This window comes from Staurois parvus, unplaced genomic scaffold (assembly GCF_062004578.1).
Source record: "Staurois parvus isolate SC_StPar_1 unplaced genomic scaffold, SC_StPar_1.0 ptg000562l, whole genome shotgun sequence".
Lineage (NCBI taxonomy): Eukaryota > Metazoa > Chordata > Amphibia > Anura > Ranidae > Staurois > Staurois parvus.
This window is the reverse complement of record NW_028318358.1, coordinates 13,361,095-13,467,035: the sequence shown is the minus strand read 5'-3', so window position 1 is coordinate 13,467,035 and position 105,941 is coordinate 13,361,095. Positions and strand designations below refer to the sequence as shown.

The 105,941-nt window shown below is 43.2% G+C and overlaps 1 protein-coding gene across 1 annotated transcript; it reads left to right on the top strand.

Moving 5' to 3' along the window:
• The first annotated feature begins 22,616 nt into the window (after positions 1-22,616).
• Positions 22,617-77,683, top strand: LOC149450862 (hydroperoxide isomerase ALOXE3-like). The gene is made up of 14 exons (XM_089691361.1): positions 22,617-22,778; positions 28,124-28,322; positions 33,429-33,510; positions 34,989-35,117; positions 42,635-42,738; positions 46,453-46,625; positions 48,225-48,368; positions 52,877-53,080; positions 57,218-57,304; positions 67,861-68,030; positions 69,330-69,451; positions 73,749-73,849; positions 76,960-77,130; positions 77,316-77,683. Exons 1-14 carry the CDS (start codon positions 22,638-22,640, stop codon positions 77,493-77,495), a joined length of 2,007 nt encoding a protein of 668 aa, XP_089547487.1. The 5' UTR covers positions 22,617-22,637; the 3' UTR covers positions 77,496-77,683.
• The last annotated feature ends 28,258 nt before the right edge of the window (positions 77,684-105,941 follow it).

The following is a 105,941-nucleotide window of genomic DNA, read 5'->3' as shown; positions in this document are numbered from 1 at the left end:
CCACACAGTATTTTCCGCACACTTTCAATTGGCTCGGTAATCGGTCTAGGGGTTTTGGTATTTTATTGGGGAACGATGAACTTAGATGGGGAGGGGTACATGGGATACCCCAAACTGTAAAACCATGTAGAGGAAAACAGTGGACTTGTTAAGTCTCTGGCTCTCTGTGATAAGATGCAAGTTGTATAGCACAGCTATGGGAGTAGTAGTACAAAAAAAGCAGTCTTTGCTAAAAAGGAGTGGTGACACATCACCTGGCTGTCTTGCACCACACCTGGCTGCTCTGGTTCCCTGATTGAGAAATGGTGTGCCCCTGTCTGTCTTGCACTACTCTGGGCTATACTTGGTCCAGACTCGTGAGGTATTGTACTTCACTGTCTCTTCTCCTTTCAGTGATGGCTGGTTTAGTACTCTCTCCCAATTTGGAGCTCTTGGACTCCAGATCTATTACTGCCTCCTCCACTTTTGGCTCATTCTGACTCTCTGGCTTAGACCTTAGAGCTAGCTGAGACCTTTAAGCTGGTCTGGTCTCCCGAGGCTCTCCTCTTCCTCTCTGCTGCAGTGGCAGTCCCAGCACAGGGGTTCCTTCCAGATGCCTGTAACCTGGCAGCTTGGAGAGTCCAGAGTTCAAAGTAATTAAGAGCTTATGGCTTGTCTCCCCAGTTTAGTGGAAATCCCATAGATTTTCAAGCTGCTAGCCCTGTTCTCCCTCCCACTGTGTTCTGGAACACTCCAGAAGACAGGGTGAAGTAATAGGCCAGCAATCTGTGAAGCACTGCACAGACCCCTGCTCCTCTGCCTAAAGAGGAGTCATACTGAATTTGCCTAACACTCAGCAACCTAGGAGGGTGCTTCAAATACTGTACAAGCAGAGGTTTTTCAGCTCCTAGTGTGCATGGAGCCTTAATACAAAAACCTGCAAAACTTTTGTTTCTCAAGGCAATTGTTTCTCCTTTCAATCTATTGTGTCACTTAAGCTTGGCACTCATGAAGAGAATATTGGACGAATGATCACCTGTTATTTTTTGCATGCTAGTCTGGTATCAAAAACGAATAGGTTAACAGCGTTACAAAAATTCTTGTAAGAATACAACTTCCCACAAAGATGTTACAGTACATAGTTAATCTGATTGAAAAAGACAAAAGTCCATCCAGTTCAACCATTATAAAAAAAAGTGATAATCCTACACCCACATTTGATCCAGAGGAGGGCAAAAAAACCCAGCAAAGCATGATCCAATTTTGCTTTTTCAGGGGAAAAAAATGCCTTCCTGATCCCCTGAGAGGCAATCTAACATTTATAGGTACAGTTGATCCAGGGAATATCAGATACACAGAATATAACTGGATACTAAGAATCCAGGCCTTTTTTTTAAAGCAATTCACTGAGCTGGCCAGAACCAACTCTTGAGGGAGTCTATTCCACATTTTCACACTTCTCACAGTGAAGAAACCTTTTTGCGTTTTGGAGATTAAATTTCTTTTCCTCCAGATGTAAAGAGTGCCCCTTTGTCCTCTGTGATGACCTCAGGGTGGAGAGCTATTCACCATATGAACCACTGATGTATTTATACATGTTGATCATATCCCCCTTAATCTCTTCTCAATACTGAATAAATTCAGTTCCTCTAATCTTTCTGAATAGCTGAGCTTCTCCATGCCTCATCAGTTTGGTTGCCCTTCTCTGTAATTTCTCTAGTTCCCCAATATTCTTTTTGTGAATTAGTGCCCAAAACTGAACTGCATATTCCAGATGGTCTCACTAATTTGTACAGAGGTAATATATCTCTCTGGAGTCTATACTTTTAATACATGAGAAATTTTGCTCGCTTTAGAAACCGCAGCTTGGCATGACATTAGTAAATGTGTGATCTACCAGAACTCCCAAATCCTTCTCCACCATTCATTCCCCAGTTGTACCCCCCCCCCCCCCCCCCGTATGTATACATGACCTTACATTTATCAACATTAAACCTCATTTGCCACATAGTTAAACAGTGCATTGAGGTTGGCTTGTAAATTGGAGACATCCTGTAAGGACGTTATTCCACTGCACAGCTTGCGTGGGTTTCCTCCCACACTCCGAAGACATGCTGGTAGGTTAATTGGATCCTGTCTAAATTGGCTCTTGTATATGAATGTGAGTTAGGGACCTTAGATTGTATTCCCCTTGAGGGCTAGGGCTGCTGTGAACGTATAATATATATGTAAAACGCTGCGTAAATTGACGGCGCTATACAAGTACCTGAAATAAATAAGAGAAGACTTCACAAGAACAAATACAGAGGGTTCACCACAAGGTGCAAACCATTCATAAACCTAAAGAATAGAAAAGCCAGATTAGACTTTGTCAAAAAACATCTAAAAAGCCAGACCAGTTCCGGAAAAGCATTCTTTGGACAGATGAAACGAAGGTTAATCTGTACCAGATTGACGGGAAAAAAAAAAGTGTGGAGAAGGCTTGAAACAGCTCATGGTCCAAAGCACACAACGTCATCTGTAAAACATGGTGGAGGCAGTGTGATTGCATAGGCATGCATGGCTTCCAGTGGCACTGGGTCATTGATGTTCATTGATGATGTGACAGAAGCAGTTATTAGAGATATGCTGTCAGCTCAGATTCAGCCAAATGCAGCAAAGTTGATTGGACAGCGCTTCACAGTACAGATGGATAGTGATCCAAAACACACTGGAAAATCAACCTAGGGGTTTTTGAAGAAAAAGTGGAATATTCTGCAATGCCTGCGTCAGTCACCTGATCTCAACCCAATTGTGTATGTAATTCACTTGCTGAAGGCCAAACTAAAGGCAGAAAGTCCCACAAAGAACAACTGAAGACAGCTGCAGTTAGAGCCTGGCTAACCATCAGAAAAGAGGAAACCCAGTCTTTGGTAATGTCCATGGGTTCCAGACGTCAGGCAGTCATTGCCAGTAAGGATTCTCAACAAAATATTAAAAATGAATATTTTATTTATGATTATATTAATTAGTCCAATTAACTTACATTTGAGCCCCTGAAAATGGAGGAACTGTGTATGAACATAAATATCAAGTACAAATTTTAAGAACTACAACCATTTTTAAACCCTTGAATTAAAGCTGAAAGTATGCACTTCAAATTAATTTGGATTGTTTAATTTTAATTCTGGTGGCAGACAGAGCCAAAAGTATGAAAATTGTGCCTGTGTCCAAATATATATATGGACTGTATAATAAAGTCATATATGGGTCTATTTTTTTCAATTATTCTTCGCTACTAGACTTAGCTAACTTGTGATGTTGTCCTGGTGGGCTGACCCTCCATTTTTCCCAAGATTCTGAGTTTTTTTGTTTTTTTTTTGGTATGAATGGTGACATGGGTGCACCTTAGTCATTATATTGTCCCCCTTAGTCTGAGACCTACACTTACTTGCCACTTTATTAGGTACAACTTGCTAGTGACAAGAAAATATCCCTCACACCATTACACCACCACCACCCTGAACCATTGATACAATGCAGGATGGATCAATGCTTTCATGTTGTTTACGTCACATTCTTAGCCCACCATCTGAATCTCGCAGCAACCAGTCTGCTCATTCTCCTCTGATATCAACAAGGCATTTTTGTCCACACAACTGCTGCTCACTGGATATTTTTTCTTTTTTGGACCATTCTCTGTAAACCCTAGAGATGGTTGTGTGTGAAAATCCCAGTATATCAGCAGTTTTATAAATATTTAGACCAGCCTGTCTGGCACCAACAACCATGCTACGTTCAAAGTCACTTAAATCCCCTTTTTCCCCCTTCTGATGCTCGGTTTGAACTTCAGCAAATTGTCTTCACCACATCTAGATGCCTAAATTAATTGAGTTGCTGCTATGTGATTGGCTGATTAACATTTTGTCACCAAGCAATTGAACAGGGGCACCTAATAAAGTGGCCCTTGAGTGTATATCTCTGTTGGATGTTGGGAGGTGTTGGTGTGTGCATGTTCCTCTCCTTCCCCCAGTTCTCCCCTGCCCCATTCTTCTCTTTTCCCAGTTTGAACCTTTCTTCCATGGGTTGATCATGATTATGCAATTTGTTTTAGGATTGTTACTTTGGCATTATGTAATATGTTATTGCTAGCTATAGAATTATTGCTTTCACCTTGGTGCGCGCAACAATACCAAGTGTGTAACAATACTACATGTGTAATTTTTGTGCTTTTTCAGGGCAACAGTGACACCATGAAACTACATGATCAATGCACATGTTATGCAGGTGTAAAAACAAGGTGCAGGTAGGTCTATCAGAGTATTAATGCAACTGCTGGACCTATTAACCTAAGGGCTAATCAGGCATGGGTAATGCTTGGCCAGGAAACCGCACTGAACCCAGAAGTGACAAAATGCTTGTTTTGGGGTTTCTTTAACAAGAGGGGAGATCTGTGAAGAATGTGTTTGCCTGATCTCCCTCCACTGTACCTGCCATGCTCATTCCAGACCCACATGAAAGGCAGTGGAGCCTGGAATACAAAGTGAGGGTAGTGGGACCTGTACCCTCAAAAATGTGGGGAAGTGGTCAGGTGGGCTTTACAGTCATCTAAATCACTTTCAGCAGAAAGCCAACTGTTTAAAAACCTGTGCTGCTGCTGACATAAGCCTTACGTTGGTGGCAGCTAGAGTGTTAGATGATTATGTATCTTATAAGAATGTTAGAATACAGGTTTTTGTATTGCTATGCAAAACTGGTTTAATAAATAAATAAAGACAAATAAATTCTTTAAAAATCATACAATGTGATTTCCTGAATTTTCTTTTAAATTCTGTCTCTCAGAGTGGGAATGCACCTACAATGTGAATTTCAGACCCCTCCATGATTTCTAAGTGGGAGAACTTGCAAAATCGCAGGGTGTTCAAATACTTCTGTTCCTCACTGTATAGAGAATGCTGATCTAGAAGCATATAGAGTGATAAAAACCTTTCATGCAAAGAAATGTTATTTACACAGATTTTGTAATGAAACCACATAAATGTCAATATAGCTTGTAATGTCGATGCAATAATTCTTTCCTTTTTTTCTATAAGAAATACACTCAGAATGTGGTTTATTGTATCAAAGTAAACTGTAGATCAGCATGTTGTGCAAATCAGAACCACTAGTGTAGCAATCCAGTAAAACTGATGTAATTGAATTTGAAATATGTTATGTAAAGTAAAAGAACCACTAAAATAACCTATTAAAGGTCAACTCCACTCATAACTGATGTATTGAGTTCAATCACATGGTAGATTAAGGTTTTTTTTATTGGTATAGCGAGCAAGGAATGTCAGGGAAAGTCCCAAGTTGTGACTTGTGGGATTGGTACCTGGGGAAACAATGAAGCCAGCTGTAGGCTACTCTTTGCCAATATCAGAACAGTTGGTACATATGACACAAGGGTGGGATGGAAGCTGGCCTCTGAACCACTCCCTAGGAAGGCTGAGTACTCCAAATCCTAAGAAATGCACCCCAGCACTGTAAAGAGGGCAATCTTGTGGGACACAGAGGCTGCTCCTAATTTGAAATATGTGAGGGTGCAGGTGCATGGCTGTGTCTGTGCAGCCATTGTCCCAACTGACATGAATGGAACTGTCTGCATGGGGTTGCATGGAACACGTGTGCATCCCCGTGTGGGTAAACACAGCCCTAACATGGGCAAACCCTTAAGCATGCCCATTGTCAAAGTGGCCTTAATGTCTTATATAACAGCCTCAATGAGTTTGTTTTTGGCAGCTTCCCAAAATAGATTCAAAAAGTATGCTAAAGCTAAGCTCCAAACAGATATTAATTGAATATAAATGAAATGGCTGTTGTGGGAGTTGTCCAGCATAGTCCATCACAAGACAAGGCAAAATGCCTTGTCTCCTATCAAACCAGTTTTCACCATCCCATTGCAATGGTGTACACTGAACAAAGTATGCCATGCAGCACTTTTTCAGCACAGTGTGGTGCAATGCAATTCATTGCCCTGCATCATGCTACAGCCAATAAAAATTAATAAAATATCACTTTTAACCATTTCCATACCGGCCACTTTTGCCCCCTTCCCTCCCAGGCCATTTTTCAGGTTTCAGCGCTCTCACACTTTGAATGACAATTGCGCAGTCATACAACATTGTACCCAAACTAAAATTTTATCATTTTCTTCACACAGCTAGAGCATTCTTTTGGTGGTATTTAATCACCGCCGGGGTTTTTATTTTTTGCTAAATTAACAAAAAAAGACAAAATTTTGAAAAAAAACCCACATTTTTCTTTGTTTCTGTTATAAACGTTTACAAATAAATAATTGTTCTTTATAAATTTAGGCCAAGATGTATTCTACTACATTTCTTTGGTGAAAATAACCCAAATTAGGATGTATTTTTTAGTTTGTAGGAAAGTTATAGAGTTCACAAACTATGGTATAGATCTGAATATTGATCAATCCTGAAGTACTGACAGCCAATCTAATTTCTTGAGGTCCAAGAATGTCAGAACAGTACAGATATCCCCCAAATGACCCCTTTTTGCAAAGTAGACAGTCCGACATACTTCATAAGAGGCATGACGAGTTTTTTGAAGTTGTATTTTTTTTTCAAAATTTTTCGGAAAATGAAAAAATTAAAAAAATTATTTTCACTATTTTTTTTTTTTACATACTGTCACCAGTGCAGTACAGCATCATCATATAACTGGCATGGCGGTGATCAGGGACACTAACTGGTGGCAGTATGAAAAAAAAAATATATATTTTTTTAATTTTTTCAAAACATTTTATTTTTAATTTTTTCAAAACATTTTATTTCTTTTTTTTTAAGATTTTTCTTTCATATTTCACTATGTCCAAAGTAGTACAATGTTACCATAGTAACATTGTACTACTTTGGGGAAGTGATCAGTATTTTTTTTTTCTTTTACACAATTTGCTTTTAGCAAAGAATTACTTTGCTATAAGCAAGCATTTACCTGAATAATATCGATTCATTCAGGGTTTTTTTTTTTTTTTGTGCTTAGCTGTGATTTGGCATGTGCATGTAATCACTGTGACCATTCACAGCTAGGCACTAGTATACAATGGATGGCATGAATGAAGCCATCCATTGTATACAACTGTTATGTGACCTGCTGTGATTGGTCACAGCAGGTCACATGGTACCGGCAACTCAGATCTGTCATCAGCCGTGTCCGAGGTACACAGCCGGTGACAGATCGCGCCGCTGCGCAAGCGCAAAAACTGCGCATGCCCGGGAGGACGCCATATGGCATCCACCCGGAAATCTACAGCATTTTGCCGGCCGCCAAACGGCTATTGGCCGGGCGGCTATTGGTTAAACAGTGTGATGCGCCAGGATTGGCACATCAGCACCACTATCATCCTACTGCACACCAGCGGCTGTGTTCTAGAGCAGTTGCTGGCGTGATCAGCCTTAAGTGCTTGAATGAACTTGACCTGGTATCATCTCTTTCAATTCCTCTGTATAGCAGAACTCAGACTGATAGGAGGGGATAACAGCACAAGGAGCCAGTCAGTAGCATTGCAGTGCTCACTTGTGCTAACAAGGAGCATGCTGATAGGCTGCATATTCTTTCACTGTTCAGCCATTGGCTAAGGGAGAGACAATACCTGTAACTGTTTCTTAACTGGAGTACCGACAAATCAGGACTCATCTGCCAGACGGAGCTGTGCTGTGTGGCAGAGCTATGTAATCTCAGTACTGAATGAACAGATATACAACTCCATTGGCAAGTAAAACAGTGTGTGTGTATGTATATATAAATATATTTTTTTTACACACTATATTGGCAAAAGTATTGGGACACCACTCCAAATCATTGGATTCAGGTGTTCTAATCACCTCCATGGCCACAGCTGTATAAAATCAAGCTCCTAGGCATGCAGACTGCTTCTACAAACATTTGTGAAACAATGGGTCGCTCTCAGGAGCTCAGTGAATTCAAGCGTGGTGAGTCCATAAGTCCATCCGTGAAATTTCCTTGCTACTAAATATTACAAGGTCAACTGTTATTGGTAAAATAACAAAGTGGAAGCAACTGAGAACAACAGCAACTCCACCACAAAGTGGTAGGCTTTGTAAAATGACAGAGCGGGGTCAGCACATGCTGAAGCACACAATGTGCAGAAGTCGCCAACTGTCTGCAGAGTCAATAGCTAAAGACATCCAAACTTCACGTTACCTTCAAATTAGTACAACAGTGCATACAGAGCTTCATGGAATGGGTTTTCATGGCTGGGCAGCTGCATTCAAGCCTTACATCACCAAGTGCAATGCAAAACATTGGATGCAGTGGTGTAAAGCACACCACCACTGGACTCTAGAGCAGTGTAGATGTGTTCTCTGCAGTGACAAATCAAACTTCTCTGTTTGGCAATCTGATGGTCATGTCCTGGTTTGGTGGATGCCAGAACAGTACATGCCTGACTGCATTGTGCCATATGTAAAAACTTGTGGAGGGGGCAGTGTGGAATTGCTTTTCAGGGGTTGGGCTTAGCCCCTTAACTCCAGTAAAGGGGACCCTTAAGGCATCAGCACACAGACATTTTGCAAAATAACTATGTTAAGGCTGAAAAATATCCCAAAAAAAAAAAAACTACATGTTGGAGCAGATGGAAATGCCAAACCTTTCTTTTTTGAAGAGTTTAGAAGCATAGAATCTTGTCTAAGTCTTCTATATCTAGTTATGGATGTCAGCACCTATGGTAGTGAGCGCTATAAACCACAGCTTGGGTATCCCCAGGGCACAGAGTCTAAGCACCAGCCTGCTTGTTCACCAGGGCCCCTGATGGTGGGGATGGACGTGGAGCAGGCTGGAACAAGGTTGCAGCCCCCAGGTACGCCCAGCTGAGATAGAAGAGACCACTAGCAGGAGCAGGGTACAATGGGAGTAGGAACAGAATATCCAGAAGACAAGCAAGGTCAGGAACAAAGCCAAGGTCAATACACAGATAGACACCGTAGGAGCGCCATTAGGGTAGCGGCGCAGCCCACAGGGGAGCACAGACAACCACCTTTTTCAGGCAATGTGGGCCAGACTGAGCAGGTCTTAAATAGACAGGCAGACAAGGAGGCGGGCCAGGAAGTGATGAAAGGGAAGAACATAAAACCCAGGGAATAGCAGACAACACCCATAGTTGAGCAGAGACACACCTGTGAAGGAAACACAAACAGCAAGGAGGTAAGATTAAACACACAAGAGGCTGCAAGCTAACTTGTGACAATGGACAGTAGATAAGACATCTGATGATCAGATTACAGCTGCAGAACTGTAGCCTACAAAGGCCATTTTATGCTCTGGACTATTGCTATTTACAAGTCATAGATGTGAGGCATTTAACCACCATGGCTGATGGAACTTGGGTTTATTTGTACAGAGAGTACTTGACCATCATAGGAGATAGAACAGTTCAGGTACTTGACCGACATAACAGGTAAAACTTGCACAAACAGTTCAGTTGCTGATAAATGGCAAAGTCTTTGTAGATGGTTGCTGCTGTCTGAAGCATTTGTCTCCTCCAGCATACTTCTGGTTGATATCAAAGCATGTATTAAGACTAATGATCCAACATTCCATACTTCACAACAATGCCCATGTAGCCCATTATTGATTTCTGAACAGGTAAATCAATCATCACTAGTGGCCTGGCCTACCAATAAAGGAAAACGTGGCCTGTTACATTATTAGGTAAAGCATTATTGCAGGGACACTTACCCACCTACCACCTGAACTCTACACTACTCTGTATCTAATCTAAACTGTCTTAAACTACAGGCCCAACTTCAAACTTGTGTTTCCTCTCACACTGTAAAGCCATTATGGCAGGCTAACAGGCTCTTGTCTACACTGAGCCCAGTATGTATGTACAAATTGCCCATGCATGTGTGTCACCATACTCTACATGACAGTCCCACACCCAAGCAATCATGGAAGGTTTGGGAAAATCCTGGGAACCTATTTCATGATTTACTATGATTGAAACTTTTCATATCACTCTCCTCTCTCCCTGTACTGTGTACATCCTGTGGATTCTGTTTTTCACTCTGCCAGTGGTTCTGCATTTCAGTTCCACTACAATGACTATGGCAGAATGTACCAAAGTACATTGGCTGCCATAATCTAACTTAAAGCAGAGGTCCACCCAAAAGGGGAAGTTCCGCTTTAAGCTTTTATCCCCTGCTCCCCATTAAGGATTGGCACCTTTTGGGGAGTGGGTACCTGAATTTGACAGGTACCCGCTCTCACTTCTGTGATTGCCTAGGCAATTGGAAGTGGAAATTGTCCTCTCCCCCTAGTCTTCTGGGACACATGACAGGTCCTAGAAGACTATGGGGCTGTTCACAAAGCGCAGCGCTTCTCACACATGTGCAGTGGGCACCCTACTGTGAAGCTGCAAGCTGTCACAGCCAGGTGGCCACATTGAAGATGGCGGCGCCAGGGAGAGAAGACGTCCAGTGAAACCAGCTATGGTGAGGACACCACTGGACCGAGGGACAGGTAAGTGTCTGTATTAATAGTCAGCAGCTACTGTTTTTGTAGCTGCTGACTTTTACTTTTTTTTTTTTTTTTTTTTTTTTTTTTTTTTTTTTTTTTTTAGCTGGAACTTCACTTTAAATATACACAGGGAAAGACAATATATAAGATGTACAACAACATTTTTAATGTAAATGTTTATTAAAAATAATAAAACCCCTCCCAGATGTGAAAACAGTCTGTTAATCAAACACCTAGTTTTTCTCTATTTTTGTTTCAAATTTCACTTAATCAGAGAACTCTCAACCATCATGCTGTATCAAGATTAGTTGCTGTTTTACAATCAGTTCTGCAAAGGAAATTTGTGAATTCTGTATAAAACTGTATTCTATTTTGTATGCTTTGCCTATGTGGGTGGCACAGTGGCATAATGGTTAGCACATCTGCCTTGCAGTAAATGGGTCATGGGTTCAATTCCTAACCATGGCACCTCCTGCATGGAGTTTGCATGTTCTCACTTTGCTTGCGTGGGTTTCCACTGGGTACTCCGGTTTCCTCCCACACTCCAGACATGCTGGTAGGTGAATTGATTCCTGTCCAAATTGGCCCTATTATGTATATATATGAATGTGAGTTGGGGACCTTAGATTGTACACCCCTTGAGGGTTGGGGACTGATGTGAATGTACAATATATGTAAAGCGCTGCTTAAATTGACAGCGCTATATAAGTACTTGAAATAAATAAAATAATGTATTGTACCAAGCACTCCTTGTGCACATGGCACTAATAATGTTTTAAGTTTGCATTCCTTCAAGTTCTGATTAGAAATTAGCCTGCCTAAGTAACGCGCCTTGTTACCATAAAAGTACAATTGTAATATTAATGTGATACCTACGTATATATGTGTATAAAAGACTTTCAACTGTGCTGAATGAACAGAACAGTGATTTGGAAAGATGCTGATTGTATCTTTTTATGTGTTCCCTACTGCAGTAGGTATTCATTTGGAACCCCTAATCAATACGAGGATAGGAGTTGCCTATCTATAAAATTTTCAGTATTAACTGCTTATCGACCACTCTATAGCAGAAGTACTGCTACAGGGCGGCAGAGCTGCGCAAAATCAGGTGTGTATATATACACGATTTTGCATTTCCGCATAGCAGAGCAATACAAAGCGGCATGTTTCCCTAGTAAAATGCACACAGTAAAACCGCTAACAAATAACCATTTGATCGCCCCAGATGTTAACCCATTACTGCCCACTGACAATACAATGTCATTGCTTTTTGTTAGCACTGATCACCATATTGGTGTCACTGGGGATGTCCGTGGCAGTTAGCCAGCCCCCCCAGTGTCAGAATGCCAGCTGCAGTCCCGATATAAGTTGCTGATCGCCGCCATTACAAGTATTAAATAAATAAAATTCCAGTATATATAGTGCCATTTGTAGATGCTATAATTTTAATGTAAACCAACTAATTTACATGTATTGGGTTTTTTTTTAGCAAAGATATGTAGCGGAATACATTTTACATCACACCACGATCCTCACAGGTATTAATAGTCACAGGTCAATCCCCTCACTCGATATCATCAATAGTGACACTCACTCCTCTCCTTAAGGTCTCCTCCGGCCAGTAGTACTGCTCACTCTCCAAATAGGCTCATAATAAAGCATAAAGATCCTCCATAGTGTAAACCTGTTTATTTTAAGCCAAAATAAAAAAATGCCCACTCACATGTACAATGTTAAATATTCACTTTTCACCACATACTATGGGTGTACTTGTATGGGTTGAAAAGGTGCACAAAGATGGCGCCCACGCCAGAAACTACATCACCACGTACCAGAAGTTCCTCCCCGCGTACCAACATGTTATGTCACGCTAGTCACGTGACTTCAGGGTGTCCTGATGCACACCGTTGTTGTGACTACATTTACACGTTATCACCTGCATGATTTTGAAGTTGGAGCACGAGCTTATGTTTGAAGTATTTGGACTTTTGCAATACTGCATCATTTGTGTGTTCATGATTTATTTAATTTTTTAATGACTTTTATTTATGTGGTTAGGTGTGTGGCACTGATCACCTATACATAGTATCTTATCCCTATCAAGGGATTCACATATTTATTTTCACCATTGGATTTATGAGTCTGCGATCCCTCAAGTGTTAGAGCGACTGTGGAGCTTTATATTTTCACATGTATACAGTGTTTTTTTTTTTTGTTTTTTTTGTTTGTTTCCAAGAACTGTGAAAAAATTCTAATGTCTAGGAACAGATCTGGTTCCTTCTGTATTAACAAGAACTTAAAAATCATTTTATATTCTAGAAGTTGATATACATGTTCATCTTTAGTGTGATCATTCACTATTGTCCCATCATATGCTATTAAGCAAAATACTTAGTTTGGTCTTTACTAGCTGACTTAAAGTGATACTAAATATACATTGTTTGCATTAGCTTCCCTGTGCGCCCTCTTCCCTATGTAAAAGGGAGGAGAGGGGAGAAGAGATCAGCGCTGTGCTGGTTTGCATCTTTTCTCCCCTCGCTTCCTCTTCACAAGGGACCCAAACAGCAGCAGGAGCCATTGGCTATTGCTGCTGTCAATCAAATGTGGTAAAGAGGATGTGGGGGGGTGGGGCTAAGTCCCACTGTGTGTCTACAAAGCTGTGCTCTATAGACACACAGGTCAGGAGCGAGTATGTAGTGCGTGTGTGCAAAGCAAATGGCTTGCTATGAGGACACAAAAAGGAGGAGCCAGGCTTTTCATTGGGGGGACCCAAGAAGAGGAGGATCAGGGCCGCTCTGTGCAACACCACTGCACAGATCAGGTGAGCATAATAGTTTTGTTTAATTAAGAAAAAATCTACCTTTTAGTAGCACTTTGTGAAAATGACATGGGTGTGACATTAATTTTATCAGTGGGAGGTGCCTTCTTCCCTTTCTATGCCCAGTAGGCTGAAATAGAGAGCTAAACATTTGAATAATTATAATGGCTGCTTTCCAGCATATAACAGGTGTCAACCTCAATCAGCCATTTTCTTTTATTTGTTTCAAATTTTCTGATGAGTTGCATAATAAAAATTAACAATTTCAACCAGGCTTTTATTTTGCAAAAAATATTTCAACATTTCCTCGTCTTATAAAAACCCACACTTAAACATATACATTATACACATTTCATGGATGGTGAAAAATGTCCTGTTTCTCACACAGGAAAAAGGAGGGGGGAATCTGCAAAGTCTGTCTCGTCTTCTTTTCCCCTTATGTAAGCGAGGGATCTACTGCTGCAGGCTCTCACATAGGGAATGTCCATTGTCCACTGGGGCCACAAGCATTCTCTAAACTACAAGCCCAGTTTTGCCACAATTATCTTTTTCTTTTGCAACACTTCCCCCTTGCTGAGTTTTGGGTCCCCCTATAGTCCTGCACAGACAGGCAATACACACTTTCCATTCAGACTTGTACCAGGAGACAGCAACCAGTCCTTTAACTTTGTTTTGAAGTTTTATTAGGGGTTTAAAACTTGGATAGGAGAAGGGGTGTATGGGATGCCCAAGTGAATGGCAACTGAGGACAAACTTCTTGAACTATATTACAAGTCTTTACACAGAAATCCTCTTCTGAAGAGCTAGCAAAGATCTCCCAATGTACCTCTTCAACCCCAGATGCTCCTCAATCCGGCTGGAGGAATCTTTCTCCATCACTGATGTGCGCTAATGAGGCTGCAATAATGGGCACTGATAGGCGGCATTAATGAGGAGGCACTGATGAGCATTGACAGGCATCACTGATGAGCACTGAAAAGCAGCACACATCGGCGGCACTTGTGGTCAGCGATCGGCAGCTCTGAGCACTATGTGACATTGGTGTGCACTGGTATGTGGCATTGATGGGGCTACACTGATCAGGGCACTAATGATCAGTATAGATGGCTCCTCTGAGGAATGCTGATTACCGTCTCTTCTCCTCACGAGCCAACGCCATCAGCTCTTTACAGTGATCGGTGATCCGCTGTGTCCCAGGGACACAGTGCACCATCCTTTGTTGCGCAGTAAGAGTGGGGGGACGTCATATGACGTCCTCCCAGAATGAGAGAAACACCGCCCGCCTATCATTACCTTATATGGCGGGCAGGAGGTGGTTAAAGGGCAAACGTATCCTTTAACCACTTGCCTACCAGGCACTTATACCCACTTATTTACCAGGCCAATTTTCAGCTTTCAGCGCTGCCGCACTTTGACAATTGCACGGTCATGCAACATTGTACCCATATGAAATTTTGATCATTTTTTTTCTCACAAATAGAGCTTTCTTTTGGTGGTATTTAATCGCCACTGGGCACTTTACTTTTTGCGCTATAAATACAAAGAGTGCAAAAAATTTGAAAAAAAAGTTTCTTTGTTTCTATTATAAAATTTTTCAAACAGGTAATTTTTCTCCTTCACTGATGTGCGTTGATGAGGCGGCACTGCTGGGCACTGACTGGCACAACCCCTGGGCACAGGTGGGCGGAGCTAGTGGGTGCACTGCTGGGCACAGGTGGGCGGAGCTTGCAGGTGGCACTGCTGTGCACCGATCATCAGGGCACTGATCATCAGTGCCCTGATCGGTGCCGATCCCCGCTCTGACAACTGCCGGTTCTCTGCAGTACTTTCCTCACGATCTGACAGCGTGAGGAAAGTGCAGCCGAGAACCGGCACTTGCATTTTCCTCTGATCAGCGTGTCATTGGACACTGCTGATCACGTGGTAAAAGGATGCTGTGATTGGCCTCTTACCACATCACGTGATCAGCTGTGTCCGTAGGACACAGCGATCACGGAGATCGCCGGGTGCGCGCCCCCTGGGGTGCGCAGGAGAGCGCGTTCTGGGAGGACGTCATATGACCACCCAGAACTGGCCGGCCGCAGTGCAGCCGTCATTCGGCTATCTGCGGTCGGCAGCTGGTTAATGGAGCGGACACCGGAGCTTGATTTGGCTGTTCGGCATTTACTTGTACTGTATACCCACATGCTTCACTGTGTGAGGGTAATGTGAAGGAATACAGGTTTTTCCCCTCATTGTGGCTGGCGTCTCATATACTCGCTCAGCAGATGCCCTTCTGCTGAGCGTTGAAAGCCCAACACTCCCTTTTCCTGACAAGCACCCAATCAGTGCTCATTACACTGCAAGGTCTCTCCCCTCCTTGCTACTCCCCGGGTGCAGTGCTGAAGACAGGAAGGGAGGTAAGTAGGAGATAAACAGCACAATGTGAAAAACATTAGGTTTAAGTCACCGTAAAGCCTTTCATTTTTAAATGCCCCAGGCATTCCTAAAAGCACCTCAGTTTTGGTTAAAATTATTTTTTTGTATCAGGACAAGTAGATTGGGACCCCAATTTAGTCTCTTGGACAAGTTTTTTAGTTCATTCATGAAAAATGTTTGTCACGATGGTTTAAACCAATCGTCAATGTGACCTCACTAACCATTAGAAAATTGGAACTTTCCGCATTTGAAAATGTTTTAATCTTGCCTTCACCTGAAACTCACTTTAGATATTTGTAACTAATATTGTGCTGAAAAGGGTGTCAGCAAGGAGGGTTTGTGTCATTCATCTGCCCCCCGCAAATGCAAAGGGTAAATAAACGCACCGTGCAGTGTTAAGCCGCCACAGAGCCGGTGTATGCACAGTTTAGGTGTGTTTTGCATGTGTATTTAGCTGCAAGCCCATTGGCTTCTATCAGGTTGTGTGCCACATTTTCGGAAAGTGCATCAAGTCTTGCATACCACATTTGGTGTGCTTTCAGAAAATGCAGCAAAAATTAGCAACCTAACGAAGTCAATGGGATCGCAACTAAAAACCTGTAAAACCTCCCCCTCCTATCAGGAAGAAGAGATGCATGGTCATGTGACAGAACTTTGACCTTGTAAAAATAATTTCTGAAACTAAGCAAAGCATTTATGGTGTCTGCACAGCAATAATTGTATTAGAAAGTGTCCAACACTGTACTTCCACAAACACTTTAGTACCACGCTATAGCAGAAAGACAGCTACAGTGCAGTTCTCTCATTCTGGGAGGGCATTTGTAGAAGTCCTAGAACGTGCCTCCTTTAGACGCAGCTGATCACAGGTCATGGTAAAGGGCCAATCACAGCAGACCTTTACCATGTGATCAGCTGTGGCCAATCACCGGTTATCGGCAGTCTTTCCTCACACACTCTTTGAGGAATAGACAGCCGATACCTGTCAAGACTATCAGCGCTTGATTTACGCAGATAATCAGGGCACTGATCATCAGTGCAGCCCCATCAGTGCCCAGTGCATCTTATCAGTGCAGCATATCAGTGCCGCCTCATCAGTGCGGCCCCATTAGTGAAATAGAAATACGTCTAGTGGTGGTGATTTTGTGGTGAGTAATACTCCAGTGGCAGGATCCAGATGAGGGATCACATTAATTGCATACTTACTGTTTAAACTCTAGTTGTAAACATGAGGGGGTTCCCACCAATGACATGGTTTTAAGCTCAGGGCACTCTGAGGAAAGAGTTTGATATGACATCATATTTTGTGTTGGCTCTCCTAGTCCTGTTTTAGCCCTTTGGAGAGCCCCTGCAGTATGAACATACAATATTATAGACATCCAGTTATAGCTATGCCAGCACCATAACTGCTTTTGCTTAGTTTAAGAACTTTCAGAAAACTCTTACCTGTTTTACAAGGTTAAAAAGTTTTGTCATGTGATCATGTTTGTGTGAAAGTTATAGCATCTACAAACCGTATATACGGCAGGGGCGGACTGACCATTTGGAAACTCGGGCACTGCCCGAGGGCCCGGGGTCAGTATGGGGCCCCATGAGATGCCCCTGGTACCCTTTTTTTATAGGCTTTTTTGAGTTTGGGCGAGGACACAGTGGCCCCATGATCCCCTATTGCCCGGAGGCCCCATGAGTTGTCAGTCTGCCCCGATATACAGTATATTTGAAAACTGATCAATCCTGACAGGCTATCTTATTTCTTGAAGCCCTTAAAATTTTAGAACAGTACAATTACCCCACTAATGGCCCCTATTGGGCATGTCGACAGTCTGAGTTATTTAGTTATTATACTGTATAATAGTAAAAAGCATGGTGAGTTTTTTACTTTTTTTTTTTTACCAGTTTTTTTTTTTTTTTTTTTTTTTTTTTTTTAGTGTAAGACATTACATTTTTTTTCACAATTGTTTTTTTACATACTGTCACTTGTGCAGTACAGTGTCATCATATGGCTGGTGTGGTGCTAATCAGGAACACTGACAATATGTTTAAAAAAAAAAAAAAATTTCTTCAATTTTTTTTAACTTTTTTTACTATCTTTTAACATGCCTTCATCAGAGTAGTTCAGTGTCACCATTGTAACACTGCACTACTTTGGGGGGGGGGGGGGGGGGGCGGTGTTGATCGATTATTTTTTTCTTTTACACTTTTCTTTTACACTTTGCTGTTACAGTGATAATTGTAACAGCAATGTTTTGAACTGTCGTGAATGAATTACATTCATAACAGCTGTGATTATTTTTTTGTGCGCTGTGATTGGCCCATAGCTATCACATGGTACAGGATGCTGTAATTTGCCCAGGAGCCATGTAATAGCTGTGGGCCAATCGCAGCATCACTCTGTAGGATTCATTTGTTGACATTGTGATGCTATGGATACAGTGGTTGATGTACATGTATGTAGTCCAGCCTGCTTGTACCGCCTGCCCGTAGTAAATGTACTGTGGTCGGACAGCAACTGGTTAAGCAGCGGGTGTGTTCAAGAAGCAGGCTGTGATTGGGAGGGGGCATGTGCCAAAGGCAGGCTGTGATTGGGAGGGGGTGTGGGGACTGAACAAAACATCCCAAGAGAAGTGTGTTGTCTGCAGTGTCCTGTACATCTGAATGGCCAGCCAAAGGATGAAAACTAACCATACAAAAATAGATCAACTTCTGTGCTTTGTGTGTGGTCAGTTTAGGACAAGGAAAGGTGACTGGCAGGATAAAGCAGGTACTTCAGGTGGAAGAAATACACAAAAATGATAGAGGCTATGATTTATAAAATACACATGTGAACACACATAGAAATAAATATTTAGGGTAACACACTTTTAAAGATTTTTTTTTTTACAGCTACTGTACAAGTCACTATTGAATGCTTCTTGTATTCACTTGGTCACACATGCATCCTACTGTAAATAGGGTGGATGCAACTGTGGCATGCCAGGTGAATATGGTCAAATGTCACTTGGGCAAAGAGCAGTAAAGGATTTACTGGGTGAATTTTGCAGTAAATTTTAATAAACAGACTCTTGCATTTTCGATCTACAAGAACCTTTTAAATTATTTCAGGGCTTTTCTTCAGTGGGAATGTGGGGGCATCTCCAGCATTGAATGTATGTAAAGGAAAGGGGTGGTGGGGTGTACTGAAGGGTCCATTGATGCTGGCTGCTGGGAGATCTACTGTCGGTGGGGTCTTGTGTTGCTGTGGGGTCAATTGTTGCTGGGAGGGATCAACTTTTGGAGGGGTTTATTGCTGCTAGCTAATGGAGGGTCTATTGATACTGGCTGTGGGGAGATCTGTTGATGTTGCCGGGAATTTATTGGATTATTATGTTTTTGTTGCAGGTGGTCCATTGTTGCTGGGGGGCTCTGTTGTTGCTGGCTGCAGGGGATCTATTTTACTGTTTTTTTTGTTATTCCAAATTTCATACATTACAAATGCCATACAAATTGATACTTGGTTCTGTATTTTCTAAAAGGGTGGTACTGGGAGGTACTGTGCCATGAACTAGGGTACAATGATCCAGGCACAGGCTAAATTGGAAAAATGCAAAAGGGAAAAAAAGTGTGCAAAATGCAGTGTATACCTTAAATGATTTTCCTAAGCACAAGCATACTTTATCTTCTCTCTAGTTCCCTGGTCTCCTCCTCCCATGCCTGCCTCCAGGAGATCACCTATCCTCTGGAACTCCCTACCTCAATCCATCAGACTATCACCTACTCTCCTCTCATTAGGCGCACCCTGAAAACCCACCTCTTCAGGGAAGCCTACCCCACTGCCTGCTAATTGCTGACCTCCTCCATTCTTCCTACCACTCCATCCTCCACAGCCATCTCCTCCTGTACCACTATCCCCTCCCTCCTAGATTGTAAGCTGGAAAGTGCAGGGCCCTGGAACCCCTCGTGTATCGCATTGTATTGTTGTACTGTCGCATATTCTGTCTCCCTTTGTAATGTACAGCGCTGAGCGAACTGTTGGGGCTTTATAAATGCTGTATAATAATAATCTTGCCAGTTACCAAAGCTGACATAAACAGTTCTCAAGTGCCCAAGAATGTTAACTAACTCGTCTTCCAAGTTCTTACTGTCATTGCTGTATTTTTCCACATAAGAGCAAGGAATGCCTCCTAGTTCATTTGGAATTTCTTTTATTGTGACATCATGATTCTATTACACAGCAACAGGGCAGAACTATGAAACAATGTGTATTTCTGCACTGCAATTTCCTTTACTACAATGGTAATCTAGGACAGTGTTTCTCAACTGTTTTTCAGTCAACGCACCCTTTAAAATTATGAACAGCCCCGAGGCACTCTTTAAAATTATGGACAGTCTTGAGGCACCCCATTCTAAAATGTGAAAAACTATTCTAATAGTTATATAATGCAGCAACATCCACAGATGTAGTACACCCAATATTAGAGGTGATTTATTCTTCCAAAAGCAAATACACTTTTGCACAATGGTACTGAGTAGTATTCCAGTGTTTCTCTTCTCCCTCAGTTTTGATCTATCACTGAGCTAATGTGACTCCAGCACTGATGGAGAGGGGCAGGGGAGGGTCCAACTAGGATCCGTGTAGGCAGCTGAAATCCTCATCGGATTATTTCAATGGTTATCAGGATGCTGGTGGCTAGAAGGTTGTAAAAGTGCACAATGAGAACCTGTGGCTTTGTATAGCTAAAAGGCAGGCTTGTTCCACCTGCTGGCTTGTATACAACTTTTGGCCAGTTTTTGACATTTTGCCAAGGCACCCCTGCAGAAACCTCAAGGCACCCAAGGTTGCCTCGGCACCCTGATTGAGAGGCTGATCTAGGGGACTTGGCTACAGTGATCCTGAAGAGCTGGGAGAACCTAATTTAGGGACAACAGACTGGTGTATGATCTGATGCTGAGTGACTGACTGCAAGTCTGTCCTTGCTGCCATAATGTTCCTCTGCAGCATCAACACTGGGGACCTGGTGCTTCCTAGTGTTCTCCCTGGGTCTTGTTGCTCATTGGCTTCCTTTCCTGTCCAAGAGCAATACATCCCTTTGTTCCCTTTGTAATGCCTTCCAGGTTAGTTGGGTAGCTTTTTGTTAGAGGCTGAGTAGCAGCCTGGGAAGAGGTAGTGAGATTACCTCAGGACAGGTTGGGAGGTTCTGTCAGGGCTTCTGGAGCCCTCCCACCTCTCCTCTCCAGAAACCTATATCTGCATGTTTGAGGGAACCTTGCTAATTCCCTGGCAGGTGGCTAGGCATGGTGACCAGGGCAACCCTCAAATGGGGGGAGGTGTGCTTTGTTGGGTGGAAGATGGACTATGGAAGACTGGAGTGTGGAGCCTGGGAGGGGGGCCCAGGAAGGAGGAGGTGGCTACCTATGGGCTGGTGCTGGATGAGAAGATCTCCACTGCCTCAGCGCCTCCATCGGAGGAAAGCCAATACAGCGTGGAAGAAACCACCCAGCAAAAGGCCTGAAAGCTGCCGCTAACCCTTTAAGCTTACAGGAAAGGACAGTGTGGGTATTCTCAAACCCTGTAGACCGGATAAGGGGAGAGGGTGGTCAGGTGGAAAGCCCAACTAGCTTCTCATCTGTGATTGCTAGTTTTAAATTGGCAGTTTCTGGGCCCCTTGACATGCTCAGGCAGCTGGGTGAAGAGGATTCATCTGGGGTCTAAGGAGGTACACCAGAGAGCTTTTTATGCATTTAGAGAAGATACTATTTTTATCCACATTTTTGTACATGGTTGCTCTGAGTTGTTCTCATGTTTACAGTTCCCTTGGGCACCACACCCCTCAACCCCATCCAAGCTATTAACCCCTTAAAAAAAAAAATCACAAAACCAAGTTCAAGGACTATTTACGGACTCTGAATTCAAAGTGTGGAAGAAAATGCGTGTTACCTGGCTGTGCAGAGCTTTAGGGGAACCTAAAACTCAGACTCCTAAGGGGGGAGTGCTACACCTTTTTATGCCCTTAGGTGCCTGGTTCACCACAATGGGAATGGGCAAGCATTTCTTGAGTGTCGTGATTGTGCTGGAAGGATAGCTTTCACCCACTTGACCATAACTGAGGTTGTTAGCCTGCATTGACTCTGCTATGATCCCTTTTCTTAGTACTAGCACCTTAGCCCTGAGTATGTTCCATCCCTAGAAAAAACATGAAAATAGGGGCTACCTCACAGTAGGAGCTGTGAAAATGTAAAAAAAGGCCTGGATTATTTCCTAAATGTACATATCATAACTGGATACTAATATTTATAGGTAAAATATATAATTTTATATATATATAATATTCCATCCAGATCCTCCAATTGCCTTTTGGAGGATCTGGATGGAATATTTTCCCTTGCTGGAGCAAATTGGAGTATACTGGGGTTATATTGCCTTCCTCTGCATAAACAGTTGGTATAGGATTGTATAATCTTTATTTTCCTTTTATTGGTTGAACTAGATGGACTTGTCTTTTTTTTTCAACCAGACTATGTATCCTGTTCAGAATCCCTAGTCAGAGCACCACAAAGCATACTAAATGGGATTATTGGTCAACCTAAATCTGGAAGGGTGCATTTATTTATTCCTGACCCCTGTCATGTTTCAGGGCAGAAAAAGAAAACCCTCTAAGTATCATACTGATGTTTCCTTATCTGGGTGTAATAAATGCTAGTTTTATATCCTACTATACTACTTTATCACATGCATGTTAGGCTGTATTTTTGGATTGAATTATCTATGCCCTATGTCAAAATCGGAGTGGTTCATTCTGCTGATGTTGAAACTAAATATAGGTGTGAACTAGTTGTAAATTGCATAAGAGGATGATATAGCTAACTGTTCAAACTTTACTTGTGTCTAGCAGAACTGCTTCCTTAAGGGTCATCTCCTGAAGTCCTGAAGATGTATAAGTTGAAGGTAGCCACAGGGACAGACTTGGCTGCTAGCACTTGTAGTAATGTCTCTATTGTCCTTGTGGGAGTACATGGAGAAAGTGAAGTACACCAACTGCCCCATCATTGGTCTAACTTCATATCCGGAGCTGTGAGTATCACTAAGCAGTGCTGGCATTATTTGTAATAGATTACAATGGCAATACAACAGCCAACACAGCTGCTATGGGACCTGGAGGTGGGAGGGGGGCCCATTAGGAAGGCTGTTACTGGAAAATAAACATTGAAAATCTGAATGTGTAGATACAAATCCAGTGCTGTATCATTAGGACTTGGAGAGACTGCTGTTGACACTGATTCTGTAAACCCTGTGACATTTCCATCAAGAGGAGCAGACTGGAAGAATTTTCAGGACATAGTCAAAGATTCTGCTTTGTAGTTGTTGCAGTAAGGAGAATTTGTTTTGCATTTCTTTAGAGAAAAGCTAATGAGGCAGCTGAGGTTTGTAGTTCTACAATCTTCAAACTGTGGGGGTCTTTGTTGCAGAAGGGTTATAAAGTAATTGTGTGCAGGAGTATTAACAATTATGTAATATAAAATATTGCAATGATTATTGAAACTACTACAACTTGGGTTTTTAACTACTAGACTACCTCTTCCAAAGCTTTCTTGCAATGGCACTAGTACTGGTGGGAGGATTTAGAATTTACACTAAGGTTCTGAGATGCTTAAAAAGGCTGGTGAGCTATTGTGGACAGATTGGTCACCTGGAAAATTAAAGCTGAAATACAGAAAAAACTTTATTGGGGCATTAGCTAGGTACCCATAAGGTACCTCTACAGATGTGTACCCTGCTGGTGGCTGCTGCTTCTTTCTTGGAACATGTTAACTACATGTAGCCTCCAAAGCTAACAGTTGGGGGTGGAGCACAATGACTAGTTACTCCTGTGCAGCTCCTCCATGCGGAAAACTTCTTGTATTCTTTTTAAAGAATAGAAGTTGTTCTGTGAATGGATAAGGGCAGAATGTCATTTTCATACGCTTCTTATCCAATCAAAGAACACTGTTTTATTTGAAAAGAACCCATGCTGATCAGTCCTTCAGCCCTGACTGTCAGTTTCATCTCCAGAACTTCAGCAGTAACATTGTCAGAAACTGTATATTTGTAACATGTTTCATGTAAGAAGCAGCAGCTATTAGCAGGGCACATATTAGAGGGACCTTATTGGTACCTAGCTAAAGTTTGTTGCCCACACTTCAAAGTTAAAAATTTCAAAAGTAATTCCCTGCAGTGCTGTCCCCTATTCAAGGACAACTTTTAACCACCTGCTATCTGTCTTTGATTTAGGCATATTATAAATATCAGTGACAATACTGTCATGGTTGACACTGCTAAGTGCCATAGAGAAGCCACCATGGGGCCCCATCAAATTTTTTTTCACCCACCCAGGCCATTCTAAATACCTTTTGGGTTGCTGGTTGTGTCAAGTTACTGACTGTCACTGTACACGTTTCAGGGGGTGTCAATATGTGACTGACTGTACGGTGCCACTGCAGACATATTTTTGCTTGTGTTAGCAGGGTACTGTCAGGGCACACCACAATTTCTGCATTGTGGATGCATTTTTGATGTGCTTCATTGCATTTTTCACTGCTTATTTTCTTCATCGCAGTTCAGGACATGTACATTCATAAACACTTTTTTTTTATTTTTTTCACACAAATCTAGCTTGCTTTTGGTGGTATTTAATCAGCACTGAGTTTTTCATATTTTGCTAAATAAACAAATCCCAGAAACTTTGAAAAAAACACCCACTTTTTTTTTTAGTTTCTGGTATAACATCTTGCAAATAAATAACATTAGGTCAAAATGTATTCTGCTATATTTATTTGGTGAAAATACCCTAAACTAGTATACATTTAGTCTGTAGGAAAGTTGGATATATAGATATATATACCATGGTTTGTGGACTCTATCAATGTACTGACAGTCAATCTCCTCATTTCTTGAGGCCCAAAAATGCCAGGATAGTACAAATACCCCTGAAATTACCCATTTTTGGAGAATACAGTCCAAGGTCTTTAGTAAGAGGCATGGTGAGTTTTTTTGACGTTGTAACTGTTACAATTATTTTGAAAATGAAGAAACAAAATTCCAATTTTTTTTTTAACATATTGTCACTAATCTACTACAGCATTATTATAGAACTGATATCACTGTGGCAGTGATGAGTGATACTGACTGGTGACAGTATGTAAAAAAAAAATCACTTTTTTTCACTTTTTCAACACACTGGGACCAGAGCAATGCAATGTTTCCATAGTAGCATTGAACTACTCTAGGCCAGTGTTTCTCAACCTTTTTTCAGTCTAGGCACTCTCTAAAATTTATGGACAGTCCTGAGCAGAGCTGTGAATAAGGGGGTACCACCTGTCCTGTACGGGGCCCAGGTAGCTGGGTGAATCGGCTGGGGGGGGGGGGGCAACTACTGGAACCAATCCCCTGTATGGCTCTCTGCAGCAGCTGGAAGATTGTTTCTTCTCTCCATGCCAGGTTTCAGCTTCTGCAGAGAGCCATATTGGGGATCGGTTCCAGTAATTGCCTCCTGCCACACCCATCACCCTCCCTGTGTGCCCCACTCTACTTTTCCCCCTACTGTCCAGGCCCCCCCTGTGTGCCCCCACAGTGCTGCTGGCTTCCCCTCTATTTGCTGTTGGCAGCTGCAAGTACACAATAGCATCCTTCAGGATAGAGTGGGGGGAAGGTCCGGTAAATGTCACATTTACCAGCCCATTTCCTGAATGAACATAATGAGTGATCAGTACCAATTACTCAGTGTTCATTTTATAGCTGAAGCATTGTAAACTGTTGAATATTTTTTTTGGGGGGGAGGGGGACTGTCAGGTTGGCTGTATGGGGGGCCCCATGGTTTCTAAGAGCAGCCTTGTTCCCAAAGTACCCTTTAAAATTATGGACAGTCTTGAGGCACCCCATTCTAAATGTGAAACTATTCTAATCGTTTTTTATAACGCAACAAAATCCACACATGTAGGTCACCCAACATTAGAGTATATTTATTCCAAATCAAATACATCTTTGCACACTGGTACTGACTAGTATTCTGATGTTTCTAATCTCCCTGTTTTTCTCCATCACTGAGCTAATGTGATCCCAGCACTGATGGAGAGGGGCGGGGGGGGGGGGGGGGGGCATAGTAGGATGCTGTGCAGGCAGCTGACATTCTCCTTGTCAATTGATGTCATTGGAGCAGCTAGAAGGTTGCACAATGAGAGAGAACCTGTGGCTTTGTGTAGCTAAAAGGCTGGCTTGTTCCACTCACTGGCCTATATACATGTTTTGGGCAATTTTTAGACATTTTTGCAAAGGTATTCCTGAAGAAACCTCAAGGCACCCTGGTTGAGAGTGTGCTCTAAGCAATCATAATGTGAAAACAAAACTAAAATTCCTGATCACTTGCAAATACCAATGTATTTCATAGATATTTGCAACCATTGTTAATGAATGAAACTGATTCATTGTCTTTTGTTGTGATTAGCTGTGATTGAGCATGATACAGATGGGCTATGATTGGCCCTGTCTGTACAATGTGACTGTGTTGACCAATCACTGCTAACACAATTGTATACAATGGATGGCATGAAAGGAAGCCATCCATTGTATACAATTGTCATGTGATCGGATTGGCAGTGTCATGTGACCAATGGGCCGGTGTAGTAATCTGTTATCAGCTGTGTCCTGTGGATGCAGCTGGTGACTGATCACACTGCTGCGCGGCCCCGCAGCCGTGTGAGCGGGACCTACTGATAGGACGTCGTATGACACCAACTCAGGAGGAGGCTGTATGGGAAGGTATTAACCACTTCCTGTCTGGCCCATGTACATAAACAGCCGGACGGGAGCAGTGCTGAAGCGGGTTGTCTTTTATAAACGGCGCCCCCATTAACTGCCTGTGCACGCTCCCTGGGAATGTACAGCACTGCGATCAGGTCTCCACTGTGTCCTCAGGAAACAGCGGAACACCGATCGCTGTATGGGACCTCTGAGGTCCCGATTCATGTGATCCCTGACTTGCCAATCGGTGATCACATGAATAGTAAGCAAGATGTCACGTGCTACAAGGCTATTCACAACAGCCTTGTACCATGTAACAAGCTGTGACCAATCACAGCATTTCTCAAAGATTGGTTTTACAGCCTTTATGGGTGTGGAAGAAAAATAATCACCCCCCACGTAGTAGTGTCACTATGGTGACACTGGACTGCTAGGGTGATGGTATGTTAAAAAAAACCATAATATAAAAAAATTAAAAGCATTATTTTTGGTTGTAAACTGATTTGGATATATAATTTTTTTTTTTTTTTTTTACTAAAGATAGCTGAATACATTTTGGCCAAGATTTATGAAGAGATTTATTTGCATAATTTTATAAAACAAATTTTTTCAAAATGTTTGGACTTTTTCCTTTATATAGCAAAAAATAAAACTATTTTGGTGGCATTTATTCACCACTGGGATTTTTATCTGTCTAAAAAATGCAAAATAAATTCATATGGGTACAGTGTTGAATGACCACGCAATTGTCATTCAAAGTGTGATAGCGCTGAAAATTTGCCTGGACAGGGAGGGGGTGAAGGTGTCCGGACTTGAAGTAGTTAAAGTACAACTAATGACTCCTGTATGACAGTCTGAACAAGTTCCAAACCCATTTACTATGTGATGCACAAGCCCCATAAAGTAAACACAACTTCCTTTACCTTTCCTGACTGAGCCAAATCCTTCATTTGAGTCTCGCGTGCTCCACCTCCCAGATACTGCAGCTTACTGTGGGAAGATCTCAGGAACAGAGGCAGTGCTGCCAATCGAGAGAAGTGGGCAGGAGTAAGTGTGATCCAGTGCTGACTGACAAATAAGTTTTTAAATCAGGAGTGACAATGCTAAAAGCTATGCCCCTGCAACATTTTTTTTTTAATCCCACTATAGTGTAATCCGGGACAGCCCGTATGAGATTGGCAGCATTGTTGCAGCATCATTGCCACCCCATCAGAGGAAGCTGCATTAAGTAGACTACACTGAAGGATCAACAGACATTTGCAGGACTGTCAATGGGGCAACATGGCTCTATTTAAATATTTGGCTCTGATGGGCAGTTTGTTGTCTAATCTGAAACCTCATCCGATTAAAAGTGGAAGTTGGGGTTGCTGATCAAATGTGTATAGTAAGTTATTGGTGACAGCGTTCTGGGTATAAGAGCAAACCAGTAAGAATTTTCCTCAGCCATATTGCATCTTTATTCTTATATCTTCATGATACTGACACTTTGTCAAATGTTCAGTACAAAACATATCTTAATTGATCTTTAATCTGCTTTACTGAGTCATTTTATCTCTACCGGCATGCTCTTTGAATTATCCATGACTCGTGTTTGGATTTGTAGTGTGTTCAGACCACTTAGATTGCACTTCTGGCTTTTCCAGGTGACAAAGTTTAATATCGCTGAAAATAAAGACCTTGGAGAACTCCTGCTGATTAGGATCTACATGGAGCGCTACCTGAACTTCATTCTGGATCCCTGGTACTGCAGTTATGTTACTGTGACCTGCCCCAAAGGCCAGCTCTACCAATTCCCATTGCATCAGTGGATATTAAAATCTGTGGAGATCCCAGAGGGGAAGGGTGAGATGACTTTATCATTCCTGTTCTATTGAATTCCTACTATATATACCTATTCTATATACTTTAATGTTTGGTAATAGTTCACATCTGCCTCATATAGAAATTTGTTATGAATTTAATTGTGGAAATCCTTAAATCACCAACCCCCCCCCATATGCTCCCTGTATATTAATTTATTAATCTCTCTAGCAGCCCATAGCAGAATACAAGTACTTTCAAGTATTCATACTGTAGCACTTACCTCCCCCCCCGCCGCCTCAGAAGCCTCTGGGGATAATAGGGTCTCTGCTCTGCCATGACTCTAAGCTGCTTGGTCTCCACAGACACCTATTTATAGGCTGAAGGCCTTTCACACCTTTGTAATTAACATCTTGCCTACTGGGCACTTTTTACCCCCTTCCTGCCCAGGCCAATCTTCAGCTTTCAGCGCTGTTGCACTTTGGGTAGTGTGGCATGATCAAGCAATTGTCACTCAAACACAATTTGTATAATTTTTTTGAGACAAATAGAGCTTTCTTTTGGCGGCATTTAATCACCACTGCATCTCTTATTTTTTTGCTAAACAAACCTGCAATTTTGAAAAGTTTTTCCTTAGTGTCTGTTATAAAATTTAAGCTACCACTCTATAATAGTACACAAAAAATGGGACACAGCAACTGGATAGTACAGGTGTTTTAAGGCAAAGTGGTGCATGAATCAATAAGACAGAACCGGTTTAAAGATACAAACTAAACAAATAACCCGTGCTATTCTATAACAAACCATTTGTGCCAACTGCACAAATATTGTATTAAAGAATGCTGCTCAAAAGTGAAATACAGTTCTACATAATTGCTAATAAACACAACACAACACATTACAAAATAAAGTCCCTATGCCTAGTGCTATGTGCTCTGAAAAAATATCCAAAATGAATATTCTGTACCTTGAAAGAAATATCAATCACGTTAGTGCTCCCTCCCCTGTGCATTCCTCACTCACCAGACAGTGGACTACTAGCTTTATGGGCTTAAAAGTCAAAAGCTTTTTTTTTTTTTTTTGGTGTGATGTGATCATGTTTCCAGGAGTACCAGACCCATGGTTATAATATGAAAGGTTCACTCCGTCAATGTATTCCATTTACCAAGAGATAGATACCAAAGGGAAGCAAAAGGAACACTAATAGTATAATGTCATGCCATTTATTAGCTATGAATAACTATATTACACTCACATTCCAAAAATAACAAATCGCCTTGTAATATGTTATCCTTGGATAGCCTCAACAAAGGTAATGCAGTGGGCTAAAGATGGTTCCGGAGAGCCGCTGGTTCATGTGCGCTCCACTCACAGGACGTGGCGCCACTCCAAACAGCCGGAATTTGCATCAACGCATTTTGCCCCTCATAGACCATAATCTCCGGTTCTTGTCTTTATCTCATTCCGAAGAACCTCCCATTCTGGTGTCCCACTTCCTACTATATACTTCCTGAAGGGTGTACTGGCTTCAAAACCTATAATGTAATATTGCATTTCCTACACCTAACCATTGCTGAGTACATCACACTACATAAACATTTAGGTTTTTTATGATAAAATGATAAAAATATAATTTAATTATTATTTTTTAAGATTAAATTCATATGTGTAATAAAAATACCCCCAAAATTATGCATTCTGACTGTCAAGGGTCACCCCAAACACATGCTCCAGGTGAACTTTGGTATCTTTTACCATTTGGACAGGAAACCATTCAAATTTATTTCTACATTTAACCTTTTGGGAATCGAAGTATCTAATTTTTGAATCCATCTATTTTCATTCTGTGATGTTGAATTTTTTTTAAATCACCCCCTCTCCAAAAGGGCTCTACCTTGTCAATCCCACAGAATTTTAAAAGTTTAGGGTCCTTATTATGAAACTTTCTAAAATGATTAGATAAGCTATGATGCCTGAATCCTTTTTGATGTTTTCAATATGTGATGTGTTCACTCAAATGCACTCCAAGTTTCCTTGTTTTTGTTCTCCCCACACATTGCAATTTACAAGGACATTCTAAAAGGCAGGTCACATGGGTGCTCGCACATCAACTAAATATGTGTTGATTAGCAATTAGGTTTAAAGATTCAGCACTAGATATGAATATTGGCTCATAAAATAACTGAACTGTGGTAATGCTAATCTGAATAACTGGTGCAAACGGTTAATAGTAAGGGCATCAACTATAGGTCCTCATGTGCACACTACACATACAATCCCAATAGTGGGTGGGGTGTATGCATTCCTGACAAAAGGAAACCCTTGGAGGTGGCCATAAAGTGCTGCCACCTAATTGTCAGTGTTAGTCAGCTATTGCTGGGGCCTGTCTGTAAGGTGGTGAATGTGTAACACCCTTACTATGTCAGCTGCAAGATGTTAAAACCAACACTATGGCGGTGTCCTGTAAATTCAGTGGCACTCACATTCTGCAGAGCAGCCCCATGGACCTTATATACTGAATCACAAGACTTTGCTGGGGAGCAGTGTATCAAAGGACTACTTTTCCCAGAAGTGCTGGCATGTGAGCGGGGGCAGATATATACCAAAGCCTGGGAGACTGGACAGGAAGTGAGATGGGAGAGAGCTGGAAAGCATAAGCCGAATGAGAGTTGTACTGACTGCTGGAGAACCAGACCAGGCCGCAGAGAGGGGAGAAGCAAGGACTTTTCCGCCTTGTTCAGCAAGACCGTCTACTAGCAGGTGACCCGGAGAACAGTGGCTGGACGGAATGCTGCACGTGAAGCTGGAGAACCTGTGGGGGGGCCCCCATCCGCCGTGAGACACAATCAGGACCTGTTGAAAGCTGATTGGGGGTGAGTCCAATACACCGGTTAAGCAAGAGAATACTGACAGCCTCCTCATACCTGCTACTTTACCTGCACACAGTTCTGCACATTGCATTCAGTTAACATGTGTTGCGTCCTAGTTCCCATAGCCACTGTTGAACACATTTGCAGTACAGTCAGATCATCAGAGCTGACCTTCTGCAGGCCATACCACATCAGTGCTCCCTGAACCATTGGCCTATCCTCTTAAAGGAATTTCTATCACAAATGGCATTGGCCACCGCATCCCAGAATGGAGTTGCCCTTTTGCTAACAAGCCCATTTGCCAGTTTAACACTTTGCTTAAAAGCTGCTATTTTCCCAGCAAATTAAAGGAGACAACACGTGTCGCTAAAGGGAAAGGTCTTGTCCTTTCTTCTCTCCCTTTGTATCAATCCAATCAGGAACTATCACCTAAATCCCTGCCTACTTGTGCACTAACTGGGCCCCAGCGAGCGTGCAAACAAGTCCTCACTGCACTTAAAGGGACATTGACTACCCTGGTCAAAGAGCTCTTGCCTCAGATTTAAACTGTCGTCAGACTGAGGGCCCAAAGTGAGCTAGTCCCATTATTGCTAGATCGTATTGCTCACTGGGGTTGCCACCACCTCTGGTCGAAGGCATTGTGTTAATTTCTGAAAAGCAGTCCTGCTAACATTGATTAAACTGCTTTGTGTTACTTCTTTGATTAGAGTTGCCAAGAGTAATTATTGCCATTCCAAGTATCAATACCAATTTGTATTGTTCAACCAAGTTCACATTGAAGCTTAATATAAACCTCATATCAGTTTACTCCAATCTGTGTTTACTTTCTGCTGTTTACTCTGGTTAAAGGAAACTTGTGGTGTCGGCAGGGGTTGAGCTTTCAGAGAGGGATCCGGAATGACAGGGAGCCCAAAAATAACTTGGTGACTCCTAAGGGGGTAGTGCTACATGTTCTGCTGTCCCTCTAAGGCTGTACTCAATGGATGGCTGTTCAGCTGTAAGGGGAGTCTCTATTAGCATTAACTGTAGGCAGTGGGGGGGGGGGGGGGTAAGCTCAGTAGTTCCACTCACCACTCCCGGTATGCAACAGATCTGGTCCCATTATACTCGGCAATCAGTTGTCCTAGAAGGCTCAGTTGTCAGGATCAGGTCCTCACAAGTGTGTCCTCGCAACTAGTCTTTCAGCTCTAGTCCTCACTGATTTAGGCACACAGCAACTGGTCCCCCCCCAGGTATGCATTTCCTGACTCAACACTGTACTTCCGATCGCTCTCAGAATGCCTGCAAAAAAGTTCTTTGTTCGCAAAGAGTCCAACCCCAATAGCTTCCATTGTACAGCACCTCTTTAGGACTACATCTCCAAGTGTCCTGTGCCTGGCTGCATCACCTCCGGAAGGGGGGAATAAAAGCGCAGTATGCATGCACACAGCGGGCGACACCCAGCTACAAAACTTTATTTCTTACTACTTTTTTTTTTTTTAATAGTTTTGCACATGCATTTTGTGTTATCCATTCCAGACCCCTGCAAACTATGCCTGGGCTTTATTTTGCTATAACTGTTTAAGCACCTCCCAATGTTAGTGCAATCCAGCCTCATCCACCCCTCAGTATGGTGCACTATGTATGCTTCTATTATCTCTGACCCATAGTTCAGCCTTTGCTCCCTCCCATAATGGGTACAATTTATTGAAATGGACTGCCAAAAAGGTACACAGATAAAAAACAATTAGTAACCACCACTAATAGCGAAAGGCCATCTGCTATTTGTCTCAGCAATGGACAGCTTTTCTATCGAGGGTTTTTCACACATGTGCAGAAAAAGCAGAGCCTGGTTTTGGGACTCTTGGAAAATAGGCTATGTGGCTCTCAGTATACCGTACCCAAACATCTTGGAGAATGGTGGAGACGGGTAAGTGTAAGAATTGGAGGTTTGCTGGAGGGAAGGGGGGCATTTGTAAGATAACTTTACTATAACTACTGTTTTTATTATTCTAGTATATTTGTAGTTCAGCCCATGACACTGTATTAGTTTATTAACACAACCAGTTACACAATCTTTATTGTAATAACTGCACCAGACTTAGAACATCTAATGCCAAGCTGCTAAGGGTTACAGTGAAATTTTGATAATTGTGTATCTGATTCTGTAGAGCACAAACATTAATAGCATTATAGAGTTCAGTGTTCACTGGGATTGGCTGTTTGGTACCCATATTGGATTGATGTGTTACATAGTGGTGTAGTAGTAAATGTGAATGCATAACTTGTTCTGTTTTAGGTGTTGTGATAACTAAGAATACACACCCTGTTATCAAGCAACAAAGAAAATTAGAACTGGAGATGAATAGAGATACATACAAGTGAGTGGTTAGCACATGCATCCTATCTCTGTATGGTGGGAGGGGGTTGTCCACTATAGGATATGGTATTTGCGTTGTTCATCAATAGCCCTGCCCATCCTTCAGCACACAGAAGGTGGTTGACAGCCTTTGCTATATATGTTTCCCTATGAGATTCTGTAGAGGGAGTGTACCCATTGAAGTAACTAGCCTCGGCTGATGCACATGAAACCAATCATTCTGTCTTCTCTGAAGTCTTCTAAAACATAGATCAAAGACCATTTCTCAGCTCCATCATGATGGGACAGGGATCTGATGTCACACATTGCAACACACAGGCAAGAGCTGAGTGTAATCTGAGACCTGAGTGGAGGGAAAGGACACCCCCTCTACACAGCCTCATAGGGAAACATGCACAGCTGAGGCTGTCAATTATCTATGTCTGGAGGGCAGGACTATCTCCAGAAATGTTGTGGTGTGGGGATAACCTGTCAGAATTGACTAATGCAGATAGCAGATGAAAGAGGGGACAGAAATCACATTTGGTGCTATGGATTGAGGCTAGTACACGCTAAAGAGGAGTATACTGTTCCTTTTTTTTCATTTATAGAGATTTACAACCATTTTTTAAAATGCCTATTTTCACTTTTTTCAACCTCTTGCTAAATTCTTGTGTACTGTATATGCACTCAAATCAGTCATGGCTGTAGAGCATTTCTCTTGCTCCACAATCCCATTTCTATGACTAAGCCCCAGAGGCGGGGCAAAATGTGTCAATGGACGTAGCTTAGGAAGCTGAGGCAACTTCTCGTTATTACACACTGAGCTGTTGGTGTGTGGCACCTTCACAATGTAAAGTTTTTTTAACTGGAACACGTTCCCATTAAAACATTTCAAATAGAAAAGTGATCTCATCTCTGTTCTCTCAATTTTCTTTAACAGATAATTACATATCTGCCAGTGCATTGTGAAAAGTGACTTTCAGTTAGCGCAAAGCTGCTATAAAGCTAATGAATTCTGTAGCAGCAATATTTTCATTAGACTAATGCCTGACTTTTTGTTTTAGGATACATTATGGAAATGTTGAAATAGGATACATTATGGAAATGTTGAAATTCCTATCAGGTTTATTTCTGCCTGTGACCCCACTGGACAGATTTCCCCTTTACTGTTTTTGTCTCTGACATCCATGAAACCGTAAAATGGGACAGTGGTAGCTATAAAACATTTGTCTGAAGATCCGACCTAACTCAACCCAATCTACTAAACTGTGTTTTTGTTTCTGTCCTCTTTGGAGAGATATTTTGTCTTGCCAGTCCCAATGGGGAGACAGGCAATAATAAAAACCTGACAGAAGCTCCAACACTTCCACGTTCTATCCAAAACAAAATGGAAATTCTGTCTGGAGGTGGACTTTAAACCTGTCATTTTATAACCGCTGTGACTAAACACTGACTTGGTTCTAGTAGCTGGACCTTTAATAATATTCTATTCTGTAGGTGGAAAGTTTATGCAGAAGGTACCCCTCACTGCATTGATCTAGCCAATGATGATCCTCAGAATCTGCCTCCTAATGAACAGTTCTCCTTCCTGAAGCGCGCCAGTTTTACGTTTACATCATATTCCACGTATGTATCAAACATCTACTGATCTGCTAGAAACCCTAGACATTAAATATTAACATTGATGGGTAGTTGACTTTCCCAAAGCGCAGATAAAGCAAATACCATGGGTATGAAAAGGCAATATAAGCTACAGTTTTTAGAAACCATGAAAATATTGTTACCTAGTACCTTATTTTGTACAGTACATACTGCGGTCATGTGATCTTATTTAACTTGCTACACATTGCACTTTGAGATCAGTGGGTAAAGCAATTGGGAAACCTTTTGACGCATCCAGCAGATTTCACTGAAGGAAATTCCCTGTTTTCCCATGCCTGCACAGAGCCAACACTTTGCAGTCATATGGGGGCCTGTCTTTGCTAAATTCGCTCCTGAATCGTGATTAACCACTTCCCAACCGCCCTATAGATGATATACTGCTACAGGGCGGCACAGCTGCGTAAAATCACATATGTACGTGATTTTGAATCTCCGGGTAGGGGGCGCAAGCGAAGCAGAGATGCAAAGCAGTGTGATTACAATGAAGCACAGACAAGTAAAACAGCACACAGTTAACCCTCTGATCGCCCCTCATGCTAACCCCTTCCTGCCCAGTGTTCTTAGTACAGTGTCAGTGTTTTTTTTTAGCGCTGATCACTTTATTGGTTTCACTGGGGATGTCAGTGACAGTTAGTTCCTCCCAGTGTCAGAGCCTGCTGCAGTCCCGCTATAAGTCACTGATCACTGCCATTACTAGTAAAAATAGAAGAGAAAAATTCAATATCTATACCACAATTTGTAAACGCTAACATCACGTAAACCATTATAATTTTATATGTATTGGGATTTTTTTTTTCCCCAAAGACATGTAGCAGAATACATTTTGCCCTAAATTTGATTTTTTTACTGGACATGTTTAATAGCAAAAAGTCAAATTTTTTTTTTCTCAATTGTCTATTATAGCACAAAAAACAAAAATGCAGAGGTGATCAAATACCACCAAAAAGCTCAATTTGTGGGGATGATGTAAATTTCATTTGGGTGCAGTGTTGCATGACTGCGCAATTGTCAGTTAAAGTAACACAGCGCCGTAACGCAAAAAATGGTCTGGCCAGGAAGGGGGGTAAATCCTCAGGAGGGCAAGATAATCATTCTTGTAGAGTTTTGTTTTCATGCTCTGCATTCATTCATGCATCAGACATATTTCTGCGGATACTCCAACAAAAAATACCGTATATATCAATGCTTTTATTCTAACCCAGAAAACGTAGTTATTTAATATCCATGAATTTCATATGTAGCAGTGACCCCGAAGGAGCTGTTGGAAATAACGGATTCCCCTTTACTGTTCAGAGGCTGCCTGCCCCATTTCCAGTCCCAAAAGGACAATGACAAAATTGGGTTCCAGTTTAAAGGTGTTTTTATGGTTTACTGCAGGTCTTGAACAAAGTGCAGGGAGGAGGGTTGAGGGTGCAGGATAACTAAGGCACTCACAAAACTTGGACCGCTATCTTGTTCCAGAAGTATTAGATCCTGTAGTAGCAGCCTTAAAAATAATGCTGATAGGGTTACAGATTTACTGGCTGTCCTCTCTTCTGTCACAATCCTTCAGCAATAACTTCTGGTGTGTCACCCTCAAGACGTACTTGCATACCTGGAGCTACAGTTAAAAGGGCCTCCATCTCTCCAGCCAAGCTTCCACATGCAAGTTTCCTTCAGGCCCTCAGCCCAAACTACCTGCTGAGGCCTAGTAGCATTAGTTTCAATAGAACACCCCCCCCCCCCCTCCCAGGGGGGAAGTCGCAGGGAGAAGAGACTGATCACATCCTCCCCAGCCACGCCTTCTGGGTCAATAACCCCAATGATTGATCTTCCCACTCTATTGCTTGAATATTCCAACAGCAGACAGAAGCAATCAGCCACCAGGTTTTGGGAAAACCTGAGCAGACCTGAAAAATTAATTGCAGCTCAGCTGGCTTGAGCTGAGCCATAAATATAGCCAGCTCAGGACAGGGGTGCTACACATATACTACAAATCAAATATAGTAACTCACCAGCATATTTATAAATTTATATTTTTAATACGTAGCAGACTTCAAATCTCAAACTGAAAGTTGGCCATGATCCTGATGGTTACTGTACAGTTCTGTCAAATAATTGTGACAAGGTTTAGCACAAAGCTGACTTCAGTCAGAATCAACCTTCAAGTTGATTGCATGACTACAGCTAAACAATGTTCAATATAAATGCATGGAGGGATTTAGAGTGGGTTTACACCAATTTTCTGGGGTTGCCTGCATATGTTATGCATGGTAGCAATTCATAGTGTTATGGCTCATTTTCCTGGCACCAATATGGTATCGTACATGTGGTAGTATCCCTGCCTGCTTCCTCACACAGGACCAGTGTAAAGCTATAAAGAATTAATACCTACACGACAGCCCATTCCCTTTTTTTTCCTCATGGAACTCACAGCCAGTGTGAAGAGAAGAAACCCTTATCTGCCACCCTGGTGGTTTTCCATGCAGGTTCAGCCTCTTGTAGCACAGTCCCTGACCTCAGAATGCTAAAAGCTCTGATAAATGCAGGGAACCCCTTCTGTTCTTTTGGGGTGAAATGTTGGGTGTAGCCAGAGCTATGTTTGTCAAACGTGCTCTCATTGTTTGGAGCCTGCCTTTCAGAAGTGAGTGGATCCATAGAACTGTGATACATTTCCAAGGCAAGTATGTTTTCTAGTTTTTTGGAATTTATATGTGAATGTCCTCATGTCCAGTGTGCATTCTAGTGGCCATTGTGGAAGAAAAGTTGGGTGTTTACATTCAAGGGAATGATGCATAAAGATTCACATGGAACATGGTTGCTATCTTTGGTCTGGGCAACTACTCCACCGTTGGCCATCTTGGAGTTGGGCAAGACTACCTCTTTGCCCATTTCCAAGATGGCTTCAATGCAGACAGAAGCTCTGCTACCCACTATTCATCGTTGCAAAGGACTGCTGTGAGCCTGTGTGAAGTTTCCATAGCCAGGTTATTGTGAATAACTTAAGCTACAATCCAGTACTGTTACTACCAACAACATACATCCTCTCACAGCAGAGAGCAGGCCAACTTCAGTTGGCAAGGAGGAACAGAGGGTAAGCTGGTACTTTATGTTCAATCTTTGCCCCTGCTGACTATTTTCCTTTAAGGCAGCTAAGTTTACCAGTGGAGAAGAACAAAATGAGCCATGGATACTGTCTGGCTTTTGTGCGCATCAAAGATAACTAATGTTCCCATCCTTTCAGCAATTTCTTTGCCTTGCTATTGGACCCATGCACTACCAATCTGGGGTCCTCTCCCTCATCCTCTCATCAGCACCTCATGTATAAGAATGCTGGACCCAGTACTAACCGTATTGCCTTCCTGAAACATTCTCATGGTAGGATCCTTACATGATCCCCTGTTGGGGAACAATTGCCGCAGGCTCTATCGAGCAACCTGGCATGGTTCTCCAGATATTCCATTAATTTGGATGGGTGAAGAACCTTCATAGATCACTGGAACTGACCCACCTTGGGAATATTTGAATGGTTCTACTCACAGCTCAAGCAAGAGTGCTGTGCCTCATTGATAACTTTGCATTCAAGCTGTCTGGACCAGGAGGAATCTGGATCTCCACTTTTGTATGAAGCTAAGAACTGAGGGTAACCTCATGTAAGGCAATTTACCCTGGGCCTTTACAGGCCTTTATTCTTCAGGGGACAAGCTGACTCCTCAAACAGGACATCCTTATTCAATTCTTTGGTCTGCCTCCAGTTCAGCATACCATCATCCAACCCCATGGTCTAGCATTCAGGTTCTATCCCATCCAGAAAAGATGCACTCTACTAAATCTATGAATGCTTCCTGAGCCTTTGGGTCAGACAACTGTTTTTCAGATTGGTAAGGCTGCCACCTAGGCGTCTATCCTCACTTTCCCTGTGCTCCACCTGGGGCTTGAGGTGATTGCAGCCAGATTAGTGCACTTGCTACAGGTGCATTTGGGTGCTGTCCATGGTGCTTTTTTCATGTGCGCTGGCATTTTTGGAGCAGCCTTTCAGAGAATGCCCCTTGTGGAGGTGGTACATTCCAGGGGCCTGTCCTAGGGATTTGGATGTTGGAGCAGATGGGAAGGGTATCGCAGATGGTGCTCAATTGTTCTACCAGGTGGACATTTTGCCTCATCTGAGGCTAGCTTCTAGTATAAGAACCCTTGGGCATGCTCTTTGAGCTCCAAGCAGTTGACAGCTTCGCTGTGCCATTACATCAAGATCCTGTGGGCATTTGTTTGCCTATCCCATATTGGGTTTGCTTTTACCAACTTTAGGTGAAGTACTCCAATACATCCAGATAAAAGAAAACTTGCAAACAGTCATTTAGCTAGCCATAACAGCTATACCTAGTTCTTTAGAAACCATCAATGGTATAAGGCTCCAGCACACAAGAGCCTTGTGGTTCCTAAGTTAATTCTAAGGGCCTGCTATATGGCTGGGCTGCAGCCACCTGAAGTAAGTGCTGCACAAAGAACATTGGACCTGGAGAAAGTACAGAGAAGTGCAATCAAACTGATAAGAGGCATGGAGGAGCTCAGCTATGTGGAAAGATTAGAGGAGCTGAATTCTCGAAGAGATTATGGGGGGACATGAACATGTATAAATGAATCAGTGGTTCATATAGTGAACTAGGTGGAGTTATTCACCTTGAGGTCATCAGAGGACAAGGGGGCACTCTTTACGTCTAGAGGAAAATAAATGTAATTTCCAAATATGGAAAGGTTTCTTCACAGTAAGAGCTGTGAAAATGTGGAATAGACTCCAAGAGCTGGTTCTGGCCAGCTCAGTGGATTGCTTTAAAGGTCTGGATTCTTTCTTTGATACATGGATATTCCCTGGATCAACTTTGCCTATAAATGTTAGTAACCAGTTATATTCTAACTGCCTCTCGGGGAATCAGGAAGGAATTGTTTCCCCTGCAGGAGCAAATTTGATACTTTTTCTAACTTTTTTGCCTTCCTCTGAAAAAAAAAGACAAAAATCCAGATAGATACACCCACAGTTGATCCAGCCAGACTAACTATGTACCACCAGCAGCATCTGGACATCATGGACATGTTAAGCAGAGATGACAGCCAATGGGCATGACCGTCAATCAGGTCCTTTTGGCATGTTCTTTCAGCATACTGATAGACTTAGTAGTACTCACTAAAGCTGTCTTTGGCGGAAAGGTGGTAGCTTAATCACTTTCTCATAAGACAGGATTTGCTTAAGCTTCCCACCCTAGTAGCTAGTTATTGGTCTTTCACATGTATTCTGCCATGTTGGCGCCAGGAAAATAGAAATCTGTATCAAATACTTACCATAATTTTCCTTTGCTAAAGGAATGCTAAACCCACCCAGTTTGTTCTTGGTGATGGGCAGAGAATGGACTGTTGTGTGGGCATTAACTCTTTTTAGCTTTGCACTTGTCCTGTGGGCAGAAGTAGGTGGGGCTAATACCACATGTATGCGTCCATAGATTGAAAGTTGTATCCAATGTTACCATAATTTTCCTTTCCTAGCCAGTTTTCTTGTGTGGGTAGTATGAACTAGCCAATTTGTGCTTCAAAGACTGAAGTGAACACTGCTTTCTTATTTGCTAAACTAAGTCAACATTCACTTTGAAAAGTGAATCATAGTCACTTTCACTTACAAAACAAGTATATGGACCAGAGGAAACTAAAATAAAGACAACCTTGTAGTAGAGGAAAAGCGGTATCTTCTGGAAAGACGGTGAGGCTGATTTACAAAAAACAAAATAAAAAATTGCAAGAATATTTTGCATGTGAATGTTGGGTAGGTGCAGCGTGCTGCAACTGCAGTAAACACGCAAAGGCCTGGAGTGCAGTAACTGATTTATTGAAGAACTTGCAACAGTACAACAACTGGCTGGTAAGTTTAACCAGCCTGGAACTTAGTCAATGCAGCAGAGAGTCAGCTGTAGTGGGTCCAAACTGAAGACATCCCAAGGGGGGTGGAAGGCGACCTGGCAGGTCCAACCCAAAAGGGAGTTTGCTGAAGTGCAGACATAGGCCCTGAGCTTTCCCTACTCCCTGCAATCAGTGTTGACAGATCGGTATGCTCTCCCTACACTGATTCACAAATGCATACCAAAACCCAGGGGCAGGGACTTAAAGACTCTGCATGACCCAAGATGGCCACCAGTGTCACTTGAAGGCAGTGTAGCCAATCAAAATGCTGCTCAATGGAAGCATAGAGAAACCAAATTTCCCTTAACTTCCCCTCCAGGTGCAGTACCGCTCCAAAACTAGCAACACCTCCAGTGGAGAAAACTACATGCATATGTGAGCAAACTTGTTCAAACATTAACTCGCATGCGCAATTTTAATCCTTGAACTTGTCAAATTTATCATACACTGATTTTTAATGTTAGCGGTGTGGTCCTAGTTTGCTGAATGTGTTAAATATCCAATTGTTAGGTTAAGCCACTGCTCTGCTAGGGAAATCCAGCCAATGTCCACTCTTCTTATGGCATGTACACCACAGATCCATGACGTTGGCGGGTCCAGCATAAAGATCAAATCATGAAAAAAATTCCACGCAGTTTAATGGCAAACATGGAGGTTTATCATCGATCGCATGCCTCTCATAAGCGGTTATCACATGGTGCCTAAAAGTGTTTCACAGAACAAGTGCTTAAAGAAGAATTCCAGGTATGGACCAATGTCATTTTGTTAAAATATCCATACCTAGAATTCTTTAATCGTAAGGCTGATTTCAAATTCCCAGCTTGCTAAATAACAAATATCCAATAAGGGAACTTCATTTGTCATTCCATCATGCATCTTTAAAATTACAGTAATTTCTAGGAATAGAACTATAAGAATATATGAGAAAAATAAACTACATTTTAAAATGTCATGAGACCGCAACACAACATCACATCTGAATAAGTGATCAATTTTATCCACTCCAGTGCCAACGTATGATTTCATGCATCACTAACACCACCCATACCAGTTGTAACCTACACATCACCAGCTGCATGATGACTGTAGGCTTTGGTGTTCCACCGCATCTGTGACTTGGTTTAAAGTGGCCATAACTTTAAGAACCACTGTCCTAGAACTTTTTTTGCTGCAAGACAGGGTTAGATAAGACCGATACAACACAGTTTACAAAATAAGTATTTTGGAGTGTAGTTGTGTCTATAAATGTGGTTAAAATACAGTTTGGTGCTCCTCACTGAGGAATTTTAAGGTCATAACCAGCCAAACAATCTTTTTGCCCAAGGCAAGGGTTCCTCTTAATTTCCCTGGTGTACAAGCCTCAGAATGGCTGTTACATGCCATGGTTGGTTGATTGGCTGTAGTTTTGTGGTCTAGTAGTTCTGACCCTTCAGATAAAAGATTTGTAGGGAAAGGCTGGACATCATGTGGGATTGCCTAGGTACAGACTTCTGTGCACCAGCATTATCAATCCATAATGAAGGTATTAATAATCATTGTCCTATTTCTTCTTCTCTTAGTGGCTTAGAAGCAAAGCTGAATGGATATGCCATCAACACTGATTCGTGGCATATTCTGGAAGACATCAAACTAGTGTCTTCCCTGAGAAGATCACAATATTCAGGTGTGTATAATCTGCATCTCAAATTCCGTTATGCTATGTGAAAATTAATTCAATAACTCAGTCTGTAAATACTATCTATTTAACACCCTCCTAGTTTGCTACGGGGAGCTCTAGTTCCAATTGCTAGTTAGAGGCTGAGTAGCAGCCTGGGTGTGATGGCTGTCGAGGTCAAATTTGGGTCAGAGCGGAGAGGCTCTGCAGACCAGTTTTCTGGAATGTCCCCCTTGCTCTAAGACTTTGGAGAAAGATCTAGAAGCAGTGACTGGTCTGTACTCTTGGAGGGTCCTGGCCAATTCCCAACAGGAGGCTTGGCAAGGGGCCAAGACAGCCTTTAAGAGTAATTGAGCCTGCTCAGCAGCAGGAAAGTTTGGGTGGAAGATGGAGAGGAAGTGAGACTGGAGAGCAGGAGCCTGGGAAGGGGGCCCAGATGGGAGAAGCTCACTTTCAGACAGGGAGCATGGAAGGAGAAAAGCTTGGAACATAACAGGACCCTGAGAGAACCATGTGTAGCAGGGAAGGCGCAGCCCAGCTAGAAGACCTAGTAGCAGTCAGACCCACCAGAAACACAGGAGATGGACTGAGCGAGTAGTCCTGCACCCCCTGGGCCGGAAAAGGGAGGGAGCACTCTGGTGGGAAACCAGAATAACTACCCGGGACTGTCTTACTTTAACGTGGCAGGCACTGGATCTCCTGCTCAGGCATTTCCCTCAGATAGCTGGTTGAGAGGAGGATTCATCTGGGCTCTGGGATGGTACAACTGGAGATGCTGGCTAGCTCCAAAGAGGATTTAGCTGTAAAAACTTGTACATAGTTCCAGGAAGTTGTCCTTGGCCCCACAGTTTTTTGGGTTTGGCATTTGCCAAGAGAGGTACTTGCCTGACTGCATTGTGCCAAGTTTGGTAGAGGGGGTTATGGTGTGGGGTTGTTTTTCAGGGGTTGGGCTTGGTTCCAGTGAAGGGAACTCTTAAGGCATCAGCATACCAAGACATAGCTGCAAAGGGTAGGCCGACTCAATACTGAACCCTATGGACTAAGACTGGGATACCATTAAAGTTCGTGTGTGTGTGTGTAAAGGCAGGTGTCCCAATACTGTTGGCAATATAGTGTATTCATCTTCACCTTTTGAGCCCCCTAAAAACCCTGTTTAGCTGACAGGAGCAAAGCAAATCTAAGCCCTCTCCACTCTATCCAAAATTAACCTGAGAAAAAATTTGCCTTTAGTTACACTTTAAGCCACTTGTACACTTGACTACTCTCTGTAGCTGCTCCTTTTAAAAAAGGAAATCTTAGTGGTTGTACAGGCTGAAGGTTTTTTACATGAATACATTCTCTGCATTAAAGTAAGACCTGTGTGCAGAACTGCCCTTCCTCCCAGCCGCCTTTGCACTTACCTTAACTCAGTCTTGATCTTGAGCTGTGCCCAAGAGCAGTGTCTCTCTCCTCTTTCCTCACAGGACATTAGGGCAGTAGCTAGAGCCATTGGCTCCCACTGCTATAAGTCACAGCCGGTAAGTAGAGAGTGTGGGGCGGGGAAGTGCTATGCTGTGTTTAAATGGGGCCAAAAAACGCACATCAGGAGTGAGCGAGGAACAAGTTGTGTGTTATAGAAGACGCTGGTAGTGATAGCAGAATTCAGGCTTTACTTGTGTGGCTTAAGTTACAAACATACAGAGCACATTGCAGCAGATATATATCAGACAGATTACTTCCTGAAGAGATGATAGAGAAGAGGAACAAACAAGTTTTCAGATATACACAACTAGTAACCTTTAGTGTATAGTGCCATCTACTGGTCAAGTGACATTAACACACAATACTATATATAGTACATTATAGTACTTGCTGTTGCATTCCCAACACAAGTGCCCCCATAGGTGACTTGCTATGGGGGCACTGGACAGGGGGAGGAGGCAGGAGCACTGGCAGGGGACCTGAAAAGAGGAGAATCAGGGCTGCTTTGTACAAAGCCTTTGCACAGAGCAGGTAAGTATGACATGTTTGTTATTAAAAAAGAAAATTAGGTTTACAATCGCATTAAAGGAAATCTATAGTCACAACATGCACTTTGTATTACAATCCTGATATTATAAAAATGAAACAGTTAAATTGGAGGGAGGAAAGCCAAAGTGGATAGTGTGACAGGGAACCTGTGAGACAAACTGCGCTCACTCCCAGGAAAATATCACCTGTCATTTGAATAGCTGTGATGAGCCCAATAAGGCTCTCCACCAGCTAAGCAATTTTCAGAGCCTGATTAGGATTGTGTGAGTGATAAAAAAACCCATAAACACCTAAAAATGAGGCTGAGAAATGAATTCAGGAGTTCAACATACATCTAACTCTAAAAATATAAAACAGAAAAAAAAGCCTGATTATAGCCATATTGCTTTTTCACTAAGTCTAGGTGCAGAAACTTTCCCCTTTTGAGTCACTTCTGCCCCCCCCAACCTCCAAGCACCAAAAGACTTGGTTCCACCCCTTACCCGCCTCCAAGCAACGAAAGACTGCCATGCAAAAATAGATTCCCTCCAGTGACAATAGATCCCCCAGCAGCCAGCATCAATAGACCCTCCAACACCCCCTGCCATTACATATATTCAGTCCTGGAGGTGCCGGAACTGTTCCACAGCAGTCATACTGAAAAAGCCCTGGATATAAGGTCTAAAAGTGGGTAGCCTAGATTAAAAAAACAATCCAAAAGTTGCAATAACTAAGAGGGTGCTGCTGCTGAGCTGCGTGGGCTGACGCTGCAAACCTGTGTAAAATGAGAGAGAGAACGCACACCCCATAGTGTAGCATGCATAAGGGAGTTTAATGGACAAAATAAGAGATTGGAGTGCAGACCCAAATTATTAACAGTTAAATTGGACAATCCAATATAAGCTTACGTGAAATCCTTTCATATTGTGAGTGGTGCCTATCAGCTGGCAATCTTTCCAGAACTTCCAGGATTCCCTGCATGCTTTGCAGCTTCTCTAATGTTAAAATAGAAATTCTAAGGACTACAAATCCCATGGTACCTTGCTGCCTGCAGGCAGTGATTCCTGTTTTGATTCGTCCTCATGAAACTCCTCCCATCAGCACCTCTGTAGTTCAGAAGGCAGGCTCTGTGAAATGTGTGACACATGCTTACTCACAGGGCATAGGGAATGTGTCTTAGAATTCAAGGAAGTAAATGTGTGGGAGCATATACTTAACAAAGTAAGTTTACAAACTTCAAGATCCTTCAAGTTCGAGAGGTCTCTCTCTTCTCCCCCCCCCCCCCCCCCGTCTCTCTCCCCCCGCCTCGCTCTCCCCATTGTACACAGATCTGACCCAACAAGGTGTCCTGCATTTACCGTATATTTCGCTCCATAAGACACTTGGGGGGGGAAATGTCTGTGCGTTTTATGGAGCGGCCAGGCCAGTATTCCCACCGCTGTTGTATGTCCGCAGTCTCTGGTCATCTCCTGTACCGTGTCCGCATTTGTTCATAGTTTTTTGTTTTTTTGTTAAACTATAGTCCGGCCCTCCAACGGTTTGAGGGACAGTGAACTGGCCTCCTGTTTAAAAAGTTTGAGGACCCCTGCTTTAGCAGTATTTCTGCTCTAGGGCGGCGGGAAAACGGTTAATAGAGATATGCAAGAAATAACTGGAATTCAATGTAGAAATGAATATCTGATTTTACATTTTGACCATAGATATGCCTTAATTTTTACAATTCTTATATTTCAGATATAGTGAGTAAGATATGGAAGGAGGATTCTTTCTTCGGAAGCCAATATCTAAATGGGATTAACCCCACACTGATAAAGAAATGTGTTAAAGTTCCAGGGAACTTCCCAGTTACTGACCACATGGTGGCTCCATTCTTGGGAGCTTGCACAAACCTAGAGAGAGAACTCCAGGTGAAGTTATTATCTGGTGTGGAGCTCTGGATGTAATTCTAAAATAAACTGGTATTAAATTGTATGTATAGCCAACATTTTTTTTATTTGGATGCAGTAAAGTTTTGAGACACTTTGTTTTGCCATCTGTGTCCCTTTGGGGAGATTTCCATTCACTTCCTGTCTCATTAACAAAATGAAGTGAAGAAACCTGAATCTTCAGAAGTTCTAATCGATATGTATTCTATCCAAAAGAAAATGTTTTAGCTTTACATACGCTTTAACTTCCCTAGCAGTCTGATTATGTCCATATTTCTGTGCTCAAAGCGGTACATTTTTTTTTTTTGCATGGAAATGTGTGTTTTTTGTTTTTTATTGTAGGCCTGTAATTTTTAGGAATAACTCACTGAAATCTGTCCGAACGAGTCTAGTAAACATCCCGGGTATGTTACAATTTGAAACCCAAAATCATAAATTATAATTTAATAAATATAATTAATTTAATTCAATAATATAATCAAACCAAAAACACTGAAACTTGAAATATTGCGCCAAGTTTGCCCATCACTGAGCAAAGTTGCAAAATCGTTTTCAGTGTCTGACTAATTTCCCCACGAATCATTATCGCTCAATTCTGCAAGTGGTTCTGATTTACTATCGCTGTTCTCTATCTGGTCTAAAACCGATTTTGACCTAAAGGGATGCTTTTTGGACGTCATGGACATTTCTGTTCCAGGCAGAAAGAACAGTAAAAATGCAGGCAGGACAAAGCACTAGGGACAAAATGTATGTGAAATGTTTTACTATGTGATTTTAGTGTCACTTTTTGTCACTTTAAAATTTCCTGCCGTTCCGTCCCCCATACGTCCCGATGTTGCAGGGGACAAAACCCAGAAGATAGATGCCGGCATCCGCCTGAGGACGTTGCTGGGGACACTGCAGGAGGGACATCACAGGAGCGCAGGACAAGGTAAGTGAACAGATCCCGGAGCAGCGCCGCATGATAAGCCCGAGTATAGCTCGGGGTTACCGCTTGTGGTACTGAAAGTTTACCCCGAGCTACACTTGGGAATACCGCCAGGGAGGTTACAGCAGGGCTACATTGCATCTGACCATTACAAACCAAAAACAAATTCATTTTCAATATTCAAAGCAAACTTACCCATCCATCCATGTGTCCATGCTTTATTTTGCTGAACAATCACTTGGAAAACACCCCCTAACATTTCTGGCCATGACCATCTTGAGTAAGGGCAGATTCATGTAGCATTTACTTCCTGGAATCTATCTGCCCTTAGCTCAGGCATGGAGGCGGGAGAGTGTGTGCTTAGCTAAAAAAAAACCCTCCATCCCTCCTAAAGGATCCTGGGATGTATGACATAATTTGCATAGGTCTGGAAACCAGGAAGTAACTGAAGAAATGTAAAAGGTTTAAAAGAAGTAAATGATATAATTTCCTATTTGATGCTAGCAGCATAAGGGTTAAGTCAATGGTGATTGAGAGTAACGTTTCCCTTTAAATTAGCTCAGTGGTTTGATCCTACGTAACAAAATAATTTGCTTTTGATGACTAGACTAAATTAAATCTTCATTGCAGATTTCATATTTGTTACCTTTCAGAATGGTCACATTTTCCTGGCAGATTATGAAGCTCTCCAGGGTGTTCCTGCTAATACCATCAATGGAAAACAACAATACATAGCAGCTCCAATGTGTCTACTGTGGAAGAATCCTCAGGATAAGCTTGTCCCAATTGCCATCCAGGTATTTTCACTTAGTTATTTATATCCATAACTGCATTTCTGCAATATTAAATTTGTACATAATTAAACTTTAAAATTGTAACTTGAAAAAAGATCTATAGCTTTAAGCCTTGTACCCATCACTAGAATGTTAGAAAAAAACGCATTTGTAGTGATATCCGATAATCTGATCATTAGTACACAGCTTTCAAAAGCCAATCAGAACAGTTCATGTGAAAACATCAGAAGGGACAAACATGAAAATTTTTCTCATAATATAACTATATTTTTTTCCTGTAATTAGTATAGTACAGTTGTGTTCAAAATGGCAGTCAGACATCGCTAACCTGATCACTGTTTTTGGTAGAAATGATATTTCTACATGGCAAATTTACTAGCAGGTGTAGTAGAGTAATAGAAAACCAACTGACCCAACAGTCATGACATGCATGCTGCTGATTCTGTGTAATTGAATCACTAATTGAAAGGGGCATGTTCAAAATAATAGCAGTGTGGAGTTCTATTAGTGAGGTCATTCATTCTTTGAAAAACAGGTGGCAATTATTGCCCTTATTTAAGGAAGGCAGCAAATGTTGTACAAATGTTGTGGTTACAGTGCATTTCTCTCAAATTCTGAGGGAAAATGGGTCGGTCTAGACATTGTTCAGAAGAACAGCGTACCTGGATTAAAAAGTTGATTGGAGAGGGGAAAACGTAACAAGAAGTGCAGAAAATGATAGGCTGCTCAGCTAAAATGATCGCATATGCTTTAAAATGGCAACCAAAACCTGAAAGACGTGGAATAAACCAAAAAACTACCATTCGAATGGATAGAAGAATAGCCAAAATGGCAAGGACTCGGCCAACAATCAGCTCCAGGAAGATCAAAGAAGGTCTAAAGTTACCTGTGAGTACTTTTACAATTAGATGCCTATGTGAAGCCAAGCTGTCTGCAAGAAGCCCCGCAAAGTCCCACTGTTGGGAAAAAAAGACATGCTGAAGAGGTTCCAATTTGCCAAAGAACACATTGACTGGCCTAAAGAGAAATGGTGCAACATTTTGTGGACTGATGAAAGTAAGATTGTTCTTTTTGGATCTAGTGGCCGGAGACAGTTTGTCAGACGACCCCCAAACACTGAATTCAAGCCACAGTACACGGTGAAGACAGTGAAGCATGGTTGCGCAAGCATCATGATATGGGGATGTTTCTCATACTATGGTGTTGGGCCTATTTATTGCATACCAGGGATCATGGATCAGTTTGAATACATCAGAATACTTGAAGAGGCCATGCTGAAGAGGAAATGCCCTTGAAATTGGTGTTCCAACAAGACAACGACCCCAAACACGCCAGTAAACGTGCAACATCTTGGTTCCAGACCAACAAGATTGACGTTATGGAGTGACCAGCCCAATCCCTGGATCTTAATCCAATAGAAAACTTGTGGGGTGACATCAAAAATGCAGTTTCTGAGGCAAAACCAAGAAAGAGAAGATCTGTGGAATGTAGTCCAATCATCCTGGGCTGGAATACCTGTTCACAGGTGCCAGAAGTTGGTTGAGAACTGCTATACATCTGTGTTGCATGGAGTCACAGTGCTTATACAACTAAATATTAAGTGATAAAAAGGAAAGCAACATTTTCAAACATTTTTAAGTTTATATAGTGAATGTTTGAGTTTGTACAGAAGAATACAAACGCTGCTATCTTTTTTTGAACAGTCTAATATTCACTTTTCTTCAATTTTTTTTTTTTTTAGATTAACACAAATATTTTTCTTCATGTTGATTTGGAATAGAATGTGTAGTGTTCCCAATGCATTTGTGTGTATGGAAATAAAGGCTATTAGAAGGATTTTGAGCTTTATTAACTTTTTTCAACACACTGCTATTTTGAACACAACTGTAGTTGTACGAAAACAATTAAGTGACCAAGACCCTGCATGCTATAAATTAAATTACAATAGATTATGCATTGAAAGAAGTATGGTGGTGTAAATAGTGGAAATGAGTCTTTATGTAATCAGTCTGGTCTACTAGCTTAAAGATCACTAGAAGAAAAGATTATTAAACACCCCAGGAGATTCTGTGCACATAGCATTTGTCCCCATCTAAATCTGTGCAGGGGTTGCTGAGCTGTGTTGTCAGATGGCCTGGTCACCCACCTAGTTATCTGATGCCACTGAGGAACGGAGAGGGAGTTCTGAGTGACAGCTCAGGATTAGAGGGATATGACAGGCAGTGCACACAGAGCTTGCACAGCCCCTACCCCTGCTTCTCCCAAACTGCCACAACATCTGTGCTGTCTTGTCTCCTCAACTCTCCTCTATTTTACACAGAATTCCAAGCTGCAACCTGCTATAAAGGGGAATAGAGGGTAGAAACTGTCAGCTTGTGTTTGTGAATGATTGCAGTTGGACAAAAGAGGTCCCATTCACAAAAACACAAGCTGAAAATACCGAACAATAGCTATTATACTAGGCAATATTGGACTAGTGTGGTAGCCAGTGTATGCTGTTGTCAGCTGGTGTCTTCTCGAGCTGCAATCATTCACAGCACAAGCTGACAGTTTCCAGTCTGTCTGTAAACTGAATAGCAAGTTGCAGCTTTGGACACTGTAAAATGAGGAAAGATGAGGAAACAGCAGCTGCAGAATGGAGGGAGGGGGGGTCACGGCTCAGTGCAGGCTGTAAACCCCCCCCATGGGAAAGCTAATATCTTTCAGCTTTTTGAGAGGTGGAGTTACAGCCCACAATGACAGAAAATAGATCTTCTTTACATAGGGAAACATTGTGAGGTCTCAGAGGAAATGTCTTTCATTGCGTTGATAATGCATGTCTGAATTGGAGAAACTATTTTGTGGGAGTTGAAATTGTTCCCTGAGTCTCTGAAATGATTTGAGTGGAATCAGTATACAGGTGATGGAGATGCATAATATGTTGGGTTCTGGTAAATAGTGCTTTTCTCATGGGTGAAAGCATTAAAGCTTTCATATTTAGATCCAATATAAAAGAAGCCTACAACCTAAATAAAAGAAACAGGATCAAGTGGTCAGAACTGTTTGACAAGAAGCCTACTTCTAGGGCCTCCAGTAACCATGTATTTTACATACAGGGTAACAGTACTGATTGGTTAGTTATGCCAATTAACACTAGAAGACCCCCACCAGTTGTTGTAGCCAGGGGCGGACTGACCATTTGTAAACTCAGGCACTGCCGGGGGTCAGTAGGGGGCCCCATGAGATGCCCCTGGTACCCTTTTTTCATAAGCTTTTTTGAGTTTGGGCAAGGACCCAGGGGCCCCATGAGTTGTCAGTCCGCCCCTGGTTGTAGCTGAGAAGCTACAAAGTAACTCCATTGATGTGGGATGGCTAGACAACCCTCATCTTTCAGAAGCTGCTGGGTTGTTCGCCTAATCCTGGAGTGGCCCTTCCTATAAATGAGATCTCTGCTATTGGGGCACTTAGCAGTGAGGAGGGGCCAGAAGCCACCATCAGGGGACCTGAGGAGTATTTGGGCTACTCTGTGAAAAACCGTTGCACATAAGTATGAAATGTTTGTTATTTAAAAACAAAGAGCCACTAATATCACTAACATACGGAGCACAGTCAGGTAGGGGTTGTCAATGGATCATTGGGTAGCAGGGTGGATTTATCCCCACTATTGTTTCAGAGAGCCCAAATGTGTAAGTGATCTAAAGGAGGCTAGTGGGTATCACCCAGGAATAAAATCGGGTAATCTGCATATAAGGCTCTTCATCACATTTTGTTATTTCTGAAGAGCACCCTGAGTCTGCCTCCTCTAGTATGGCACACTTGTATGCACCCCACTCCTTACAACTGGTTAGTGAGGCACTTCTCACATAAGCCCATAGAAATGTGCAGGAAGCTGGATAGGCACGCGAGAGCTGGTGAAAATGTAGTCTCATGAACAGTTAAGCAAAGAACACAATTACTTAAATTGTCCTTTATGAACAGGCCATTTTTATACACGAAGTGGAGTTTTTCTATACATGGGTATCCCAGGTACTACTAGAATCTTATACGGCCATTTTTGTTATTTCTAAGATAAGGCTGAAGAAGCGTTTAGCTTTTTTCACATGTAATGTTGCTACCATTTCTCTGCCACCTGAATAACTCCTCTCCTGATGTTGCTCTGGGCTAGGGTCCCCCTTTCCCTACACTGTTTTGTAGATTCTTTCCCAGCCTGCTCTGTTCCAGACTCACTAAATTGTTTAGTTCCAGGCTCCTCTTATAATCAGACTGATGTGTTCCAAGGCCCCCCTTGCCCAAGCAGCTCTGTTATAGACTGTTTACCAAGGCTGACCTGTTCTAGGTTCCTCCTTTTCTTCCCTTCCTTTTTTTCTTCAGCTGTCCTTGCTGAGTAAAACACGTTTTCAGAGTTTGTCATGCCTGACCCATTATAAAAATCTATCAATGTAATATAAACATCAATTAAAAGTAAACTATAGGGTTTTGTTTTTTTATCATATTTTGTGGCCAGTAAATCCTGTATCTTTTTTGTATTCCAGTTATCTCAGACCCCTGGAAAAAATGTTCCCATCTTTTTGCCCAGCGACTCGGAATATGACTGGTTATTGGCCAAGATCTGGGTGCGTAGTGCTGATTTCCAGGTACATGAAGCTGACGCTCACCTTCTCCGCACCCATCTCTTAGCTGAGGTCTTCTCAATTGCAACTACAAGGCAACTTCCAATGGGGCACCCAGTGTATAAGGTGAAAAAAAGTCTGGAATTACTTTCATTGAGATGTTTGACAGATATTTTACTGTTCATTGGTAGAATTGAAAGCAATTCATGGTGTAAGGCAAATCATCTTAATTGCAGACGTTTTGGTAAAGGATTGTAGGGTCCAATAGTTGAATTGTGTATAGGCAAAACTTTGGTTAAACAGATTTGTTTTAGTGTATTTTTATTTATACACTGCTCAAAAAATCTAAAGGAACCCTTTGGAAACACATAAGATGGGGGGAAAATATCATGCTGGATATCTATACTGATATGGACTGGGTAATGTTAGGAACGTAAGGATCAGCAAGGGAGGATGTCACCAGCACACCAAGGATCACCAATATGGGTCCAATAGTTTTTTATTGAACGATCATAGTTACAGCAAGGCAATGTTTCAGAGTCTCGCAGGACCCCTTCATCAGGCTTGTGACAGAAGGTGGAGAGCGATTTTAGAAAACCATCCACCAATCAGTGAAGTAAGATGAGCCTGGCCCCACCCCATGATGTCATGTTCTCTCCAAAAATGCATAAATTATGAAAATAAACCATATCAGATGTGTGTAAACTGTGTTCCCGGGTATAGAAACATTGTGGTCACGTGTAGCATAGTACTCCCCTGATTGTAATAGTGTCAACTTAAAGCAGTGCTGTATTATGGAAACAATGACCAGCACATACAGTTGTGACCAAAATTATTCAACCCCCAATGCTGTAAAGGGGTTTAGGGACTATAGTGTACATTTGGAATTGTATTCAGAATCAAATCCTACAAGGACGTTGTAACTACCCAAATGCAACTAAAATGACATCAATTGTTTATGTAATACAGTAGTAAATGGTTCTTATGTGGTTTCTTCATTGCCACAATTATTCAACCCCTTAAAGACTACCACTCTGAAGAACAGAGGTTCATACAGGTGCTTTCCATCAGGTATTGAAAACACCTGTGGATGTCACCGAGCAGCAATCAAGCATAATAAGCACCAATTAGGCAGCTTTAAAATGACTGTGATACTCAGCTCCTTCTAGACATTTACTGGTGTGGTTACAAACATGGTGAAGGCAAGAGAATGGTCCAGGAAGACAAGAGAAGAGGTGATTTCTCTTCACAGGAAGGGCAATGGCTATAAGAAGATTGCAAAGATGTTAAACATACCAAGAGACACCTTAGGAAGCATCATTCGCAAATTCAAGGCAAAGGGCACTGTTGAAACGCTACCTGGTCGTGGCAGAAAGAAGATGCTGACTTCGACTGCTGTGCGCTACCTGAAGCGTAGAGTGGAGAGAAGTCCCCGTGTGACTGCTGAGGAACTGAGAAAAGATTTGTCAGATGTGGGTACAGAAGTTTCAGCCCAGACAATAAGACGCACACTGCGTAATGAAGGCCTCCGTGCCAGAACTCCCAGGCGTACCCCCTTGCTGTCTCCAAAGAATAAGAAGAGTCGACTGCAGTATGCCAAAAGCCATGTGGACAAACCACAAAAGTTGTGGGATAGTGTTCTGTGGACTGATGAAACAAAATTAGAACTGTTTGGGCCCATGGATCAACGCTATGTTTGGAGGAGGAAGAACAAGGCCTATGATGAAAAGAACACCTTGCCTACTGTGAAGCATGGTGGAGGGTCAATCATGCTTTGGGGCTGTTTTGCTTCTGCAGGTACAGGGAAGCTTCAGCGTGTGCAAGGTACCATGAATTCTCTTCAGTACCAGGAGATATTGGATGGAAACGTGATGCAGTCCGTCACACACCTGAGGCTTGGGAGACGTTGGACCTTTCAACAGGACAATGATCCCAAGCATACCTCCAAGTCCACTAGAGCATGGTTGCAGAGGAAAGGCTGGAACATTTTGGAGTGGCCATCGCAGTCACCAGACTTAAATCCGATTGAGAACCTCTGGTGGGACTTAAAGAAAGCAGTTGCAGTGCGCAAGCCTAAGAATGTGACTGAACTGGAGGCCTTTGCCCATGAAGAATGGGCGAAGATACCCGTAGATCGCTGCAAGACACTTGTGTCAAGCTATGCTTCACGTTTAAAAGCTGTTATAACTGTAAAAGGATGCTGTACTAAGTACTAAGATTGAATGTCACTTGGGGGTTGAATAAAACTGATAATGCTGTGAGCACAGAAAAGACATTTGTGGTTATTTCATTATAACTGTTATGTTATATTTGTCTGACCTACAAGTGCCTCTTTAATGTAAATGTAAGCAAGATGACTGAATGATCAAAAGCAATGTCAAACTGGCCAAAACACTCAATTTCAGTGGGGGTTGAATAATTTTGGTCACAACTGTAGAAGCTGTTGCCTATAGATGTGGGGGGGGGTCTCCTATTGCCAAGTGAGCTGTAATGAGGACAAACCTAAAGTGGTCCTATTGGTGCAGCAGCCAACAGTGTCATGGTGTTCTACACATGCTCAGTTGCTCTCTATATTTGGCACTGTCTTGAAAATGTAGAGGCTGATCTGCCTAAAGCTTTACTGCTGCTTGGACTCTGGGCTTCAGCAAAATGCCAGCCTCCAGCAAGAAGAAACAGGAACCATGCTGGAGGCAATTTGCAGCGCACACTAATTTTAGTAGCATAATTAATGTGGAATGTATGTTGCTTGCTAAAGAACATTCGTTTTGATCATGTTATGGGTAAAATGCTCTCTAAATATGCTTCTCTTGCTATTGTGTTGGAAGATGTACAAAGATTTTGAAAGTTCAACTACTTGTTTGGATGTAAATTCAAACATGCATGCCTAATATTAACTATAAGGATTTTCTTACTTAAAGCTGAACTGTAGTGTGAATTAAAATCTTTTGTATGTTGCTCAAACTTAAATGTAAGTTGAAATCTAATATCTCGGCCTGTATGCAGTAATCCCACAGCCAACATCCCCTACTGACATTCACTTCAGGGTAGCAGGGGTACTTCTGTGGCCGATTTTTATATAGGAATGCCTGTCAAGGTCATGAGCACAGCCACCGTCATGCTCCCATATCTCCTTGGTATTGAAAGTGTATTGCTGCTTTAAAACTGAACTACTGAAAAAGCAGTTTTTGTCTAATTACTATAGGAATGTGTATTCCTACTTAAATGTTTGGTGTGCTTTGTGTATTTCTAGATATGTTCAGTAATCCTGTGTGTAGGATCTGCCAGTAACAAAGACCAGTGACTGCTGCTCTCATTTTTGTGCAGGGTGACTGGTCTTGCATCTGCCTTGCTCCTGTAATTTTCTGCAGGCAGCCTGTAGTGGGTGGACCTGCTGGGCCCCTTACAGAGCTCTGCTCTCTGCACAGGTTATGTGCTATACAGTGATGTCATTGCTAGTGGTGTCAATAGGGTTGGTGTCACCTGGTACAGTAAATCATGATGCCACCCCCTCCCCACAGGCTCTCTACTGTCAAGCCTGCCACTGGGCAGGCTAGTTTCAGGTCAGCAGCACAGTCATGGTGTGCACCCCAAACTGACCCCTGAAAATGATGTGGTTGGTGCTGGCAAGCCGATCAGTGTGCTGGCACGGATGGGGGCGACACCACTGCAGTTGGATATCACTTCCTACTTGATGGTGCCAGGGCAGCAATCAGAAATTTTGGGTCCCCTTGCACAGCTTTAGGCCTGGGCTTCCCTGGGACCTATTGTCAGATAGTCAGAGACTGCGGACATACTACAGGAGATGGTCAGAGACTGAGGACTTCATACAAGATATGATCAGAGACTGCAGACATACTACAGGAGACGGTTAGAGACTGCAGATATTCTGTGTATATGGGCACTGGGCAGGAACACTCAGCCTGGCTGGTATAGATATAAACGGAGACACACTAAGCTGCTGTTCTGTTCTAAATCCCTCCCTTGAGCCAGACCCATTTCAACTGATTGAAAAACAGGGTCTCACCAAGCATTCTGAGACATTTCCAAAAACATTCCATTAAAATGGGGATTCGGCATTTATACCTAATGCTAGTGAAACCAGGTTAGATAGATTTTTCATGGTGGGAAAAGTTCAGCTTTAAATTGTTAGAAGGCAATTACAAAGTATAAGGTACCCTAAAATGATTTGCATGTCTAGCCTAAAGCAAATATCGTATACAGCTGGATCTTAGAACAGTGTTTTTTTTTTTTTCTTTTTCCTAGCTTATAATTCCACACCTTCGCTACACACTGGAAATAAATACCTTTGCAAGAACGAAACTCCTCGGACCAGGAGGCATCTTTGATCAAGTAAGAACCAAAGCACTGGTTACATTTTGTTTGGCTATTCCAGTTGACTAGAGCAAGTGGTGTCAGTAACAGAACATTCAATAAAATACACAACTGAAATATCTAAATGGAGAAAATAAAGTGTAGTCTTCTGGAAATTCTTATTTCTAAAATTGTGAAAACAGTGGTGGTGATTTGGGGATCGAGGTGGGGTGGAAATTTGCAAAGTCATTACTTGTGGCTGTTAAATGGTGCAGAAAACATTCTGTGGGAGGGAAGGAAGCAACATGCACCAGCTATCCTTGCCTCCCAATGAATCAAATCCTTCAGAGAAGAAGGCAGCAACATGCATTGGTCTCTTTCCTTTCTTTGAATAAAGTTGTTGGTGTAGAAAACAAATCCTTTTCCTTTGGTAAAAGAAGTACTAGTTTGATAGGCCTGACGCAGAGGCATGCTAATGGTCATGGTGAGTATTCTTTTCCTCCAAAAGGACTAGATCTCCCCCACTTGTATGTTGGGTTTGCTTATTTGCCATTCACCACAATCCTTGAAGGTTGTAAAGTTACTTCTTCTTTCAATGACTCCAGAAAATGTGGGCAAGGTGCTGAACTTGCCTGATGTTGAACCAGCAGTGCAGTCATATATTTTTTTTTTTTTTTTCATTTAAATATTTGATTTTTCAGAAACCATTTGTAGAAACATACTCTTTACACTAAATGTATGGAAAATGTGTCAATGTTTTAAAGTGTAACCATATTCTGTGTTAGTCCCCCATAAACTCTATAATTTAACTTTTGACTTTTTAAATTCCTCCTGTTCCATCTTATGATATCTCTCCATCTTATCTTCATTCATATGGTACAGTTCCTCTAATTTACATATTTGAGCCACCCTGTCAACCCAATCTTTTATTTTCGGCACCTCCTGTCTCCTCGAACTTGGGTATCAAACCCTTTGCTGCATTTCAGTTATATTTTTTGACTGAAAGCTTGATACTATGAGAAAATAGCTTGATTCAGAAAATTACAGGTTGATATTCTATTAGACCCAGAGACTTGCCTCTCAATACTCTTGTATTCTAGGACACTCCCACCATATGATACATAGTGCCTCTACCTCCACATCCCCGCCAACACAAAGGTGAATTATCTCCACTCAATCTATGTGCCAAACTCTGTGTAATATACCATCTTGCCATACATTTATAATTCATTTCTACTTCTGCATATTTATATTTTCATGAATTAATCTATACATTTTCCTCTTTTTTCCACATCTATTACTCCTATATCCCTTTCCCATTTTTCTATATATGGAGGTCTTCTGTGTTTTTTATTTCAGTGAGAATCTTCTATATTTTAGAAGTTCCGTGTTTCCCATCTCCCTGTGTGTCTAATAAACGCTCAAAGGAGTTCCAATCCTCTCTTGTTAAAGGCTTTGGCAGCTTCCCTACAAAATGTTTCAATTGAAAATAATGCCACTCATCCATTCTCTTGAAAACTGTTGATCCTACGTGCATTTAACAATGATTTCAATTCCCATCTGTTTGTGTAAAACATCCCAAACTCTTAAAACATTTAATGTGAAACTTGTAATGTGAACACACTTGTGCTATTTGCTAATCCTCGGTATTGTGAAGGTTGTGACAATCGTGGCGTCAGACCCCAGCCCTTCTCACCAAACTCGTGACCGAAAGACTAGCCAATCTAAAACCACGCTGTCACGTGCGGAACAATGCCATGCCCAGCTGCACCCTGCACAAAGATTTTCCAGCTAATGGACTACAATCTGTGTCTTCAGCCTGAGAGCGATTGTTACTGGGTCAGGTTAATTATGCAATTAACCCTTCACACTGCCACCACCTCCTTTTTGTACAGAGAGGAAACTTGGCAATATTAGCAATAACACTATGATTGTTGAATAATCATCTGTATACCATTGTCATCGCAGTCAGGGTATATAGAGGTTTAAACACACAGTAGCGTTCTTCAGAAACTGGTTCTTAGTTTGCATTAAAGAGCTTTAGAAACAGTTCCACACTTTCAGAAAGTAAGTTATTACTAAAAGGTCAAAAGGGTGCAATAAAAATATTTACAGAGAAAGATGTAGCCTATATATAATTATACAGAGAGCAATAGCACAGCAGAGATCAGAGGAATTTAGCAAGATAAAGTACTTGCCAAAAGTCTTGGGTTAAGCAGCTTTCAAGTGTCAGAGTAGAAGGGCCTTATCTCCCAAAATTTAGTTCCGATGTTAAAAGGGAGCTACTTCAACTAAGCTTAGCTTTTCTAGGAACTCTGCTACAGGGAGACACCCTGCTGAGAACCAATTGCCTCATTTGGGTGAGTGTTGCAGGCGGAGACCTAAGCTAGAACCAAAATCCCTCCCAAGTTGACACCAGGGCAATAACTTTCCCTGGATACATGCAACATTCTATCCACGAGTAGATTAATCTGCTAAACGTCTAGCTATGAAATATGACATACCTGCTGGGACTGTTAAGGAGGTATAATTTTCTGCTCTCCTGTAGATGTCAGCTAGGGGGTGTAATATATCAGACGACTTGTATTAAAGTGACCGGTCTGAATATATGCCTGGTTCTTATGCAAGTCTTTCATATTCCAAGATGTGAAATCATAGGGGGAAAATGGATTTTGAATATGATATCTGGTTTACGGTTTATCTGGAATATCTTTGAAGCTCAGTGAAGGACTTGACTGGCTTTACAATCCTTTTCCAGTAAGAGTTAGCAGACATACGGGGGCCAGGCTAATTGGGGTTTATACCATGAGCTCTCCCGCTGGGCCTTGATGCCTTTTTGAACTCTGCATCCAGGGACCACGTATCTCTCAACAGAGGGAGGGGGGATTTGGAGGAGAGATAAAAGATGGAGGATCCTTAGCAAGATGGGTGACCGCGTCTGATCTCTGTATGCACAATTGCTACAAAGGTAACCATACACTTCTACTTAATTTGGTATTACTTGGTATATTTTCTATTTTAACCCAGCATTTCCCTTTTCCATTATGTCCAGTCATAAATTCTCGCCATTATTACAGAGTTATAGTATCTTTTCAAATCTGGTACTCCCAGTCCACCTTTCTCTTTATTTCTACTTAAAATTTCATGGTTTATTCTTGGTTTTTTATTCCTCCAAATATCCATTTTTTTAATTGTTCTGTATTTCTGGTAGTTTAATTGGTATCATTTGAAATTTATAAAATATTTGGAACAATCACCATTTTTATCAAATTTATACGACCAATCCACGACGGGGTTCCCCAACCTAATTTCCTTAGTTCATCCTTGATCTCATTTAACAATGGGATATAGTTTAATCATAAGTTCTTGGAGGAAACAGTTAATTTTAATCCTAGATATTTGAATTTATTCTCTCCAAACGAAGGGAAATTCCTCTTGTATCCTATTTTTCTCTCTATTTGGAAGGTTTATATTTTAATTCTCTGTTTTTGTTGAATTCATTTTTTTCAGAGTTCCCTGAGGAGCGCATTCATTTTTTTTCTCTTCTTTCCCTCTTTGCTCCAATCGAGATTAGGATTCCTCTAATATAGGCCTTATGAGCCTCCCATACCGTTGCTACAGACTCATCCCCTGTATCATTTTCTTCAAAAAATTGCTCTTTTTTAATTCTTTGATTTGTCTCTTGATCCTGGAGGTGTTTCATTTAACCTCCATACTTTCCCCCATTCAACTCCTTTCCCCATAATTGCATTGTGACGGGAGCATGGTCTGATATTGACATCAACTTGAGGCTTTAGTTAAAGTAAAAATAGAAGTGATGTTCCAGCAATATATAATCCAATCTTGAATAAATCTCGTGTGCATGGGAGTAAAACGTATAGTCTGTCCTTCATATGCTTAATTCTCCATATATCTACAAGTTGACATTTGAAATATCATTTTATTCAAGGATCTCGGAGACCTACTCTCCTCCCTCTGCACAGGAGACGTCATATCTGAGGGTCCATACAGAGATTAAAATCTCCTGCCACAATTAAACTGAAAAAATTAATGGATTTCAAAAAAGGCAGAGTATTAAGTATCTCCGGTTTCTTATTTGGACAATAAATATTTGCTAGTGTACAATCTTTGTTGTAGTTTTCCCTTCAAAAACAGATCTCCCTTCAGGATCTACTAATCTGTCCACCTTAAACCTTATACTTTTCACAAAACCTATTGCCACTCCCTTAGCTCTTGTAATTGTGGAATCTGCATAGAACCACAATGGATAATATCTAGAATTTAATTTCATTTGTTTCTCCCCCCAAATGTGTATCCTGTAAGAAAACCACTAAAGACAATATATGCTGGATCTCTTTAAATATCCCAAATCTCTTCCCAGGGCTATTTAATCCATTAACATAAGTTACAAAATGTATCTCTTCCATTCTTCCCTTATTCTCCTATCCTTCTCCGTCCCCTCTCCTTTCTTGTTCATGTCTTCTCCTTCGTTCTCTAGGACTTCTCCAGGCTATATTATCTCCCACTATATCGCAGAGACTAAAAATACCTACCCATTCCCCTCTCATCCCACCACCCTTCCCCTTTCCATTGCCTCCCCATATCCCTCTCCCACCTGGCCCAGACTGTCTTTTTACACCATGGCAGGACCTCACTGCCACATATTCCCCTCTTGTTTCACACCAGAGGGGTAAACACACCAATTCCTCCTTTTTGGCATGTCTCTGTCCGCTATCACTTACAGGGAGCTAAACCTGTCTGACTTTACTTCTTTTCTTCTGTAAAGGGGAACGCTATCAACATTTTTTTTTTTTCTGGGTGTACATCCACATGTACTTTTGAACCTTTAACAGGGTCCCACTGATCCTTCTGCCAAATCTTCTACCTTTTTGGCTTTGGGGTTCTGGGGATACTTTTTACTTCCCCTGTATCTGATGAAAGAATGCTGAGGTTGGTAGCATAAATATAGAGGTAGTCTCTTTACCGAATTTAGCAAAGCATTATTCTGTTTACCATTAATATCAACATTCCAGAATGAATTACACAGCTCAATATTGCCATCAGGAACTTTTTTTCCCCAGTGTGCTAGGACAGTGTCTAAGGAGGGACCACGTACAGGCAAGCAGTTACTCCACACGACCTTCCCAAGTTTCACATCGCTTCCTGTTTTCCAACACCCCATAAACAACCGTCCTATCGACTGACATTATTTTTACACCTTCTTTTCAGATTGGTTTCACCAGTCTCTAACTACTTGTGTCCTCCACATAATACTTTAACCAATACCTCCGGGAAAACCGTCTTATAAGCATCTCAGTATTGTGGAGACTGAGGTTAAGCTCTACAGTCACTCTTGCAGCAGTTTTTTTTTTTTTTTTTTTTTTTTTTTATTCCAGGTCACACTCCTGTGCAATGTCCTTTGTCTCTTTCGGTCAGTTTACTATGTCGACTGCGCTTATGCTTATCAGATGTTTCCCAGAAACTGTATATGCCGTCATAACCTTTGATACTGTACCTTGTGATACGGCAAATTGGCATCTTCAGTCAGAGGCACCAGATAAGTGGGCACCAACAATTTTCCCTCTTTGAAGCTCAGTAAGCTCTGACATCTGTATTACTAGCAGCGCACGCAGTGAATGACGAACGTTCGGCTTCCCACCTGTTAGCTAGGTGTCTCATCACACAGCAGAAGAGAAATGTTACACTTTTGCTTTCAACACGAAGCATGTAATCACTGACACCTGCAAATTATGTAGTTTGTCAATATTTTTGTTTAACCCCCGTACATGTACAGACAACTTGTTTATGAACAGGAAGGGGCCATCCCCAAACTGTTCCCACAAAGCTGGGAGCATGAAATTGTCCAAAATGTCTTGGTATGCTGATGCCTTTGGAGTTCCCTTCACTGGAACTAAGAGGTAAAGCCCAACCCCTGATAACCCCACATCATAATTCCCCTCCACCAAACTTTACACTTGGCACAATGCAGTCAGGCAAGTACCGTTCTCCTGGCAATGGCCAAACCAAAGACACGTCCATCTGATTGCCAGACAGAGGTGATTCATCACTCCAGAGAACTTCTCCACTGCTCTATAGTCCAGTGGTGGCGTGCTTTACACCACAGCATACAACGCTTTGCATTGCTCTTGGTGATGTAAGGCTTGGATGCAGCTGCTCGGCCATGGAAACCCATTCCATGAAGCTCTGTTGTGCTAATCTGAAGGCCATATGAAGTTTGGAGGTCTTTAGCTATTGACTCTGCAGACAGTTGGCAACCCCGCTCTGTCATTTTTACATGGCCTATCACTTCGTGGCCGAGTTGCTGTTACCAGTTGCTTCCACTTTGTTATAATAGCACTATAAAAGTTGACCGTGAAATATTTAGTAGCAAAGAAATTTCACGGATGGGCTTATTACACAGGCGGCAACCCATCACGGTGCCACTCTTGAATACACTGTGCTCCTAAAAGCGACCCATTCTTTCACAAATGTTTGCAGAAGCAGTCTGCATGCCTAGGTGCTTGATTGTATACACCTGTGGTCATGGAGGTTATTGGAACACCTGAATCCAATAATTTGGAGGGGTGCCCCAATACGTTTGGCAATATGGTGTATATACACCAGAACACAGAATATGAAATGCCTGCAGAGGAAGTCATACATGACACCACAATAGGTAACCTGGGCAAAAATACAATAAAATAGTTACATGTAGTAGGCACTTTTCTATGTATGTAATGCACCAGGTATGATGAACATCCAGTGATGTACTGATTAGGCACAAGATGGCAGTATCTCAGCAGCAGAATCCTGTACAGGCTCAAAACTGACACCATATGTAATGTAATGCAAGGCAAAGCATGGGCCCACTAAGTAAATGCAATTGCCTGCTATAATGCTGTTTCTAGAGCCGTTTCCAGAGTACTATAACCGCTGTCCCGATAAATGGAAACCTCCCCATGGATGACGTCACGATGTTCCCATTCATCGCGACAGCGGTTATAGTATATACACCTACTGAACGTGAGTGCATTTCTTATGTTTAATTGATGCATACATTTTTAATGAGGAATACGGCTGACACCAAGAGGTTTATCAGGAGGGAGCATACTTTGGAGTCCTCATTCAGCAAGCTGATCGGAGTCCAAATGGGACCAAAATGCAGTTAGACAATAACATTGCGAGGTCACACTGCATGAGGTGAGCAGATATATGGTGGAGGATGGTTCTTGCATGGGAATTTGTGACAGCTGCACATACTTTTCATTATCCAAAAGGAGGGTTCACAGAAGAACACTATTGATTGGACTTGCGTTTTGGAATGACTTTTGGTCGATTTCATACTATTTTTAATTCCTTTTTGTTTTTATTCCTAGATAGATATAGATTTTTTTTTTCACTTTGCTTTTGATATATAGTGTGCAATTTTTTTCATGTAGTGCAGCATTTTTTTCACTTTATAATACTATTGGCCCATAAGTATGACTGAGCCTGCTCAGAGGCCAGGAGAGTTCGGGTGAAAGATGTGAGGAAGGCTGAGATGCAGGAGCCTAGAAAGGGGAACCAGGGGGAATGGGCCTACCTACAGGCTGGAACTTGGACAGGAGGATTGCTCAGCCTCACTGGCCCCCAGAGTGAGTACCACCTGTGGAGCCAGGAAAGGAGCCAGCCCAGCAGAAGGCAGCTACTTGCCTACACCAGCTCACAGGAAAGAGACTGAGTAATCCTACACCCCCTGGGCCAGTTAAGGGGGAAAGAGCATGCTGGTGGGAAACCTGATTTGCTCCTTAGCCTTGACTAAGGCAAGTACAAACATTCGTGCTCCACCCAAAGTAGTCTGCAAGTGCTCTTCCCTCTTCCCTCTTTCCATCAGCCTTCCTTTGTTATATCTCCTCTCTCCAGCATGCTCTTGCTAACTTTGTTTCTATGCCCTCTCTTCTCAAGCTTTTTTTTTTTTTTTTTTTTTTTTTTTACCCCTCCTCCCCACCCCACAACCTGTACATTTCACCCACACTTCTGCTCTCTCAATATCATTGCGCTTATCTCCTGCTTTCTTGGGCCACACAATATCACCACTACAAAATCACTGTGGCATTTGCCCTCATATAAATCCCCCTCCCACCCACCTCCCTCACCCTCCTATTACTACTAACTTCCAGGGACATCGCCCCAAACCCTGGCCCTGCACCATCAAACTCCAACCCACAGAAGCAGCAGCCTCCCCTTTCTGGCCGCAGCCGCAACCCTCGCTCATCTCAATTTCCCTGCTTCCACGTGCTGGCCCCTCCATCTTTTGTGCCCTCTGGAATGCCCTCTCAGCCTCTAACAAACTTTCTACTATCAATGACCTCTTCCTCTCCCACGCTTTCAACCCACTTGCTATCACTGAAACCTGGCTCCAGGATTCCGACTGTCTCCTCTCACTCTCCCATGGTGGCCTCCTCTGACTCCACCCCCTCTTCATCCACTGGGTCTGGGCAAGTGAGTCCAGACTTCTTCTTTCCCCACAAAGTACGTTCCAGATTCTTCCTGCCCCTCTGTCTCTGTCCCTCTGCTCTTTTTGAAGTGCACTATATTGTCTCTTTTCTCCTGTTTTGTCTGAGGATCGCAGTCATCAACCAACCTCTGGGCCCAGTTTCAGGCTTACTTGTTGACACTTCAGCATGCCTACTGTACTTTCTCTCCTCTGAGGTGCCTGCCATCATCCTCAGTGACTTTACCATCCCAGTCAATGTTCATACCTCTGCCACCTCTCAACTACTCAACCTAACTTCCACTTTTAACCTAAAACAATGGACGCAATCCACCACCCACTCCAATGGCAACACCCTCGACCTTGTGTTCTCCCACCTATGCACTCCCTGTAACCTCTAAATCCCCTTTCCTCTCTGATTACAACTTTATCAGCTTCACTCTCCCTGCCTCCTACCTCCCATGCCTCTAACCAGCAAACAGTTACCTGTAGAAACCTCCACCACCTCAGCCCTGACCTTCACTCTGCTATTGAGCCCTTCTATGATAAAATTGCACACCCAGAACTGGCCACATCTGCCTACAACTATCTATCATCCTCCCTGGATGCTCTTGCTCCACTCTCCAAGTAGAACCAGGCCTTGTCTGTCACAACCTTGGCAAACGCATGACACCAGAAGTCTCAAGAGAGACAGCCGCACTCTTGAGCGAGCATGGCATAAAACTAAATCCCTGAAAGACTTTACCCTCTACAAATCCGCTCTTCTCAAATACAACTCCAGCCTCCATGCTGCTAAGCAAACTTACTACAACACTCTCTCAAGACCCTCTCATCCTATCCTCGTCAACTCTTTTCTACCCTTAATGGTAGGTTCTGTCCTTGGGCCTCTCCTTTTCTCTCTACACCTCCTTCCTGGGCCAACTGATAACCTCCCATGGGTTCCAATACCACCTCTCCCATCCTCTGAAACTCCCTACCACAGTATGTCCGGTCAGCCCACACCCTGTCTGCCTTTAGGCGATCTTTGAAAACTCACTTCAGGGAAGCCTACCCTACCTCCACCTAAGAACTGTACATGAATCACCTCTACCAGATCGTCCCCCGCAGCTATCGCCTTTTTGTATCACCTCCCTTCCTTTTAGATTGTAAGCTCCCCAAGCAGGGCCCTCATATACCTTCTGTACTGAAATGTATTGTAATTGTACTGTCCCCTTATATTGTAAAGCGCTGCACAAACTGTTGGCGCTATATAAATCCTGTATAATACTAATAATATAGTTGCTAAGGAGTTTATCCTCAGTTTGCAGTTCCCTTGGGCATCCAAGTTATTAACCCCTTAATAAAATCCCAAAAAAACAAAACCAGACCAAGGACTGTTTTTTACTGTATCTTGAATGCAAATCTGTGGAACATGCTTGTTGCCTGGCCGTGCAAGACTATGGAGTACCCAGATCTTCAGCAGCCCCTAAGGGGAATAGTGCTACACTAGCATAGCCACCATCAGTGCACCTTGACAGTATAGCCTTAGCAGTTTATAGATCAGATCTTTCTGCTCACTGTTGCACTTCAGGTGGTATTATTGTTTATGCTGATCTGGACGCCAAATTCCAAACTTTGCCTCCTATTGTACATTTATAATCTTGCATGCCAGTTACTGTCAATACTATGTTCAAACCATTTTATGCTTGCCTGATTACCGAGTTATTGAGTTACTTTTGCTATCTGGCTTGTGCCTGTTTTCTCTGATATAGCACTGGTTACTAAACATTATTTCAATGGGGTTTTGTGGTACTGTATGTGTATTCACTGATCGGTCTCCAATGACTGTCGGTCACTGGCTTTCTGTTCTGCCCCTCCAGCGCTCACAGAAGTGCCAGACTGTGCAGGGGTTGGGAACGGCTGGCTCAGGCTCTCAGCAGTGCGCTCAGAGGTTGGCATCTGAGGGATCCCAACATTGTCGGAATTGCTGCAAAGCCTGGACAGGCTCCGTGATGTCAGTTGGCAGACCTTAGTGCACTCCTTTGCCCTAGAAGAGAATTATGGCCAAAAGAACTTTGACCATACTTCTCGTTTACTTGGCAATATTTTTACATGTATTTGTTTTTCTGCATTCTCTCTCAAGGCCTCTGTGACTGGGAATGGAGGAGTCCCTGTAATTCTGAAGAAAGCAATGGCTGAGGTGACCTATAGCAGCCTTTGTCTCCCTGATGATATAAATGGCAGAGCAATGGAGCACGTTCCAAATTACCTGTACAGGGATGATGGCATGAAGATCTGGGAAGCTGTGGAAAGGTAAAGATCTTCCATATTCAGAGAGACAAAATAAACATGGGGGTGTCTAAGCGAAACTTTACGTAAACCGCTAAATACATAAATGAAATACTTATATGGGAGCGGTTTTAACCACTTCCCGTCCGGCCCATGTATATAAAAGGCCGGACGGTGGCAGTGCAGGGGCGGGTTGCCGTTCATAAACAGCACCCGCCATTTTGGACACTGCGTGCTCCCTGGGAACACCTATCACTGTATGGGACCTCTGTGTGAGGTCCCAATCAAGTGATCACTGACTGGCCAGTGATCACATGAATAGGAGTAAGCAAGATGTCACTTCTGACATTGATCATTCAGATTTCACACGAAGTAAGCAGAGATCACATGGTACAAGGCTATTCACAACAGCCTTGTACCATGTGACAAGCTGTGACCAATCACAGCTCACACAGTATTGCTCAATGGTTGCAAGAATGCAGCCAGAGGAGAAATTATTGCTTTTACAGCCTTTATGGGTGTAAAAAGCAAGCAGTGCTAGGGTGACAGTATGTTAAAAAAAAAAACAAATATAAAAAAAATTAACACCAAAACTTATAATTAGTTTAAAGTTTTTGAAAAATTATCATTATTTTTTTTTTGACTAAAGATAACTGAATACATTTTGGCCAAGAGTTATGAAGAAATGATTTATTTGCAAAATGTTAAAATAAAAAATCCCAGTGGTGAATAAATGCCACCAAAATAAAGTGTCTCAAAACAATGCAAAAAATTCATATGGGTACAGTGTTGCATGACTGCGCAATTGTCATTCAAAGTGTGACAGTGCTGAAAGCTGAAAATTGGCCTGGACAGGAAGGGTGTAAGTGTCTGGACATGAAGTGGTTAAATGGCACTGTATTTTTGTCCATCCAGTCCTGAAGTTTACATAGCTTTGTCCCACTGCAGTCCTGTCTGGCAGGACAGAAAACGGACTTTTTTGCTTCAGTTAAGTCTTGTCCCAGCTTATGACTGGATGTTGAACAGAAAAGCAGCAGACTGATGAGCTTACCTCTGTCACTTTGCACTCCTCTTTCTGTCATTATCTTTACTATTAGTATGTTCTATAACGCATGAGCCTTGTGGTACAAATAACTGGCTCCTTATGCTGCCTCTCCTAACCTCAGTCTAAGCTCTGCTGTACAATGACATTTAAGGGCTGCAACTAGCTCAAAATCAGGTACTTGCACTGCGTGTAATAAAAAAAAGTGATGCTTTTTTAAAGAATACAATTCTGCATTCATCTGTTTAAACATGATAGTAAACTTTTTTTTTTTTTTTTAGCTTTGTGTCCAACATCATTCATTACTATTATACAAGTGATGTGATGGTCAAGGAAGACCCTGAACTTCAGGCCTGGGTAGCTGAGATCTTCATGGAAGGATTCCTGAATAATAAGTCTTCAGGTACATCTCCACTCTGGTGTTCTTTACCCTTGGTTCACACCTATGCATGTTGCGCTTTATTCATTTTTCTGGCATGTTTTGCAGTGCATTTCTGAATACATGTTTTTGATGCATTTATGTTTTTGGGGAAGTTTGTTTTTGCAATACCTGTGTTTTTGATGCTGTTCTATTCAACCAAAAACAAACTGTTGCAGGGAAAGTCCCTGACCCTTCCAAAAACACACTGGCTAAATCACACAGATGTGAATGTGAACCATAGGAAATAATGTTAAATGGACTTGTGTGTTTTTGCAAACTGGGAAATGCACTGGAAAATGCACAAGTGTAAACCTAGCATAAGTCAGTGCTGAAAACGAAAAGACACCTAATTCAAAAATGTTTTCTTAACATGATTTCTATATTGTGTCCATGTAAAAATCCGGTATACACACCCATTCAGGTACCTCTGTGATTGTGGTTTAAACTGGGCCTCTTTTGCTACCTCAAATGCTAGAGTACTGGGGAATGTTCATATAGTGAATTGTCCCTCACTTACACTATTCATTATTTTAAATTGATAGGCTGTTTTCTTGTTTACCTCTTGCAATGTAGCACATACTGTGGCTGCTGGTGAAGAGAAGTGGAGCAGGTGGAACATTAACACACATGAAACAATGTTTTAGAATTTTTGACACTAAAGCCTCATTATTTATTTTTTTCTTAAACATTCAACGTTGTAATACTCACATTAAAGCAGGTTCAAGTAAACTAAAGACAAGTTTTTTTACGTGTTTTTCTTCTTTTCTTTTTCTCCACATCTTGTTTAGAGTAAGGATATAACTATTGGGTAGATTTCTCATTTCCTGTCCCATAGCCAAAACAGGAAGTGAGGGGAAATTCAGAGTGAGGGAAACCCGGGATGTCATCAGAACTTGTCTTCATTGGAAACTTCCCCTCTATTACTGTTCTGGTGATAACCCAAAATGTGGGTTTCTCTTTCACTCCTGCTAACAAAATATAGAGAGGGCAAATCTCCTTAACAGAGTAAAAAAAAGCACATCTGACAATTCTAATCCCTCTCCATTCTATCTAAAACAAAGGTTTTGTTTCATACTTTAGGACATGTTTGCTTCCATATACAACATAAAGATATTGCACAGCACCATGTAATGTGTTAGTCATATTGATTTGTGGCAAATGCATGTAAACTGATGTTTAATTGAACCTGTGACCAGCCTACTCAGGTATTTATATATTGATAACAAGCGGCAAATGGACTTTCAAAATTAGGTTTAGCTGCACGCACTGCAACCGTTCATCTTCTAATTTCACAGCAGAAAGCAGAAGTACAGTACTGCAGTTGATCAAATGGTTCTTTTAGCAGCTCAGTTCACTCTGCTACCCCTTTAAAAGAGTAACTCGTGAAAAGCTTCACCGCTTGTTCCCCCTCCCAGCTGTGTCTTAGCAGCCTTCCAGCCTTTTATTTAATGTAAATGTAGCACCCTCTTCGTGCAGCTAGAGGGAGCTAGACCCTAATGGTTAGTCAGGAGCTGGTTAGCAGCTCAGTTTTGATAACCAGAGGGGTCAAATTGTGATCAGGGCTGAGAGACTCTTCAGGCTAGCCCCTCTGGAATTTCCCACTGCTCTGAGGCTTTTGGAGGAGGGCCCTGAAGGCAGTGGTGGATCTGAGGAGTGGCTGGCTGCACTCGAGGGACTTCGAGCCCCTTGCCATGCCTTCTATTGGGGATTGGCTGGACTCCCTTAAAAGTGTAACTGCCTGCTTAGTAGCAGGAGTCAGGTGGAGGGAGAGGGGTGAGGCTGAAGGAGGAAGGCTGCCAGGAAGCCTAGTGAAATGGGACCTGCCTGGAGCTGGAGAGGAGGATTTCCCACCAGCACCATGGTGGGAAACCAGATTAGCCCCTACTAGTGACTGTACCTCATTTAAAGGAACAGGAGCCAGGTCCCCTGCTCAGGAAGAGTCTCCAGATTGCTGGGTGAAGAGGAGTTCATCTAGGGTCTGGGGTGGTAAAACTAGGTGCTGCTGGCTAGCACAACAGAGGCTGCATCAGAGGCGAGAAGTTTGTGCATAGTTCAGGAAGTTGTCCTCAGATATGGGTTCCCTTGGGCATCCTATACCCCCCTTACCCTAGCCAAGTTCCAATCCCATCAGTAAAATAACAAAATAAATGCTCAAGGACTGATTTCTGTCTCTGGATGAAGCTTGTGTGGAAAATGCTGAATGACTGGCTGTGCCAAACTATAGGGCGACCCAAATTCATCAGCAATCCCAAAGAGGGTTGTGCTACATAAACACAAAGCAAGTGGTCTGTCGTTCCTGTGAGTTCTCAATGTGTTCCAGTTTCTTCCTACAGATCAAGAGGATAACTGGGGTGAGTAGTGCCAAAACATTTTTTTTGTTTTGGATTAAGCAAGGATTAAAACACCCTGACAAGTGTTTGTTTTTTTTTTTTTGGCCTCTGTATCCATCTGAGATTTCCCTTCTTTCTGTCCCTAAAGAGAAGAGCACCCCCTTCATACAGTTGTGGTCACTGAAAGACTTACCCTCACCTCTTGTTCTTGTGACAATTTTGGATATACTCTCACTTTCTGTCTCAGTAACAATGATCACCAGGACAAACAAAAAGGGAGAATCTTTTTAGCGGGGACACAGCAATAAAACCTTGGCAGAGGTTCTAAAGCTACTCATAGATGGGTCATGTTTTGATCAGCCAGCAGGCTGTTCTACGGGGGAAAAAAGAATGGATTCCCCCTTCCACAGAAGTAAGGTGGATGTCGGCATCCTCCACTCTGTGCTATTGTAATCTGACCGCGTAGACTTCTCCCTTGTCAGAATACACTGAACAGCACTGATCAAATTAAAAATTTCCAGCATTCCTCTGACAGAAGTTGATCATTACATCAACTGCTGTTAAGTGTGCCATAGATGGAGTGAAATTTGGCTGGTTCAGTAGGGACCGACTGAATTTTGATCCATCTATGGGCAGCTTGACTATTCACATTTTGCCAGTGCACACGCTAAATTGTCATCTAAATGTCTCCTTGCCTCTCCTGCCACTGCATACTGCTCTTGGGAGCAAAAAGCGACAATCAATATGTTCAGTTGTTGGGATCATGTGAGCTACCTTCTCTGCCCCAATCTTCATTTACCCATGGAAGCAAGGAGAGAAGGCCAATCAAAAGGGAAGGAAGTATACATTGCAATAAAGTGGTTGTAAAGGCTGCAGGTTTTTACCTTCATGCATTCTTCAGTATGCAGCTCTCCCCCAGCCCCCCTAATGCTCACCTGAGCCCGATCTCAATCCAACCGATGGGCACGAGCAGTGGCTCTCCCAGGTCTCTCCTCATTGGCTCAGACACAGCAGCAGGAGCCATTGGCTCCCTCTGTTCCCAATCACAGCTAGTGAGGGAGCAGGGCTGACCTACGCTCTCTTATGGACACAGAGTGGGGCTTGTGAGCAAGCATGCATGAGTGCCCCCATAGCAACTGGCTTGCTGGGGGGCATTCAACGGGGGGGGGGGGGGGGTGTCCAGTAGCACCAGCAGGGGACCCAAGAAAAGGAGGATCAGGGCTGCTCCATGCAAAACTATTGCACAGAACAGGTAAGTATAACATGTTTATTTTAAAACAAATTACCTCTACAGTCACTTTAAAGTGTGTGCCTGACTGACTTCCTGAATTACGGTTCCAATATACCAGTCTCTCAACCTTTTTAGCACAGAGGAACCCCTGCCAATAATTATATCTACAGTTCATGGTACTGTATATTAGTGTGATGGTCATGGGAAGAATAATCCTCACATTGGTGTTCATTGGAAAGATTCCCCTCTTACAATCATTGTCAGTGGTTGCTTATCTGAGAAGCAGAAATTGCTCATTGTTCAAGGAACCCCTGGCAACCTCAGAGGTACCCTGATTGAGAGTCTGCTATAGACAGTATTGACCAGTCTACTGAAATTGAAGATGCCCCACAGACTGCTGCATAACCCATTCAGACATTCCTTTGTGACTGTTCTGGGAGGGTTAACCAAATCAAGTTAGAAAACCTTTATTATAAATGCTATTATTTCCCCTGAGATGTTGGCGTTCACTATTCCTTGTGCCATTGCCTAAACAGGAACAACTGTTTCTACAGCATTTCCATTTAGAGGCAAATCCTATGCCTGCAAACTATTGAAAGCTTGTCAGATCATGCATGCACATGTAATTGTTCTCAGACGTCTATGGCACATTTTATATACATGTTAAATTGGCAAAGGAAATCCCTTTCTACTAAAACTTGGTTCTCTTTTATGACAGAAGTCCCATCTTTCTTGGCAACCAAAGATTCTGTTATCAAATACCTGACAATGGTGATCTTCAGATGTTCTGCTCAGCATGCAGCTGTCAATACTGGTCAGGTGAGTATAATAGTACTGGTACTCTCCTTATGTACCGGTGATTCTGGGTTGGTAATTAATTTGCCTACACAATAAGTTTAGCAAGTTACAAGCATTTGGAGGCAGCATGCTGAGGGGTTCTGAGGCAATCTGCGGGGGGGGGGGGGGGGTAAAGATATGCAAAGGGGTATGACGTTATATGGCTGTTACAGAACCACACCCATTTTAAATGCCCCACCCCCAGTTAAGATGCATTCTCTGCCTACAATGGCTGACAGGACACTTGGCAAACAAAAAGGGGTCCCTGAAAACTTTTTGGGAAAGTTGACCTCTATGCAGGATGGGGGCCACTGCGGAACATGTGAAAGGGTCCCACTGTGTGTTTTTTAATAAAGGACTTGTCAAATGTTTTTATATACTTTTCACACTTTCTTTGATGAAAGAGTAGGGTTAATATGTACCTCATACTCATTCAAATATGGGGGGGGGGGACTGGGATCTGGGGGCCAACTTGTTAAAGGGAGCATCCTGATTCTGAGTCACTCCCCCCCCCCCCCCCCCCCCCGCATCCCAACAACCACCAGGGCTGTGGGGAAGAGGCCCTTATCCTCAACATGGAAACAAGGTGCCTGGAGAGGGGGGGGGGTAGACCATCTCCCCCAAAGAACTCTTCCATTTTGAGGGCATGTGGCCTGGTTCAGAGGGAGGCACTCACTTATCCCCTTCCTTTCCTGGCCTGCTCGGCTGCATCCTTGGATAAGGGTCTTGGGATTTTGGAGAGGACCCCACGCTTTTTTTTTTTTTTTTTCTTTTTGAACAAAATTGCGAAAACTCAGAAAACCTGCAAAATTTTGAATCAAGTTGAAGAAAAAAAATATCCAAAAACCAAAAAAAATCAAACAAATCCCAAAAAACAAATCTTCACTTAATGAATGTAAATGAAACAAATTTTCCAGCGTGCACATGTCTACCTCAAACGTACTCTTCTCGTGTCCCCTGCCAGCACTCCTACCTCCTCCCTTTGAAGTGCCCCCATAGCAAGCCGCTTGCTGGGGATGCACTTGTGTGGGCTCGATACAGATCTGCACTGCCTGCGTCCATAGACAACATAGCCCCACCCCCTACATAGGATTTGACAGTGGCCTCCTGCTTCCTCCGCAAAGCCTGTGAGAATAGGGAGAGAGGACAGAACTGCTGCTGACAGGTACAGCACTGGACTGAGTTAGAACTCAAATACAAGGAATGCATTATGGATATAAATTCTAGGGTATGTTCCAGTTAAGTTCTAATGAGTTTGAGGAAAACGTTCCTTGGATAAGCTACAGTTGAATGTGACTAACAGCTACTAGCTATACCATGACCTGGGTAAAGGAGAGCCTTCACAGACACTTTATGCATATTTGCTTTGGGACATTGACCCAAAACATTTACCCAAAAAATAATAATTCTGGAAATGTTAGTTGCCTGGCTGTCACTTTGTTTCAACACATTTACTAGGGGCAAATAGTGCACTTGCATCCATTTTCCCCAGAGCTTAGTGAATGTGGTGAAGCTTTACTTTGTTAACCACTTGCCGACCGCATATAGCCAAATGACGGCTTCACCGTGACCAGCTAGTTCTGGGAGGATGTCATGACGTCCTCCCAGAACGTGCCCTCACGGGGGCACGCACCCAGCAATCTCCGTGAACGTTGTGTCCTACAGACACAGCTGATCACGTGATGTGGTAAAAGGCCAATCACAGCAGCCTTTTACCACGTGATCAGCCGTGTCCAATGACACTGCAGATCACCTTTACTCATGCTGTGACAGTGTGAGCAAAGTGCAGCAGAAACCTGGCAACTGCATTTAAAGTACTTCCGAGAACCAGCAATTGTTAGAGGATGGATCGGCACTGATCATCAGGGCACTGATCATCAGGGCACTGATCATCAGGGCACTGATCATCAGGGCACTGATCATCAGGGCACTGATCATCAGGGCACTGATCATCAGGGCACTGATCATCAGGGCACTGATCATCAGGGCACTGATCATCAGTGCTGCCCACAAGTGCTGCCTATCAGTGCAGCCTCATCAACACACATCAGTGAAGGAGAAAAATTACCTGTTTGCAAAATTTTATAATAGAAACAGACTATTAGATTTATTTAAATTTTGAAGAAAAAAAAAAAACACCCGGCGGTGAGTAAATACCACCAAAAGAGAGCTCTATTTGTGTGAATTATAAAAATTTAATATGGGTATAGCATTGCATGACTGTGCAATTGTCATTAAAAGTGCTACAGCACTGAGAGGTGAAAATTGGCTTCGGACCGAAGGGGGTATAAGTGCCTGGTAGGTAAGTGGTTAAGAATACCCAATCTGGTACATGGGGAAAAAAACCCAAACCTCACAGCATTTTGCTTGCACATAATTGGATGATGGAAACCAGCAGCGCTTCACCACATTCACTAAGCTCTGGGGAGACTGAGTGCAACTGCACGTGCAAAGTGATAGTTTATTTGCCTTGAGTAAATCCAACCCTTCAAGACTCTGCGTCCTTAATAACTGATGGCTCGTCAGCGTGATTACACACCCTCTTCCCGACAACCCAGGGGACCGCACATCCTTTTTAAAACCTTTTTTGGCATGGGGTTCCCCTTACCCTTAAAATCTGTTCCAGACCCAAAGGGCTTACTATGAAATGGGGGGGGGACCCCACGTGCAGTTCTTAATTTTTTTTTTAATGCTGGCATTCTTTTGTTGACATTCAGTTGTAAGTGGGGAATACCGCTGACAGCTGGTGAGTCATCGGTTAAGGATAAGGCAGCCACCCGCTCCTTAACCCGCTATTCACAAACACTGGCACAAAAACTGAAACACGCCGGCAAAAAATGCTGCAATTGAGTGCTTTTTATCCAATGTTTTTAAGCTCCTAGTGTGCATGGAGCCTCAGTCACTTTCTTAGAACGTGTGCAGATAGGGACTCCTCACTATCCTTCTTATAATTGTTATTGGTGAATTGATCAAAAAGTATTGAAGCCAAAGGGTCAGGCAACATTCATAAACAATGGCAACTCCCATGTTTAGTGTACAGGTTGTGGAATCCTAACCTATGTTTTTTTTATTTGTGTTTGCCTCCTCTGCAGTTTGACTTCTATTCCTGGATGCCTAATGGCCCCACCACCATGAAAAGCCCCCCACCCATCACCAAAGGTGTCACTACAATGGAGACTATTTTGGAGGCATTGCCGGATGTAAGCAGTACAACCGGTGGCATAAATTCTGTGTGGGTTCTCAGCAATGAGCCCATGGATAAGGTGAGTGCCTGGAAGTAGTGGGAAGTAATACACAAATATGCCCTGGGCCTAAAAACTGTAGAACTATGTCAAATAGAACCTGACAATCAAATGCATTTCCAGGGTCTGCTACAGCATGTGGTCATTATTTAATACTGAACAGATGAATTAAAAGAACATCATAGCAAGGTCTCCTTTTTTTACAGAGGCGTCTAGGATATTACCCTGATGAACGTTTTACAGAGAAGACCCCACAAGAGTTCATTAAGAAGTTCCAGTATCAACTGTCTGAGATCTCCAAATGCATCCAGGAGAGAAACAAGACTATGCATCTTCCCTATATCTATCTGGATCCAAGTGAGATAGAAAACAGTGTCTCCATTTAATAGTAATGATGGATATACTGGCTGATTTTGCTCTTCAGTTTTTTCAGTGCTTTGTATCTTTACTGTCCATGTGTTACGGTATCATAGCAAATTAAGAGAATGTGAACAAAATCTTTACAGAAATAAAGGCTTTCTCAGGGAATATCTTTATGTAAATATATTTACCATCTCTTTGCTGTTTTGTTAAAATGGTCCATTAATCAATCAATATAAAGCTATATTAAAAATCCTGCCAAGATGAATACAAAAAAGGATTAGATGCTTTACTTTTCCAAAGAAAATCATGTTTTGGGTTCACTCAAGTACTGCTTTCATAAAAAAGGAGCTTAACCACTTGCCTACCGGGCACTTATACCCCCTTCCTTACCAGGCCAATTTTCAGCTTTCAGCGCTCTCACATTTTGAATGACAATTACTCAGTCATGCAACACTGTACCCATATAAAATTTTCGTCCTTTTTTTTCACACAAATAGAGCATTATTTTGGTGGTATTTACTCACCACTGGGTTTTTTATATTTTGCACTATAAATGAAAGACCGAAAATTTTGAGAAAAAAATGTGTTTTTCTTATATGAAGAAAAATTACTTATTTGAAAAATTTTATATCTTCACCAAAATTTATACTACTACATTTGTTTGGTAAAAATAACACAAATCAGTGCATATTTGGTCTGTGTGAAAGCTAGAAAGTCTACAAGCTATGGTACCAATCATTGAAAATTGGTCACATCTGATGTACCGATGCCCTATCTCATTTCTTGAGGCCCTAACAAGCCAGAACAGTACAAATACCCCATAAATGACCCCTTTTTGGAAAGTAGACATTCCAAAGTATTCAGTAAGAGGCATGGTGAGTTTTTTTTTTTTTTTTTTTGAAGCTGTAGTTTTTTCCAAATTTTCTTTGGAAAATTAAATTTATATATTTTTTTTTTTCCCAAAAAAATTGGCATTAACAAGTTGTTTTTCACACAGCACAGGCATACTTGCAACTACACCCAAAAATATTTTCTGCTGCTTCTCCTGAATATAATGATACCAAATGTGTTAGACCTTTGAACATCCTGACCACATAGAGAGGCCCAACATGCAAGGAGCATCAACACGTGATCTAGGGACATCAATTACACATCTAACATCTTGACTACGTATTACACTTTTGAAGACCTTAAAGCACCAGGACAATTGAATTACCCGCAAAATGACTCCATTTTGAGAAGCAAACACCCCAACCTAACTTCCGTGAGCCATAATTAGTCTTTTGAACATGTTTATTTCCAAACGTTTTTGGAATATGCGGGAAGAAAATGAAAACTTATTTTTTTTCCACAAAGTTATCCATTTATAAGATTTCTAACACATAACATGTAAATACCACAAAATACACCTCAAAATACATTCTACTACTCCTCCTGAATAGAACGATACCAAATATGTGAGACTTTTCCGCAGCCTGACCTCATAGAGAGTCCCAACATGCAAGGAGCACCAATAGGTGTTCTAGGGACATAATTTACACATCTAGTATCTTGACTACCTCTTACACTTTTGAAGGCCTTGAAGCACCAGGACAAATGAATGCTTCTCAAAATGTGGTCATTTTGTGGGTAAAACACCCCAATGTATATTCTGTGTGGCATAATGAGTTGTTTGAACATGTCAATTATTTCCCAAAGTTTTCAGAATATGCGGGAAGAAAATGAAAACATATTTTTTTTTTTTTTACAGAAAGTTGTCCATTTATAAAATATTTCTAACACACAGCACGTAAATACCAAAAAAAAACCTCAAAATACATTCTGCTACCTCTCCTGAGTATGGCAATAGCAAATGTGTGAGACTTTTCTACAGCCTGGCCATATACAGAGGCCCAACATCCAAGTAGCACCTTTAGGCGTTCTAAGGGCAAAAATTACACATCTAATTTCTTGACAACCTAAAACACTTTTGATGGTTTTGGAGGACCAGGACAAAGGAAGCACCCACAAAATGACCCAGTTTTGGAAAGCAAACACTCCAACGTATTTTTTAGGAGGCATAATGAGTCTTTTGAACATGTCGTTTTTTTTCCACAAGTTTTCAGAAAATGTGGAAAAAAAATTAAAACTATTTTTTACACAAAGTTGTCGGTTTATAAGATATTTCTAACACATAACATGTAAATACCACAAAATACACCCCAAAATACATTCTGCTACTCCTGAGTATGGTAATACCACATGTGTAAGACTTTTCTACAGCCTGACCACATAGAGAGGCCCAACATGCAAGGAGCACCATCAGGTGTTCTAGGGACATAAATTACACATCTAATATCTTGACTACCTATTACAACTTTGAAGGCCCTGACGCACCAGGACAATGGAATTACCCACAAAATGACCCCATTTTCAGAAGTAAACACCCCAACATATATTCTATGAGGCATAATGAGTCTTTTGAACGTAATATTTTAAATATGTGTATATCACCTACCCCAAAAACCCTCAAAAAGTCACGCTTTCTCCCCAGAAAGCAACACAGTATTATAACCTTTTTGAAAAATATATAAACAAATCCTAATAAATAAATATAAATAAATCCAAACACTTAAATATAATAATAAAATTCAAAATAAAAAAAAATTCAAAATAAAAAAATAATAAAGTCCAATGCAAAGTGTCCCAAAATGTCCCAATATAACCAAAAATAGTGTCAAACAGAAATGGTGTCCAAAAATTGTCCAAATATCCAAATTTAATTCATCCAATCAGAAGAAATTCCCTTCCATCCCGTAATACCTCGAAAAAAAACAAATTCAAAAATCTAGTGCATTACCTTAATACATAATATATTCTCTCCATGCAAACACAAACACAAAAATGTGCAACCACTATATATGTGTATCTCTTCCGTGCACATGTGAATAAACTGTGACCACTCAGTGAAAACTGCAACACTGTGTTCCACCAGCACCAATAGTATTAGATACTATTACCCTCTGTATCCATATACCAGCATCCAAATGAGATCTTCCAAATGCTCCAATGAAAATATTCCAAGGTCCTCAAAAGACAAGAAGGGTCTCAAGGCTCATATTCAGGGTATAATAAAAAGATTTAATAAGAACTTACATTAAAATTTCATTATTTAGGCTTCCAACATGCTTCCTATGTGAGTCCTATCAAACAAATGCGATTTGCCATGTGTTGACAACCCACAAAATGGCCGCGGCGACACTTCCGGTCTGCGTGCGTGCGTCACTACGTCACACCCTTAACGCGTTTTGTCACTTCCGGACTTCGTCTGAAGGGATCAGACGAAGTCCGGAAGTGACGAAACGCGTTAAGGGTGTGACGTAGTGACGCACGCACGCAGACCGGAAGTGTCGCCGCGGCCATTTTGTGGGTTGTCAACACATGGCAAATCGCATTTGTTTGATAGGACTCACATAGGAAGCATGTTGGAAGCCTAAATAATGAAATTTTAATGTAAGTTCTTATTAAATCTTTTTATTATACCCTGAATATGAGCCTTGAGACCCTTCTTGTCTTTTGAGGACCTTGGAATATTTTCATTGGAGCATTTGGAAGATCTCATTTGGATGCTGGTATATGGATACAGAGGGTAATAGTATCTAATACTATTGGTGCTGGTGGAACACAGTGTTGCAGTTTTCACTGAGTGGTCACAGTTTATTCACATGTGCACGGAAGAGATACACATATATAGTGGTTGCACATTTTTGTGTTTTTGTGTTTGCATGGAGAGAATATATTATGTATTAAGGTAATGCACTAGATTTTTGAATTTGTTTTTTTTCGAGGTATTACGGGATGGAAGGGAATTTCTTCTGACTGGATGAATTAAATTTGGATATTTGGACAATTTTTGGACACCATTTCTGTTTGACACTATTTTTGGTTATATTGGGACATTTTGGGACACTTTGCATTGGACTTTTTTATTATTTTTTTATTTTTTTATTTTGAATTTTATTATTATATTTAAGTGTTTGGATTTATTTATATTTATTTATTAGGATTTGTTTATATATTTTTCAAAAAGGTTATAATACAGTCTTTTGAACGTGTCATTTTTTTTTCCACAAGTTTTCGCAATATGTAAAAAGAAAAGGAAAACTTTTTTTTTTACACAACGTTGTTCATTTATAAGATATTTCTAACACATAGCATGTAAATACCACAAAATATACCCCAAAATACATTCTGCTATTCCTCCTGAGTATGGCAATACCACATGTGACACTTTATAACAGCCTGGCCACATACAGAGGCCCAACATCAAGGTAGGTGTTCTAGGGACATAAATTACACATCTAATTTCCAGACAACCTATCATTTTTGAAGGCCCTTTATATTTCTAACATATAGCATGTACATACCAAGAATTACACCCCAAAATACATTTGAGAAAATGGTAAGCAAAAGATTACCTGTGGTTTTAGTAGTGCAGTTGTCCACAGAGGAGAGCATTGATCCAGGCAGCAGGCAGGGATGTGGTCAGCTACATCAAAAGCAATTGTCCAGGCAGCAGACAGGATTATTGTCCATTGTCAGTACAGGAAGCAGGCAGATATATCATCAGCGCAGCCAAACCATTGGTCCAGGCAGCAGGCAGAGATGTGGTCAGCAGCCAAAGGATTGTCAAGGCAGAGACACAGCATAGCCAAAATATCAGTCCCAGTAGTAGGCAGGAACATGGTCCATGGTACAGGTAGCAGGCAGAGGCGTGGTCAGTTCATGTGTCAGGCAGCGGCATGTTGGCAGCAGGCAGAAATATCAGGTTTAGGGCCCCGTCAGCTAAGACAGGGGTAGAGGCTTCGTCCCACCCATCTCTTCGAAGCCTCCGGACTAACAGACCCTTTTTCGGGAATTATAAAACCCAGAGAAAACCAAAAACTTAGTTTTCTCCACTCCAAAAAACTATTCTGAAGCCCCTCACATATGTGAGACCCCTGTATTATTTTGAATCATAATACTACAAAAGCAGGGCAGAAGATCAGTCCAAGCGGCGGGCAAAAAACGTGGTCAATTAACAAGCCGAGGTCAGTTCTGATGGAAAGCAGAGGCATCGTCAATAAACAGGCCAGGGTCATTTCCAGAGCAGGCAGAGATATGGTCAGTTTAGGCGGCAGGCAGAGGCGTGGTCGAATAACAGGCCAGGGTCAGTTCCAGAACAGGCAGAGGTATGGTCAGTTTAGGCAGCAGGCAGTGGCGTTGTCAAATAACAAGATAGGGTCATTTCAGGAGCAGGCAGAGGCATGAGGAGTGAATGGCAGGAAATTCATAATTACGTTTACCATACTTCACTAATATTTTACAGAAGTATGGTAACGGCGGAAACAGTAACCTATGCAGAGGCCTGGTTGGGAAGGACACTGAGGACAATAAATGCTGGTGTCTCGTCTAACTCCTCTTCTGGTGCACACCCGACATTTTTTTTGACATCTTTGACCTTCTCTGCGAGGGACTTTTTCAGGAAAATGCTGTTCCTGGAGTCTACTCACTACATCTGAGTGAACACTTTCTGGTGGGCCTCCAGGGTACAAAAGGGCAGTGACAATTTCTTCCTGATACCCAAGAAAGGACATGGGTGTCTCGGTGGATTTCCGGTAGATTATATATGTGTTATAAACGGCCAAATTAAAAAAATAAATGGAGACTTTTTTATACCAATGGCGGGTTCTTCTTACAGCAAGGTAGGGCTGGATCATCTGATCATTGACGTCAACTCCCCCCATGAATAAATTATAATCATGGACACATTCTGGTTTTTGGAATGTGCCATTTCTTCTGGTGATTTGCACGTGGTTGTCATTATGAATTGATGAGAGCATGTGGATGTCCTATTCCTATTCGATCTCACGGTGCCACATGCTAGTGTTCTCCTTCGGTGAAGATTGCGGAAAAGGGGTAAGCTTGTGTAAAAGTTATCAACATGGAGATGATAACCCTTTTCAAAGAGTGGAAACACAAGCTCCCAAACAACTTTTCCACATGCTCCAATATAATCTGGGCATTCAGGGGGATGCAGTTGGCGGTCCTTTCCTTCATACACGAGGAAGGCGTACACGTACCCCGTGGCTCTGTCGCATAACTTATAAAGTTTAATCCCATATCGGGCCCTTTTGCTGGGGATAAACTGCTTGAAACTCAGCCTGCCATTGAAGGGGACAAGTGACTCATCCACGCAGATGTGTTTGTCTGGGACAAATAATTGGACAAATTTATCAGAGAAGAAATTAAGGAGTGGCCGAATTTTATATAGTTTATCATATTCTGGGTCATTTTGGGGAAGGCACTGGGTGTTATCATTGTAATGCAGGAACCTCATGATCATTTGATATCTTGTTCTGGACATGACTGATGAGAAAACTGGCATGTGATAGATTGGGTGGGTAGACCAGTAGGAGTGTAATTCATTTTTTTTCGTGAGTCCCATATTAAATGTGAGGCCCAAAAATGTTTTAAATTCCTCCACTGTCAACTGCTTCCATTCATAGGGATGGGCATAACATGAATCTGGGTTTGTAGCTATGAACTGTTGGGCATAGAGGTTGCACTGGTCCACAATTAAATTTAGAAAGTCATTGGTAAAAATTAAATAAAAAAAATCAATAGGGGCAAAATTTTCTGTGTTTACCTGGACTCCTGGCTGGGCAGTAAAAGGGGGGATGTTAGCTGCTCCAGAGTTAGAGGGAAGCCATAGGGGGTTTTGAAGGGCATATGGAAGAGTGGCATGGGTCCTAACCCTTTGGGGCTGAGGTAACACCTGACTAGGACCTGGTCTTTCTTGACGTCCTCCATTTCTTGTGGAAGCCACTGCTCTGCTAGTGGATGCCACCGTGCTACTTGTGATAGCCTGCTCCTCACCAGAACGCCTTCGTTTGATGGGCACAATTTCCTCCTCCTCCGATGATGATTCTGTAACAGATCCACTGCTTAAAACAGGCTCATACTCCAAATCAGAACCACGCTCATAATCCAAATCAGAATCATGCTCTGAGAGCTCCCTGCTGCTCTCGTCGGTCATGGATAAAATTTGGTACGCCTCCTCGCAAGAAAATAATTTTTTGGACATACTGGGACAGTTGAGGCTGCACTGATGAGGCTGCACTTGTGGGTGCTGATGGGGGTACACTGCTAGGTCCTGACGAGGGTGCGCTGATGGGGATCCACTGATGAGAGTGCACTGACGGGTGCTGATGAGGCTGCACTTGTTGGTGATTATAGGGGTGCACTGCTGAGCACTGATGAGGGTGCGCTGTTGGGGGTGCACTGATGGGTGCTGATGAGGCTGCACTAATGGACACTGATGAGGTTGCACTGATGTGCAGTAATGGGCTGCACTGATAAACTGCCACTGATGTGCTCTGATGGGTGCTAATGAGGATCCACTGATAGGGTGGTACTGATGTGTATGAATAAGTGGCACTGATGTACACTGATAAGCTGCAGTGTTGAAGCAGCACTGGTGGACACTGATGAGCACTGATAAGTTGCAGTGATGAGACAGCACTGATGAGCACTGATAAGCTGCAGTGATGAAGCAGCACTGGTGGACACTGATGAGCCCTCACTAATGGGCACTGATGAGCACTGATGAGCCCTTGCTGATGGGCACTGATGTGCACAGATCGGCACTGATGAGCACCGATATGCACAGTTGAGCACTGATGGGCACTCACTGGTGGGCACTGATGAGCACAGATGGGTACTGACAGGCACCGATGAGCAGATGGGCACTGATGTGCACTCACTGGTGGACACTGATGAGGACAGATGGGCACTCACTGGTGGGCACTGATGAGCACTGACAGGCACCGATGAGCACTGATGTGCACTCACTGGTGGGTACTGATGAGCACAGATGGGCACTCACTGGTGGGCACTGACATGCACAGATGGGCACTGATGGGCACCGATGAGCACAGATAAGCACTGACGGGCACAGATGAGTACTCACTGGTGGGCACCGAGGAGCACAGATGAGCACTGATGGGCACTGATATACACACTGGCAGGCACAGATGAGCACAGATGGGCATTCACTGTTGGGCACTGATGAGCACAAATGGGCACTGACAGGCACCGAGGAGCACTGATGGGCACTGATGTTCACTCACTGGCGGGTACTGATGAGGACAGATGGGCACTCACTGGTGGGCACTGACATGCACAGATGGGCACTCACTGGTGGGCACCGAGGAGCACTGACAGGCACTGATATACACACTGGCAGGCACTGATGAGTACAGATGGGCACTGTAGATCACAGATGGGCACTGTAGATCACAGATGGGCACTGATGAGCAAAGATGGGCACTGTAGATCACACATGGTCACTGTAGAGCACAGGGCACTGTAGATCACAGATGGGCACTGTAGATCACAGGTGGGCACTGTAGAGCACTGATGGGCACTGTTGATCACAGGTGGGCACTGTAGATCACAGGTGGGCACTGTAGAGCACTGATGGGCACTGTATAGCACTGATTGGCACTTTAGAGCACTGGTGGGCACTGTATAGCACTGATGGGCACTGTAGATCACAGGTGGGCACTGTAAAGCACAGGTGGGCACTGTAGATCACAGACAGGGCAGTGTAGATCACAGATAGGGCACTGTAGATCACAGACAGGGCACTGTAGATCTCAGATAGAGCAGTGTAGATCACACTCACAGCTGTAAGAACCGATTCTCTCTCCTTTCCTCACACTCGGTATTGGTGTGAGGAAAGGAGAGAGAAAACCCAGCCATGACCCTGCTGTGTTTACATTTGTGATCGCTCTGTCCAATGAAGAGCGACCACAAATGTAATCAGCAGCTGTAAGTGGCTGTTCTCCCCCCTCTTCCTAATGTCCTGTGTCCGAGGGACACAGCCGTCACTGACAGTACCCGATGCGCGCCGCCGGGGGCGCGTGAGAAGCGCGATCACGGGAGGACGTCATATGACGCCCCCCCAGAACTGGCCGGCCGCGGTGAAGCCGTCATTCGGCTATGCGCGGTCGGCAAGAGGTTAAGCATCAGTTTAGGTTGGTTAATCCTTTTCAGCAGGGATTTGGCTTTAGTTAAAGTGGTAGTAAACTCTTTATACTTTTACCTACAAGATTATAATAAAGCTTACCTGTAGGTAAAATGAATCTCCTAAATGTGCACTGTTTAGGAGATATTCACTCTTTTTGAGAGTCGGGGCATGCACTCTGGAGGAACGGCATACCCGTGCCATTCCTTCAGAGCACTGTTCCGTGGCCCGGGATGCATATGCTGGCCACCATCGTTGTTTGGCCAGTCAGACGGCCAGAGCTCGTGACCTTGGAAAGAAGACCAGATGAAGATGAAAGCCTCTGCAGTGGTGACAGCTTACTGCTGGAGAGCTTCATTTTTTGAAGTCCTTCATAATGTACTAGTATACATTACCTTGCAGGGGATTTTTGGGGTTTTTTTTAAGCTTCAGTTTACTACTACTTTAAGATGTGTTGTTGGGAAGAGGAGTCTTCCAGTACTGCTGCTATTTTCTGTTTAGAATAAGGGTGGTGGTAGGGCAAACTGGGCTGCCTTTTTAGTGCTCTAATTAGTGTATTCATACCCCTTGAAACTTTCTACATTATGTCATGTTAAAATCCCAATAAAATACATTTACATTTTTGGTTGTTTGTGCTAGACCAACACAAAGTGGCACATAATTGTGAAGTGGAAGAAAATGGTTTTCAAAAATGTTTTACAAATGTGAAAAGTGTGGTGTGCATTTGTATTCAGCCCCCCTGAGTCAATACTTTATAGAACCACCTCTGGCTGCAATTACAGCTGCAAGTACTTTTGGGTATGTCTCTACCAGATTTGCACATTTAGTGACATTTTTGCCCATTCTTCTTTGCAAAATAGCTTAATCTCTGTCAGATTGGATGGAGAGTGTCTGTGAACAGCAATTTTCAAATATAACCTCAGATTCTCAATTGGATTTAGATCTGGACTTTGACTGGCCCATGCTAACATGAATATGCTTTGATTTGAATTCTAAAAAATTCCATAGTAGCTCTGGATGTATATTTAGGGTTGCTGTCCTGCTGGAAGTCTCAAGTCTGTCTCAAGTCTTGCAGATTAATAGATTTTCTTCTAAGATTGCCCTGTATTTGGCTCCATCCATCTTCCCATCAACTCTGACCAACTTTTCGCAAACTGCAAATGGGATTTCTTACAGGCTTCTTTCAACAAAGGCTTTCTTCTTGCCACTCTACAAATCTGGCCTTTATGGAAGCGTGCACGACTAATAGTTGTCCTGTGAACAGATTATCCCACCTGTGGATCTCTGTAGTTCCAGTCTAAAGTTACCGTGGGCCTCTTGGCTGCTTCTCTCCTTGGCAGTCCACCTAAACTGACAGGCTGAGCATTTCTTGGGATTTTTTTTTTTTTAGGCTAAGCCTGCTTTTAAACTTCTCCACAAATTTATCCCTGACCTGTCTGGTGTGTTCCTTGACCTTCATGATGCAGTTTGTTCACTAATATCCTCTAACAAACCTCAGTGCTTCACAGAACAGCTGTATTTATACTGAGATTAAGTTACACACAGGTGGACTCTATTTAATCATTAGGTGACTTTTGACAGCAATTGGTTTCACTAGATTTTAGTTAGGGGTATCAGCGTAAAGGGGGCTGAATACAAATGCACGCCACACTTTTCAAATTTTATTACAAATCAATATCTGAAAACTATTTATCATTTTCCTTCCACTTCACAATTATTTGCCACTTTGTGTTGGTTTATCACATAAAATCCCAATAAACATTTTACATGTTTGGTTGTAACATGACAAAATGTGGAAAATTTCAAGGTGTATGAATAAGTTTTCAAGACATTGTACCTGTTCATAGCCCAGTTAGACTAATATGTATTGCTACCCCCGAAGGAGCTGCTGGTTTTGGGCTCACTTTCCCACTTACAGCACCCACACAGTATTTTCCGCACACTTTCAATTGGCTCGGTAATCGGTCTAGGGGTTTTGGTATTTTATTGGGGAACGATGAACTTAGATGGGGAGCGGTACATGGGATACCCCAAACTGTAGAACCTTGTACAGGAAAAACAGTGGACTTGTTAAGTCTCTGGCTCTCTGTGATAAGATGCAAGTTGTATAGCACAGCTATGGGAGTAGTAGTGCAAAAAAAGCAGTCTTTGCTAAAAAGGAGTGGTGACACATCACCTGGCTGTCTTGCACCACACCTGGCTGCTCTGGTCCCTTGATTGAGAAATGGTGTGCCACTGGCTGTCTTACACTACACTGGGCTATACTTGGTCCAGACTCATGAGGTATTGTACTTCACTGTCTCTTCTCCTTTCAGTGATGGCTGGTTTAGTACTCTCTCCCAAATTGGAGCTCTTGGACTCCAGATCTATTACTGCCTCCTCCACTTTTGGCTCATTCTGACTCTCTGGCTTAGACCTTAGAGCTAGCTGAGACCTTTAAGCTGGTCCGGTCTCCTGAGGCTCTCCTCTTCCTCTCTCTGCTGCAGTGGCAGAGTCCCAGCACAGGGGTTCCTTCCAGATGCCTGTAACCTGGCAGCTTGGAGAGTCCAGAGTTCAAAGTATTTAAGAGCTTATGGCTTGTCTCCCCAGTTTAGTGGAAATCCCATAGATTTTCAAGCTGCTAGCCCTGTTCTCCCTCCCACTGTGTTCTGGAACACTCCAGAAGACAGGGTGAAGTAATAGGCCAGCAATCTGTGAAGCACTGCACAGCCTCCTAAACACAAACCCCTGCTCCTCTGCCTAAAGAGGAGTCAAAGTGAATTTGCCTAACACTCAGCAACCTAGGAGGGTGCTTCAAATACTGTACAAGCAGAGGTTTTTCAGCTCCTAGTTTGCATGGAGTCTTAATACAAAAACCTGCAAAACTTTTGTTTCTCAAGGCAATTTTCTCCTTTCAATCTATTGTCACTTAAGCTTAGTACTCATGAAGAGAATATTGGACGAATGATCACCTGTTATTTTTTTTGCATGCTAGTCTGGTATCAAAAACGAATAGGTTAACAGTGTTACAAAAATTCTTGTAAGAATACAACTTCCCACAAAGATGTTACAGTACATAGTTAATCTGGTTGAAAAAAACAAGTCCATCCAGTTCAACCATTATAAAAAAAATTATAATTCTACACCCACATTTCCTCCAGAGGAGGGCAAAAAAACCCCCAGCAAAGCATGATCCAATTTTGCTTTTTCAGGGGAAAAAATGCCTTCCTGATCCCCTGAGAGGCAATCGGATATTCCCTGGATCAACTGTACCTATAAATGTTAGTATCCAGTTATATTCTGTGTATCTAAGAATCCAGGCCTTTTTTAAAGCAATTCACTGAGCTGGCCAGAACCAACTCTTGAGGGAGTCTATTCCACATTTTCACACTTCTCACAGTGAAGAAACCTTTTTGTGTTTTGGAGATTAAATTTCTTTTCCTCCAGACGTAAAGAGTGCCCCTTTTGTCCTCTGTGATGACCTCAGGGTGGAGAGCTATTCACCATATGAACCACTGATGTATTTATACATGTTGATCATATCCCCCTTAATCTCTTCTCAATACTGAATAAATTCAGTTCCTCTAATCTTTCCGAATAGCTGAGCTTCTCCATGCCTCATCAGTTTGGTTGCCCTTCTCTGTAAGTTCTCTAGTTCCCCAATATTCTTTTTGTGAATTGGTGCCCAAAACTGAACTGCATATTCCAGATGGTCTCACTAATTTGTACAAGGGTAATATATTTCTCTGGAGTCTATACTTTTAATACAAGAGAATTTTGCTCGCTTTAGAAACCACAGCTTGGCATGACATTAGTAAATGTGCGATCTACCAGAACTCCCAAATCCTTCTCCACCATTCATTCCCCAGTTGTACCCCTCCCCCCCAGTATGTATGATGTATGCATGACCTTACATTTATCAACATTAAACCTCATTTGCTACATAGTTGGACAATTAAACAGTGCATTGAGGTTGGCTTGTAAATTGGAGACATCCTGTAAGGACGTTATTCCACTGCACAGCTTGCGTGGGTTTCCTCCCACACTCCGAAGACATGCTGGTAGGTTAATTGGATCCTGTCTAAATTGGCTCTTGTATATGAACGTGAGTTAGGGACCTTAAAGTGTATTCCCCTTGAGGGTTAGGGCTGCCGTGAACGTATAATATATATGTAAAACGCTGCGTAAATTGACGGCGCTATACAAGTACCTGAAATAAATAAGAGAAGACTTCACAAGAACAAATACAGAGGGTTCACCACAAGGTGCAAACCATTCATAAGCCTAAAGAATAGAAAAGCCAGATTAGACTTTGTCAAAAACATCTAAAAAGCTAGACCAGTTCTGGAAAAGCATTCTTTGGACAGATGAAACTAAGATTAATCTGTACCAGATTGACGGGAAAAAAAAAGTGTGGAGAAGGCTTGAAACAGCTCATGGTCCAAAACACACAACGTCATCTGTAAAACATGGTGGAGGCAGTGTGATTGCATAGGCATGCATGGCTTCCAGTGGCACTGGGTCATTGATGTTCATTGATGTGACAGAAGCAGTTATTAGAGATATGCTGTCAGCTCAGATTCAGCCAAATGCAGCAAAGTTGATTGGACAGCGCTTCACAGTACAGATGGATAGTGATCCAAAACACACTGGAAAATCAACCTAGGGGTTTTTGAAGAAAAAGTGGAATATTCTGCAATGCCTGAGTCAGTCACCTGATCTCAACCCAATTGTGCATGTAATTCACTTGCTGAAGGCAAAACTAAAGGCAGAAAGTCCCACAAAGAACAACTGAAGACAGCTGCAGTTAGAGCCTGGCTAACCATCAGAAAGGAGGAAACCCAGTCTTTGGTAATGTCCATGGGTTCCAGATGTCAGGCAGTCATTGCCAGTAAGGATTCTCAACAAAATATTAAAAATGAATATTTTATTTATGATTATATTAATTAGTCCAATTAACTTACATTTGAGCCCCTGAAAATGGAGGAACTATGTATAAAAATGGTTGTAGTTCTTAAAATTTGTACTTGATATTTATGTTCAAACCCTTGAATTAAAGCTGAAAGTCTGCACTTCAAATTAATTTGGATTGTTTACTTTTAATTCTGGTGGCATGCAGAGCCAAAAGTATGAAAATTGTGCCTGTGTCCAATTATATACAGTATATGGACTGTATAATAAAGTCATATACGGGTCTATTTTTTTCAATTATTCTTCGCTACTAGACTTAGCTAACTTGTGATGTTGTCCTGGTGGGCTGACCCTCCATTTATCCCAAGATTCTGAGTTTTTTTTTTGGTATGAATGGTGACATGGGTGCACCTTAGTCATTATATTGTCCCCCTTAGTCTGAGACCTACACTTACTTGCCACTTTATTACGTACAACTTGCTAGTGACAAGAAAATATCCCTCACACCATTAGACCACCACCACCCTGAACCATTGATACAATGCAGGATGGATCAATGCTTTCATGTTGTTTACGTCAAATTCTTAGCCCACCATCTGAATCTCGCAGCAACCAGTCTGCTCATTCTCCTCTGACATCAACAAGGTATTTTTGTCCACACAACTGCTGCTCACTGGATATTTTTTCTTTTTTGGACCATTCTCTGTAAACCCTAGAGATGGTTGTATGTGAAAATCCCAGTATATCAGCAGTTTTATAAATATTTAGACCAGCCTGTCTGGCACCAACAACCATGCTACGTTCAAAGTCACTTAAATCCCCTTTTTCCCCCTTCTGATGCTCGGTTTGAACTTCAGCAAATTGTCTTCACCACATCTAGATGCCTAAATTAATTGAGTTGCTGCTATGTGATTGGCTGATTAACATTTTGTCACCAAGCAATTGAACAGGGGCACCTAATAAAGTGGCCCTTGAGTGTATATCTCTGTTGGATGTTGGGAGGTGTTGGTGTGTGCATGTTCCTCTCCTTCCCCCAGTTCTCCCCTGCCCCATTCTTCTCTTTTCCCAGTTTGAACCTTTCTTCCATGAAAGGCAGTGGAGCCTGGAATACAAAGTGAGGGTAGTGGGGCCTGTACCCTCAAAAATGTGGGGAAGTGGTCAGGTGGGCTTTACAGTCATCTAAATCACTTTCGGCAGAAAGCCAACTGTTTAAAAACCTGTGCTGCTGCTGATATAAGCCTTACGTTGGTGGCAGCTAGAGTGTTAGATGATTATGTATGTTATAAGAATGTTAGAATACAGGTTTTTGTATTGCTATGCAAAACTGGTTTAATAAATAAAGACAAATAAATTCTTTAAAAATCATACAATGTGATTTCCTGATTTTTTTTTTTAATTCTGTCTCTCAGAGTGGGAATGCACCTACAATGTGAATTTCAGACCCCTCCATAATTTCTAAGTGAGAGAACTTGCAAAATCGCAGGGTGTTCAAATACTTCTGTTCCTCACTGTATAGAGCAGCGGTTCTCAACCTGGGGGTCGCGACCCCTTTGGGGGTCGAACGACGCTTCCACAGGGGTCGCCTAAGACCATCGGAAAACACATATTTCCGATGGTCTTAGGAACCGAGACACCGCTCCTCGCCGCCGCCGCCACCGCCGTCTCCAGGTGTGGGCGGGATGACATGCCGCCCCTGTCATCTGGACACACCTCGAGATCAATTCTCGCCTGTGATTGGCTGCCGACACTGTAGCTCAGGCACACAGGCGGCCAATCACCGGCAAGGAGGTGGAGCTTGGAGAGGAGGGGCCGAGCGGCACCGCGAAGATCGAGCGAGTGAAGAGGAGGAGAGCGACCGGAGAAGGAAGACAGCTGACAGGTAAGTGTCTGTACCATGGGAGAGGGAGGAAGCGAGCGAGCCCAGGCTGGAGCAGGGGTCTGCAAGGTAAGTATCACTGGTGTCAGTGGGAATAGTGCCCCATCATTGGTGTCACTAATACCAATGATGGGGCACTATTCCTCCCACAGACACCAATGATGGGACACTATTCCTCCCACTGACACCAACGATGGGGCACTATTCCTCCCCCCACTGACACCAACAATGAGGCACGATTCCTCCCCCACTGACACCAACGATGGGGCACAATTCCTCCCCCCACTGACACCAACGATGGGGCACAATTCCTCCCCCCACTGACACCAAGGATGGAGCACTATTCCTCCCCCCACTGACACCAAGGATGGGGCACTATTCCTCCCCTCACTGACACCAAGGATGGGGCACTATTCCTCCCCCCACTGACACCAAGGATGGGGCACTATTCCTCCCCCCACTGACACCAAGGATGGGGCACTATTCCTCCCCCCACTGACACCAACGATGGGGCACTATTCCTCCCCCCACTGACACCAACGATGGGGCACTATTCCCCCCACTGACACCTATGATGGGGCACTATTCCTCCTCCCACTGACACCTATGATGGGGCACTATTCCTCCTCCCACTGACACCTATGATGGGGCACTATTCCTCCCACTGACACCAATGATGGGGCACTATTCCTCCCACTGATACCAATGATGAGGCACTATTCCTCCCACTGATACCAATGACGAGGCACTATTCCTCCCACTGACACCAATGACGGGGCACTATTCCTCCCACTGACACCAATGACGGGGCACTATTCCTCCCCCCACTGACACCTATGACGGGGCACTATTCCTCCCCCCACTGACACCTATGACGGGGCACTATTCCTCCCCCCACTGACACCAATGACGGGGCACTATTCCTCCTCCCACTGACACCTATGACGGGGCACTATTCCTCCTCCCACTGATACCAATGATGGGGCACTATTCCTCCTCCCACTGATACCAATGATGAGGCACTATTCCTCCCACTGATACCAATGATGAGGCACTATTCCTCCCACTGATACCAATGACGGGGCACTATTCCTCCCACTGACACCAATGACGGGGCACTATTCCTCCCACTGACACCAATGACGGGGCACTATTCCTCCCACTGACACCAATGAAGGGGGCACTATTCCTCCCACTGACACCAATGAAGGGGGCACTATTCCTCCCACTGACACCAATGACGGGGCACTATTCTTCCCACTGATACCAATGACGGGGCACTATTCCTCCCACTGATACCAATGATGGGGCACTAGTCCTCCCACTGACACCAATGAAGGGGGCACTATTCCTCCCACTGACACCAATGACGGGGCACTATTCCTCCCACTGACACCAATGACGGGGCACTATTCCTCCCACTGACACCAATGACGGGGCACTATTCCTACCACTGACACCAATGACGGGGCACTATTCCTCCCACTGACACCAATGACGGGGCACTATTCTTCCCACTGATACCAATGACGGGGCACTATTCCTCCCACTGATACCAATGATGGGGCACTAGTCCTCCCACTGACACCAATGAAGGGGGTACTATTCCTCCCACTGACACCAATGACGGGGCACTATTCCTCCCACTGACACCAATGACGGGGCACTATTCCTCCCACTGACACCAATGACGGGGCACTATTCCTCCCACTGACACCAATGACGGGGCACTATTCTTCCCACTGATACCAATGATGGGGCACTATTCCTCCCACTGACACCAATGACGGGGCACTATTCCTACCACTGACACCAATGACGGGGCACTATTCCTCCCACTGACACCAATGACGGGGCACTATTCCTCCCACTGACACCAATGAAGGGGGCACTATTCCTCCCACTGACACCAATGACGGGGCACTATTCCTCCCACTGACACCAATGAAGGGGGCACTATTCCTCCCACTGACACCAATGAAGGGGGCACTATTCCTCCCACTGACACCAATGACGGGGCACTATTCCTCCCACTGACACCAATGACGGGGCACTATTCCTACCACTGATACCAATGACGGGGCACTAGTCCTCCCACTGACACCAATGAAGGGGGCACTATTCCTCCCACTGACACCAATGACGGGGCACTATTCCTCCCACTGACACCAATGACGGGGCACTATTCCTCCCACTGACACCAATGACGAGGCACTATTCCTCCCACTGACACCAATGACGAGGCACTATTCCTCCCACTGACACCAATGACGGGGCACTATTCCTCCCACTGACACCAATGACGGGGCACTATTCCTCCCACTGACACCAATGACGGGGCACTATTCCTCCCACTGACACCAATGACGGGGCACTATTCCTCCCACTGACACCAATGAAGGGGGCACTATTCCTCCCACTGATACCAATGACGGGGCACTATTCCTCCCACTGATACCAATGAAGGGGGCACTATTCCTCCCACTGACACCAATGAAGGGGGCACTATTCCTCCCACTGACACCAATGACGGGGCACTATTCCTCCCACTGACACCAATGACGGGGCACTATTCCTCCCACTGACACCAATGACGGGGCACTATTCCTCCCACTGACACCAATGACGGGGCACTATTCCTCCCACTGACACCAATGAAGGGGGCACTATTCCTCCCACTGACACCAATGACGGGGCACTATTCCTCCCACTGATACCAATGACGGGGCACTATTCCTCCCACTGATACCAATGATGGGGCACTAGTCCTCCCACTGACACCAATGAAGAAGGCACTATTCCTCCCACTGACACCAATGACGGGGCACTATTCCTCCCACTGACACCAATGACGGGGCACTATTCCTCCCACTGACACCAATGACGGGGCACTATTCCTCCCACTGACACCAATGACGGGGCACTATTCCTCCCACTGACACCAATGACGGGGCACTATTCCTCCCACTGACACCAATGAAGGGGGCACTATTCCTCCCACTGACACCAATGAAGGGGGCACTATTCCTCCCACTGACACCAATGACGGGGCACTATTCCTCCCACTGACACCAATGACGTGGCACTATTCCTCCTACTGCAAAAGTACAGTTATGAAGTAGCAACGAAAATAATTTTATGGTTGGGGGTCACCACAACATGAGGAACTGTATTAAGGGGTCGCGGCGTTAGAAAGGTTGAGAACCACTGGTATAGAGAATGCTGATCTAGAAGCATATAGAGTAATAAAAACCTTTCATGCAAAGAAATGTTATTTACACAGATTTTGTAATGAAACCACATAAACGTCAATATTAGAGATGAGCGAATCGAACATGACGAAGTGGAATTCGTTCCGAAGATTTGGAAAAATTCAATTCGCGACGAATCCGAAGATTAGCAAACTTCGGATGCATGAATCGAATTTTCCCAAAAATGGCGGCGACATGTGTGGCGACGGAGCGGGGATCTCTGGGAAGGCGCGCAGACAAGGCGCGCTGACCCATAATGCATTCATTCATGACATGTGATCGCATTAGCCAATCAGCAGCCAGCCAGCCAGCACTGTGTAATGGTGGAGCTATAAATCGCGGCCATCTTAGAATTCTCCATTAGCCTCCGGTCATTCAAGAGAGACAGACCTGTGTGTATTAAGGGACAGAGTTAGGGCCACAGAGACTTTAGGGCCACAGAATCGTTACTCAGGGACACAGAATCGTTACTCAGGGACACAGAATCGTTACTCAGGGACACAGAATTGTTACTCAGGGACACAGAATCGTTACTCAGCGACACAGAATCGTTACTCAGGGACACAGAATCGTTACTTAGGGCCACAGCTATCAAAGAATCGAAAATTTAAAGTGACATACACCCTTTTTTTTTTGGTGGCTGTCGTGCACAGTTGGTGCTGCAGTTTGCCGATTGTGCAAAATAAACTGACTTTCTGCTTCACAACCACTATTGTACGTTCAAAGAGTTAAATCCATTTACACGCCGGCTGGCGGTAATATTTTTTGGGTGATTAGTGCATTCCAGTGACACAAACGTACAGTTTCCAGCCAACGGCAAGCTGCAATTGACCGATTGTGTACAATAAACTGACTTTCTGCTTCACAACCACTATTGTACGTTCAAAGAGTTAGATCCATTTACACGCCGGGTGGCGGTAATATTTTTTGGGTGATTAGTGCATTCCAGTGACATAAACGTACAGTTTCCAGCCAACGGCAAGCTGCAATTGACCGATTGTGCTAAATAAACTGACTTTCTGCTTCACAACCACTATTGTACGTTCAAAGAGTTAAATCCATTTACACGCCGGCTGGCGGTAATATTTTTTGGGTGATTAGTGCATTCCAGTGACAGAAACGTACAGTTTCCAGCCAACGGCAAGCTGCAATTGACCGATTGTGTACAATAAACTGACTTTCTGCTTCACAACCACTATCGTACGTTCAAAGAGTTAGATCCATTTACACGCCGGGTGGCGGTAATATTTTTTGGGTGATTAGTGCATTCCAGTGACATAAACGTACAGTTTCCAGCCAACGGCAAGCTGCAATTGACCGATTGTGCTAAATAAACTGACTTTCTGCTTCACAACCACTATTGTACGTTCAAAGAGTTAAATCCATATACACGCCGGGTGGCGGTAATATTTTTTGGGTGATTAGTGCATTCCAGTGACATAAACGTACAGTTTCCAGCCAACGGCAAGCTGCAATTGACCGATTGTGCTAAATAAACTGACTTTCTGCTTCACAACCACTATTGTACGTTCAAAGAGTTAGATCCATTTACACGCCGGGTGGCGGTAATATTTTTTGGGTGATTAGTGCATTCCAGTGACATAAACGTACAGTTTCCAGCCAACGGCAAGCTGCAATTGACCGATTGTGCTAAATAAACTGACTTTCTGCTTCACAACCACTATTGTACGTTCAAAGAGTTAGATCCATTTACACGCCGGGTGGCGGTAATATTTTTTGGGTGATTAGTGCATTCCAGTGACATAAACGTACAGTTTCCAGCCAACGGCAAGCTGCAATTGACCGATTGTGCTAAATAAACTGACTTTCTGCTTCACAACCACTATTGTACGTTCAAAGAGTTAAATCCATTTACACGCCGGCTGGCGGTAATATTTTTTGGGTGATTAGTGCATTCCAGTGACAGAAACGTACAGTTTCCAGCCAACGGCAAGCTGCAATTGACCGATTGTGTACAATAAACTGACTTTCTGCTTCACAACCACTATTGTACGTTCAAAGAGTTAGATCCATTTACACGCCTGGTGGCGGTAATATTTTTTGGGTGATTAGTGCATTCCAGTGACATAAACGTACAGTTTCCAGCCAACGGCAAGCTGCAATTGACCGATTGTGCTAAATAAACTGACTTTCTGCTTCACAACCACTATTGTACGTTCAAAGAGTTAAATCCATATACACGCCGGGTGGCGGTAATATTTTTTGGGTGATTAGTGCATTCCAGTGACATAAACGTACAGTTTCCAGCCAACGGCAAGCTGCAATTGACCGATTGTGCTAAATAAACTGACTTTCTGCTTCACAACCACTATTGTACGTTCAAAGAGTTAAATCCATTTACACGCCGGGTGGCGGTAATATTTTTTGGGTGATTAGTGCATTCCAGTGGCAGAAACGTACAGTTTCCAGCCAACGGCAAGCTGCAATTGACCGATTGTGTACAATATACTGACTTTCTGCTTCGCAACCACTATTGTACGTTCAAAGAGTTAAATCCATATACACGCCGGGTGGCGGTAATATTTTTTGGGTGATTAGTGCATTCCAGTGACATAAACATACAGTTTCCAGCCAACGGCAAGCTGCAATTGACCGATTGTGGTAAATAAACTGACTTTCTGCTTCACAACCACTATTGTACGCTCAAAGAGTTAAATCCATATACACGCCGGGTGGCGGTAATATTTTTTGGGTGATTAGTGCATTCCAGTGACATACAGTTGCAAGAAAAAGTATGTGAACCCCTTGGGATTACGTGGAGTTTTGCATGAATTGGGCATAAAATGTGCTCTGAACGTCATCTAAGTCACAACAATAGAAGAACACAGTCTGCTGAACATAATACTACACAAACATTAGATGTTGCCATGGTTTAATTGCACATAACATGTAAACATTCACACTGCAGGGAGGAAAAAGTATGTGAACCTTTGGACTTAATAACTGGTTGACCCTCCTTTGGCAGCAATAACCTCAACCAAACGTTTCCTGTAGTTGCACATCAGACCTGCACAACGATCTGGAGTAATTTTGGACCACTGCTCTTCACAAAACTGTTTCAGTGTAGCAATATTCTTGGGATGTCTGGTGTGAATCGCTCTCTTAAGGTCATGCCACAGCATTTCAATCAGGTTGAGGTCTGGACTCTGACTGGGCCACTCCAGAAGGCGTATTCTGTGCTGTTGCAGCCATTGTTTTGTTGAATTACTTGTATGCTTTGGGTCATTGTCCTGTTGCATCACCCATCCTCTGCGGAGCTTCAGTTGATGTACAGATGGTCGTACGTTTTCCTGCACAATGTCTTGATAAACTCTGGAATTCATTTTCCCATCAATGACAACAATCCGTCCAGGCCCTGAGGCAGCAAAGCAGCCCCAAACCATGATGCTCCCTCCGCCATGTTTTACAGTGGGGATGAGGTTTTGATGTTGGTGTGCTGGGCCTTTTTTTCTCCACACATAGTGTTGTGTGTTCTTCCCAAACAACTCAATCTTGGTTTCATCTGTCCACAGTGTATTTTGCCAGTAGTGCTGTGGAACATCCAGGTGCTCTTTTGCAAACTTCAAACGTGCTGCAATATTCTTTTTGGACAGCAATGGCTTCCTCCGTGGTGTCCTCCCATGTACTCCATTCTTGTTCAATGTTTTCCTTATTGTAGATGTGTCAACAAAAATGTTAGCATGTGCCAGAGATTTCTGTAGGTCTTTAGCTGACACTCTGGGATTCTTCTTTACCTCATGCAGCATTCTGCGCTGTGCTCTTGCAGTCATTTTTACAGGACGACCCCGCCTAGGGAGAGTAGCAACAGTGCTAAACTTTCTCCATTTGTAGACAGTCTGTCTTACCGTGGACACATGAACATCAAGGCTTTTGGAGATACTTTTGTAACCCTTTCCAGCTTCATGCAAGTCAACAATTCTTGATCGTAGGTCTTCTGAGAGCTCTTTTCTGCGAGGCATGGTTCACATCAGACAGTGCTTCTTGAAACCAGTAAACCCAAAACAGGTGTGTGTTTTTTAAGGGCAGGACAGCTGTCAGCAACACATCCAATATCATCACACTGATTGGAGTCAAGGTTGGCTCACTCCTGGCTCCAATTTGCTCTGGGAGAAGTCATTAAGCTAGGGCCTCACATACTTTTTCCTCCCTGCAGTGTGAATGTTTACATGTTATGTGCAATTAAACCATGGCAACATCTAATGTTTGTGTAGTATTATGTTCAGCAGACTGTGTTCTTCTATTGTTGTGACTTAGATGACGTTCAGAGCACATTTTATGCCCAATTCATGCAAAACTCCACGTAATCCCAAGGGGTTCACATACTTTTTCTTGCAACTGTAAACGTACAGTTTCCAGCCAACGGCAAGCTGCCATTGACCGATTGTGCTAAATAAACTGACTTTCTGCTTCACAACCACTATTGTACGTTCAAAGAGTTAAATCCGGTTTTATTTTTGGGGTGCTTATTGAATTAAAGAGTATGTCAGACAACACGCAGAGGAGTGGCAGAGGAGGCAATGTTTCAGGAGCGAGCAGACGTGGCAGCAGAGGAAGGGGTCGAGGCAGCACTAGTCGCAGCCAGAGGCCAGTGCTCCCGGTGTCATCCAGCGGTCGTGTCTCCACCGACAACCCTGCCGTCATCGATTGGTTGACTCGGTCGTCTTCCTCTTCCCAGGTCACCTCTGACACCTACAGCCAACGGTCGGTGGGTACGTCAGACACAACCGTTAGTTGGCATGGCCCGTGAGCAAGCCCACTGAAATCACGTGTCCTCGACCTGCCCCTGTCCTTTGGTGTTCCCTCACCAAGCGAAGTATCGCATGCTGTGGGCTCAGCCCCACTGTACAGTGAGGAAGAGCTAACAGAGGGCGGTCAGGAACGGGGGGAGACATCCGCCTCTTCAGCAGCCAGGCGAAGAAGTACTGGCGAGGAGAGTGGCTCGGTAGCCGGTCTAGAGACAGGTCTGTCTCCTGACCCACACGCAGCCGAGGGGGCTAGTAGTGACGCGGAGACCCTAATTGATGATGATGAGGCTGATCGCACTTGGCAGCCTCGTCGTCTTCAGGCTATTGCTTCCGCATCATCAGGAGAAGAGGGTGCCAGCTTTCCAGCGAGCAAAACAGTCCGTGGGTTGCCCAGGAGGCAGCAGGGTCGCAGCAGTGTCAGTGGAGCCAAACAGCCACGGAGTAGAGCACCAGCTCCACTGCAGCCTACCACGGCCAGTAGTGGTGCCGGTGTGCACGGAGGAAGTAGCAGTCAGCCAGTGAGGAGTAGCGGGGGCAAAGTTTCCTACTTGGCGGTGTGGCAATTTTTCATCACGCCGCCCGAGGAAGTAAACGTAGCCATATGTTGACTATGTGGCCAGAAAGTCAAGCGTGGCCAGGGGGCCAATGTTGGGACTACAGCGTTGCGTCAGCATATGCAGCGTCGCCATTTGGTGGCCTGGGAAAACCGTGATAAAGATACGGCGGTTCTGCCTGCCCCAGCCCCCGCTCCATCACCCGCTCCGTTACTTGCTCCGTCACCCGACGTCAATCGCCCTCTATCAGCCAGTCAAGGCTCCAACACCTCTGCTGAGGGGAGTTGTCGCTCGTTGGCATCTTCCGCTCGTTCAGATGCTCCTTCTCCTGCTACTCCTCTTCATGGATTCCGTCAGCAGTCTTTCTTGGAATCCGTTTCCAAGAGACAAGAGTTTGCGAGCACGCACCCGACGGTGCAGAAGCTGAACGTCCTCCTGTCCAAGTTGCTGGTGCTGCAGTCCCTCCCTTTCCAAGTGGTGGACTCAGCACCTTTCCGAGAAATGATGGCTTGTGCCGAGCCGCGGTGGAGAGTGCCAAGCCGGCATTTCTTCGCCAAAAAGGCAGTGCCAGCCCTGCATTCACATGTAGAAGAGATGGTGGGCCAGTCTTTGAGCATGTCGGTCTCTGCCAAAGTGCACGGCAGCGCCGACGTGTGGAGCTGTAACTACGGTCAGGGACAGTACATGTCATTTACGGCCCACTGGGTGAACGTGGTGCCGGCACAGCCGCACCAGCAACTTGGACAGGTCACGCCGCTTTTGCCTCCACGTTTGCACGTCCTTGGTCCAGCAAAGATGTCCGCCTCTACCACCTCTTCTTCCGCCGTGTCCTCAGCCGCCACCCCCGTGCCAAGTCCCATTACCCGACCGGCATATCACATGTGCAGGGCGCAACGGTGTCACGCTGTGCTGCACCTGGTATGCCTTGGCGAACGTAGTCACACAGGGGAGGAACTTCTGAGTGTAATGAACAGAGAAATCGACAGATGGCTGTCTCCGTGCAAACTGAAAATCGGAACCATGTTGACCGACAACGGAAAGAACATGGTGTCTGCTCTGCGTCAAGGAAGGTTGTGCCATGCGCCATGCATGGCTCACGTGTTCAATCTGGTTGTCAAGCGGTTCCTAAAATCCACCATCCCACTGCAAGACATCCTTAAAATGTCACGTAAACTTTGCATGCATTTCAGCCATTCCTACACCGCAAAGCACACCCTCCTTGAGCTGCAGCGGCAGAACGGAATTCCATAGCATCGCCTGATCTGCGACGTTGCAACAAGGTGGAATTCAACCCTACATATGTTAGACCGCCTTTACGAACAGCGAAAGGCCATCACCGATTTCCTGATGTTACAAGCGGATAAAGGTACTCCCCTGTGTAACTTAGATGTCAGCCATTGGCAGCTCATGCGTGACACCTGCCGCTTGCTCAGGCCCTTTGAGGAGGCCACGCTATTCGTGAGTCGGCAGGACTATGGGATGAACGACGTCATTCCTCTGTTGCACGTCCTGGAACAAATGCTGTTAACAATGGCTGGTCAGGGTGCGGTAGACGTGGCGCACAGAATTATTGAGTGAAATGGGTGGTTTTTCCACTCAGCGGACAGGAGTGGAGGAGCAGGAGCATCTGGTAGAGGAGGAGGAGGAGACAGAGGACCCAGACGCACCGTGGCAGTATGCTGTGGAGATGGAGGCAGGGAGTCCCTCGCATTCCTTGGCACAAATGGCCCATAGCATGCTCGGTTGCTTGCGTAGCGACAGCCGAATAATAACCATCAGACAGAGGGATGACTTTTGGCTGTCCACCGTGTTGGACCCTTGCTACCATTCAAAAATGGTGGCCTTTTTCACACCTGCTGAGAGGGAGGCCAAAATAAAGTACTATAAAAACCACCTATGTAGTCATGCAGTATATAGCCCTATCGGCCACTTTCTGGCATCCAGTTGCTGTAGCCCCCATCACCACACTGTGCCACGGGCCCCTGTACCGCCTTCTCATACTGCTGCCAGATCCATCCTCTGCCATGTGCGTCTTTGTCGTCTGCTCACGCTGCTGGGTTCCAGTTTTAAACCTAGGCCTGTGTATGGCTTCCGAATACTGCTGCCTCCACCGCCACCCTGCGCCATGTGCCTCTGTCGTCTGCTCACGCTGCTGACGGCTTCCGCTTTTTAACCTAGGCCTGTGTATGGCTTCCGAATACTGCTGCATCCACCGCCACCCTGCGCCATGTGCCTCTGTCGTCTGCTCACGCTGCTGACGGCTTCCGCTTTTTAACCGAGGCCTGTGTTTGGCTTCCGAATACTGCTGCATCCACCGCCACCCTGCGCCATGTGTCTCTGTCATCTGCTCACGCTGCTGACGGCTTCCGCTTTTTAAACTAGTCCTGTGTATGTCTTCCGAATACTGCTGCCTCCACCGCCACCCTGCGCCATGTGCCACTTTCAGGTCTCCTTACACTGTTGGTGGGTTCCATTTTGTGATAGGGTGCTGTATGGCCTTCCATTGCTGCTGCCTCCACCGCCACCCTGCGCCATGTGCCTCTGTCGTCTGCTCACGCTGCTGATGGCTTCCGCTTTTTAACCGAGGCCTGTGTTTGGCTTCCGAATACTGCTGCATCCACCGCCACCCTGCGCCATGTGTCTCTGTCGTCTGCTCACGCTGCTGACGGCTTCCGCTTTTTAACCTAGGCCTGTGTATGGCTTCCGAATACTGCTGCCTCCACCGCCACCCTGCGCCATGTGCCTCTGTCGTCTGCTCACGCTGCTGACGGCTTCCGCTTTTTAACCGAGGCCTGTGTTTGGCTTCCGAATACTGCTGCATCCACCGCCACCCTGCGCCATGTGTCTCTGTCGTCTGCTCACGCTGCTGACGGCTTCCGCTTTTTAACCTAGGCCTGTGTATGGCCTTCAATTGAAGCTGCTTCTGCTCCGCCACTCTGCCATTGGACTCTTGATAGTCGTCTCCCCACGCTGCTGCTGGGGGGACTTTTTAACATAGGCCTCTGTATGGCCTTCAATTTTAGCTGCTTACGCTCCGCCACTCTGCCATGGGCCCCTGTACCGCCTCCTCATGCTGCTGCCAGGCCCGTAATCTGCCATGGGACCCCGTACCGACTCCTCATGCTGCTGCCAGGCCCGTAATCTGTCATGGGCCCCTGTACCGCCTCCTCATGCTGCTGCCAGGTCCAGAGTGTGTCATGGGTCCCTGTACGGCCTCCCATTGCTGCTGTCTCCATCGCCACACTCTGCCATGTGCCACTTTCAGGTCTCCTCACACTGCTGGTGGGTTCCATTTTGTCATAGGGTGCTGTATGGCCTCCCATTGCTGCTGCCTCCACCGCCACACTGTGGCTCCACACTCTGGTTTTGGCCCCGTGACTGCCCAAATGAGTGAAGTGTGCGGTGATTCTAAGATCGACAGCACTCATCTGCATGTCATACTGACTGACAGTATTATTTCTCTTCCCCAGCAGACTCCAAGGGCATTTAAATTAAAGGTACAGTGTTCTGCACTAATATAAAGGCTCTCTGAAGCCTAGAAACACCCTTTTTATAAGTAGAATTCGCAGCGAATATATTCGGCTCGAATCGAATTTATTCCGCGAATTCGGCGAATCAGCCGAATCGAATTTTTGAATAATTCGCTCATCTCTAGTCAATATAGCTTGTAATGTCGATGCAATAATTCTTTCCTTTTTTTCTATGATACAATAAACTACATTCTGAGTATATTTCTTAAAGTAAACTGTAGATCAGCATGTTGTGCAAATCAGAACCACTAGTGTAGCAATCCAGTAAAACTGATGTAATTGAATTTGAAATATGTTATGTAAAGTAAAAGAACCACTAAAATAACCTATTAAAGGTCAACTCTATTCATAACTGATGTATTCAGTTCAATCACATGGTAGATTAAGGGTTTTTTTATTGGTATAGCGAGCAAGGAATGTCAGGGAAAGTCCCAAGTTGTGACTTGTGGGATTGGTACCTGGGGAAACAATGAAGCCAGCTGTAGGCTACTCTTTGCCAATACCAGAACAGTTGGTACATATGACACAAGGGTGGGATGGAAGCTTGCCTCTA

What these genes read in the sequence shown, in the direction of transcription:
- LOC149450862 (XM_089691361.1), top strand. Translation starts at nt 22,638, where the DNA reads ATGTATAAGTTGAAGGTAGCCACAGGGACAGACTTGGCTGCTAGCACT. An exon ending in GGAGATCCCAGAGGGGAAGG is followed by an intron (nt 28,323 to 33,428) that starts GTGAGATGACTT and finishes GTTCTGTTTTAG; the next exon opens with GTGTTGTGATAACTAAGAAT. An exon ending in ACGTTTACATCATATTCCAC is followed by an intron (nt 35,118 to 42,634) that starts GTATGTATCAAA and finishes TTCTTCTCTTAG; the next exon opens with TGGCTTAGAAGCAAAGCTGA.